Below are 106,594 nucleotides of genomic sequence, written 5' to 3' on the forward strand. Positions count from 1 at the left end.
GACCAGAGAGAGCCGCATGCGTGCGACCCTCATATTTAAAGTCTTACTACATCACTCTGGCCTCAGTGTGGGTGGTCTTTGTCACCTGTGCCAGCCCCCAAGAGGGCGTGGCTAACATTTTCCCTACAATCTCCTGTTGTGTGGGTCCTGAGATTGAACTGAGGTAGTCATGCTTGGCAGCAGTTTCTACTGAGCCATCACCTGATGCTTAATGACTCATGGCTGGACTCATTAATGGATCTGTATGACCGTTCAGCATAGGTACATAGTGTGCAGTGACCAGATGAAGGCGATAGGCATGTTTATATCTTAAGATGCCTGTTGGTCTCCCAACTGATTTGAAGTATTCAGCTGATGGTTGTCAATGCCGGTTGCTTATGATGGTATATAATATGGAAAATGGCTCCCCCCCAACGCCCCCTGTGCCATTGTCCACCTTCCCATCATCCTTCCCATGCCCTAATGATACTTTTTAAGTATTACTGTGCAATCTTAAGAAAAATAACATGTTGGGTATGAGTTCATGACTGTCAGTATTCTATTGAAGACTCTTCTGACCTTACTGGCCCAGGAGCCCCAGCAGCCAGCCTCTGGGCTCTTTTCTTTGCCAAAGTGTAGAATCTATCTTTATTCCCTGGAGTCCTCCTCTTCCTAGAAAAGAGTGTTTCCAAGCCAAGGTCTGGGCCTAGGCACTCCAAACTTCCCCGCTATCCTGCTAGAGCTTTCTGGAACTGAGCTCGGGAGGAGCAAGAAGTGTTGCATGTCAGATGTGGGGAGAGGGAGAGGTGCAGTGGGAAAGGCCCTAGGGAATAATTCTCTCCTTCCCTCCCCTTCCTCCCACCCCCCCCCATCTTCCTTCCAGTCTTCTTGCCACACATGCTGTTGAGCATGCCCAGCAGAACCTGCATCCCTTCTAGATTATAGGTCAGTGTGAGAAGGACTCGGGCCACTCCCCCTGGAATATTCCCAAGACACCAATGCAAACCTGGTCTTTAGTGCTAAGCATGAATTGGCTGCTCTGAACTCATAGCAGGATGGAGGAATTTACTCAAGACAGGGTCTTACTATGTAGCTCTGACTGCCCTGGAACTCACTCTGTAAACCAGGCTGGCCTTGAATTTAACAGAGATCTGCGTGCCTCTGTTTCCCAAATACTGGGATTAAAGGCCTGCACCACTGTGAAAGGCCTGCATCATGTCTGGTGTGATGGGGGATTTTAAATAGGAATGTGGATGTGGGCTTCCATCTAATCTCATTCCTGCCCTAGACACACAGGGACCCTAGAGGCTAGTCTTCTAGCCATTGACAGTGCCTCTAGGAATCAAAGGTGCCCCCCAAATCTGCACCTTCAGCACATCAGCCTGGCCTGCTCTTGAAGCCCTGCTACTTGTTCCTGGGCCAGCTCTGTCCACTGCCACCATAGTGACCCTGTCACTGGGTTGTTGGGCTCAGCCAGGCCCTAGGACCTTCCTAGAGCCAGCCCTGCCTGGCCCTCATGACCTTCCCTACAGCCTCTCTACACCTTTTGGGGGGAATTTTTGGATGGAGCAGAACCTTGAAGGGATGAGGGGCAGGGGTAGTGTGAGGGGCAGGCTGAGTAGTGGAGGGTCAGCAGAGGCTGGTAGACCATGCAAGCAGCCAGAGGGCTTCCCTGGACTTGGGAAGCCCAGGACAGCCACGTGACTATCTGTGCCTTCCAGAAAAGCCACTGGGAATTTATCCTCAGACCTCCATTTCCTGGTTACTCACTGTCCCATTCATACCTCCCTCTCCAGCCCTGCTAATTTCCCTGCCTAGTTCCAAGCCCATCTACACAACATGTGTGGCAGAACAACCAGAAGGAGCAAGTCTGTAATCTCTGCACTGAAGGCTAGGGAAGCAGGCTTGCTCTGAGTCCCAGGCCAGCCATTGAAGAAGTAAGCAGAGGGGTTCCTGCCCTGAGGGCTCTGGCTGAGCTGCTACATAACAGGGCAGCCCAGGAGCAGGGGGATCTCTTGGTCACGGAGGCTTGCAGTGTCTTTCTGTTCCTGGGTAGCATGAAGGCTGAGCAGCTGCCTGCATATAGGAAGGAGTAGGGCAAGTGGAAGGGTTGGGCCGTATCAGCCCTAAAGGATGCTTGTGCCTGGAGCCTGGCACACTGGTATATGAAAGAAAAGAGAGAAAGAGAGGGAGAAAAAGAGCAGAGGTGAGGCTGTGTCACATGGCAGGTGTGCAGGTGACCAAGCCACACAACAGTAGACATAATGGGTGGCATGTTTTCCACCCCACCAGTGTGACTTAGAGATAGCCTTGGGAGATCAAGACTATTGTTACTGTCCCTTTTCAGCAATGAGAAGACAAGATACAGAGTGACTGAGTCAAAGTCACACCAACTGTAGCTGTCAAGGCCAGTTTCAAATCCAGGTGACATGCTCCAGGCCCTTGGCCTGGGCTGCCATCTCGTCTGCCTTTGTAGCCACCCTATTCTTGGCTAGATAAGTAGGCACTGGTCATCTATGAAAAGTGTCCACCTCAGCTCCTGCCTGTGTCCCAAAGGCCACCTGTTTGTTCAGCTGAGGTTGGAACCAGCCTGCACCCTGCATGCTCCTGCCCCAGTCCTGCCCTTCTAGGATAGAAAGTTCTCATTGCCACTAGGAACAGCCACGAGGGGTGGGGTGGGGCTGGAGCACCTGGCCAGATCCTGTCCTCACAGAGAAGCATGCAGCAACTTCCTGTTGGGAGCTGGAGTCCCTCTGCCACCAGCTGAGACTGAGAGGGAAGAGAGAAGGGGCCAGGAGCAAGATGAAAGGCTGTGCTAGCCTTCTTTTAGGCCTTCAGAGGGCTGGGAAGATGGCCCAGTTAGTGCCGACCAAGGCCTGGATGAGGGCCTGGATCCATCCCCAGCACCCGTGTAAGAGACTGGGCACAGTGGTGCCCACCTGTAAACGCAGCACTTGGAAGGCAGAGAGGGGTGGATCCCTGGAGCTTGCTGGACAACCTGCCTGGCTGATTGGTGAGCTCCAGGTTCAATGAGAGATCTAAAAAGTGAAGGCTCAGTGGGGAAAGCACTTGTCACACAAGTGTGACCTGAATGTGGATCCCCAGAACACATACACACACAAAGGCCGGGCAGAGTGCCTTTGTAATCCCAGCATCCTATGGAACTGGAAGGACAGATGAGAATAATTCTTGTGGGGGTGCTTGTTATAGAAAATGCTGGAAATAGCTATCAAAAAGCATTGACAGATATTAGCTGGATGGAGACTTGTGGATAATTTTGACTTAACATGTCCTGTCACAAAGAAGGCAGGGGGATCAGGAGTCCTCTGCCAACCTGGGCTGCATAGCAAGACTTTGTCTCAGAATATACATATATTTTTCATATTTCTAACTTGCCTATAAATTGCAGTGTGTGCTTTCTAAAAGAAAAGCCAGTAAAGCTTATCAGGGCCCATCCCTTTAACAATTCCCACCTAAGATGAGCTAGGATAGGCTTAGTGCCTCACACTTCGGAGGCCATCGGATTCACCCCAGTTCCTTGCAGACCTGCAAGAGATGTGAGCTGATCCCCAGGCTCCCATAAATGCCTCATAACTGTGAAGCATGGTTGGAGGCAAGATTGCCAACACAGCAGTCCTGTTTACTTAGGGGGCAGGGCCAGGGCAGCCTTTGTGTAGAGGGTGGATTCCCCTGGTTCCCCAGGGACTCCCACTCAGGATAGAAGAGGGAGGTGGGCAAAGAGGAGTCAGTGAAGATAGAGACCTGCAGCTGCGACAGGGTTTAGGGGCAATCATGATTTCAGGCAAGTCGCTTCCTTCCTCTTAGCCTCTATTTGCCCCTCCATACAATGAACTATGCCTTCCTAACACAATGGTTCTTAAACTTTTAGGGCCCAGGTACCTGTAGATGTCACTGCTTAGGACCGTGGTGCTGCTGGCTCCATCACCAGAGCCCTGATGCTTAAGGCTCCCCACCTCTGCCACTAAAAGCTGCAGAGTCATCAGAGCCAAGATGAAAACCTGGTCCTGGGTTAAGTGTGGGATTAAGGGCAGGGCTAACATCTTTAACACCTGCATGGTGCCTCAGGTGGGTGCTGCCATGAGCCCAGTTGGGCAAAGGGTGCTTCCTCCCCTGTCTGTGCCTTGGTAACCAGACATCCAAAGCTGAGCTGGGACTTCCGGCCTGGGTGACCTTGTTTTCTCCTTCATTCCATGATCTGGAAGATGTCAGTTTTCCAAATGGCTACTGGCAATGTTCCCTCCACCCTCCAGCTGAGGTCAGGGCCCGAGCATTCCTTAGGGATTCGGGCTGCCATTCTGATTTACAGTGCACTGCACCAGCTCCAGAGGAGACTGGCTGGTCCCAGGGATGCTGACACAGCAAGGCAAGCTGAGAGGTCAGGAAGGACAGAGTGGGTCCCCTTCTCTCTCCTCTTAGGCCCCTCCAGTGACCTGGGATGCTCCCAGGTGACATAAAGGAAGGGGTACATGTTTCTGGGTGGTGGTGGCACACACCTTTACTACAGCACTAAGGAGGCAAGGGTAGGTGGATCTCTGAGTTCGAGGCCAGCCTGGTATACAGAGTGGGTTACAGGAAAGGCTGCAAAGCTACACAGGGAAACCCTGTCTCTAAAAAACAAAAACACACCAACAAGAAAGAAAGGGGTAGTGTGTGTAATAGCTATTGGTGTTGAGCTCACAGCCTCTTCATGGGAGGCTCTGCTCCACAGTCACTGTAGACCCTTAACAGAGCCAGTGGCCTCCTAGGCTGCAAGACCCTTGCTCAAGACAAGAGCTCTGCCATGATAGCATTTATGTTCCAAAGCCCCACCCAACCCATGGGCCAGGCCAAGGCTGGCCCTTCCCAACCCCTGTCCCAATACCCTTTTTCAGACCAGAATTTTCCAGAGGCTCTCATCCTTTGCTAGTCTGTGCATGTGTCCATCTCACTCTGCTTCCAGGGCAGGGACCTAAATCATTGTGGTTCTAACAGCTGCTGGATCCTCCTTCCAATTCCAGCATTTCAGTCCTCTTGCGGGATGGTGGGATTGCATCAGCTCACCCTCTGCTCTGCCAGGGAAGGTGGCGGCTGGACCTGCTCTGGGGAGCCTTGGGTGCTGGTTTGTGTGATGAACTGGTTGTTTCGTTTTTTTCTCTGACATGACAAGCCAGGAAGGCCAGGCAGGCACTTAGGAGCTGGCAATTCTGCCTGAAAGAGAAACCTCAATTCCCACAGCTTGCCTCCCACTTTCCCCCACTTTCAGTAGTTTGGGGTGCAGCCTGGCTGAGTCTTCACACAGGCAAAGTCTGCTTTCCCTCAGCCAGATTACTCCTGCCTCCACCCTGTAGACTGAACACCAGGGAGAGTGACTAGAGAGGGGTTGGGGCCTACAGTGGCCAGGGTTGGGGGGAGGACTTTTAGGAACTTTGTGGAAGTCCTGTCTGTCATTTTTGCTTATATCTCATTTGACAGAGCTGTCACATGGCCGTTCCCAGAGATGTTTTACCTGGGCATGTTGGGGTTCTGTAGATGGAGCCAGGGCTCTGACAGAAGCCCCCCTTAGATCTTGGAGCTGACTCCTGTTGATGCAGGGAAATGAGAACAAAGAGTAACCAGTAAGAGGCAGCATTCGACCTCAGTCAGCCAACATTCCATTCTCTATCTTTATCTCTTATAAATCCCAAAGCCAAGCTATATTCACTCCTATCTTAGCTTTGCTTCAGATGAGCAAAGGCTAGAGACAGCCTAGAGAGAACATCTGGCAGATAACAAGGAGGGGGCACTGGTGGGAACAGTGGGGCAATTAGGAACCAGGACAAGAAACTAAGGGGTTCTTGGAGGAACCTGACCTCTAGGGCAAGCAGAGGAGGGGAAACCCCAGGTGGGCCAGCTGCAGTGGTGACCTGTTGGGTCCTCACATACCTAAACAAGCATGCAGGTGTAGTGCCCACCTTGGGACTCAGTGGCCAGGCAGGCAGCAGCTGGGAGTTTTATGTAACCTCACATTGGATTTGAGGCTCCTGAGCCAACAGGGTTGAGACAACACATTTATCCCAGGCGGCCACAGAAGTGAGTTACAAATGAGCATGGGGTTCAGCCTCCGAGAATTCTCCCTGAGTCATCTTCCTGGGGCTTCCGTAACAGATGCTCTGAATTTGGGGGGAGCTGTAGGAAAAGGGGGCACCTCTGGAAAAGTACCTACTAGGTGGTGGCCAGCAGCTTGGCTGAAGGTGGAATTGGGGGAGGGGGAGGAATACCAGGAGAAGACAGATTGGGAGAGAGTGGTCCCAAGAGGGAATTGTTTCTTTAAAGATTTTTTTTTGTGTGGGTTCCTCTCCATCCAAACCTTCGAAGTGTCTATCAACACAGAATGCAAGAGGGCGGAGGCAGCTGTGAACTCCCTTTACTGTGTGTGGGCTTGTACACCATCAGCTACCCTCGGTGACCAGCTCCCACCGAGTCCTTCCTCACAAGGGACAGTGGATACAAACAAAATAGTTCTCTAGAAAACAAGGTTTCCACCCCTCCCCGCCCTTTGTCCTACCCCTCTCTCAGACAGTGAGTTCCTCTGTCACCAGGCCTCCTTGGGGGCCTGGGGTCTGTTGAGTGCAAGAAAAAAAAAAAGAAAGAAAAAAGAAAGATACAAAAAAGAGAGTCAAGTCGGCGACTAGAGTTGTAGGCAACTGGAGTTCTGGGTCCCCTGGTTGATGGTACCAGCCAGGAACGCCTAGGCGCTGGGGTGTGCGCAAGAGTTCTGTGTGTGTGGGTGAGCAGCATTTCTCCCCATTCCCTGCCTCACCGCCAGCAAAAGAAAGGAGGAATAGGAATAAGAATTAGAAGAAAGGAGGAGGAGAAGGGGGAGGAGGAGGAGGAGGAGGAGAAAGAGGAAAAAGGAAAAATGATAGGGATGTTGGGTCATAAAAAAGAAAAAACTGAGTCGCAGTCTGCCGGGCCAGGGCTCCACAGCGCCCCATGTGGGCGGCGAGGACAGTGCCAAGCAGGCCGATGAGCGCGGATGGAGCAGGGAGGACAGGAGGACTCTGCGAGTAGCACCTGGGAGCAGCTCAGCCGCGCACCCGTCTTGCCGCCGGGCCCGGGACCCCCGGACCCTTAGAGCGGACTCAGCAACCCAGGCGGGCGGCCAGCCCGAGCAGCAGCAGGCATCCGAGCAGGGTGTCGGGGCGCGGGGCGGTGTCTGGCGCGTGGTCACAGTCTGGGCCACCGTCGTCAGCGAGGTCGCAGCGGGGCTGCTCGCAGCGCAGGCCGGTGTAGCCGCGCGGGCAGGTACAGCGCTGGTTCTGCACGCAGGTGCCGCCGTTCTGGCAGAGCAGCTGGTCGTCGTCGCACACGTTGGCTGCGGGCCAGAGGGGACAGTTGAGGCAACTGGAAGAGGGACTGGGCTTCCTGGGTGGGACTCGCGATGCTTAGGACGCACACCACACCATGAGAAATATCCCTGATCGGTGGACCCGGGCTCTTGCCTGTCCCCCTCCCTTGACTCTTACTCTCTTTCTCTCCAGTTCCTGCCCGGCTCTCCAGGAGCATCTGCTATCTGCCTTCAGAGAGTTGCACTCTCTGCCGCGCGTACCTGGAGCGTTCTCTCAGACTTCATTTTTTTAGTGCAAACTGCAGTGCCCTCCGCCAACTCCAGCCAGCTAGCTCCCCTTCAACCCCCAACTCCCCTCCTTGCTGGCTCCCACTTGCCACGGACTCTGCCCACTGAAGACCGGTCATTACCCACTTGAGCCCCACCCACCCACTTTTAACTCTCCCATGGTTGCATCAGTCCCTTCTTGCTGCAGCCACTTGCTAGAAGCCCACCCCAGCCCGAAGCAGAACCACGTAGGCCCCTCCCACCATCCTAGACCACTCCCTCAGTCTGATAGCTCCACCATCAGGGGCTGGTCTACTCACGGTAGCATCCCTGGCGCCAGTAGTGCGTGGGGAGGCAATCATCGCACTTGGGTCCCATCGCTCCCTCTCGGCACTCGCAGAAGCCCGTCTCGTTGCACCGGTCGTGCACAGAGCCGATCTGGTTACAGTTACATTCTGGGGGGGGGGGAGTGCAAGGGGTACGTGCAGTCAGAAGGGCTTGTGTACACCTTCAAATGGGTCCTGCCCCAAACCCAACCTTTATATCCCTTGTCTATATCTCTCTTAGCTCGGTCTCTGGGCTCCCTGGCGATGCTCCCCACAAGAGGGCTCCTGGCTGGGCTGCAGTGGGGGCGGCCGGGGCATCCACATGGCCAGAGAAGGCACTATATAGTTTTTCCTCTCCTGGCATCCAACACCCTTTTCCTCATCGCACTGTGAGTCCTGGGCCAGTCCCATCCCTCTCTCTGAACAGCTGAAGGGGGCTGATTATTTCCAACCCGAAACCAAGAGTGTGACAGGTGTCTGTCCAGGAGGCTGTCTAGTGTATATTACCCTCCCTCCCAAGGCTAGAGGAGGAACAGCAACCAGCAGCTTACCTCTCCTCCCTGCTTGGTCTAGTTGGTTTGAGGGGAGGGTGTGTGTGTGTGTGTGTGTGTGTGTGTGTGTGTGTGTGTGTGTAGGGTGTGTGTGTGTCCCTGACCCCCCAGTCCTTGGTTTGAGATGGAGGCACAGACAGACAAGAAGAAAGGACACCTCTAATCAGATCCAGAGGTCATGCCCTGCCCCTGCAGCTGGCCCTGTGTGACACTGGCAACACAATTCTGTTTGATCACTTTAGAGTTGATGGAATTATCTGAAGGCCTCAGCCATGATCCAGAGTGACAGCCCTAGCTTTGCAACTGAGCTGGCCAGGTGGTGCTGGTGGTGCTGCTGGTGGGGGGAGGGGGAATGGGCAGTGGTCATGCTGGCTTCTGGCTAGGATCCAGCAGCTCACAAGTCTGAGACCTGGCTCCTGCTGGAAACAGGCTGAGAGATAAGCAGTCCTGACTGCCCGTCTATGTTACTGGGTGTTGGTTGGGGACTTCGGTTTTAGGGTCTGTCCCCTGTCCAGGCCCAAGGAGTACCATGGGACTTCTCTACAGAAAAGCCAATGTTGGAACAGAACGCTGAAGAAAGAGTGAGTGCCCACGATGGCAGGCACAGCTTTATAAGGCTGTTTCAACAACAGAGGAGAGACAGAGAAACCGTGTGCCTTGTCCACTGTCCAACTTTCAGAGGAGCGCAGAGAGGACAAGGAACAAGCCAAATGTGCACAGTAAGCCTTCGGCTCTAACTAGTGCCGTGTTTGCTTCCAGTGCCTATAGTCACTAGCTTCTGTCACCTCCAGATGCCCAGATGAAGAGGACCTCACCCTCATCTTGAGGGACACACCCTCACGAAGGAGTGTCTGTACCTCCCTGGGTGATTCCTGCCACCAGTGCTTACCAATGCAGACGTTCTCGTCGTCCAGCTCGGCAGAGCCGTTCCGGTAGTAGCCTAGGCGGCAGTGCTGACAGTGCTGGCCTCGGGTGTTGTGTTTGCAGCTGACGCAGGTCACCACGTTCAGGAAGTCAATGTAGCTGCAGCGGTTGGAGTGGCCATAGCACTCACAGTCTGGACCAGCCAAGTGGGAGAAACACCAGGGTCAATGAGCATTTGGGGGAAACTGAGGCAAACAGAGGACATACCCAAGAATATTCAGGGAAAGTGGGAGGAGGCATCTTTGGAAGAAGGATTGGGAAGGGGCTCCTGGTCAGGATGTAATAAGGCTAGCTCTGCCAGCTTTGAGTCCCCAGGAGGCCCGTGGGCAGGGAGTCAGGGAGGGCAGGGCAGGGCATGCTAACACTTGACTGATGTCAGAGCATGGTGCTATCTGAAAGATGCCCCTGTGCTGGGGCTGCTTAGCAGTTGACTCATGCAAGGTGGGTGGGTGGGGTCGAGCTGCAGGCTGCATTTGCAGAGGGTTTCATGTTTGCCACGGTCCCCTCATGGGCCTGTGGATGAATTGAGCCATACACAAATGTGGACATGATGGACAGAACCTTCCTCCCATGCTGCTTTGGAAGAGAGAAACTGGCTACTGTCCCTGTTCCTGTAAGTCCTTGCAGAACCTCTTACTAGCTAGAACTCCCCACAAGCTTGATTGGCACCATAGACTCTCGGCATCATCTGGCTTTTTCTGGTCCCAGCCCAGCTCTTGAATCTCATTGTTCAGTTCAAACCAAGGAAAGTTACCTCTAAGCCATCGTGGGACCTTTTACATCCCCCCCACAAGTGTTTTGGGTTTTGTTGTTTTGAGACAGGGTCTTCGGTAACTCAGGCTGATTTTGGACTCAATCTGCAGCTAGGGATGACCTTGAACTTCTGACCTTCCTACCTCCACCTCCTGGGGTTACTGGTATACAACTCCACACCCAGTTAGTGCTGTGCTGTGGCTCCAGCCCAGGGTTTATTCCTGTGTTCCAGGCAAGCACTCTACCAACCAAGGCACATCTCCAGCCTGCCACACTCAGTTGTTTTTTCTTCCTGCCCCTCCCCCAAGACAGGGTTTCTTTGTGTAGCACTGGCTGTTCTGGAACTATGTAGATCAGGCTAGCCTTGAACTCAGAGATCTGCCTGTCTCTGCCTCTCAAGTGCTGGGATTAAAGGCGTACACCACCATCGCCTGGCAGCTCCCTCTTTCTTGTGATGAGCAGGTTGGTGCTGATCTAGTCTCCATATAGTCAAAGACACAAGAGACCCTGGAGAAATGCCTTTGAGAAACATCTAGGTGAGCTGATGGGCTCACCCATGGGTCTGCCTGACCTGTCCCTTCACCTGGGCCCTCCAGAGACACCGAGGAGGTGAAGCATCCTCCAAATGTCCCAAAGAGCATTGCCAGTGACCCAGTGTGTTCCAGATTCCACTCCAACCAAGACAAGCCCCTGGGCCACACCTCCCAGGGGAGCCAGGTCAGGCTATTTGTGGCAGCTGCTTCTCCTGCCATGTGCCTGCCCACTGTGCCGGAGTTGCCTTCTGACTCATCCCTGCTTTCCGCTCCCTTGGGGCCGGAGAGATGCTGCTTAACCTTGACCCAGCTATTTTGGGAGGATTCTCTGAGTTGGCACTGACTAGTCCTATCCTGCCTTGTTTTTCTCCAGTGATCTGGGGAAAAGGTGGGAGGCCTGGCCCAGGTCATCTTACCTTGAAATTCTTCAATGGGTATCACTTGAGGAGATCTGGGCTTGAGCTGGAAAAGTGTAGAGCCCTTGGCTTGGGAGGGGGCAGCAGCCGAGGTAGCCACAGCTTAGAGAGACGAGAAACAAGTGCTTACACCTGCCATGGTCCATCCACCAGGGCAGGCTATCTGTACTCAGGGATAAGCTAGACCAAGGCTTCTAAGTGCCTTGGGCTGGCTCCAGGCAACCCTATCACCTGTTCTCATTTGAGGCAGGGAGAGACCACATGACCCTCGGGTGTTAGGTGAGATTCTCTTCAGAGTCTCAGGTTGAAGCACTTTGTAGCAATGAGTGCATACCCACTGTCTCTGGTCCCCCGAGGACACCTATCCTTCTGCTGGACCAATCTCCGAGCACCTTATCCCTTTCCTAATTCCCAACCTAGTGCTGAGGCATTTGCTAACACTAAGAGATATTTGGATGGTTGAAAGCAAATGTCACTGCCCTTCTGCTCTCTTCCTTTGTCCCCTGAACTCCCCTGGCCATCAAATTTTGAGTCTAAACCTGGCATTAAATACAGCATCTTGGGGCTGGAGAGATTGCTCAGTGGTTAAGAAGCACTTGTTGCTCTTGTAGAGGACATGGTTTCAGTTCCCAACACCCATGTGTCAGCTCATAACTGAAGCTCCAGTTCCAGAGTTCTGGGGGATGCACCACCTTCTTCTGACCTCCACGGACACTAGGCATGCATGTAGTTGCACACATACAGACAAGCAAAACACTCATACACATAAAATAAATATTCTTAAATAGTTTTAAGACTGCATCTTCTTTCTGTATGAGGACATCTTTCTATTCCAGCTAGAGCAGGTCCTTGGATGAGACTTACAAGTGTCATTAAGCCAAGAATGCATCCCCTCCCTACCTGGAACCCACCAGTGCCTAGCCCCATTCTTAGAAGTGAGCATGCTACTATCACAGAGAAACCAGTCTCTGTGCTCCTCTTAAGGACTTTCTGTCTCTCCAGTGGGGCAAGAGCAGAGGATGACTAGTGTACTTATCACTAGAGAGGATTGTGGGACCATTAGGATGCTAGAAGCTAAAGGTCCAACCCTCCTAGTTGTGCAATAACTTGCCAGCAGAGGGTGCTCAAAGTCTGGCTCATTTCTCTCTGGGGCTGGAGGGGAGCTTGAGGTGTTTGATGGGGTAGAGCAAGGACCACAGGGCTGACAACAGGTCATCTAGGGATAACTTTCCTTCTGAGGACAACCTTCCTTCTAAGAGCCAAGCTAGCAATGCACATCCACCACAGATGAGCCCCTCTCCTGACTGTTCCCCTACAGTGGGGGAATAGTGCCCTTGACCTGGTCCTGGGGCCTTCTACATGGCTTACACCCTTACTTAACCGGCACTGTCCACTGCTGGGCTAAGTCTTTGCCTCAGGCCTCTCCTGCCTCCTTTATTTATTCATAGTCACCCCTATTCTGAGCCCTATCAGTTGCACAAGTATCCTGTGACCCACATTGTGGGGGAGGGAGAGGAGGGTTTCCTGTAATGAGGGAGCCCTTCTACATAACTTTGGAGCCCTTGGGATGGATGGTTTAGAGATATCGACTACTGGCTTCCAATAGGTGCAGAGCTGGGAATTGGGGTGAGGGGTCTACTGGGCCCTTTACCTCGTTGCTTTACTCTTGAGTTCTTCTCCCACTTCTTTCTCCCTCCTACCCAAGGCCCAGCATATAAGCTTGCTATCCCTACTACAGAGGGAGGGGCCCAAGGGCCCAAGATGGAGCTTCCAGGGTCTCAGGCCTACCATAGGCCCTGCCCCCATACCTTCTGCACTGATGGACACCTGGGGCCAGAAGGAGCTGTCCCCAAGGGGGGCAACAGCAGGTGGCTTGGTCTGCCCTTGGGAGGAAGAAGAGAAGAAATCAAGTCACATGAGGGATGACACCCCCACCCTTCCAGAGACCTCTGGAAAAAGCAATACTACAGGCTGTCTACACTGGCCAAAGGACCTGGCTCCAAATCCACTACAGAGGCAACATCTATGCTACTGCAGCCTGCAGAGGATGTGCACACACTGATGCCTGAGGAGAGGAGGCCCCCATGCCTGAGGCTCTGTGGGCTTTGAATAGACCTCCCTTCTTTGGGACATGGCCTCAAAGACTCTTCCCTCTGTGTGGTTTCTGTTACAGCTTAAGGGCCAGGAGGAACAAGTCCTGTGTGTGAAACCTCAGGCTGATGCAGTACTTGGGGACAATGCCCTGGCCAGGATGCTAGACACATTGAGCAAGGTTCTAGACAGTTCCACAGAGTGTCCTCCGATGTCTAACTCGACTCTCTGATCACTGCCCTTCCACCCTCTGATCCTTGCCTTGAGAATCAAGGGACCTCATCATGGGTTACTAACTCTCCCACCCCCGACATTCAGTTCCAGAGCTGGACACAAAGCAAGGAGCACAGGCAGCAATCACTTTGCCAAATTCAAAGGACAGAGCTGGAAGAAGGATGTGTGTGTGTGTGTGTGTGTGTGTGTGTGTGTGTGTGTGTGTGTGTGTGTGTGTGTATTGGGGGGCATCAAGGGGAAGCTGATGCCTTCCTTGGAAAAGGATTACCTGTGATGACTGATGGAGAAAGAAAAAAAAATTCTAACAGTTAAAAACGGCGGGAGATTCCCAGCTGGGAGCCTGAAGCCTTTGGACATCAAATTGACATTAATATGGTATTCAGTGAAGAGACAAGGCTGCAGGACCCAAATTGGCAAGGGCTTAATTAAGAGCCCTGGTAAATCCACCCGAAGGCATCTTGCTTCTGAGCTTGTCTCCCCCCCCACCCCACTAGGAGCCTGGGGAAGATTAGGGGCTTCCAGCACAGAGCTGCCTTCCAGAAGCTTGACACTGGCAGGAGACAGAAACATCTGGGGCTGGGGTTTCAAGGCCCATCTGGGCTGCAGCCAAAAAGGTCTGAGAACCTGGTAGAAGGTGCTGGTCCAGGAAGAGAAAGCTGCCTGGGTTTTGCTGGGGCATGCTCAGGTGTCCTGTGTTATGTGCCAAAACTAGACAAGGGTCCTTTGGGACCAAGAGCCCATGCTAGCTAGGTCTTAATGTTAGGACCACTTCCAAGCACCTGAGATTTCAGGGCAGTAGCCCCAAGTGGCAGAGAGGGCAGGGAGTGAATGGAGTCAGCCCTGTGTGTTTCCTGGGACCTTATAAAGCTGTTTCTTTGTTTTTGTTTTTTTTTTAAAAAAAACAGCTTTATTGAGGTATAATTTGTATATTATAGTGGCAGTAACTCCTCCCCAAGCCTCAATTCCCTCCCCCAGTGAGGCCGGGAAGATAATGCTATGCTGTGTAGCCATCCAGACACTTGAATGCAAGCAGCATCCAGACCAAAGGTGTGCCAAGTGTCCTGGGGACTCTGGGTACAAGTGGCCATGCACACACCAGCTAAGGATGTCCTAGATTCGAAGGTGCAGGCAGCTGGCTGTTACCTTAAAGGCACCTCCTCCTCTTATTGCTCAGCCATTCAGCACCGGGCTCAGAATTGCAGATCTGATTCTCACTGGGAGTTTGCTATTGCAGCCTGGAGGATGGGCATGCCTAGCAAAATCCTAGAGTCAGCCAGCCCTGTGTTCCAGGGGTCTCTCATAACTCAGATCCTGTCCTTCTAGTGGGCTCCCTGTCTTTTCATATTTAATTTCTAACTTTAGTCTGCCCCACACAGCTTCCAAGTGGGTTCAAGGTCCCTCAGTTCCTTACAGCCAGTGCCTATTCCTGCCCTCCATGGACTACTGGTCAATCACAGACAGAGCACACTTCCCCTTCCTGATAATTTTGCTCCCCTCTGCCCATCACAGGCTCAACAAAGTGCAAAGGTCTCCAGCAGAAGCTCGGCCTCAAAATCCAGATTCCTCCACTTCAGAGGGGTTCCTGGCAGCAAGAGGTTCCTCTGAAAGTCTTCATCTCCTGGTCCAGCCCCATATATTTGTCCCCATGGAGAGGAAGGGTTCAGAGAGAGCTGTGGTATGGTCCTGGGAAGGTGACTTTCTCAAGGCTGTCAATGGACCTGGAGAGACCACCCTGCACAGCAGACAGAGACAAGATAGAGTGTAGGGTTGATCCCTTCCCCAGCTGCTGTAGGGATCTCTGTCCTCAGATGTTACCTGCCAGGGAGTGTCTAGGCAGGGGCAACAGATGAGAGAGAAGAAGGTCCAAGGAACAAGGAGCTGCTATCATGTCTCCCCTGAGAAGGGTCGGGGAGGATGTGCTACTGGAGCTAGAAGGAAGTTCCTTGGCCACCATGTTGCTGGTACCCTCTGGGAGGAGGGATCCTTTTAGATTCCCAGCGTCCATAGTGGACTAGACCTGTTAAGACTTCCCCAGATGAGTCCAGAGGGTCACACCAGGATCCCATGCCACTTGGATGCACAAATCCTGCTTTGGGAGGGCAAACAGCCAGGCAAGTCTGTAGGCTTGTGTGTACAGCTGTAGTCACTGCTGTAAGGCAGGAAGCTGGCCTGGGCTGTCTCTGCTCCCAAATATTTAGGAATCTGCTTCCTCCCATGGCCCTTCCTGCCCTGATCTCTTCCACTAATCGGGTCTGTTCTCCCCACTGGCCAGCAGCTGGACAGAGGACCCAGTAGGTGGGCCAGGAAGGGACAGAGTCTGAGCCAGCTCCGTGGATGTATGACAAGCATGTCTGGGTGACAAGGTATCATCTCTGGCTGAATAGGGTGGACTTGCTGCCATGGGCACCCTCCTACAAGATCCCCTGTCCCCTTCACTACATTGGCCTCTGCACCCTTCTTTACAATGCTTGGAGGAACTAGAAGATTACAGGAGCCTCAGTGGTTGCCTTGGCCAGGACTCCCGGCTGGGACGGTTTCCTGAGATGGCCTGGGGACCCCTCAGCCAGTGCTTTAATGGGGCTAGGATGCTTACAGTTTCTACTCTAAGAAGCAAGCAAGTGTTGCTCTTCCCTGAGTGAGGGAGGCAAGAAGGGAGGGAACAGGCATCTCTGGGTGTATTCTCACACCTACCTGTGGACTGTGGGGTGCTGGGGGCTGTAGAGACTCGGGTGGTAGATGTGGAGGGGGTAGAAGTGATATGGCCCCTCTTTGTGGCCTCAGTGGCCACAGGGGCTTTGGGGGCAGGGTCTTTTCGGAACCTGCTGGAACCTGGCAAGACATGGAGAAAGCAAGAGAGGGTGGAGTAGGGGCATCCCAAAGAAGTCTTCACTTTCTCTGATGTTGGGGGCGAATACCAGTGATGCCTGCAGAGTTCAGTTTCCTTCTGCCCACTAGCATCTCAGAGAGGGGCCAGCCTGGCTGAGGCAGGGCAGGCTGTCAAGGGCATGTCCCCATTGAAACATGATGGAGTGGAAGCATCCTTGAGGCTTGGGGTCTGCCACAGTTTGACACTGACAAGCCCTTTCCTGCTGACTCTTGGAGTAGGTAGATCTCTTTTAGGATGGGGATGAGTTTGCAATGTCTAAATGAGATCTGTAGTGCCCTGCTCTGCACAGCCACCTGACTCCACTAAACACTTAGCAGGACCATGTGGATGGGAGTCGTCAGGCACCCACATCAGACATCTCGACCATTCTTGGGACTTCAAAGACACCTGCACTCTTGCAGATGCACTTCCCTGGCCCCACACACCAAAGACATCCCAAGAATTGGGATCAGAGCTTGCCCCTCCAGCCTATGGCAGAGCAAGTTGGCTGTGGAGACTACCTGGAGGAGGTACCAAGTGGTCAAACAGAGGACAGATACTGCCACTAGTAGAGAAGGCCCCCTATTCTTGGCTGTGTACAAAGGACAGAATGGAGTGTGGCAGGACAAGGGAGTCTGTCCGCTCAGTAGGTGTCAGGGGACCACAAATGCACAAAGGCCCTGTCCTTCTTCCAAAGCAGCATGAGAAAGCTTCTAGGAGACCTGGGGTGAGAGGTGGAGAAGCAGATTGCTGTGATTAGATGCAGGGGGAACATAGGCCAGGCCTCTTCATGTCCACTCTCCAGGGCCAGCCCCAGAGTCTTGTACTGAGTGCGCATACTTACTGCCAAAGGCGGAGCCCGCAGCGGCACCTGTATGGGCACAGGAGGGTAGCAGTGTTAGAGACAAGGCCTGACAACCTTCACCTGATACAGGACAGTGTACAAGGCAGGGGGAGCCCATGGAAGGGAAGGAGACTTAGAGAGCCTGAGACTCTGCTGGGTCACAGGGGCAGCCTCTGGGACCACACTGATGGAGACTGTCACCATGGACTGCCTGAAGGCTGCCTTTAGTCCGTTTTTCAGAAGGGACACTGTGAACTATTTCTTCCCCAGGACATTGTGACAAGCGTCCTTATGTTTGATCCCAACTTTCATCCCTAAGGCAGGATAATGTCTCCAAGGACAGGGAATAGGAGGTGTGGCCTGCTGGGAGACAATAGTGTGAGAGCTGAATCCAGGTCTCTCCGTGTTCTGTGTCACTGTGGGAATGGAAGCCTGGGACTGGTTTAACCAGTGATGTCACCAACCCTGAGTGGCACTGTCACAGTCACAAAAGGAAGGGGTCAGTCATGGCTTTTCCTTAGGTGTTTCTGAGAAAGGACTTGTGGTGGGGACGGTGGGCTGGGCAGGCCAGTCTTTACCTAGGCCCCCAGCAGGTACCACATGCATGAGCTATGGAAGAGCTTGGGATTGTGGGAGCTGAAGCAAGGACTCAGATGCTAGGAGTGGGGTGCAGAGGAAAGGTGACCCCAGAGTTTGGTCTTGAGGGTGAGAAAAGCACAGGGATACAGTGGGACGATCCAGTCCCAGAAGACTGGATGCAGAGGACTTTGGCTTTGGGATAGGGAGGAAGGGAGGGAGAGGGTAGGGTGATCTCACAGGGGCCTTGTATTTGGAGGGACTGACAACTTAGGGTTTTGCCCCCGAGGCTTTGAAGTATGTGGGCATCTGGGGGGGTGCCCCCTATGATTGTGATGAGGAGGTCCCAGAGAGGGGGTAGATAGAGGGAAGTGGGGGAGAGGCAGGGACAGTTCCTAAATCAGGGAGGAGATAAGACATACAAAAGCCACTCTGGGGTCTGTCTGTCTGTTTGACAGGACAAGGGGACAGTGGCCCTCCTAGGTATTCTTCGGGTAGGAGTCTTGGTCCATGATGGTGGAGGTGACAGTCGGGAGGCTGAACGAATCGCAAGTAATGGGGTGGGGTATGGCTGTAGGGCAGATGGAGGGGAGACAAGGCCATCAGTGAGAGGTAGCAACAAGGACTAAAGGAAGGTTCAGGAGACAAAGAGATGGGGAGAGGCACCCAGGGGGAGGGAGCTAGATAGGGGGGCAGGCCAGCAGCCCGCCAAGCCCCCTCTGTGCCTTTGAAGACCCTTGAGTGCCTCACAGTGCTTGGCAAGTCATGCCTTCAAAGGCTTGTCACAGTGCCGGCTGTAGCCCACGCTCAATGCCTGTCACCGTCTGCCTTGCTGCAGCCTTCAGCTTTGATCACTCTAAAGCCACATGAATCTTTTAGGGGTGAGGGAGGGTGCCAGATGGGACATGTGATTTGGGAACTATGTGGACCCTGGCTTGTCACTGGGTCCCATGTTGGCTGGAACTGGCTGTGGAACCAGGAGGGCACTGGGCTGGCTGGGCCTCAGGGGGCTCATTTGGGTGTGGAGGGGTGGGGTAGTCATGGCACTCCCATGGTATTGTAAGGTCTCAAGGAAGCCATGTGTGGTAACTGATCCTGGTGCAGGCTCAATCTGGAGCAAGTCATTTGGTGTATTTCATGTATCAGGGATCTGAGAAGCCAGCCTAGGCTCCCTCCTGCTTGCACCCCGGAGACTTGTGGGAGCTGTGATTTCATGAAGCCTGTCTGGGGGTTCCCCATGCATGAGGGTCCCTTAAAGGGTGCTCATGATGCAGACATGTATGGGCCAAACTCTCACGTGGCTTCCCTTGATATCTGAGTGAGGTGGGGACAAGACTGGGTTGAGAGCAGGGACTCAGACAAGTGTCTCAAAAGACACTTCTGCAAAATGTGAAAGTTAGTTCTTGGCTACTGGAAGCGAGGCTCGGGATTCAGTGCCAGAAGCACCATGTGAAGCACCCCACAAGCACTCATTGTTAGGGACATTTGCCTGGACCTTCTGTCCAGAATCTCCATGGGGGTCTCCTGCCCTGCTCTCTGAGCGGATCTGTCCCCTCCTCTGTGTGTGTGTGTGTGTGTGTGTGTGTGTGTGTGTGTGTGTATGCATGCAAGTGCACATGTGAGCCACAGTCCTGGGGCACAGCATGAGGACTGTCACTGGATTGGCTACATACGTACAGGCGTTGGGAGAGCCGTGGGGCAGTGGCAGGTAGGAGCCAGCTCGCCAGGCCCGTGTCCGGAAGTTCTTCTTGCACTTGCCACAGTCAGGGCCTGTGGTGTTATGTTCACACTCACACTGCAGGCTGCCCTCTCGCACTGTGCACAGGTTGGCGTGCAGGTTGCACTTGCACCTGAAGAGACCAGAGGACGGGGGAGGTCAGTGAGCTCCAGAGCAGGCCTCTGGTGAAGGCAAGAGCTCAGGAGCAGGAGTGGCCAGGACTGTGCTGGCTGTCCTGGAAGGGACTCTGGAGGCCAGTGGTTCATTGCACCCTCAGACTCTCCTTCAAGACAAAGAGGACTGACACCCATTCTCATGGTTTGGAGACCTTTCCCAGCCAGGGATGCTCTGGACCCCTTGAGGTTGGTTTTGGCGTCCCTCTGTGGCTGGATTCCTGAACTTCTGCTCTTAGGTGGTGAGAGATTTTCTTGTGCCAGATGTCTCAGTGTTTTGACCACCTTAACTCCTTTTTATATTAATTAATTAGTTAATTAAATAATTATTTTTGAGACAGATTTTCTCTGTGTATCCCTGGATGTCCTAGAACCCTCTCTGTAGATCAGACTAGCCCTGAACTCAGAGATTTGCCTGCTTCTACCTCCCTATAGCACATGGCATGCTCATCCTCTCACACTTCAGTGGTGTGGCTGTTACCATTGTGAACACATTTGTTAACTAAAGTCCAGCTTTTACAAGATTCCCTAGAATTCGGGCATGTCCCTGTCGCCATCTCATAAGGAACAGTTACTCTGTCCAAAAATGCCCTCTGCACTCTTCGTTTGTCTTTCCATTCTGTTTCCCCTGTCCTGCCACTGCCCACTCATCACTGACCTGGGATTGACACCCATTCTCATGGTGCTGGGATTAAAGGTGTGTGCCATTATCACCTGGCCTATTTTTTTATTATTTGAGAGAGCATCTCACATAGCCCAAGCTGGCCTTGAATTAGCTACATAGTCAAGGAAGGCCTTGAAGGTAGATTTTCCCATATCTACCCCTCAAGAGCTAGGAGTATAGGTACTGGCTATCACACACATTTTTAATAGTTAAATTAATTTAACATGTGTGTGGGGGGGTGTGTGAGTGTGTGCACGCGCGTGCACATGTGTTACAGCATGGGTGTGGAAGACAGAACAACTTTTGGGAGATGGTTCTCCCTTCCAATATGTGGAGCCTGGGGATGACACTCAGATCATAAAGTTTTGGGACAACTGCCTTAATGGGTTAAGTCATCTCTCTGGCCCCACAATCGTCTTTTGTTTTTACTTGTTTTGTGTGTATGTGCTAGAGATTGAAACCAAGGCTTTGTGCACACTAGGTAAACCCTTGGCCCACTAGGCCACATCTCCCCATCTATCTTAGCTCTTAACTGAGGTGGGTAGACAGGTGACAGGTGGTAGCCATGCCCAAGCACCTTCTCTGTGCAGAGTCCTGGCTGAAGGCTTCAGACCCAGGCACTTGAGGGTGACAGAAAGAACCCCAGATTCTCAGCCCAGTTAATTCATGTATTATTTACCATTTATTTCATCATTGTGCAAACTGGTAAATAAAGGGAAAGCAACAAGCATGGATTCTGCCTGTTCTCTGTAAGCTCTACCTCTGTAACCTAACATCAATGAGGGCACCTTCCTTTTTTTGGAAGAATTTCATGATAGAGTTAGGGACCCTAAGAATGGAGGGCTTCAGGCACTGAGCCATGACAGCCCAGAACACAGATGGCACAACCAGAAAAGGAACTTTCTAGAATGTTCACCACTTGAATCAGACCAAATCTGGACCAGAAACACCGAGGACAGAGCCACACACTGAATGCCACCAAGTGGGATGCAGCCCACACAGTGCAGACAGGTACCTGGCAGCTCAATAGATGGGTGACAGAGGATAAAGGCTGCTATAAAGGGAGGGGACACCAGCAAACTCTTGAGGAACCTCAGAGGCTTGTCAGTCCAGGGCCAGGTACACACCTGGCTGGGTCTTGGTGGAAACACACTCAGATGAATGCCAAGTGTACCTAGAGGGCACACGATAACCGATACTTGGGGTGTTTATGGTATTACTGCATATCAACTGTCATGATGCTATTGTTCACTGGTTCTTATAGTCTCTGTCTTCTAGAGAGATCCAGAAATATTTACAAGTACAGTTATGGGACAGTTGAGTGGTTTTTGGGTGACAGAGGACCACACAGCAGAGACACTAAGGAAAAAGACCTCAGATGGTGGCTGGAGCTGGCTCTCTTTGTGTGTGTGGAGTGTGGGAATGTAAAAAAAAAAAGAAAGTTAAAGAGATCTGAACACAATGGTGCACACCTGCAGTCCTTGGTATTCAGGAGGCTGAGGCAGGGGGATCTCAAGTCAGCTAGGGCTACAGAGTCTTTGTCCAGAAAACCAAGACAAAACTCACAAAATGAGTGGGGATCTGGGGAGGCAAGCAGGTGCATGTGTGCACAAGCCTGCCTATTCTGAGATGGGCAGACTCCCAAGATATATTGTCAATATTTGGAAAAAGCAAATTGCCTACTTGTATGCTGAATGGAATCTTATTTTTATTAAAATATGCAAGGAAAAATATTTATAGGGCAGCACTAATGTGGCAGACTCTGAGCTGGGGAGTTAAATGAGTTAAGTAAGTTAAATGATTGGCAAAGGAGATGGTGGTCCCTTCTCTGATGAGCACTGGGTGTAACTAGGAGACGATAAAAAAAGGTCAGTGATGAGTGGGCAGTGGCAGGACAGGGGAAACAGAATGGAAAGACAAACGAAGAGTGCAGAGGGCATTTTTGGACAGAGTAACTGTTCCTTATGAGATGGCGACGGGGACATGCCCGAATTCTAGGGAATCTTGTAAAAGCTGGACTTTAGTTAACAAATGTGTTCACAATGGTAACAGCCACACCACTGAAGTGTGAGAGGATGAGCATGCCATGTGCTATAGGGAGAGGGGTACCCAAGAGCTGGAACTGTCTTCCTGCTGGTCTGCGAACCTGCTCTATAAACAGCAGTATTAGTAACAAGGGCTGGTGTCTAGCTCTTCAGTTATGCTTGCTAACTGTTGTGTGAAGTTCTACCCAAAGAAGAACTTGGGGTTCCTGGCTTAGACTGGGGGAGCAGAAAAGTATCCAGGAAGAATATCTCTGAACCCAAAATGTGAAGAACATTCTAGAAGGGGAACCTTCTAGAAAGAGCAAGAGCATGAGGAGGTGCCTGGGATGGAGAGGAGACTGATATGGTGGTCGTTGGGGGTGTTCTCCTGGGGCGAAATGGACTAGTTGACATTTTACAGCATGGTGGCTGCTCTGGGCACATGGATTTGTCTGGGCACCAGAGCCGAGGCAGGGAACCAGCAAGCATCCTGGGTTCCTGTCATCATCCCATAAAGATTGTTGCTGGGATCTGGGGAGTGGCATGCCAGGCCCTGAGTTCTATGCTCAGGATGAGATTGGGGAAGATGTCTGCTGAATCCTTACCTCTTATCATGTTTCCCCTGCCAGCCTGGGCTGGGTGATGCTCTGTGTTCCCAGACCCCACTTCTTTTTTTCTTTTTCCTTTTTTCTGTTTGTTTTTTTTTTATTTGAATTAGAAACAATATTGTTTTACATGTCAATCCCAGTTCCCTCTCCCTCCCCTCTTCCCCTGCCTCCCCTCCCCCACCTATACTCTACCTATCCCATACCCTTTCTGTTCCCCAGGGAGGGTGAGGCCTTCCATAGGGGGTCCTCAGAGTCTGTCATATCCTTTGGGATAGGGCCTAGGCCAACCCCCTTGTGTCTAGGCTGAGGGAGTATACCTCCATGTGGAATAGATTCCCAAAGTCCATTCCTATGCTAGAGATAAGTACTGGTCTACTACAAGGGACCCCATAGATTCCCAAGGTCTCCTCACTGACACCCACATTCAGGGCATCTGGATCAGTCCCATGCTGGTTTCCCAGCTATCAGTCTGGGGACCAAGAGCTCCCCCTTGTTCAGGTCAGAACCCCACTTCTTATATACTCCCAGGAGGCCCAGCACCCCTGGCCTCCTCATGTCCACACTTTGCACAGCTAATGCCCCTTGGACTTTCAGCCTGGTCTTCTTGTCTCTGCCTCTCTTCCTGTGCTTGTGTCCCCCTCACTAGGGACAGGGCTTAGCAGGGGACACCTTCTGGGGCAGGGATGTGGGAGGCAAACCTCACCAAATACCCACTATCTGCTGGGATGTCCAGGTTGCCTGTCTTCATGGCCTTCTGCATACATGTCATCCTGATATGTAAGGGAATTTGAAGTACAGGAGGTCCCCACTTACGATGTTTTCTCCCTCAGTCTTTTAACTTTATGATGGGCAGAGGCATATCCAGGTGGCCATTTTGTTTACACTCTCATACAGAATGCAATGAACTTCACCAGATATTTGATATTTTGTTATAAGAAAAACTTAGTGTGTGGGAGAGTCTATTCAACCATGGGCTGGTTAGTGGGAATGTGTTTAAGGTAGGCTACACTACGCTGTGATGTTCAGTTGATGAGGGTCCATTGGGGCACAACTCCATTGTAAATTAAAGTGCTATACACTCAAGTGATGGAATATTACACAGTCATGAATGCACATAGTGAGGGCTATTTCCAGCTGCAAGGACCATTCTGAATGTGAGGGCAAAAGGCCACAGTTCCCAAATGCTCTCATTCCACACTCCACTGTCATCTTCCTCTTGTAGATGAGGACATGGAGCCAGATCCAACTCCAGAGGTCACAGGGTTCACACAGGAGAGAGCGTGGATTATGACAAAGGAAGACACCAGAGTGGTCACAGTGAAGCCCCAGTTCTATAGCCCAGTGGGGAGCTCATGCCTGTAATCAGCACTGAGGCAGGAGGATTGCCACAAGTTTAAAGCCAGTCTGGGCTATGAAGCGAGTTTCAGGTCAGCCTGAGCTACATTGTGAGGTGCTGTCTCACCTTCCCCCAAATTACACACACACACACACACACACACACACACACACACCCCTGTACCCTAAAACCCCAAAAAAGGCAAGTGGTGGAAGGAGGAGCAGGATTTAAATTTATGTCTACTTTCTTCTCCCTGGACATAGTCTTGTGTATCCTAGGCCTCCAACTAGCTGAAGATGACCCTGAACTTCTGATCCTCCTGCCTACACCTCCATCTACTTCCAGGGTGTTGGGATCACAGGCCAGCATCTCTACCCGATTGTGTAGTGCAGGAGGAATGGAAGCCAGTGCTTCATGCATGCCAGGCAAGCACTCCACCCACTGAGCCCATCCCAGCTTTTTAGGCTTTCTAGGTTCACACTGACACACTCTTTGGCAGAACAGAGGATTTGGGGGTGTATGGCAACATTTTTCCAAATGATCTTACAACATAAATCACATATGACACGTTGGTCCAAACCCTTACGAGGTCCGGATTGGACTGGCTTGCATCATAGCTGTGGGGATTGTCTTGAATGTTAATTGATGCAGGAGGGCTCAGTCTATAGTGCTCAGCACCATTCCCTGGGCAGGTGGTCCTAGGCTGTATAAGGAAGCTAGCTATGCATGAGCCCGTGTGAGACAGCGGGCAGCGTCCTCCATGGTTTCCGCTGTATTCCTGTGGCTGTGAGTGAAATCTGGCTGGAGGTAATCTTGTGTGAAATAACAAAGCCTCGCTTCATGCTTGGGCTTCTTATAATGATGAACTGTGACCTGGAAGTGTAAGCCAAACCTTTTCCTCCCTGAGTGGCTTTGGGTCTGAGTGCTTTGTCACAGCTGACAGAAAGGAAACCAGGACAGATACTGTGATGGCAATGTCAACTGTCAACCTGGCAGGATCTAGAACCACCCAGGGCCTCTAGACATGCCTGGGGTGGGGGAGGTTAATCTTGACTGCATTCATTGAGTTGGGAAGACCTGCCCACTGTGGGTGGTGCCATTCCCTGGCTAGTATCCTGGAGAAAGAAAGCTGAACTATAGTATGCATTCATCTTCATCTCTCTCTGCTTCCTGACTGTGGATGTGATATGCTGCCTTGACTTTGCAGCCATCATGGACTGTCCTCTTGAACTGTGGGTCAGGATAAACCTTTACTTCCTCAAGTTGCTTTTGTCCTGTGTTTTATCACAGCCTCAAAGAAACAAAGACAGATGTCTAGCCCGTGTCAGTTTACATACACTGTCCCGAAGCTGGCTTTGCCCCTAGAGCTCTCACTGCAGCTCTGACCTAAAGGGTGGAGCATGAAGAAGTCAGCTCACTCCTCCAAAGGCACAGAGGTAGATGGTAGGCACTAGCTGGCATTGTGTGTTCTTCCTCTTGGGAACACTGGGCCCCAGGAATCTAGGGTGTCAGAAATCCATGTAAAAGAAGTCCCATGAGAGGATGGAGAGATGACTCAGAGAGATGGCTCAGCGATTGACAGCACTAGCTGTTCTTCCAGAGGAACAGGGTTCAATTCCCCGCACCCACATGGCAGCTCACAACTGTCTGTAACTCCAGTTTCTAGGGTATCTGGCACCTTCACATCAATGCACATAAAATAAAAGTTAAATAAATAATAATAATAAAAAAAACAGGTCCTGTGCCTGAACCTCTTTGGTCAAACATGCAGGGGTACACCCGCAACAATCCAACTCACAGTGCACATTAGTGTACCAAAGTCCCTGACAAGTCCTTCGGGAAAGAAACCTGCTTAACTTTGACAGAAATTTGTTTGCAAAATATACCTGACCTCCAAAGATTTCCTTCTTCTTCTGAATTCTTATTTAACACCCTGCTGAGCCAGCTGGAGAGGAACACCCAGTTGTAGAAAACCAGGAGTATATTCCACACCTCTGGCCTGAGGAGGGGATATTTTTAGACATCAGCTACGTAGAGAAAAGACTGCCATCAACTTGGGTGATAACATTGACCTTGGCTTATTAAAAATGCATAAAAGATCAGTTGGGTCTTAGAAGGGATTGCATCCATGCTAACAGGAAGGATGGCTGCTAGAGCCCAGCGGCCAGGGTGGCACAGGAGGGGAGTGGCTTGTCCAGGGCCATGCAGTGGGTCCCTCCCTGACCTTGGCTCTGCTCAGGCCCCACCCTGCCAGTCCCAACCCTGCTATGCCAGAACACAAAAGGTATCCTGGTTTTGGCACTGCCCTAAGGAGCAGGAGAGCTGCCCTGGCTGGCATAAAGGAGACTGCCCAAGGACTATTGGGCTACACCATCCCAGCTAATAGCAGGGGCTCCTCATTCTCCTGACTTCACAAATACCTCCGGAGGCCATTGCTTCTATGTGTCAGGGTGGTAGGTTCGGGGGCTTTACTGTCGCTGCTCCTTCCCTCTCTCTCTACTTCTGTCTGGCCTGAGTTCTGACCTTGCTGTCCTCTAGGCCTTTATACATTCTGCTCCCTCTGCCTGGCCCCTGCTGCAAGGCTCTTTCCCCTTTTCCAGAACTAACACTTTGAGGCAGGGGTGGCAAGTTGAACAACAATGTCATTTATTTGAGGAGGCATCTGTCAGCCCTGTTTCCTATCAGTCCTGCTATGCCTCAACATCATTCCCCCCAAAACACAGTCAGAGTTGCTTCCTATGATGGGGTGCTTGAGGCAATTTTGGGAGATAATGCATGAGAGGTTAAATGTTAAAGTAACCCTGCTTACTCTGGGATACACATGCAAAAGAAATAAAGCCTGTTCTTGAATTCTTGCATCGCATCCCAAAGCTGAAGACCACCCCAGTATCTATTTACAAATACATGAAATGTAGTGTATACAGAAAATAGAGTATTATTCTGTCATAAAAGGAAGGATGTGCTGGTTCATTCTGCACCTGGATGAACCTTGAAAGTGCAATGCTAAGCAAAGTAAGCCAGACACATTGTATAAGTCAGTTCCCACTAACTGTCCATAAAGGCCAGACTGCACAGACAGCAAGTGGACTAGTGCAAGATAGCTGGACTTATGGGGAGAGTGGAGACTGTGGGCAGCAGGATTTCCTCCTAGGTGGTGAAAATGTCCTAAAATTGCTACATGTGCTGGCTCACACCTTTAATCCCAACACCCTAGAGACAGAGGCATCCAGATCTCTGTGAGTGGTAGGCCAGCCTGGTCTACATAGTGGGTTCCAGGCCAGCGTGGTTTATACAGAGAGACCCTATCTCAAGTGGGGGAGGTTCTTTTGGATGGTCTCATATAAACCAGACTAGCCTTAAACTCCCTATGTAACTGAGGTTGAAAATGTTAAATTACACTTATTTATTTTGTGTGTGCAAGTGCCACAGAGCATGTGTGGAGGTCAGAGCACAACTTTCAAACATCCGTGCTTTCCTTCACAGTGTGCTACCTGGGGATCAAACTCATGTTGCTAGGCTTGGTGGTAAGGGCCATTTCACCAGCCCTCTGTGAATCTTAAGGGCACTGAATCACACTTTAAAGGGTGCATGCGTGGTGTGTGAATTCTGTCTCAGCAGCACGGAGGAGAGTGATGGATACATGTGGGTGACTCAGGTGAGTGACTGCAGGCCCAGATCTGGCTCAACAGCAATGTCTGTCCATCAGCCATCGGAGACTTGTACTCTCTGGCTTTCAATGGTTCTAGGTAAAGACAAATGGCCCTGAAGTTCTCACTTGGAATGAGAACCCCTGTGAGTTCTTTTACAATCCTCCCCCAAATATGCAGATGGTGAAACTGAAGCCTGGGAAGGCCATAGAAGTTCTGAGGAGTCACAGTGGACTAAAGGTGGTACCAGACTGGGAGTTCAAAAGTCAACCAGGCCCACAGCTGCTCTCCATGGCCGACCACCCAGTGGTCCTAGAGCCAAGGCAGACATGGTGAGGCTCGGCAGTGGTCAGTGCTTCTGCATAGCACAGGTACACACGTTATCAGCCAATCTGGGTTTCCATTTGCTCATCTGTAGAATGGGAGCAGAAATGGCCCCTGCCCCCCTGTATATGGGTTGTCAGGGAGACCAGTAACACTGGCCATTCATGGGTGAAGAAATGAGTGAAGGAATGATGGACAGGAAGCTGGTGCATGTCCTGTGGTGCAGGCACATATATGCAAAGCTGACATGACACAAAGCCCTCTCACACAGTAGGTGCTCACACATGGAGGCTAATTCCTTCTTCCTTTCCCAGAGCCTGACAGGAGGTGGCCCTGCTCCCTGGGCCCTGCTAGCCACTTACTCTTGTGGACATAGGAAAGACATTTACCCTATTTCAGTTTCCTAATCTGTGAGGTACTGCAGAAGGGGGTGCATGAGAGTAATTCCATTATATCCCATACTGAGGATGTGGAGGCGAAGGATCAGAAGTTCAAGGTCATCCTTTGCTACATACAGAATATGTATGTATGGTGGTCATTCTGGGCTATACAAGACCTTGTCTCAAAAGAGGAAGTGGGGGAGGGAATAATTAAAAAACACATGTTCAATGATTGCTGATTCCATTTCTGCAGTGGGGTAGTGCTGGAGGTCTAATTGTCTGGCTCTCAGACAGACATGAGCTCCCAGAAGCGCAGCTGCCCCACCCGATCCCTGGCACAGACATCCCTCCCCCAACTCAGGCCTTTGTCCTGTGATTTTCCTTTTCTAATCTAGAAGACCCTTGGGAGATGAAGTAAGGAAAATAAATAAGCAAACACGTGAGTAATTCAGAGCCCTGCTACCCCCAGCACCTGCATTATTAACCAGATCCAGAGAATACCCACAAGGCCCCACTTCTCCCCTTTCTTGGGTGAGAAGGCAGGACTCCCCTACCCCAGGTCAAGGCCATCATTCAGGTCTCTGGGGGCAGCATAGGGTGTGGAGTAGCTGTGCAGCCTGGCCTTTGTGAGCAAGCATTGCTGCCCCACGACCTCAAGGCAAGGCTCTAAGCTGCTCGGACTCCAACTTCATGTCCAGACCCTGTGGTTGACCCAGTTTAGCCATCAGGTTAAATTATTAAATCCTGAAGAAAGGGACAGTGTGTGTGTGTGTGTGTGTGTGTGTGTGTGTGTGTGTGTGTGTGTGTGTATGTGTGTGTGTGTGTGTGTGAGAGAGAGAGAGAGAGAGCCTGCAGGACCTGTCAGGGGCAGGTGGATGCTCCATTCCCATCCTCACTGTTTAGGATGGTGGGGTGGGGGTTGAGGGGGCTCACTCTCTCAATGATGACTCAGTAGCTACCTTCTGGCCCAGACCTCATGGCTGATTCCCTGGGTGACCTTCAAGAGTTACTTCTTTGGGTCTCAGTTATGAAAGGAGCGCTTGAATCAGACCTCGGACTTTCAGTCTTGTCATTAAAATTTCCTAAGTGCGAAACAACACATTGCCTGACTAGGGAGTAAGCTCTTGACTTCTGTGGGGAGGGGGGTGGTGGAAGGGGAGAAGGGAGAGGAAGATGGAGGGAGGGAGTGAGTGAAGAAGAGAGAAGAAACAAGGGAAGGAAAGAGGAAAAATGGGGCAGGAGTCGAGAGGGAGGTGGGAGGAGAGGGGGGGGGAGTTCAAATCCTAGCCCTCAGTGCTGTGTAAAAATGATGGTCAGTGTCTGGGTAGCCAGTGGCCCGTGGACCTGGCAGGCAGCTCTTCCTATGGGAGGGGATAGGTTGGTCTATGCAGAAGGCTGGGCTCAGGCTGGTAACACTTGCTATGACTGAGAGCCAACAAGCACACGGGCCAGTAGAGGGAGGAAGCTAGACTTCCCAGCCTTTCACGGTGGCTCCAAAGGTCAGACCCCTTGACTCAGTGACCAGCAGACACCAGGGCAGATGTGACTGGCTTGAGACCTCTAGGGTCCCCTACAGGGTGGAGGACATAGCTTCTAACCTCTTGAAATCACTTCCACATGGAGCCCTTAACCTCTGTGGATGACACACAGAGAATAATGGCACTGGTTGCTGGCTAGGAGCTGTAAGGCACACCTGTTCTCCTTGCTATACCAGAGGCAGGAGGATGGCTTGAGTCAAAAGGTTTGAGGTCAGCCTGGGCAACATGGGAGGGTTCCATGTTAACAGCAATACAGGATATGAAGTGGTATTTGAATTTCACATACATAATGAATGGTTTTGTTCACATAATTATGTCCCATGAGACTAAAAAAATCTCCTGTTCATCTAAAACTTGAACCTGAGAAAACGCCCAGTATTTCACCTGCCACCTTGCTCACCTTGTAGCCCACTCTTAGCTTCCTGTGGGGTGCACCTACTCACCTGCTGGACTCTAGCCCTAATCCCTCCCATAAACATAGGTTCTCAGTGATCTAGCCTATTTCGTTCTTTTATTCTGGAGTTGGTAAGTCCCGAATCAGCCCCTGGAGAACAAAACAGTTCCAAGTCAGGACCAGGCTCACCTCCCTGGGAAGGCACATACCAGACAAGCGTAGCTCTCAGGACACGTGGCAGGCCCAGCTGGGTGTCTGACAGCCACATGGAGGACAGCAGGAATTCTGGCCTGTGCCAGGCCCGAGCGTGCCCTGCCCACCGGGGAGGGGCAGGCAATGCCCAGGAGCTACCAGTAGGGGCACCATCTGGGCCCCAGCCTGGCACTAGTGTGCCACAAAAATCGTGAGTTGGCCCTTCCCTCCTCTGGGCAAGAGGAGCGGGTGTTGGAGCGACTCCCAGACGTGAGGGCTGTGAAATGTAGGTCAGCTCCCAAGCCAGTGAGTGATGTCACCTGCTCCTTGGGGCAAAGAGGAGGCTGCAGGGAGTTTGGGTGAGCAGGGAACAAGGGGTGCTGGAGATGGGCAGGGGTGTCTCCCCTCAAGAGCTGAGCCTCAAGGGGATCATGCACCACCACTACATATCCATGGGAGCCTATGTGGGAGACAGGGGAGAGCCCATCTCGTCTCCTTGTGAAACAACTCACTGCAGGAAGGGCTCTACATAACTGGTCCCCAAAGCCCGTTGTTTCTCCACTGCCCACCTGTTGTCACACAGGAGGCCAGCTAATGCCAAAGTATGGCTCCTGACCCCTTGGATAATAGTATTTTGAGGAAGCCAGCAGCTCCTTCCTTTCTTTTACCAGGGAGAACATTGCTCTCCTATTCTCACTGGGCCTTTGACAAGACAGACTCTAATTCAACATTGGCTGGCAAGGGAAAGAGGTCATCATGATACTTCCTCCTTGAGGGACTCATGGAGTCTCCAGGGAGCAAGGGTATGGCTGGGTGGAGGGTGGAGTGGGCCTCAAAGTGGGGTGGCATTTCTCTACTCCAGTTTGAGCTCAGGATATGAAACCCGTGACCCATGGCCTTGGGCCCTTGGTGGTCAGGGAGGCTGAATCTTTGGTAGGCTGTGTGATATTGGGGACAGGTCATCTGAACTTTAAGCAAGAGAAAAGTCAAGAGAGAAGCTGAAGGAGCCAAGTGGCCGGAGGGCATAACACATCTGTGACCACAGCCACAGGAATCTGAAAGGAACTAGATATCCAGCTAACTAGCCAAATAGAAATCCCAAGGCTGGGGAACTTGAGACTGGCAGGGTCCAAAGGATGCTGACAATCAAAACCTGAGCCCTCAGGAAGGAGGGGTGTCCTTAAGCTGCAGGCTGAGGGGCCGCTGTGAGCAGTGAAGTGGCTGGACGATGCCAAGGTAATGTGGACAGATGCTGGCTGCAGCTCCTCCTGGAGCTGATGGCCGGCAATTGAGTTCATTGGCTAAATCAAATTTGGGCCTCTGTGCAAGCCCTTTTCTATTAAGTGCTCTGATATACATCACCTCTGCAGGCCCACTGATAAATCCTGTTACCCATTACGAAGCCAGACGAAGCCTCCCATGCACAGATGACAAAATACCGACTCCCAGCAGCTACCAATGACTCCTTCTCCTGAGCACTGAGCACAAACTGTGCCAACATGGGCTAACCTGTGGGTTCTCAGATAATGAACCCACCCTGGGCCTCTTTCTCTGGGACCCCTTAACTGCCTCCACATCTCTGTGTCCTGCTTTCTCCTCCAAGATCTCAAGGTTTCCTTCCCAAACTCTTGTTTACTATTTTTAACACAGGACCTTGGTCATACAACACACACACACACACACACACTCGCACACACACACACTCACACATACACATATGTTTTTAAAATTCCTTCCAGAAACTTCTTCCTTCAACTGTTGCTATTTGACTAGGTAAAATCTCCATCCCACAGCACCTGAACTCAGAAACCCAGGAGTCTCCCAGGAAATCCCTCTTTGAAGCCCACATATGCTAATTCTGTCAACTCTACTGCCAGAAGCCATCCTCAGGTGACTGGTTACCTGCTCCCTTCATGATCACCTTCTGCCATCAGACCCAGTCAGGGCTTCTGAGGGGCATGATCTCACGGGCTCCCCTAGTCTCCCCCTGCCTTTGTCACTGTGATCAGAGGCCAGGCCAAGCTTGCTCACAGACTGCAGGCTCACCTCACCTCTCCTCAGACTGCCACTAAACCAGTGCTTCACCCTGGCTGCAGGGACCGCTGCCATCCAACTCTGCCTGCAGCCCTTCCCTCTCATGCTCACCCACCACATCTCAATCACTGTCACCCAGTCAGACTGAGTCCTTAGAACCTTTGACACCCATCTTAGACAAGGCTTCCTGCTGCCCCTTGCTTGGAATGGCTCCCCTCCTCCATTTACCCCTCAATTGCTCCTTGAAGGTCACCTCCTGACTACTTGGGTCCAGCTCTCAGTTTGTCCCAGCATTACCTTGTGTCTTCATTGGTCCAGTTTCCATATGTGGCTTTGGTTTGTCCCACACTCTTACTTTTAGAGTGTCAGTGCCGCAACGCTTTTGACCTGTGGCACCTGCTCATGCCCAGCAGGTTATAGGGGACACCAAGGGTTAATTTCTGCCCACAGATATGTGACCTCTATGGAAGCATGATCATCTTATTAAATCGATGCTGGCTTGGATAGGGTGAGCCTGAAACCCTATGCTCAGAATCTTACAAAGACAGGATAAAGGGAAAAGCCAGGCAAGACTCAGTGAGAGGCAAGCTGGGAGGGGAAGGGGGCTGAGAAGACACAATGACACAAAGACTGCCAAGGCTGCCCCAGGCCTCAGAGAACCTGGCACCTCACTGTCTGGTCAGTAGAGGTGAAAAGGCTCTTCTTAAGGTGTCAAGGCTCTGGGGTGTGGCACTGTAATGACTGAGAAACTACTGGCAAATTAACAAGAGGTCAGAAAGGTCAGAGGGGACCAGAGAGCCTGGGCAGCAAGAGACACCATCCTTGGAGCAACTGTGAGACTCCCAAACATCCTGGTATCCCAGCCAAACTCCAGGCTCCTAGTTCCTCTCTGCAGTGGGTGGGTTCACCCCATCCAGTGCATGAACAGAACCCACCAACCAGAGGGGCCTCAGGAGCCTACAGGCCCTGTACACATGACTCAGCCTGGCTCTGCTAACCCAACTCTCAATGTCTGGAAAAGAGTATACATGTCCTCCTTGGAAGAAGGCACGGGGCAGGAGGGTAGGCAAGAGGCAGTTAAAGGTAAATGATTGTGCCTGTGATGGTGAGTGTTGCCAACTTGACAGAATCTAGAGTCACCCATAAAACAAACTCTGCCCACTTGGGGACAATTACAAAGACTAACAATAGCATAGAGGATGCCTGTGAGGAATTACCCCTAGCTGATGTGAGAAGACCCATCTTGATTTCGGATAGGACCATTCTGTGGACAGGGATCGTGTACCACATAAGCAGCATATATTCATTTCTCTGCTTCCTGACTATAGGTCATGTGACCAAGTTCCTGCTGCCTTGACTTCCATTAAGATGGGTTGTAGCCTTGACCTAAAATAAACCTTTCTCTTTTTAGTTTTCTTTATCAGAGTATTTTATATCATACACACACACACTAAATAAATAGAAGGGTCTTTTGAAGAACAAGTTCCATCTGGGTCCTTTCCTGAGGAGACCTCACATTCAAAACCTTAGAACACATTTCTTGGAGTCCTTAGACTCTCTGTCCTCCTAAGAGCCCACAGGTCCAGGTAGGAGACCCTCTGGCTTCTTGCAACCCAGGGCTCCTCCTCTGCGCCCAAGACAGCTGGCGCTGACTTCTGTTCTCCAGGGCCTGAGCATGTCTACATACTCTTCAGGGACAAGTTCATTTACACCTCATGGTCACTGTCTCTGTTCTACAGAGGTGGGAAGGAGAATAGATAGGTTAGGTCTCCTGTTCTAGCTGGTCACAACTGACATTAGAGGTTTTTTTTCTTTTTTTAAGATTTATATATTGTGTATACAGTATTCTGTCTGCATGTGTAATTGCAGGCCGAAAGAGGGCCCCAGATCTCATTACAGATGGTTGTGAGCCACCATGTGGTTGCTGGGAATTGACCTCAGGACCTCTGGAAGAGTAGCCCAGTGCTCTTAACCTCTGAGCCATCTCTCCAGCCCCCTGACACTAGATTTCTACCTGGACAGTACAATGTGGGAAGCCACCTATCCAGCCAGCCACCCATCTTTCTATACACCCACCTACCCATCCATCTACCCATTCACCCACTTGTCCACCCACCCATCCGTCCACCCCTCCATCTATCATCCATTCGTCCTTCCATCTGTCCATCCATCTATCCATCTTCATTTTTGTGTGGTTCTGAGGATAGATTCCAGGTCCCCACATGTTCTAGGTAAGTGCCCCCCCACTGAGCTGTGATGCCAGCCCCCCACCCCCCCTCTCTTTTCAGATGAGGTCCCACTCCAGAGCCCAGTTTGGTCTTAAACTCAGAATCCTTCTTCCTTTGTCTCCTAATGCTAGGGTTATAGAGCTGAACCATCACACACTGCTCTTCCCCTCTATAAGGGTGAATAATATCCCATTACATGCATAGGCTACCCTGCGTTCATCCATCTATCTTCCAATAGACACAGGCTATTTGCATCATTGACTATGGTGAACTGCTGACGTAATATGGGTGTATGGACATCTCTTAGGTCCTTGCTTTAAATTCTTTTGGGTGGATCAGAAGGAGAATCACTGGATTACATATTAATTCCATATTCAACATTTTTAGGAAACATCATACTATCCCCATCACAGCTGGGCCATTTCACATTCCTGTCAGCAATGCAGACTGTCCCATGTTTTCACCAACACTTAATGATTTTCTGTTTTCTAACTCTTAGCCCTCTAATGGTATGCACAGTATTTTTGTCTTTTCTTCCTCCTCCTTTTTTTTTTGAGACAAGGTCTCTCTACATAGCCCCACCTTCTCCGATTCCCCCCTCCTCATCCTGGAATTTACTAGGTAGCCCACATTAGCCTGGAACTCACAGAGATTTACCTGTCTCTGTCTCCCAGGTGCTGGTTTTAAAGATGTGTGCCACCACACCCAGTCCTCCACCTCTTTTATATGAGATAGTGCCTCACTCTGTAGACGAGGCTAGCCTCAAACTCACAGAGATTCACCTACTCTGCCTTGAGTACTGGGAATAAAGGCTTGCACTACCAGCCCTATCTATTTTTCCTCCATTTTTTAATGGGGAAAAGGATCATCTGGGGCCAGGCTCAATGAAGAAGCCACAGAAAAGTGTCAGGGGGCAGGGGGCACTAGCCTGAGAAACTTGCTCTCTAAGTGACAGTCACTATGGCTGAGGGACAGCTCCATCCTCCCCAGCCGTTCAGGATTCTCTTCCCACTCATGTTTGCAGTAGGGGGTCAAAGGAGACAGAGGCACCGGATGAGTAGAAAGGCACCTTCCCTCCTGCTCCCTGCCTGCCCCCGGCAGAGGTTTTCTTCTCTATGTCATTTCTATTCTTGTCCTGTGACTGCATCTCCAGTTACTGGCGATCAATAGGGACAGGAGGTTTATGAAAAAGACAGGGAGGCAAGAGAGGGGGCAGGGTCAAGGGAGAAGACCAAGGTGGGCGTGGCTCAGAGCCCACAGTGACAGCTCCCCACCAGACCCAATGAGGATCCAGGGATCAAGCAGGTCCCCTCCTTCTCAAGGGTTTTACCCCCCTCCCCAGACTAAAAGAGGGCAGAACACAGCCAACACCTGGCACTACTCATGCAGAATAGGGAGTCCACTCCTTTTCTGTCCCTGGCTTATAAAATCCCAGCATGGCAGGTTCCTTGGAGCCTATAAGAGTTTTCCGGGCAGAAAAACTTATCTCTAGAGTAAGGTCTGGTAGTGGGAATTGGGCGGCCCCTCCATTTCCCTCTGACTCCCAGACCTGATGGGGAGCCCCCATATGTCAGCCCAGCCACGGATCTGTGTGGCTACTGTCACAGCAGCAAGGGGACCCTGGGGCTGTCAGTGCTGGACTGCAGGGGTATTATGTTCCATGTTGTCAGGGCTTCCAAAGAATTTGGAAGGCGACGCTGGTGTCTTAAAGAGCAAGAGATTCACACAGATGCCTGCAGCGTGGCTTCTCTAGCTTGCTGCTGTGCTGCAAGGGGCTGGCTGGCTGGCTGGCCACATTTCTCTACAGGCTGCCCTCTCCTTGTTGCTTGTGATGACACACTGCCCCTCTCTCCCAATGCTTCCCAGCCCTGGGGGCTGTTTGGGCTTGTAAGCTCTGCTAGCACAAAGGTACACTTCCTCATGCCTTCTAGGATCTGGGCTGGGTGTGGCTAGGACATCTTCCCCAGCAGCCCTGTCCTCACTTCTGCCTCCCTTCTCTCTTACCATCCGAATAAAGGGGACACACTAGAAAGCCATCATTTCATCAACAGCTCACACACTGGGGAGATCAGTTCTATGGCTCCATATTGCAAGTGAGGAACTGAGTGAGGCTCAGACAGGTTTCTATTTGGCAGCTCGCTTCCTGGAAACCACCACCACCCTGCTCACTGGAGGGACTTTGCAAGGACACTGCTTTCTAGACCTCTCTGACACCTGCCACATGGGAGCCAATTCATGGTGGGTCTTTTTTTTTTTTTTTCCTGAGACAGGGTTTCTCTGTGTAGCCCTGGCTGTCCTGGAACTCACTCTGTAGACCAGGCCAGCCTCGAACTCACCGAGATCTACCCACTTCTGCCTCCCAAATGCTGGGATTAAATGCATGTGCCACCACCCCCGGGCTCATGGTGGGTCTTAACTTATAAAACTTCCCTGGAAATTCAGGGTGAGGCTTGTGCTGCTGGGACAGGCTGTGTGGCCCTGCTCCACAGGAGCCTGCATGATCTCATCCCTCCTCCAATGCAGCTTTTGGCCCAGATTCCCCACACTCTAGAGCCAGCCTCTCCTGCCCAGGCTGTGCACCTGAGCTCCCCCACATGCAGGAGAAAATAGCTCCCATTTCCTTCCAGCCTTCCAGGAATGAGCCCCTGGGGACAGGGCTGCAGGGAGGCAGAACCCCAGGGTGCTGGTGGCTGGATTTCACTCCTAGCCACTGGTGTGATCCTTCTGTCGCAGCCCTGCACACTTCTGGTGCCCATTTGTATTATTAACCCTGCCAGGTGTCTCAGATCCCACCCTCCTGGCCATCTGGGCCCTCCTTGGAGTTGTAACTGCTGAGCACGGAGCCACCAGTGAAACAAAGAACTCAAGACTTCTGAGAGGAGGTTGGGACACTGCCTTGTGGTACATACTCCCTCAGCATTTGAGGGATGAAGTCAGAGCCAGGGTGAGAACCCAGGAGTCTGTGAGGCTAGTGACTCACCAGAGAAAGCTTTGTGAGGCCCACTTGTTGTTGGATGAGGCTGGGATCCTGGTTGCCTGACATTTAGTCAGCAGAGTGTTCCCTTCTCTGAAGACAGGAGGCCGAGAACAGCACTGACCCTGCAGGGTAAGCTCCACAGGCCGGGATCAAGTCCAACTTTTGCAATGCTTCAGCCTGGGCTTGTGATACCTCACACCCTTGATACCCACTTGGGGGTTATCTGCTGTCATTTTGTTAGTAAGTCACAGAAGGAGGCAGGTGTCATGGAGTGAGGAAGCCCTATAACCTGAAAACACTTGGGAACTTCAGGGGCTTCCTCTTTTGGCTCTCACGCTTGCCTGGAGCCATCTAACCAGACCTAATTAATCAATAACCAAGCTGTTGCTTTCCTGCCAACCAACCACCTGAAGAGTACTTATTCTATCTGTGAATTGATTGCCACACTTTTGCCACCACGACAGAGAATCCCTGTGCCCACAAAGGCTGAGTGCCAAAAGAATGCTGTGACTGCCCTGCCACCCTGCTGTGGAGACAGTGTTCCCAGTGGCCCCAGTCTTGTTGAAGATGGAAAAGAGAGGACCAGAGAGGGGTGTGGAGGGGTGGGGCTTGAACCTCAAGTTACCAAAGAGATGGCTGTTACCCTGCTGGGGCTTAAGGTACATTCAGGTCCTGACTGCTACCACCACAGGAGGGAGCCCACAGACCTCTTAATCAGGGTCTTGGACATACTGAAGAAGAGGGTCCCCTGTAGCAGTGGACTGTGGTGATATTTTGTTTGTGCTTTAACAAATAAAGCTTGCCTGAAGATCAGAGTGCAGAGCTAGCAACTAGTGAGCCATAGAGGCCAGGCAGTGGTGGCACACACCTTTAATCCCAGCACTCGGGAGACAGGGGTAGATGGATCTCTGTGAGTTCAAGGCCAGCGTGGGCTACATGAGATTGATCCAGTCTAAAAGAGAAACAGAGTTAGGCAGTGGCGGCTCACACCTTCAATGCCAGTATTTGAGAGTCACATGCCTTTAAGCCCAGCACTACGGAGGTGGAGACAGGCAGGGATGTGGCTGGGCAGAGAAAGGTATATAAGGCAGGAGGAGACAGGAGCTCAGCCCACTCAGTCAGAGGATTCCTAGAGACAGGATCTCCCCTTTGGTCTGAGGATTCAATAGAGGGAAGAACTAGTGGGCTGGCTGCTCTGCTTCTCTGATCTTTTAGTGTTAACCACTATATCTGACTCCAGGCTTTGTTATTATTAAGACCAATTAGAATTCATGCTGCAGTGGATGAGGACCCCATGGAGCTGGATGCTACTTTAAGGTGCTAAAGTGAATGGGCCTGTGGTTCTTACCACAGTACCTCTGACAGATCGACACCATCTAGTATCACCTGTGTGGTAGGTCTCTGGACATGCCTATGTGAATTACCTCTTTATTTTGTTAAGACAAGATCTCTCTATGAGCTCTGTCTGTCCTGAACCTCCCTATATAGAACAGGCTGTCTCAAACTCACAAAGATCCCCCTGCCTCTGCCTCCTATGTGCTGGGATTAAAGGTGTGCCACCATGACCCCCTGTGGGGATTATCTTAATTGTGTCAGTTGAGCTGGGAAGATCACTGACTATGAGTGACAACCATTCCTTACCAGGGAGCCATGAGGCAGCCTGCATTCATTGCTCTCTGCTTCCTGATTGGGGACATGATACACAGCAGTGGTTCTCAACCTTTCACAGGGGTCTCCTAAGACCATAAGAAAGCACAGGTGTTTGCACTATGTTTCACAACAGTAGCAAAACTACAGTCATGAAGTGGCAACAAGAATAATGTTATGGCTGGGGGTCACCATAGCATGAGGACCTGTACTAGAGGGTTGCAGAGTTAGGAAGGTTGGGAAGCACTGCTCTACAGCTGTGACCTCCCTACCATGGGGGACGGCTCTGTGAACCGTTTCTCCCTTAAGCTGCTTTTGTCAGGGTGTTTAAAGTCTTTCTTAGACCTGCTTATTTGTCTGTGTGTAAAAGCTTTGTCTGCATGTGTGTATGTGTCCATGTAGGTCAGAAGAGGGCATCAGGTCTCTGGAACTGGAGCTATTGATGGTTGTGAGTGACTGTGGATGCTGAGAATCAAACCCAGGTCCTCTGAAAGAGCAATGAGTGTTCTTAACTGCTGAGCTAGCTCTCCTGTCCCTTTTCAGGGCATTTTATCACAGCAACAGGAAAAGAAATGAAGACAGTGGCCATCCTTCAGATGGCTTCCAGAACATCCCAGATTTGAAATGTCCTGACCCAAGTGGGCAGGAACTAGAAATCATAGGCACCCACAGCACAGGCCACAATGCACACCTGCTTCTTTCTGCCAGTGTTGAACCTGACTCTACTTCCTGACTGGTCACCTTGTCTGCATCTCCTGGAATCCACACACATCAACATGAAAGAAATTTAGACTCACACTGCAATCAAGAGTGCCGCTCCCTCCTCCCCTCCCCTCCCACCCCACCCACCCACCCACTCCAGGCAAAGGAGGGAAAGGGCTGGAGGCTTTCCCCACTCCACGCCTTCACACCCTTCTTCTCAATCCTGGTCAAATTATGGAAACACACACAGGCATGCTGTGTGTCTTATAAAAGCAGAAAAGGGGAGTGGGTAAGATGGGTAGAAATGATACAAGATGCAAATACAGTCCCAGTGTATAAATGTCTCATATGTGTGTGTGTGTGTGTGTATGTGTGTGTGTGTGTGTGTGTGTGAGAGAGAGAGAGAGAGAGAGAGAGAGAGAGAGAGAGAGAGAGAGAGAGAGAACAACAGCAAAAAGAAAAAACTCCAAAGGCAGGGCACTATTAGACACATGGGGGCAGCTAATGGCTTTTCCTCAGCAGCACAGGGCCCGCTATGAAGAGACATACAAGATGTGAGGTCCAGGACCTCCAGGTGCTGCCTTTGCCCCTGTCATGTCTCATCACCTTCAGGCCTCACACTGCCCTGTCAGCCTGCTCCCACCCTCTGGTGCCATTCCTTTGGCCAGTATTCATTTTATTTAATACTTTTTTTTTTGGCAGGGTTCTCTGTATTGTTTTGGAGACTGTCCTGGAACTCACTCAGTAGATCAGGCTGGCCTCGAACTCACAGAGATCCCCCTGTCTCTGCCTCCTGAGTGCTGGGAGTAAAGGTGTGTGCCACCACTGCCCAGCTAATGCACTGCACACTGGGCACTGCTGTGAGCTCCTCACCACGTCTGACTCATCTAAGCACCCCAAGGTCCAGAGGGAAGCTCCTCTGTTCTACAGGTGGCTTGAGAATGAGGACTTCTGATAAAACCAACACAGTTATCTACTGAATGAACAAACTTCCTGGATGGTGTAAAAGCCCCTGTCCTCCCTGGCATTTAACACCCACACAAGCTCCCCCAATTACATCAAAGCTCGGGTATCTTGACTGCATAGGCTGTTCTTTGATGTAACACCAGGTGACAGTTGAGGCAGGTGACTCCCTTGAAACCAGGTGGCATCCTGAGAACAAGGTTATATCTAGTACCAGTTTGACATAAGCATTCCAGGAATTGGGTGACAATCTAGAAGTCAGGAGACATTCAGGTACCAGCTGATATCCCAGGAAAGAGGTGATCTCTAGGTACCCAGGTAACATCCTAGGTAACATCCCAGATATCAGGTAACATTCCCAGGAACCAGGTAACATTTTAGAACCAGGTGACATTTCAAATATCATATAATATCCCTGAAAACCAAATATCCCTAGAAACAGGTGACAGTTACCATGTGACAACAGTCCAGGAAACAGCTGACATCCTCAGTGACATCCCAGTGGCCCTGGGTCTTACCTGCCGATGACTTCTATATTGGAGATGGCGTAGAAGTACTTGTAGAGGTTCTCCCGCTGCACGTAGGTGCCGCCCAGCGCAGGGCGGAGCAACCGCATGCGCAGGTCAGTGAAGGTGAAGAACTCCTTGAGGCCCTTGGCGCTCTCCAGCCTCGTGTACAGGTTGTCCATGTTGCGCAGGTCAGGGCCGGCAAAGATGGCAAAGCGGTCCCTTACCTCGAAGCGCACATGCTTCTCCTTCTTGGACCCTGCCCAGCGTGAGTACTCCTCCGTGCAGAGTACCCGGTTGGCACTAGAGGGTGACATGTCTCGGGCTCGGCGGGCAGACATGCCGAAGGCCTCCATGCAGTCCTCCGCATAGAACTGGTAGGGCTGCCAGGTGCGGCCATTGTCTAGGGACTTCTCGAGGACCATGACAGTGGGCCGGCCATACTCGAAAGTCATCACCACATCGTCCGTCAGCTCCACACTCTTGTTCCATGAGAGGGTGATGTTGGCCTCCAGTGGGCTGGGGTAGCGACTCCACGTGACACTTTGCCAGTAGGTGGCCAGTCCCTCATCTTCCCTGTCAAACATAAGCCGGGGTGGGTGGGCCAGGTCGGGGTTGGAGGCATCGCACTCGTTACTGCACAGGTAGGGGTTCTCCTGCAGAGGAAGAGAGACAGGAAGCAGGTGCTGGTCACTGGGAAGGGCCTGTGTATGTTTTCCCGGTGCCCAGCCATTTGCTAGCCGTCACCAAGCTCCGGGTGCAGGCGATGGGAAGTGCCTGTCCCACACAGATAGCAGGTGCCTGATAATAAGATCATGGGTCGGGGTGGACAGAAAGCTGGGACTCTTAGATATTCTGTACTTTCGACTATGTGTTCTACAAGCCCATAACTGCTCTGGATGGTAGACCTATTAATTAACAAACAACAAACCCTGCCACTGACAGCCGCACAGTGCCCCAGTCCACACAGCTACTTTGATGAATATTTCAGGTGTCTGTGCAGAGACAAAGTAGCTTGGATCTGAGTTAAAAACCTCTCACTCTCTAATGAGCCACGAGGCCCCTGAGGGGGGTGGACACATTGCCACCATCCCCAGCCACCCTGTCCAGCAACACTGCAGTCAGTCACTGGCCATGGGCTTTGATCCTCCACAGCACAGGGTTGGTGCCTGGCTGCCTAGAGCTGCTTGGTGGGCACAGCTAGCCTAGGGGGTTCTCTAAGGCAGGTCCTACAAAGCCCTGATGGACCAAAATAGCCCTGTCCTTAGCACCCTGTGGTGCCAAAGTCCACCCCACCTGCCTGCCCTGCTGATGGGTGGGACCAGAAGCCTTGGGGTTTCCAGCCAGTCTGGCATCTTACTGAGTAGAGTGGGAAACTGGGGCCCAGGGAAGGCAAGATAAACCCAGGTCTTCTCAAAGGCATTGGAAGTACTTCTGAGGAGAAACCAAGCCCTATCAATCCTCCCTCTCCGTCTTTCTCATTTTCCCCTTCGTCCCCTCCTGTCTCCTTTCCCTCATCCACCCTCTTCTTTCCCCATCCTGTCCTGCACTGCCTCAGTGATACCCCCTTTCAAGTCTGGCAAGCTTACAAGCACAATGACAAGGGAGATTGTTGTTACTTCCACTGGTGTCTCATGCTGTTGGTCTGACTGGGAAGGATCTGAGTGACCTCCACAGGCTCAGTGACAAGCAGAGGCTAAGCCCAGTGACCAGGAGAAGGTAGCAGGCTGCTGGGCTGGAGGAGACTGGCTGACCATGAGGTCACCCCTAAACCCCCTGCCACAGGTAGCATGAAGGACACTCTGAGCCCAGGGCAGAGTACACCTGTTGGTATACTGGGAAGTGTAATGGCAGGCACATGCTTATTGTTTGTACATGAACGAGGAAGCTGCAGGACAGCTGACTCAGGCTGGATGCTTTCCTACCCCCTTTCTCCTATTGCCCTAAGCCTCATCTGGAGCTCATCTGTGTCCCCCCAAATTCATTTGTTAATGCCTAACCCTCAGCAACCTCAAAAGGCAGCTAGCTGTATTTTGAGACAGTCTTTAAGATGGAAGAGTTGGCTGGGTGGTGGTGGTGCACGCCTTTAATCCCAGGGCTCAGGAGGCAGAGGCAACAGATCTCTGTGAGTTCAAGGCCAGCCTGGTCTACAGAGCGAGTTCCAGAGAAACCCTGTTTCAGAAAAAAGAAAAAAAAAAAAAAGAGTTGAAGGACCCCTTCTGGTGGTCCTTCTTTTGAGAAAGGCCTCCTTATAAGCAAAGAAGAGGGGCTCACACAGAAACACCGGGGGCATATGTACACACACCTGGAGGAAAGGCATGAGACAGATGGAGGTGGCCACATACACCATAAGGAGTGAGGCTGCAGGAGGAACCACACCTCCAGCACCTTGATCATGAAACTGTGAGACAGTAAACATCTTTGCTGAAGATGTCAGCTCCTGGCAAGCTCATCCTAGTGAGCCAAATGGGAGGGGTGGCGGCGCAGAGGGGTGTTGCTGACCCTGGGTTTTCCAGGGTGTTCTCAGGGACTCTTTGGGCCTTTTCCATAGCCTTGTTTTGTTGTTTTTACCCTCCTCCGAAGGCCGTGTCCTTTCCCAGGCCGCCTGGTCCCTGGGTAATTTTATTAATGTCTGCCCATCTCATATTGACTGTTGATATTCCCGTCACACACACCTCCCCCTCCCCAGCTGCTGTGAATCACCATACTTCACCTTTTCCCTGGATCTTTTTCCAGTCCCCCCTCCCTGCCTTACCTACCGCCAGCCTGCTACTGGTCCTGGGGGTGGGGGTGGGGCGGCAGGGACAGGGTTCCGCAAAGCCATCATCTGTTCCTGGCCTCCCATCACTGAGAAGATGGGTACAGGGGCTTTGCCAGGGTCTAGGGAGTCCAGCCTGATTAAGGATACATGCTGCCCAACCTGCAGGGCCTGCCATCCCCCTACCCCAGCCCCTGGGAAGCAGATGGTGAGACACTAATGAATCAGTCTGTGTATTTACCAGGCTCATGCTGGCTGCAGAAAGGGCTTTGCCAGCTATGAGCACAGCAAATAATCCCAAGCCATGGCCTTTCCTCTTCCTCCCACCTCACAGCCACAAGATCTCAGCATCCTGTATCACCAAGGAGGCATGGGCTGTGGCCACACTGAGCCAACCCCTTTCTGAACATGCCTTGGCTTGCTTTCCATGCCACAGTAGGGAGAACTCCAGGGGAGTTCCAGCCAGCTCCACCCCCACCAGAGTGAGCAGAGGGACAGCTGAGGACAACGGGAGGCAGCAGTGACTTTGCCAGCCTTCTGGGTCTCCAGCTTCCATGACTACAGAGCAGATTAAGTGTTAGTGAAAACAGCCAAATGAAGTGGCCTGACAAGGACAGCCAACATCAGGCGAGTTTCGAGCACCCTTTTACCTTGCAGAAGGGAACCCAGGCTAAGCACTGATGCTATCAAAACCAGCTTCTCTGGTCACTTAATGATTAGCACCCCAAGATGAGTGCAGACACCCCTGATTTTAAAGACCTTAGGGGGAAAATGCTTTAGGGACTTGGGGCATGGTTCAGTTGGTAAAGTACTTGCTGTAGAGACTTAAGTTCAAGCCTGAAAAACCATGTTAAAAAGCTCTAACTGTGGAGGCACTGGCAGAAATATCCACGGGGAGCACTGGGCAGCCAGCCTAGATTAATTGGAAATTGTAGGCCAATGAGACACCTTGTCTCAGAACCAAGGTGTACAGTGCCTAAAGAGTGACACCTGAGTTGACCTCTGGCCGCCATGCATATGTGCTCACAAAAACATGCACACACATACTGCAGTCACCCGCCACATACATTTCCCATACAGAGTCTAGGGGCTTCCTGCAGCACTAGGTCTGTGTTAGAAACCCCTGTTTAAAAAGAGTATGGGGGCCATTAAGGAAACTGGCCCTAAAATCTAAAAGCCCTAAGCTCAGCTCAGATCCACCCTCTGAAGGTTTTGTGACCTTGAGAAAGCCACTTGTGTTTTCTATCTCCTTGTCCTGTGTTCTGTGTATGAGAAACCCAGGTGATGTCATCATACAGTAGTGACAGTTTTACATACCTGATTCCTGCATGTCAACTGGAATGGGGGGTAACCCAGCTACCTTACGAGGGAAGGAGATGGCGGTGGATGCTGGGCACCTGGGGACTGCATGACACAGACTACTTTAGTAACAGCTTGTCCAGTAGAGCACAATGATGATGGGGTCAGGGGCAGATGTTGTTATGGTCACTAAGTACATACAAGCCCGATGTCACTATCCATGGAGACGACGGGACTGACTTTGGAGAATGCTGGGAAATCGGAGTTCAGCATCTCCACAGTTTTCCTTTTCCCACACACCCCAAGCAAGTCACCAGCAGCACAGGGCACAGGGTGGGGTAGGGTGGCATGACAGGTCTCTTGCAAAGTCTTTAAGCAGGAGACAACTGGCAAAACCATTTTTTTTTTGTGTGTCATGCTTGACACTTTTGACTCTTCAATGATTTTGCTTTTCTGTTATTTTCGGGGCAGGAGTCAGAGTCCAGGTGGCAAACACACTGAGCAAACTCTGGGTGAAAAGCATAACAGAACAGGAAGTGAAGTGCTGTCAAGCACAGCAGCCCTCATCTGGGAAAGTCCAGCCAGTGAGTCTCCAAACCCCTAACCCAGAAGTTCTCACAGGCCTATTGGGTCTTAAGCAGCCTATGTTCAGGTGGTCTATGTCATGGAGTCCCCAGGTTCTCGGCATATCCCAGCACCCACCTCCGTCTCCCTCCCACTCCAGCTGACATGAAGGAATGGGCTCTGCAAAACTGTCTCTACTGTGTGGCGACATGACCTGTGTTTCACACAGAACACAGGATGAGAAAACAGAGGTTCATAGAAGTCAAGTGGCTTTTTCAAAGGCACCAGAATTGGAACTGTCTGGGGTAGAGAAATGAATGGCTTCATACCAACTGGGCTTGAAACCCAAACCTGTATGGGAACAAAAATTCTGTCACTGCCCACGATATGGGCTGACTTGGTGCTTCACAAAGGGGCTTGCAGGGTAAGTCTGTGGTGGGCTAGGAGGGGAAGATGATCCTCTCAGTTCTTGTCAGGGAACTCAGACAAATTCCCTGAGTATGGATGAACTTTCAACTTCTTCAGACCTGCTGGGGTTCAATACATGCTACCTCAAACTATGTATTTTTATTTATGTTAATGTGTGCTGGTGTGTGTGTGTGTGTGTGTGTGTGTGTGTGTGTGTGTGTGTGTGTGTGTGTGTGTATGCATGTCTGCACGCTCACATATGTGTTCAAGTACCCATGGAGGCCAGAAAAGGGTGTCAGATGCTCTGGAGCTGGAGTTACAGTAAGTTGTAAGCTGCCAGTATGGGTGCTAGGAACTGAATCTGGGTCCTCTGTAAGAACAGCAAGTGAATGCTCTTAACCACCAAGCCATCTCTCCAGCCCCCTTGAACTATTTCAAGTGGAAAGAATTTGAGAAACTTCTATGCAGTAAGGTTACCCCTGGCCCTTCTTTTCAGCAGGTTGTGAGGCCCTCACTGAGGAGGGTCCTGTGTTGGGAGAATGGAAAGGGACCCCTTAACTCTAAGGACCTGGGGTATCAGCAAAGAGCACCCAGGCCTTGCTGAGGTCCCCTGGTTTATGAACTCCCATCAGGCCTCTTACCCAGTTTTTCTCTTCCATCTCTTTTATCATCTCCCTCACACCAAGCATAGAACTCAAGGAGCTCAGCAGTTGGAGGCACTTGCCCTGCAAGCCTGATATGCTGAGTTCAAGCCCCAGAACCCCCATAAAGGCAAAAAAAGGGAACTGACCCCACAGTTATACTCTGACCTCAGCATAGAACACATGTCCCACATCATATGCCCACATTCACAATAAATAAATAAAAATAAATAAAGCCTTAAAGTGTTATAATGATTATTTTTGGTTTTCTGAGACAGGGTTTCAATGTGTAGCCTTGGCTGTCCTGGAACTTACTCTATAGTCCAGGCTGACCTCAAACTCAGAGATCTGTCTGCCTCTGCTTTTGCCTCCGAATGTTGGGATTAAAGGTGTGTGCCACTACCACCTACTGACCAGAATTTTAAATTATTTTAAGAATACACAGATTCAAGCCAGGCAGTGGTGCTGCATGCCTTTAATCCCAGCACTGGGGAGGTAGAGGCAGGTGGATCTCTTTGAGTTTGAGTCCAGCCTGGTCTACAGAGTGAGTTTCAGGACAGCAGGGCTACACACAGAGAAACCCTGTCTTGAATTCCCCCCCCCCAAATACACAGATTTACCCTGGTCCTATTCTTTATGAAAGCTCATGTGTCACATAAAACTTAAACTGAACACATCTGAATGCTTTAATCTATGTTTTTCTTTCTCCCTTTCTTCCTCCTTTCTTCTTCCAATTCAGAGACTCCTGTACACCATGCAAGTGCTGAAACACTGACCTACACCCCAAGCCCCCTAATATTTCTTTTAAAATTATTGATTTATTTGATGCTTTTGGAAGTTTTGTCTACACATATGTCTGTTCACCGCATCCTGGTGCCATGGAAGCCAGAAGACATCCAATCCCCCAGAACTGGAGTTACAGATGGTTGTGAGCTGCCATGTGAGTGCTGGGAATGAAACCTGGGTCCTCTGAAAAATCATCCCGTGCTCTTAACCCTTGAGCTATCTCTTCAGCCTCTTTTAAAAATATTATTTATTTGATGTATAAGTGTTTTGTCTGCATGCATGTCTGTATACCATATGTGTGCTTGGTGCATGAGGAAGCCAGATGAGGACTTGGATCCTATGGGACTGTAGTTACAGATGGTGCTGGAAATTGAACCCAGGTCCTCTGGAAGAGCAGCCAGTGCTCTTAACTGCTGAGCCACCTCTCCAGCTCTCTTCAGCATCTTATCTTTGTGTTTTGATAGGAGTCTTAGCCAGGAACATGGGGTGGGTGAGGAAAAGACACTTTCTTTCACAAGTGTTGGGTGAATTCCCTGAGGGCAGCAACCTTGTTTGTCTCTGTCCCCACTGAAGCCTTAGCCCCTGGTATCATCCGAGGACTCAGGCAATCCTGATGGAATGAATGGAAGCCAATAAAGAGTTGGAGTATGGTGGTGAACTCCTTTAATTCCAGCACTTGGGAGGCAGATCCAGGCAGATCTCTGTGAGTTTGAAGCCAGCCTGGTCTATAGGTCAGCCAGGACTACACAGTGAGACCCTGTCTGGGAACCACAAGATGAGTGCTTTGTGTAATGTGTGCTCAGGGATGCTGGATGCAGGAAATAAATCAATTGCTGGACCACCATGTATGCATCTGTTCCAACCTAGCAGTACAATTTCCCTTCTGCATCCTAGGGGGGCTGATTCTCCAACGGCCAATGTCTCTAAGACAAGTAAAGAAACTCATTTACCCAAGAGGGAAAGGACATAGCCACCCCTGGTCTGTGCCACCGCCCCCCACACCCAGGAGGCAGACAGCCTGTGTCTTTGCCACCCGGGTGTGTGGGCAGGCCCTGAACAGTTCAACAGCTGACAGATTCTTTTTGAACTTGGCTGCTGAGCTGTCAACTTCCCTGGGGGGCTGAAGATGGTTTCTGTGTCCCAGGTGGGAAGCAGGAGACTTCCAAGGAGTAGCCAGGGTATAGGGTGCTGAGATGAGGAGGAACATGGCACCAGCTTCCTTTCTTACTAAGTCTTGGGACTTAGGGATAAAGTGAAGGTGGAGAGTCCAGAGGCAATCACATCAGTCTTTCCTTCTTTGTGGACTTGGGGAGAACTGATCCTGGCCTGGACAGAAGTCAATAAGCACATTGACTTCTTGGGTGCATTGTCCCTAACACTATGACATATAACATTGGGTCGGGGCCTGGATCTATCTATACTTCCGTTTCCCTATTCGGGAAATGACAGAGCAGAAATAGGCAGACCAGCTGTGCCATCACTATCCTAAAGTCGAAAATTCTTCATAGTCCTCCTTCCCCTGGCAGCCTGGGATGAAGGGAACAGAGCCAGGCCCCTACGCCCCGCCCAGTGGCAGGGAGAAAGCCAAGTGCTGGGGGAATTCGTCCTAACAAATTATTTCCTATTTCTTGGTAAGAAAACTTGCAGGGGGATGAATTATTAACAAGGCGGAAACGGAGATTGTGTTTGCTGCTGGTCCTAATTCGGGCTGCCCTGCGTCCCTAACTCCCTCCTCCTCCTCTGAGCGCTTCTCTCCAGCTAGCACTCTGTATTATTCTGTGGGTTCATTGATTACTCCCCTCTTCTTCCTCTGCCCCAGGCAACAGCAAGGTCACCTGCCTCACTCTCACAAATCAGCAGAATACCCACTCAGAGCAGCAGCCATCTAGGGAGACTTATTCTGTGGGGACAATTCCCCCATGCTCTATCTACTGTGCAGGCAGGGAAGGACAAGCTGCCCATGCTGGGCGTGACCCTCAATCCTTCATCCTTGCAGAGCACCATCCAGAGCCTTAGTAACCATCCTCTTTCTTTAGACCCAGACTCAGTGATCATGTCCTCAGCAGAGGTCTACTTTGGACCAGAAGTCTCAGGCCATCTCCCAAGCTTGCCATGGCTGTAGCCCAAGTCAGCAAAAACACTTCTTGGTCCTTCACTATGCAGAGCAGCTTTGGAGGAAGACACCTGAATGTCTTTCATTTCAAACCTACCCACAATTGCCTTCCTTCTAGAACTTTCTATATGCAAGAGTAAAGTCCAAGAGAGCAGGGACCAGGACTCCCCACCTTATATGACACTCCCCAGCAATTGCTTCATGCAGCAGCATTGAACAGCCAAGCCAGGACTCTCATCCTAAGACCTTCAGTCTGTTTGGGAATGCTGGTTTTAGCATCATTCTCATCCCTTCAGAGGACCTTGGGAAACCAGGTTGTAATGTGGCCCAGATACCCAGGAGGTGGTCTGCTGGCTCAAGGTGGAATGCCAGACCCTGCTCCGGCTCACACTGCCTTCAGGGACACAGCCTCAGTATGGCTGGCTTCCTCCATCAACAGAGCAACCACAGGGAGTGGGGGTGAGGGTTTTGCCAAGGCAGTGACTACATGAGGGTTAATCTCTCCAAGAACTCAAAATTGTCTTTAAAAAAAGGCTCCATTCTGCTTTGCCCTGGGCATATGTGAGTTCTTCCCACAGCCAGACTTCCAGGAATGTTTGGGGTGGGAAACCCTTTCCCAGTTCTGAAGCGTGCCTGGCATCCCGCCTTATGGCCCCCACATGCAGTGAATGTGCTCCAGGCCCTCAGTGTACCACCTACCAAGCAGACACGTGTGGGCCCTGCCTTGGAAGAGGATAACTCCTCTACATTTGCATACATCTAGACACAGGGTGCTCACTACCACAAAAATCCCAAACCGGATTGCCCTATTTTTAGAGACTTTGGCTATCTATTTTGGCACATGCTCCACAATGCCTGTTCCAGGACCCCTGGTCCTGGTTTAATGGTCTTATTTTCTCTCATTAGGCCACCAACATCTTCCAGTTCATTAGGCGAAGGTGGGAGAGAGGCTCCATGAAACCAAGTCTGCCCCTCCCAACCTTTTCTTAGATAGGATTTTGCATATCCCAGTTGGTCTCAGACACCCTCTATAGCTGAGGTTGACCCTTGATTCCTGATCCTCTGGTCTCTACCTCTGAGTGCTGGAATGACAGGTGTGTGCCAGCATGCCCAGTTCATGTAATGCTGGGGATTGAACCTGGGAGGTGCTTATGCCTTGTATGTGTATGGGGTCTTGTGCATCTTAGGCAATCTCTCTACCAACTGATACAAACCCAGGTCCAAGCCTGCCCCTTCTTCACCAGAGCTCAGCAGTCTCAAAGGGTTCCCTCCAGCTCTTCAGTGCTTTTGTCCAGCTGTCTCCCACCTGTGGCATCTGCACACCCCATCTCTCACACTCTGGTGATTTGACCTTCCCATCCACTTCACTCCCCGTTATGGGCTGCACCTGACATCTGAATGAATGGTTCAACATTTTTATTTTTAACAAGTAAATGAAAGGAAAGGAGGAGAGATGGGAGGAGGAGAGGAAGAAAGGAAGAGAGAGAAAGAGATGGGGGTAGGGCTTGGAGAAGAGGAAGCCACTGGTAAAGTGCATTATTGATTGGAGACTTAGAAAATGCTTAGAGGGTAGGAAAAGCGTCCTGTTCTTTAAAAGCCTGTGCAAGGCGTAAGCTAGACACAGGCAGCCTTCCCAGAGAGGTCCTACTCTGCTGACATGAATATTTCATCCTGAGGGAAAAAGGCAGGCTGCAAGGATTCCAGCGCAGGGTGGGGTGAGGACAGCTCCGCACAGCCCCTCACATATCCCTGGGGCCTTTAGAGTCCTGATCATTCCACCTGCTGGTGGCAGCTGCCCTGCTGAAGAGTGGGGCAACTGGGCCCTAGCTGGGGCCTAGGACAGATAGCCAAAGGGCGAGGTACCCAGAGGTGTAATATACTTTAATCACCACTAACTGGTAAGGCTATCCCAGGCCCTGTCCTGTCACCACAAGAGACACTAGTCCCTCTTTTTTCTCTCCCCAGCCCATCATCAGCCTGTCTGCAGGTACTTGTGTCAAGTGACGGGGTAGATGCTATTGCCTCCTGAGCCCTAACACCAAGACTCCCTCAGGCCCAAGCCTTGGACCCAAGTCCTGCCTATTTCTCCCAACACAGCTACTTCCTCTCTGTTCTCCAGCCTCTCTCTATCCAGCCTCAGCTTCCTCTGGGTGTGTGGGGAGGTGCTTATGCCTTGTATGTGTTTATAAGTGTATACAGGAGATGGTGGTGGTGGTTGTGGTGGTGTGTGTATGTAGGTTTTTGTTTGAGACAGACTTTCATGGCTCTTCAGTTTGCCAAATGGTATAGGATAGCTGGCCAGTGAGCCCTATGTCTGGCCACTGAACCTCAGGGATCCACCTAGTTTTGCCTCCCCATGGCTGGGATCACAGACAGGCAATTGGTTTATAAGTGCACAGCTTTGTGAGAGAATTCTAGGGATCGAACTCAAGCCCTCATGCTTACTTGGCAAGTACTTTGCTGACTGAGCCATCTCAGCAACTCCTCTGCTTCCCTTCTCAGGCTGGGACACCCCTATCTGAAGGCTCCACCCAGTGGCAGGTGTCTGAATAACCCTCTTCCTGAGGACACCTCTCGGGCTCTGTCCAACAGCCGATTTGTGCACATAGCATGACATATTTGGTTAAGGACAAGTCTATGTGATCTCCTCAGAGTGCTCTGGGAAGACAGGAGTAGCACATGCAGTGTGTCAGGGTTGCAGAGTGAGAGCCCCTCCAGTGGGTTCCCTCTCTGGGTCCTCAGCAGTCAGAATAAAGGCTTAGGAGTGACACAGCACCCACAAGGATTGGGGTGGTTCCTGCAAAGTTTTCTACTGTTCTTTGGGGACTTAAGAGGTTTGGCAGAGGGACAAGTAGGAAGCCACAAGGTGGGGCGTACCTGGACAGCTACCAGCTCTGTAGGTGAAGCCTCAAGTCGGGGCAGGAGTGGTGAAATTGGGCTAGAAGGTGCAGATTTATTCTTTTATTCATCAGCTACTTGTGAGCTATTTGAATGATGTCACTCCAGAGAAGCAGCTTCAGAGTTTGCCCATTAGGACAAAAGGAAGGGATATGTAACAACATTCATGGGCCTGAAGTCCATTGGTCTACTCCAGCGGGGAAGCAGACCAACAAAACAACTAACTAGGTAACCAACTAACTAGCCAACCAACCAACCAACTAGCCAACCAACCAACCAACCAATTAGCCAATTAGCCAGCAAACCAATTAATCAAGGCTCACCCTGTGTTGTTTGGCTGGGCACACATGGGCACAAGGATTGTGCCAAGCTCTGCAGGAGTCCCCACATAGTGCCCTGAGAAGCCCCAGTAAGCAGAGGGTCTGGAGCTGTGAGAAGGACTTCCTCCTGGTCCTTGCCTGCTATGGTTCTGGTCACTGCTCCCCAGATATCATTGGGGCCTTTGAGAAAATCCCTCCAAGGGTAAGGAGATGAGGAGTAAAAGGAGGAGAGCACAGACACTCTCACCAACCACAGAGCAGAGGTGCTTCTCCCTTTAGGACCAGGGGATACCCATATTCAATGCACAGACCTAGGCAGTGGACAGCTTATGACTCTTCAGAGTGCCAAGGGCAAGGGCACTGCCTCCAGACCTGGAATAGTGGGCAATGGCATCTGGATGTGGGAAGTGGCATCAAGGGGACGGTCTGTCTCCCACCCTCCTCATTCTCATATCTCTCCCTAGGCTAAAAGGATCCCAAGAACTGGGTGGGCAGGATTGCCCAGTGCTAGACAGTTAGGCCTAGAGCACCCTTTCTCACCCACCACTCCCTGCACCCTCTATTTTTAGGTCCATTACTGTCCACTGGCGGGTATAGTTTCACTACTCCATCCCCAGAAAGACAGATCAGATTCCAGGTTTAGAGGAATAAGCAAAGCTACCTCGCCTTTGATGGAGCTGGTGCGTGGGAGATTGCATGCTTCCAAATAGACGTGGAACAAGCGAGTTATCAAATAAGTTGATTAGCAGGCTCCATCTCAGCTCAAAGAGCAGTGGGCGGGAAAACATAGCATCACTCCTCCTCAACCTCCTTCCTCCAGGGCTGATGGGGGCTCTGCTCATCCAGCATGCATGTGTGAACACACACAGATGATAGCTCTCTCCATTTCTGTCTCCTTCTGAGATGCCCAGACTCCCAACAGCCCTGTAGCCTGGGTAGACACGAAAGTCTGGGCAGCCCAGCATGTTAGAAGCTGTGTGAGCTTGGGCAAGAGGCTTAACCTCATATTTAAAATAGGGTTCTTTCTTTCTTTCTTTCTTTCTTTCTTTCTTTCTTTCTTTCTTTCTATCTATCTATCTATCTATCTATCTATCTATCTATCTATCTATTGGTTTTTTTGAGACAAGGTTTCTCTGTGGCTTTGGAGGCTGTCCTGGAACTAGCTCTTGTAGACCAGGTTGGTCTCTAACTCACAGAGATCTGCCTGCCTGTGCCTCCTGAGTGCTGGGAGTGCACCTCCAACACCTGGCTAAAATAGGGTTTTAATATAAAGTCTACCATGTTTTCTGTGTGGATTCAGTTGAACTAGCTTGTGGTAACTGCTTAGTATACACTAGACACTCCATAAATGTGGCTGTTGATGAAGGGCGTGGAACCAGATCTTTAGATAGCAAGAAGATGAACCATGACTTCTCTGAGGTTAAAGGCCCCCCTGTAAGTAGGGTCCTTGTGAATTGTGCCATTGGCCACCAGGGCCCACAGGTGGACTTGAGGCTATCTGGGAAGTGTCCACGGATTTTGCAACCTTGTGTTTGTATGTGTACACATGAATGTTCGAACACATGCTGGGATTCTGTTCTGGAAAACACTGCAGGCTCTCAGAGGGTTTTGTGGCCCCCGTAAGTCAGGAACCCCTGCCCTGGGGCTTTGCTGCTGAGACAGGAATTGGCTTCTGCTTTGGTCCCCCTCAGGTCATCCCCAGTGCCTGGGTGGATGCTGTTCTTCTCTCTCATCACTAAGTAGGAAGGAGGAAGTCAGGAGTGCAGGGAACTCAGATGTCCACACTCAGATCTCCTCATTTGTTCTTCCTCTTTTGGGGAAGGTGCAAAGTTGCTCAGCTATTACAAAGGGCAGACCTGTCCCAAGGAGCTGGCCCATCATCAAATCTGCCACACGATTGTTGGTAATGGTTCTGGATTAGGGTGCACTTTGTCTCTCCAGCACCACTGTCTCCCCTTCCTGCTGCCAACTGCCTCTCCATCCCCCAAAGGGAGGGCATTCTCTAAGAAACTTCAGCTTCCCCAGCCTCCTCTTCACCTTTGCCCAGAAACCGACAGTGTGCCTGGCGGAGGGGATGCACAGGGTCTTGGTTCATTTCCACTTATTTCCCTGGGCAGTGCTTCCAGTCAAGTGGACAAATGACTTGGCAGCAGGAGGGAGATGGAACAGGGACTGAGCAGGTCTGAAGAGTCCCCCAAGACTTAAGACAAACTACACTGGATCTTCTTCACAGGAGGGGCCATTCTCGACATACACACATCCCTGCCAGGGTTTAGATCTGGTTATTCGATGGGGGGGGGTGTCATTTTCAGCCCCTTCCTACCAGCCAGGTTTCTCTGCAGCTGCCCAATGTCACAGCAGCCATTCAGAACTGTGCTGTAGAAGAAGGCTTGGGGGAGAGAGTGGGCAAGGCTCTGAGGAGGATCCAGGCTTTGGCTGTGTAACTTTGGGTAAGTGTCTTCACCTCTCTAACCGTTGCTGTATCCAGCATTGTGTGACAATCTTATGGAGAGGATGAAAAGTTTACATATATCAAGTGTGGTGGTAGCCACAATATGTACGTTGCCTGGGGAGATGGGCCAGTATGTGGCAAAGGAAGGGTGCACTCCCAGAATCCTACTTCAAGGACCTTCAAAGGTACCAACTTTAATGATTATATACATTCCCATCATTGCCCTATCCTGCCTCAGCCTGACCTTACACCTCATGGTAAGGCCACAGGAGAACCATTGCTCACATGGCTTAGCGTGAGATCTCTGTCTCCTGGGGTCTTCAAGATCCAGCTCTGAGAGGTACCTCTTGTGGCAGAGGCAGCAGTTTGTGAGAACTCACCTAGGTGAGTCAGGAAGTGACCTCTTTAACCCCACCAACCATATAGGAGCAGATTCAGCCCTCAGCTGGCACAGGTGACCTCCAGGTATGTCCCATGTCTCCTACCATGTGTCACCTCGTGAGAACAAATCCAGGGTATGAATGGGTCAAAAGAGGCCTGGGGGCGGTGTCCTGTACCCCCAGGGCTTGGATTCCACCAGGAACCTATCTAGGGATGAGGTGAGTCCCAGGAACTTGTGAACAGGGCTAGAAGGATAGCAGCAGCCAGCCAGCCACTTTGCCTTGAGTGGCTGGCACCATTGCAGTGTGCTTCCAGGCAGTGGGGTTCCTCTGGCCTTGGACAATTTCTGATTGCTCTTGAGTTTGGAGGGTTCTTTGTCCAATATATTTACTAGCATCTGGGTGGGGACAGACCTGGCTGATTTGAGAAGGAGAGGAGCATAGGAGAACATGGAGAGCAAGTGAGGGGCTGGAGAGAAACACGGCCATCCTACCTAACCACCCACCCTCCCTCTCCAAGAGAGTCAACCAACATCCCGCCTAAAAGACTCATTAGGAAAAACTGGCCAGAGAATGCAGAGGTGAGCCTGTGGTGCGGCTCCCTGTTCTCAGGCCTCACAAGGCACAGCAGCAGGGAGTGTGCTCCTCCTCACTACTACTCTCTCCTGCTCTCTGTGGGTCTCTGGAACCTTCCAGGCTCTCCATCTCTGACTCCTGCCTCTATAACCATGTTATGCATGTTGTCTGCGGGGTGAGCTTTTGCCCACTGTCTCTTTATGTGTGCTCTTCTTGCTAATTCTAGAATGGAAACATGCCCTTTCAATGGGCATTCCTTTGATGTTGGCTTCTCATGCCTTGCCTCATCTCATTCCCAGAAATGTTCTTAGAATCTTGAAAGCATCACCCCCATTTCCAGATGAGAAAGCAAGAGCTTGGAATCACAAGGACTTTTCCCAAGTTCCACAGGCCAGAAGGGGGTCAGTCTCAAAGTCAGCATAGGAGAACCTGCGTGTCCGTCTGACAACCAATTGTCTACCTCATCTAAAGCCATAATACTCAAAATGAGATTCTCAAAAACTAGGGTGGGGCTGGGGACTTGGCTGAGTTAGTAGAGTGCTCACTTAGCAGGCACAAAACTTTGGGTTCGATCCCCAGCATGGCTTAAACTGCATGTGGTGGCTCATGCCTATGTGATCCCAGCACTTGTGAGGTGGATGCAGGAGGATCAGAAGTTCAAGTTCAACCTCAGCTACACAGCAAGCTCAAGGCCAGGTATGGCTCAGTTGGCCCCTGTCTCAAAAAATAAGTAGATAAAAATAAAATCAGGACATGGACATAAAGAAAACTGAGCCTAGAAAGGTAGTAGGTCCAGGTTTCTCAAGTCTTTGGCACTCTGGGGAGACGTCTCTTCTGGATCCTCTGTGTCCTTATTACTTTGCAGCTGCTGTTGCTCTCCTCAGGGTGTCTGAACCCAACTACTTCCTACCAGAAATGTCAGAAGTACCAGTGACCTCCATGGGCCTGGCATTCCATGGCAGCACAGCTCCATCCTCTCCTGTCTGTCCCCAGCAGGAGACTTCTCTGTGCAACAAGATGTCCCCATGGCTGTAGCTAAGGGCTAATGCTGGCAACTCCAAGACACTGTGACTGAGTTAAGCAAAGAGTTGGAAAACCCTTGGCTTCAATTTGACGCCAATCCCACAGCCATGGGGAGTGTGGAAGTGAGGGCTCCCAGCTCCCTGGGTCCTGATCAAAGCTCCAGGCCTTTCTCAAACCTCAGCATCAATCGCTTTCCCCCAAGAAACCTTCCTGGACCATGGCATCCTTCTACCCACCCATCCATTTGTCTATCAAATAATTCACAGGCACTAAGAAGAGAGAGAGAGAACACTCTTGTTAGAGCCCCATGAACCAAGCACCCGTGACAGGCACTACACTGGTGACAGTGTCCTGAGTGTGGTCTCCTACAAACCCCAATCTGAGGACACAAGGTTACATCCCATGCTGAAGGTCACACGGCATGGGATTGCAAACTGTCATCTCCCTGGAGATTTGTTAGACACATGGATGTTCACACATGTTGACATGGAAAATTCCAGGTGTGGGAGACTAGCTAGGGGCCAATGGTTGGATCTCATTCTGACTAAGCACTTGCTTCCTTCTTCAGGAAGGTGATGGAGTTGGCAAGGCAAGTTCTTAGATAGAGAAACTGAGACTTAGAGAATGTTCCTTTATAATACTGGCTAATCTGGAATTCACCTGGCCTTGAACTCACAGTGAACCACTTACTCTTCCTTTTTAGTGCTGGGATTAAAAGCATGTGCCACCAAGCCCAGTTTTCTTTTTAGTTAAAAATTATTGTCTTTTATGCATATGGTTATTTTGTCAGCTTGTATGTCTGGGTACCATGTGTGTGCAGTGCCCATGGAGACCAGAAAGGGGTGTCTGATCCCCTGGAACTAGAGTTACAGATGATTGTCAGCCATGATGTAGGTCTTCTGCAAACACAGTCAGTACTCTTAACTGCTGAGACATCTCTCCAGCCCCACAAAGCCCCTACTCTGAGCCTAATTATCGAGACAGGGTCTCACGTAGCTCAGGCTGGCCTTGAACTTTCTATGAAGTTAATAATGACCTTGAACTTCTACCTCCATCTACCAAGTGCCACCACGGCTGTTTTATACAGTGCTAGTGACTGAACTGTGGGCTTTGTGCGTGCTATGCACTCCACATCCACAGCCCAGTGTAGAGAATTTGAATGGCTTATTCCAGACCGTGGAGCCCAGAGGAGTAAGATGGGAGTCTCACCAAAATAGTTCTCTGCCTCTTTCTGGAAGCAGTCACTGCATCTCACTCACATAGAGTGAAACAGACTCCAGCCTTGGCAAGGTCCACCCTGCTTTTCAAGGATTCAACCTGATGACCTTAGTGCTGGACCCTAAACCTTTTTCTCAGGACCCTTGGGTCCCTCTTGCTCTTGTTTCTTCCCTGGGCAGTGATCCACACTCAAAGCTGTAGAGATATCAAGGAAATGACAGGCCTCCTGAGCCTTCACAATAAGCTTCTCCACTGTAGACCCTGCCTGTGTCTTCATGCCCTACAGTCTAGTTTAGCAGGGCTGGGGTAGGGGCTGGGAGTCTGCATTTTTGGCAGGCTGAGGCTGGGGTTCAGGGACCACACTCTGGTAATGAGACTACAAGAAGGCTGGGCACACTCAGTCTCTCTTCTGTCACCCCTTGCTGTCCTAAGGGCCTGTCCCCTTGACGTAGAGAAAGGCATGAAGGCTGTACGCAAGAAGCACTAGACACTGTCCATCCAGGCTCCAGTGTGCTTGCCTCATGGCAGAGGGGTCCAAGGAGCCAGAGCTGCTCACCCTGTGAAAAGCTGAAAAGCCCTTTTCTGCTGACTGCCTCCTCCTCCTCCTCCTTCACCTCCTTCTCCTCCTCCTCCTCCTCCTCCTCCTCCTCCCCACTCCCAGGGCTGCCTCTGACCTGCAGTTCTCACTGAAATTTTGCCCTCTGCGGAAAGCTCATCCCTATTCATTTTCCTCATGCGTTTAGAGCCAATAGGTTTTTATTTATTCATTTATCTTGTCTTTTATTCCACTCCCCTTCTCACCAGGCTGGAATTTACAATTCAGTTCTCTGGTGGCCTTGCTGAAGGACAGGAATCTGGGAGAGCAGGGGCTGCACCCTAGGACTGAAAAGGGCAACTGCTCCTTTATCCCCTATACCCTATACTCTCAGGGTGTTCCAGGGTTCATGCTCTGGTTGTCTGGGTGCTGGTTCAGGCAGGCCCTCACCTGTTAGCAGCAGGGTTGCCAGAGAGCAGGGATGAGCTGGTCCTGGCTTAGAAGACTAAGAGGGCACTGGGTGGTCTGGCTGCCACCAGGGTGCCCTCTGGTGGCTAGTTAGCCACACCTGCTCTGGCTGAGGGCGGTTAAAGCCCCTGAGCATCCATCTACCACCTGCTGCCTGTAGACAAGAAATGCAGACTGTGATGTGGTCAAGGCTGGAGTGAAGCAATATACTCCAGGGAAGCAGAGAAACCCAGGAAGCCACCGGGGGAGTAATAACAGTGGTTGACGTAAGACAATTATGGCCATTGCACACTGAAGTACTCCCACATGCTCGCTCGTGCCTGGCCCAGCTGTCTCCATGCCAGCTCAGCGACACACCTACATTATCGTTTTTATTGAAACAGGAAGAAAACCAAGACTCAGCCAGGTCAGCATGCTCAGAGAGGGAAGCCAGGCACCTGGTGGGTGAGCATGTGCTCTGGCCACAGATGAGTTTCTGCCTTGCCTGCTGAGCTTCTTGACCTTGGCAGGACTTAGGCAATCTTTCTAATGCTTATAAGGGGATTAGACTGGAGTTTACCTCAGGGTGCCCTCAAAATGGCTCAACGACACATGCCTGTGGCTTGCCCTGGACATGCCCAGGAAGGGCCTCAGTAAAAAGCAGTATGGAGTTCTCATACAGACTGGGTGTGGTGCCCACCTCCCTGCAGAAGCTAGCACTTTCTGAGGGCTGCCCTCCGCTTGCCTCTGTGGCATTCCATTCTCCTTGTCTCACATTTGTAATGAAAGGCAAAGATGCACTTGCCTGTCATGGGACATTTACATCCACCAGACAAGTGCTAAGATGCTGAGGCTTCAGCCATACTGGGGTTCCTTCCGGATCTTTTCCCCCATCCAGACCCCAGAGCTCAACCAACATCAAGACCTGGAGGGCTCACCATCCAGGACAGGCCCTGGACTTGCCTCTGGTGGACATCTGTAGCCTCTACACCCTTGAGCAGAAGCCGGTTTTGTGACTTGCCCCCAACCCTGGCAATGATTAATAGTTAACAGACAAAATCACGTTGAGATTCTGTCTGGGAAATGCATGGTTGGGGCAGTTCCCAGGGGGTTATATGTGCACTCAGAATGGACTTCACTATGGCCTCAGCCCTGACTGACTCTCAGGGCCTGGGCCCTTTGCCTGTCTTGAGCCAGCGTGGTCTTTTGGTGCTCAACAATGTCCACACACAAACCAGTCTTGGCTCCCAGCCCTGAGCCATCTTCTGCCTTTCTCTTTCCCTTCCTTCTTCCCTCCCCTTCTCCAAGCTGGCCCAGGCCCAGCCACCACCCACAGTGACAATTGACAAGTGGGGATCTACCTTCTTGGGCTGGCTGCTCTACACTGTGACTGAAGCCTCCCCAAGGGACTTAGACATTTACAGGAGCCTGGGCTGGGTACACCAGGTTGACTATGCAATAAACCCAGCTTTCCCTAAGGACACTCAGAGGCACCAGCCGCTTGCAGGGGAACACTGAATCCCTCCAGCCAGCTCCCCCGATTGCTCTGCCCAGCCTCCACCCGGGACAGGCCTGCTGTGTGCTGGAGGTTCAGCTTAATTCAGCAGCTTCACCACTTTCTGCTGTGTGACCTTGGCCAAGGGCCTTCAACCCAGCTGTCTCAGTTTCCCTGTCTATATGACCAGAATGACCAAGCAGCTGGGACACCTTCTCTGTGTCCAGTCTGATTTTGAAGACCTGTATCCATGGAGCCACTAACCCCTTACAACCACCCTCAGAGCACACTATCAATGTACCCATTCTACAGTTGACAGAGCAGAAACCCAGAGAGACACTGGTCTGACACTGGTGACACTGCCATTTGAACATTCTGACTTTGTCCAAGGTAGAACCAGCCTGGTGGAGCCCAGGGGAAAACCCCCACGGAATAGCAGGCCTTGGGCTCTCAACCCTGCATTCCTGGAGCTCTTGTCAAACTCTGCTATTAACATCAACCATGTTAACACTGATGCTCCCACTAGCTCCATGACCCCTTCTCTAACTAGGGGCTCAGGTGACTAGGCCTGAGTACCTGCCTCTTGACAAGGGGCCGTCACTGGCTGAGGTGCTGGCTGCATCTCTCCAGCCTGATCCTCTACCCATGTTTCAAGAATTCCTTCCAACCCTCCCAGAAACCGTCCTCTGTAAGATGCCCGGTAAGTGCTTGGCATGAGCTGGGATCATTATACTATGGACTGGGCAGGCTGGGAGGATGCACCGCTAGAGGGGTGAACCTATGCGTGTGTGAGTGTAACCTTGCAAACAGTACCCAGATCATTGGCCTGAATGCTGACTTCCCGAAAAGGAGGAAGGGCTGGCTTTGAGACAGGGAACTATGACTATTGTGTAATTCCTGGCAGGAAAACATCCCAGGGTCAGATGCTGGCTAAGACTGCTTCCACCCACAAAATGTCACTCAACCCCCAGGGTCCTCAGGGCAGTGTGGCATTGGCACCTTTCCATGCTGGGGCTTGGAGTTAGTCTTGTATCAAGGCCCTCTGGTTCTACTCAGCCACCCTGGGGTCTTTCTCAGCACACAGTCCCCTCCCCTCAACTTAAGTAATACAAAAGTAGAGGGATGACTTACATGGGAGCAGAACCTTTCAGGGGGGTCTCCGCACGTGATGCCTGAGGGCTCCACTTTCACCTTGACATAATCCTTCAGACGCATCACTTTGGGCTGGCAGGCGTAGAACTCCCAGGTGGGACCCTCATCTGTGGTCACCCAGGATTTGCAGATGTCATAGTCCCCAGAGGCCATCGGAAGGCAGTGCAGGAAGAGGGCCAGCAGGTGCAGCATGGCTGTACAGTCAGAATGGGTGGGGCCCAGAAGGGCACTGGAGAGGTGGTGGTGGGGTCAGGGGGCACTCGGGGCTTCAGCATGGAAATGCTACATCTACTAGGCAACGGTGGCTGGGATGTATCAGACTTGAGCACTGCAGGTTTGCCAATGGTGGAAGCTTGTGTTTTCCAAATGGCCGATACGGAAAATCCAGAGCCAGCGTTTCTCAGGCTGCTGATGGGCAGATCAAAAAGTTGCCTGTAACTTGGCGTCCTCCTAACCTTGGCGTTACACCTCCCCTGGAGGTGAAGCTGATCAAATTGGGCAGACTCTCAAATTGTGACAGTGGATGGAAATGGGATAAGGAGGAAATCCAAAGGGATCCGTCATGGGACTGGATCAGATTGCTTTTAATTTTTGTCCTTCCAATCAATCCAGGTCTTTAAAGGGCCCTCAATGTGTGGTGTGCTCAACACGACTGCGTAACGGCCCTCCAGCCTGCATGGTGAAGATAAAATAAAATCAGGAGGTGTACATGTTAGCTGGAAATGAGTCCCCTCTTTGGGACTGGACTTGGCATCTCAGACCAATAAAAGAGATTTCTTTTCATATGGGCTGCAAGTGACAATGATTTTGTGACTAGACTAGAAAATAAAAAAGCCACTGAGGTGTTAACTGGAGAGGCCATTTGCCTCTGCTTTAGTGGGGACAGGCACGGATGGGGACTGGCTGACCTTGGCTAGTAGCCATTGGCCACTTATTGGGAAATTCCTGAGGCTTCAGCTTTCACTACCTCCAGGTACGTGGGCTCTGGCCTGGCTTTCATTGTAAAGGGAGAAGAGCGAGGCTGCGTTCGTTAGCAGCAACACCTGCAACAAATTAAAAGGGGGGTGTGTGGGTTAGAGACATATAAGAACAAAAGATATCTAGCAAAATGCGCGCGTGCACATACACACACACAAAGGATTGCATTAGCAAGATCTCCAGAGAAAGCTGGGCTATTTTGTTTTTAATTAATACGAGAGTTCCAGGTTTAGAGATGGGCACACTATTAAAAAGGTGGTGTACCTCCTCATCATTTGTGAGGATGTTTGTTTAGTGTCCTTCTTGAGAATGAGGAACTTTTTCAAGCATTCCCAAGAGCCAAGGTTTAATGGTGGCTCTAACATACTGGGTCAGACCAGCCAAAATGTCCAAGTTGTTAAAGGAGGCCATGAGCATACAACAGAGGAGACTGTCCCTACTGCTGCAGCCCAAGAGGGAGGTCTCTGAGGGCAACCAGCAGTCTGCTCCCCAGTCATCTGCACAATGTGAAATCATGAATTAAATGAGTTAATAGCCAGAAACTAGGATGTCCAAGGCTTCCAGGGGAATCAGAGTGTTTTGTTGTGCTAGATTTTCTGACCAAGGCCAACAGTTTGCAATCATTTTAGGAGGGCAGCATCTATTTTAAGCCCGAAGTAATCATTTAAAAGCTAAAATAAATATAGCTAATAGGAGTGCTGCGTCTAGAAACATATGACTCCCAGACTCTAGTGTATTCCCAGGCGTTTGCTACATCATGGACGAATCTGAGCCCGCCAGCATGAGATCCCCGCCAAAAATAATCTTTGCCAATAGGGCAAAGGTTATTGAAATGGATGTAGCAAATATAAATAAAATAAATAAATAAATATCATCTGTTATTAATTATTCTGGTTATAGTGCTCACAGTTGCTGCATTTAAATTCCCAAACCTCACATATGGTGGCCTGACTCTCACCGAAGCCCTTGTCAGCCACTGTATACAGAAAAGTCCCAGAGGAGTTAACTGTCTTTGCACGAAACACACCAGACACAAGCACATTCCTGCCCAAATGACAAGGGGTGCGTTTTGGTCCAGCCTGACTGCTGAGAGCTACTTGCTCGGGGTGGGGGGAAGCCCTCAGCCAGTACTCTGCTTCAGGCTGCAGTGGGCCTCATCTATCTGTGTTAAGACCGCCCCTGTCCCCTCTTGGGATGAAGGACTCCTAATATAGATGAATGAGAACCCAGCCAGACCACACTTCACACCTCTCCTCCGACTGACCGTTTAAACAGAAAACTACTCTAGACTCCGCCCAGGGCTCGCTTCTTGCTAGAAAACTCTGGAAGAACGTGACCAAGCGTCTATTTTTTTTTTTCAATCTGAGAAAATGTAGTAAAAATAAAATAGCACGGGCCCCAGCAATGGTTTGGACGTTTCCAGCCAAGCTCTGAGCTGCCCAGAAAACAGCATGCCCCTAATTAATTCTTCCAGCAGCCGGCACCCGACTGTTCACTAACAGGTAGGGCGCTCCTGACGGCTGGGGACGACCAGAGAGCCAGGCTGCGGCTCTCAAGGCGGGTCCAGCTGCCGGCTTCATCTGCAGGGCCAGCGGCTGCTCCTGTCTGGGACAGCTCTGGATTCTGGCCCGAGTGGTGAGGCAACGAGGCCCTGAGGCCGGAGACCCAGTGAGCAGCAAGCGGCACAACTCGCAAATCTATTAATTGCTTTGCAGTTTTGTTGGCTTAAGCATCACACATTCCCTAGAAAATGGGGGTGAGGGAAACAACAACAAAATCTGCCAGCGGAAAATGTGTTTACAACCCGTCAATCAATTGGGTGTTGCTGGCATCGAGCGGGCACTGTGAGCTCAGCACTCAAAAATTACAAGAATTTTTTGCCAAAAAGAAAACAAGGGGCGGGGGACCTAGGCAAGAGTCCGCGGAAAAACGAGGTAGATAGCAGGGAGCGAGGAGCCAGCAGGGGAGAAATTCAGAGTAAGAGGTTGCATCCTCGCGGATCGTTTTCTCCTTGGAAAATAAATCTTCACCTGATATTATTAAGAAACTGCAGCTCTCTGAAACAAATGGAATCAATGCGCTTTATTTTCTTTTAAGAGTCCTCAGGAACCGAGGGGGGCTGATAGCCTGGGTATTAAAACCCGAAAATTAGATTTTATCAGGATTTCTGAACTCAGATTTCTCTGTCTTATTGAATTAGCGCCTTTCGGAGCTGGCCGGGCTGCCAACAGGCTCCTGCCGGAGTCTCCGGCTGTGCGCTCTCCTTGTCGGAAACTTGCCTCTGCGGGCGCAGGGTCCCTGGGGATCAGGGGTGAGGTGGGAACCGGGGGTGGGATGGGGGCAGTCCACCGAAGGTTTATTCTTCCACCCAGGCTAGACAAAGGGTAGAAGGGTGTGTGAAACTTGATTTGGAGGCCGTAGGAGGGATCGGGAAGGAAAGGGGAGCTCCACGGCCCACGATTACCTTCCCCCATTCGCCGCCCCTACCCCATCCCCCCGCCCTGGGCTGCCCGGGCGCTCACCGCTGCCTTGGTGGACGTCCGGGTTCAGGTGTCCCGGTGTCCACAGCTCTGGAAAGGGAGCTTTCTCTAGACCTCTGGTTTCTCCCTGACGCCCTCTCAGCGGCTGGGGAGCCCCGAAAAGTTGGGCTCTTGGGGGCGGGGCAGATCACCCAGCTCTAGGACGCGCGGCTGAGGCCGCCGCGGGTAAGTCCCCGAGGACGGGCGGGGCTAGCATGCGACCCGCAGACACCGAGGAGTCTGGCTGAGTCCGCGCTGAGCTTGGGGCGCGTAGACAGTGGCATGCACTGCACACGGAGCACAAACCGCCGCTGCATTTTGCTTTTCTTAAGTTCGGTGCAAACCGCCGGCACAATTAATAATCAAGCCTTTAATAAAGGCCAGGCCAGCATCCAGACTGCCCCCTCATTTGATATCGCCTCCCTTAATTAAAAGACACCGTGCAAAGCTCCTTGGAATTATTTGCATTCTTTTGCCAGGCACCGCTGCTCCGCGGGGATCCTGACGCCGCTACCCCCCAGCCCGTACCCGCAACTTACTCTGAAGCGGACGGACCCGAGATCTGGCGGTCCCGTTGCCTCTGCTCCCCATAGAGTGGGACTTCACACCATGGTGGAGGACGTCTTTCCACCTGCCGACCCTCTCCACAGCACTAAAGGAAGTTTCTAGCCTGCCTGGCCAAGAGTTCTTCGTGCGTCTTTAGAACCCGGAGGCGACTTAAATTAGGAGGGGGTGAGGCGGCGGAGAAGGGTTAATTTGCTTTCCATAAATACAAGTAAGTAAGCGTTCTTGCAACGGTCCATCCCCTCCCCACACAGGCGCACAGTACGGAAAAAGACGGGCTGGGTGGCGGGGAGCCCAGAGGAAAGACGAGCTACTCTACTTCTTAAAGATACTGCACCGGGCGCGCGCACACACCCCTCTTCCGCGGCTCCAGCCCTTCGCTAGTAGAAGCCGCCACCGAATAACTTTGCATCCTAGCCTCGGTTGAGTGGCCTGGAGTGACTCCCTGGCCGAGGGAGAACTAGCACCGTCACCTAAGCATTTTCAAAATGAAAGCACCCTGGGCGAAGCTGCGGCGCCTCAGTCCCCGCCCGCCGCCCCGGCGCTCCCCGCTCGCCTTACCCCGGCTTGGAGCAGCTTCCCGGAGCGAGACCCGAGAGGCCGGAGACCGCCACCCTCTGGCGGGCGCTGAGTGGGCTCACGGGCCGCAGGGCTGAGAGCTGGGGACTCCTGCCCCGCGCCGCGGCTGTGGCGGCCGCTGTCAGATCGGGGCTGGGGAGCCCTCGGGCCGCCAGGGGGCCCGCCCGCAGCCGTCCCGGAGACACGGGCCAGGGGAGGGGGCCAACTGCACCGCCCTCATCGCCCGCCTGGCTGAGCGGGAGGTCGCTGCTAACAAGTGCAAACTTTTGGGGGCCCCTGGGCAGCCAGGGTAGGATCTGCACGCTTGCCCCACTCAGCCCCTGGCCCGGGTGGGCTTTGCCGCTGCTGGTCCAGGCGCCCGAGCATCCCCCTGGCACGGCGCCGGCCAGATGGCGGGGAGCCTCACCGCCCCCCTGCACTCCGCTCCAAGTTAATGCCGAGGCTAAATCCTCTTGCCATCACTCACGGTCACCATCGGGGCTTTTATCTCCCGGTCTGATCCGGGCTGCGTAACTTCCTCTGTGTGGCTTTAACACACCATCCCACCACGGAGCAACGGTCTTCTTAAAGGTGCAGGAAGGAAATACTGCGAGGCTCCGGGGAAGAGCCTAAGCCCGGGGAGGGGCGCGGCGAGCAGGGGCGTCCTGGCGGGCCCGTGGCCAGGGTGGCCCTAGCAGGCGGCCGCCGGAGTGAGCCCGCTGTGGGGGGTCGCTGCCTACACATCGCCTGGCGGCCCGGGGACCAAGCGGTCCCTGAGCTCCGGGTACATCCTCAGCCGACTTGGGTCAGGCACAGTAGAGCCGCATCTCCCTTGTTCCCAACTGTGGGACCTGACTCGGTGCCAGCGCCCAGGGGTGTGGGGGCTGCCCCATCGGCACCAGGGAGGGGGCCAAGTGAGTCAGCCCCCACCCCCCACAACCAGGGTTCTAGGTTGCTGGTTACACGGTCCCTGTCTCTTTCTCTCTCTGTGAAGCGCTGCAACCCAGAAGGCCCTGAGCAGTGGGTAAAGGGGTGGGTGGGTGGATTTGGGGAGCTGGGGAGGGGGAGCGCTCTGAGCGCACAACCAAAGCCTGAATACCAGCTGACACATCGCCGCCTCCAGCCTGATGGGCCCTGCTTTTGACGGAGAAGCCAAGCCAGCTCTGCAGGGAGCGCAGAGTAGGGGGGCAGGAGGAACCTTGCTCGGGAGCTCTCTGCCTCCCTGGGGCAGGCCTGGGAGGACCACGTGGGAGGACTCCTGCAGAGGCTGGGCAGAGGCCACTGAGTTGGTAAAGCTAGGGCAGCCCTGTGCTCTCTTCAACCCCCTGGAGGCTTCCTGCCAGGCTGCCTCCAGGACTGTAGAAGTGCATTCTGGTCTTCCCAGGGGCACTTATGGGCCTTTTTGGGTGCTCCTGGCTTCCTTGGGGTGGGTTCTTGCTGCAGTATTCACACAGAGTGATGCCATTTGGATGCATCAAGAACAAAGGGCCTGGGGGGAGGGAGAGAGAGAGGGAGGGAGAGAGGGAGAGGAAGAGAGAGAGAGAGAGAGAGAGAGAGAGAGAGAGAGAGAGAGAGAGAGAGAGAGAGAGAGGTTGGTTCAAGGTCACAGAGGGTATCAGAAATAGGAGCAAGATAGGCTTGTACCTCAGTGCCCCATCCCACTGCCACTTCTCACATCCACTTTAACCCTTCTCTGTTCTCAGCATCTATCCCTAAATCTTAAAAGAGGATTGTTCTGTTGGTTAACATTTAGAATCTTCCAACAAAGCAGGCAGAAGATGCAGAATTAGATATTATCATCGGTAATAATGATGATGATAATAGTAACAAACATTTATTGGACACCTTTCATGTCAGGCTCCATGCAAAGCAGCTTGTGCATATCGGTCCCTAATTCTTCCTGAAGCCATATGACCTAACCCCTGTTAGCAAAATGTCAACTTGGAGCTTGTCGATCTTAAATAACCTGGCCAAGGTCAGATGACTAAGGAAGATTTTGTCTTGAGAGATAGATAGATCTTGGGTTCTTAGTTGATGCTCCACCATTGGCAGACTTGCTGGTTAATTTGTGGTACTGCACAAGTCTCTTCAGAGCCTCAGTTTCCCCATCTGTAAAATATGAATGGCAAGGACTTCCTTTTCTTTCTTTCTTTCTGTCCTTCTTTCTTTCTTTCTTCCTTTCTTTTTTTCTTTTCTGTTTTTTGAGACAGGGTTTTTCTGTATTGCTTTGGAGCCTGTCCTGGAACTCTCTCTGTAGACCAGACTCTGGCTTCGAACTCACAGAGATCCACCTGCCTCCACCTACCAAGTGCTGGGATTAAAGGTATGTGCCACTAATGCTCGGCCAAGGCCTTCCTTTTCTGAGGACATGTTCAAGGTTTCAGAGAAGGGCCACCCCACCAAGCTGTCTGGGAAAGCAGATGCAGGACAGTGCCTCCTCCCCTCCCCTGCCCCGCTCCCAACACAACCTACTCCCTGCCTGGCCTCAATGCCTTCAACTAGAGGAAACTCCTTGGAGGGAAAAGGCAGATCACAGCCTCTTGGGCTGTAAACATTTGTGCCTCAGGCAACAGTAAGGGACGCAGTGTGGGGCTTCTGCCCAGGGTGAATGATGACCCAGTAGGCCTTTGGCCTGCTGTTGCATTACACAGTGGCTGGACACTGTCAGGATCAGCCAACAAGGCATTCAGGAGGATGCTTCTGACTCCCAGTTCATCTGAACCCCACGAAGGGACCCTGGGCTGATTCTGCCAGTGGGTTCAGGATGGCTCTTGTGACCCTTGCATGCAAAGATCTTGCCACTAAAATTACAGCACAGTGGAAGTGGAAGTCAGGGTGAGCACTGTTGAGATAATGGAGTGTCTTGGCCCTGCCTAACTCCCAGCTGCATGCCTTTGGGGAGAACTCTTCCTTGTTCTTAGCCTCAGTTTCCCCATCTGTGTGAAAAGGGATTGGTCTGGGCATGCAACCCCTGCTCTGCTATCCTGAACCAGCCACCTTCCACAGCAGCCTTCAGGGGAAAGCATTCCTTTCAAAGGATAATAGAGTGCCAGGAATGAATAGGATTCCAGCCATGTAGGGACCAGGTGGCCAGGCCCGTTCATTTCTAAACTGCATTAAGGTGCTTTCTGACAAATGACCTTTCACTGGCAGAGAAAGCAGCTGAGCACCAGGGGCAGAAAAGTGTTAATGAACACCCCCACCCGAATCATCAATGGCTCCCCTCTCTCCAGAGGCCTAATCATCTTCATTGGTGGGACTTTGCCTTCACTGGACTGTTGTAATTTGAATTGTGCATGTGAAAAATCTGTAATCAAAAAGCAACATTAAACAGTGCAGGGATCTGATGGCACCTGCCTTTATTTCTAAAAAAGGACTCGTGTCTAAGCATATATGCCTGTGCATTTGCTTATGTCACACACATAGAGACTACACAAAGACTCCAAAGATATTTATCAGTCCATAAACAGGGGAGATGGGGAAAATGACATGCTTTGGTACAGCTATTTCCCAATGTCTTCCAAATCCTTTGCAATCAGGAAGTAAACAAAGGATCAAGGAGTAACAGGAAATTATAAAGTCACATGGGATAAAAAGCTCCTAGCTCTGCAGTGAGAGGTGATAGATGAGGTCCTGCCCTCTGGGGAATCTCGGAAAGAGGACAAGTCCCAACACAGACAGACAGGAGGAGGGGCAGATCAAAGGAAGAAAGTCAAGCACAAGCTTAGAAGCTGCTTCTTCCATGGTCTGGCCACGCCCACGGTCGCTGCATTCTCTGTGCCAGACCACAATTTGGATTCTTCAAGAAACTCTTTGTCCGTTTGACCTTGAACAGTTGAGATATAGATGTGAATAGGTGGCAGCTTCCTGGGACCCAACCAGGACTATTTAGGGGTTTCGAGCCATCCCGGGACCTCCTACCTCTACAGCTTAGGTTGGTGCAAGAGAAGGAAGAACACGACTCACTCCCAGGGCATTCCCCAAGGTGATGCCTCTAGACAGCAGCAGCAACTGCAAGAAGCATTCAGCTCCTCCCTGCCCCTTCTCAGCTCTAATCTCTAGATCATACTCCCATTAATTATTATTACCGTATTAATCATACATGTGATTAATTCAGAAATGGTGATTCATAATTGATTGCATTTTATATGGCGCCTTTCATCCACACATCTCCCAAGATGTGCACAGCCTACAACAGGACTCACATAGAGCAGGACGTGTTCTTAGCTCGTCTGCATTTTGTTGAATAAACTTCTCTTTGCAGAGACAGGGGGCTAATAGTCTTTAGGCAGACTGGGCTTTCCAGCCAGCCCTACTCCTTGTCCATTTCCCTGAGCAATGGTGTCCTGCCTTGCCTGGTGTTGCCTGTGTTCTGGGAGTCCTGTAGACGGTAGTCCATCTGAGCCCCCAGAAGCTGGGTCAGACCGGCCTTCCTCTACAGAAGGCAATGCTACTGGGTCAGGGCTCTAGAGCTAGGCTTTCTGCAAATGAGCTGTGTAACCTTGAGCAAGCTGCTTCCTTCCCACCTCAGTTTGCCTGAGTTACAGTGGTTTTAATAATAGCCCCTCTCTCTGGACAGCTAAAACCAGTTAAGCATCTAGAACCTGCTGTATAGGAACCTTAAGTTTGTAGGATATCTATAACTAGACTTATCATTCTTTTTCTGGGCCTCAGTTTTCTCACTTTAAGATGGAATGATGGGGCAAAGAGATGGCTCAGCAGTTAAAAGGGCCTATTACTCTTACAGAGGACTTGAGTTTTGTTCCCAATACCCACTTTAGGCAGCTCACAATCACCTGTAACTCCAGGAGAATCCAATGTCCTCTTCTGTCCTCTGCAGGAATCTTCGTGCATGCGTGCACGCACACACACTTGAAAATAAAATCATAAAATGAGATGATAGGTCCACTTCAGGAATTCTTCTGAGATCTGAAATGAACACTGACAACAGTAGCAGTTGTGGTTTTGAGGACTCAGAGTTAGGCACCCTGAGTTCACAATCCTGTTTGCCATTTTCTGGTTCTGTGACCTTGAGCCAAGGACACATCTTGTCTAGTTGCAGGCATCCAAAGACCTAATAAGCAAATACTTGAAGTCTTTTGGTTTCTAGAAAGTGATTAGCATGGAGTAGCACTGTCATTTTTCACCCAGACATGATAGTTTACTGATGGTCTCCAGTCTCTACCCTCTGCCTCTAGGTAAGAGAGACTAGCATTCTCCCATTGTCTAGATTAGAGCACTAAGGTTAAAGACTCCATTCTTGGTTCTTCAGTCAGGGAAGGCCCTATAGGAAGCCTGGGTTCACTGATACTTGGTCTTTGCCCTACATTTATTATTCTAGTACTTCCTTCTCAGTAACTTGCATGGTGGTCTCTAGTTGCCTGCAGAGCATACAGAGACCTGGAGAGGTGTGGTGCCTCTGGTAGAGCACCTACCAAAAAGGAGCCATTGGGCAGCTCAGAACAGACTGTGAATGGATGAGAACATGTCCAGCTGCCTGCCTTTGGCACTGGGTCTGATTAGGAACCCTGGTAAGAAGATGTCACCACCCCTACTCCAGGCAACATGACAGGGAGAGGAGAATGGTGAAGCCCAGTCTAGGAGGAAGAGTCCAATGCCCTTGCAGACAAATTGCTGGACTCCTTCCAGAAAGATGAAGCCCAGGCATGCCTTGCTCCCCCATCCCAGGGACGAGAAGAGAGACAGGGCTCCTCGGCAGCAGCAATTCTTGCTTGTGAAGCCTCATTGATGGAACCAATAATGTTCACATCCATGAGACAGGGGCTGGGGATTCATTGGGGTCATGGGACAGGATGCACAGAGTCCCTTTACCAGAAAGCAGGTGACTGCCTGTCCTAACGAGGTTGCACCTCAAAAGGCTTCTCTCTGTAGGCAATTCTGGGATCCTAGATGAGCACTTACTATGTGAGACATCCTGCTGGGGCCCAGAGATTATAGAACCACAGTTTAGTGAGACTATCCATGCTATCCACATAGCAAACAAAGGGTGACTAAGCATCTTCTATGTGCCAGACAAAGGTCAGTCTAGAAACACACATACACGTGTGCACATGTACACACACACACACACACACACACACACACACACATACACACACACACACACACATACACACATACACGCACGCGCACACACAATGGGGCTATACCAAGCAATCTCAGCCATGCAACCCATGTATTCTCCAGCCCCAATTATCTCCTCATTCTTGGATTAGCAACTGAATTCCCACCATCCATTCTCCCTTTTTCATCTGAGGACTGTTTCTGCTGACCCTCAGCCTGGGGAACAGAAGCTTGCTTGGCTTCCATCTCTATTATCCCCACTGTCTTTTGGAAGGTGTGAAGGATTCTACTGGGGTTGCCCAGGTGTTGACTGTAGATCTGTTTGCAGGTGAGAAGGTGGGGACACAAAGCATGACAGCAAGGTGGGGCTGAGCCAGAGAAGAACCCCGGGAGGAACCACAATCTCACTGGCAACACCCCCCCCCCCGTCAGTCCCAGCTCCATACCTAGAGGACAGTGGGGATTTTTCCTTATAGAGCTGGTGATCTGGGGCAGGATGGCATAGCAGCTGTGCCCTTCCTCTCAGACATGTGCCAATCACAAAATAATTGATCCAGTTATAGAACTACTAGCTCTGCACCTTGGCCCTCTCCTTTCTGCTCTGCTGGGGAACACCCATAGCACCGACACACCAGCCCTCATCCCATTCTCCCCAATCATTGGCATTGTTCACAGAGTGGCAAGGAGACCTCCAACACAAAGCACCCATGACCAAGCATGTGCAGTGGTCTGCAGAGGAAGCATTTGAGATGGCGAGCAGAGCAACTCCTGAACCAAGGAAGCTACAGATGCTAAAGGCACCCACAGGGAGAGAAACACTCGGGAAGGCATCCTCTAACATCTCTCTCTCTTTCTTAATCACTCACACTCTTTGTCCCAAGCAAAAATTTCCTCATTAAACTGCCCGCTATGAGGTCACCCCTGGCTCCTTGCTCCATCAAAGCATTGGGATGTAGGAGCCCTGTGTCTTCAGCCTTTGCCCTCTGACACCTGCTCAAAGGGCAGATGGTGACATTGCCCTAAATGGCACATCAGCAGCCCTGGCTGTGAAACACTGTGACAGTATCCCTCTTGCCTCCTTTTGCTCTGGAGTCATCTTTTCCAACCAGAGGAAAGGGCTGCGATGGGACTACCCAAGGGTGGCAGGTACTATTGTTTTGGGAGTTCTAACTATTCATATTCTATTTCTCACTTAGTGGCCCTTCGCCTAATGGATGGAGACAGCTCCTGAAGTCACCACCACTCTCTCTCCCTCTGCTGGCTTTGGTGGGCTTTACTTGTGATCTCTCCTAGTCCACATTTAACTCACACTACCTCTGTTCCCGTTGGGGTCCTTATTGCCTTTCCTCATGCCTGGGGTTCCTCTCTAACCCTGCTTCCTCTCAATTTCCGCACTGGCTCCTGTCCCCTTCATTAAGGAAATCCAGGTGTAGAAGATGGCAAGAACCAATGGCCATCTGACAAACACTTTGCTTTTGAAGTTGTCTCAGAGTAAGAAGAACGCGATTCTTAACATCTCCCCTCCCATCCCTATGAGGGACTCCTGAAGGTTTAGTAATCTGGGAACAGGAAGTTTAGGGCTTGCATCTCCTCACCCCATCAAGGCTGTGAGACTCTTTGACCACACTTACAGTAAGCCTGGCATTGATAGGTGGGGCCCTGGGGCCACAACCTAGCTTGGAATCCTTGCATTTATTTACCCCTGTGGTCTCAGGATGCCTGCTGCACCCCAGTTTCCTGTCGGTGCCATGGGAGCCACAGCACCCCCCACTTGCTAGGAAGACCAAACTGTGAACTCACTGTTGTATTCTGGAGTTCCCCTCCAGTGCAATCAGACTGAAGGCAGGCATCAGGTTGATTCTCCACTCTCCAGGAAATCCCCAGCCTGAACAGTAGACTCTGGGTTCTCTGTCATCACAGAGGGGAAAGCTACCTCTAGATTTGAACCCATCAGGCAACAAACTAAGATAGCACTGGAAGCCAAAGGCAGTGAAGCTGTTTCATGAAGCTCTTAGCACCTCTTCCTATCCACATTAACCTGTTGTCCCAGGCTAGCTAGAGTCACTGTGCTGCTGGAAGTGACACCCTCCCTTTCCTTCTGTCCCCATTTCAAATGGGGACTGAGGACTAGATCCTGACACAGGTACCCATACCACTTTATAGACTGGGAAACTAAAGCTCAAGAGACAAACACTTGCCCCAAGTCCTATACTGAGATTCATCCCCGGGTCAGTGACCTCACAGTTACTACCCTGACCCCATTTGGTTCCCACCGACGCCCATGCAAACTTTAGAGTCTGTTGCTCCAGTCTACACCCTGGAGTTGTTAGGCACCTGACTGAGTCCCTGGCTCCTTCTGGGGCCTTAGATCTTCATGGTCAAAGGGGGGGGGCAGGAAGTCTTGGGGTCCTTACAGCTTAACATTTCTGGATTTTCTGGCACTTCCTGGGGCTAACATAAGTGACAGGTCCCCAAGGAGGGAGAGGAGCTCTGGGAGGCTGGTTAGAAGCCTGACATTAACAACCAAGTTGTTCAGCAAGGGAGAGGCAGGAGAGCAGAGAGCAGTGTGTGTGAGGCCACCAGGGACAATGAAGCAGGCCTGAAGGTCTTATTGTAGCTTTGATTTTTTAATTGTTTGCCGGAAAGGGCTCCAGAAATGCCATCACAGAGATTCCTTACAGAAGGACTTGCCTTTCGAGGCTCAATGACCAAGCATGCACCATGAGACTGTGGGGGCCCAGGAACCCAAGCGTGAGACTGTAACTCTTCAGCAGGTGCCACAGGACATTTTCCAGAAAGGACACATTGCCACCAGCCATCTGCACACAAGGCTGCAGCTCCTCTGGGGTTCCTGTACCAATAAATAAACACAGGGTATTCCAACATTTCAGCACACGGAAGGCTGTATGTCAGGCTCTGTGTTAAGGCTTGAGACACAAACCCACATCAGTCCAAAGAGCTTTCGAGGCACACCCCTGTGTGGAGAGACAGACGAGGTGAGTGCGGTGGGTGCATGGACTTCTGGGCAGCCATGGAGAGTCTGGTAGAGCCCTACTGCATATCCCTGGCAGAGCCACCCTCCCAGACTGTCCAGGGCTATTAATATCCTGCTGAGTCAGGGGGCTCTTGAGTTTCAGCTGAAGATGCACAGAGAGCATGTTAGATATTCTTGACTCCTGACCTGCCCCCACCCTTTCCACGCCCTTCCCTGCCAGAATCTATGGGAAGTAGTAGGTGCTGATGGAAAGTGGTGGAGTCTTGGATGTGGGGGTAGGGAGTGGGGCAGGAGGATGAGAACTGAAAGATGACTGTCCCTGTCACTGATTTGCTGGGTGGCCTGAGGTGAGTGACTTCACCTCTTTGAGTTTCCCTCATCTGAAGAAGGAGACAAGAGCATGAAGCAAACTGTCAATGCCAAGGGCCCTATATTCTGTAGCCCCTGATGGTGTTCAACAAATAAATGTTCAGCTTATGCCATGGGCCTTATCTTGGAGAGTGACTGGAAACAAGACTGGCCATACCTTCCATGTGACTCTCAGATGGGTTGAGAGGCAGCTAGTCAGATGTAACCTCTGGGGGCAGCATCTGGACAGCTTGATTCTACCTGACCCCATACAGGACCCTGTCACACTGTACCATGGTGTTCTGGTTGCAGCTGCCCCTTCTCCATGTGTGACTGGACAGCCAGCTTTCCTGTGAGAAGGCTCATCCAGGCTGGCTGAGTGTGGACTTGGGCCCAGCACACAGAAGATGCTCAGTAAATGTTGGTGAACTGAACGAGCAGGTGGCAGGATGGAGAGGTGTGATGCTGTAGGTTTAGATGCCTCTTATGAATCAGGTAAAGCTGAGTGAACAGTGAATTAGTAGGATCAGCATAAATGTTAATTGGAATATTTAAGATCAAATTTCCACCTAGGTCTCTTTATTGCCCCAACTCTTCCTGGATAGGACTGTCTGGACTGTTGACTGTCTCCAAACACACACATAGCCCACAACCACAACTCTGAAGTTGATGCTTTGTTCTCACAGGGCACGGGAAGGCAACCTGTGTGCCACTTGGGATCATACACAATCCTAACAGAACCGTGCCCACATACCTGGTTAATGTGGTGCTGAGAATTGAATTTCCAGTTTTGTGCTAGCTAGGCAAGTTCTCTGCAAACTGAGCAACAGCCCCAGATCTAAAATTATTATTCTTATTAAATTAAAGCAATAGTATCACCAGCTCTCAAATAGAACAGCAGGTACATACTGGGCATTGAGCTCTATGGCCATCTTCTTAACCCCACTGCCTTAAAGTATCGCTATCCCCATGTTTACAAATGAGAACCTGAAAGCCCAGAGCAGTTAGACCCCTGACCCAAGGTCATTCAGCTAGTTGGAAGTGGACGTCAGTCTGCACACCCAAGACCTTGCATATGTAGCCTGACACACAAGTGACTTCAGGGATGCTCATCACACAGTACCCTCCTGTGGGTTCCAAACCCCACGTTCCTTCAAGAGATTCTCTAAACCAAATCTTCACAGGAGCCGGGAAGCACTTAGGGGACCATGTCCTGTGGAGGATAAGGGGTTGGATTGGCATGTCAGGCCCCCTCCTCCTGCTCTTTCCCGGGATGCTATTTTCACCCACAGTGGGAAAATATCTATTTCCTTCCCTCCCTGCCCAGGAGGGGCACTGTGTACACATGCGGAAGGGGAAAGGGAGACAGTGCCTTGCTAACTGCTGAAGGTGTGCCAATTTTCCATGCAGATTGAAACCTCTCTCAGAGGGAAACAAAATTCGGATGAAGGGAAAAGCATCACAATGGCTTCTCTTCCCGGTGATTCCTGCTCCCTGGACACAAGGCTGCGTTTCATGGCAACAGCATTCACACTTTGCTAAAATAAAAGCTCCCGCCAGCTGGACCCCTTATTAAAGTGGAGCCCCGGGATTAGTGTTTTCTTATTGAGTGGCAGAGGGGTGCTGGCTGCCTTCCAGGCTGACCTCACCTCCTGGGCACAGTAGCCACCAGGTAGATTAAAGAGTAGTGGAGAACCTGTTTGGCCATGCCTTCTGGCTTTCTCTAGTAGGATGCATCAGAACGCACCAGGACTGTGGGGCCCTTAGTTTAGAAAGTGAATTGAGTCTTAGGTTGATAACAGGGGTAGTAGGACAGAAAAAGCTGAGTTCAAATCCTCACTCTACTATTAAGTGCTGTTCTTCCTAAGATATGTCAATTCTCCTCTCTCTGGGACTCCAATCTTCACACCCAAGTCCAGATGAGGGCTGTGCAGTTGGCAAATTTCTCCACTATGTCCTGCCAAACATGTTTCCTCCATTCTTTTCTCTCATCCTCTTTCTTTTTTGAGACAGAGTCTCACATATCCTAGGCTAACACACAACTCATTATGCGTCCCAGGCTGGCCTTGAACTCATGGTAATTCTCCTGCCTCAACTCCTGAGTTCTGGGATTATGTACCACTCGGTTTATTGTACTATCCTTTAAAAAAGTTATATAGTGTCCACTAATAACATCTTCTCCTTCCATTTTTCATATTCATCATCTTTCTTCTTTTTCTCTTTTTGAAATAGAGTCTTACTATGTAGTCTCACTATGACTGGCCTTGAACTCACCTGGGTTTGATTCACCTGCCTTTGCCTACTGACTGCTGGGATTAAAGGTGTGCAGTACCACACCTGGTTTTCTTTTCTTCTTCTTTATTAATTCATCTTGGCTTCCTTCCTTTCTGTGGACCTGCCTTCTACAACTTATAACACTATATGATTCTTTTTTGTCACTATTTTAGAGAGTACTTCTTCTATTTGTGAAATATAGTCACTACAAAACAGCTTGAAGCTTACACCCACAGCTTCAGACCTAGGCATCAGGAGCCCACACGGAGTCACTGAGTGGCAGCAGCCAGCTGTGTGTGAGGGTGCCCTTGGATGCTCCTACAGTAATAAGATCTCAGTACACACTTCCCGGGCCCACATCTCACTGTATCAAGAGCTAGTCTGGACCAAAGGGGGTAAAGAGGCTCAATTGAACAAAATACAGGCCTTAGACTGAGTCCTCAGAGATCAAGAAAAAAACAAATTGATGAAAAGATCAGTCCCGAGGACCAGGAAGATGCTCCGTGGACGAAGGCACTTGCTGTCAAGCCCGATGCCGGAGATTGATTTCCACCCAGAGTCACGTGACTAGAAAGGGAGAACTGATATCCAGAAGTTGTCTTCTGACCTCCACATGCCCACCCCATCCCACCCCACAAACTAAGTAGTGTAAATGTTTTTCAAAAAAGATCACTATTGAGAAAATTAACCAAATGAGCACATACACCACATGTAGGATGGTGGTCTTCCCTCAATATTAAGTTATTCCATTTTCTGAGTGTGACTATGTGTTGGGCCTAAAAAGGCTCAGACACAAGGCCTAGTGTAACTTCCTGAGCCTGGCTAGAGTTTGGCGACCTGTCTCAGCAAAACTGCCTCTGCCCAGCTACTGCTAATGTGGTGGAATATTATTGGCCTTTACACCTCACCCCATCCTGAGGTCCCCGCCCGCTTTCTCAAGCCTATATAAGCACACGCCTGTTACAATAAAGTGAGGCTCAGCATCGACAGATCTCCACAACTCTGTGTGATTCTCTCTGGTGACTGAGAGAGGGATCTGAGTCATGGACACTCACCATCCCGCTCAGTGACTAGCTGGACTGGCCCTTCTCACAGCCCTGATTGCCGGAGGACCTGGCAACTATGGTGGCTTGAATACAACTATGGTGGGCTCATGTGTTTGAATACTTGGTTCTCAGTTGATGGCTGTTAGGGAAGGTTACAGATCCTTTAGGGGGTGAGTCTGGTTGGAGGAAGTATGCCACTGGGGGTGGGCCTTGAGGGTTTAGGACAGTGGTTCTCAACCTTCCTAATGCTGTGACCCTTTAGTACAGTTTTGCATGCTGTGGTGAACCTCCCAACAATAATATTATTTTTGTTGCTACTTCATAACTGTAATTTTGCTACTGTTATAAACTGTAATGTAAATGTCTGATATGCAGGATATCTGATATGCAACCCTAAAGGGGTAGCGACTCACGGGCTAAGAACCTCTGGCTTATACCCTCACCCCACTTCCTGTTCTCTCTCCTTCTTTCCTCAATATTGATGGAAATGTGATAAGCTAGCCTCCTGCTCCTACCATCATGCTTTCTCTGGCTGTTGTTGTAGCCTCCCAGCCATGATGAACTCTATCCCCCTGGAGCCTTAAATAAGTCCTTTCTTCCTCACTTGAATTTGTCAGGGTGCTTTGTCACAGAGCAGGCACAACAATGCAGGGGCTGGTGGTATAGCTATTTTACATGAATTGAAATACTCCCTTCTGGAGGGAGGGAAGAAGCTCAGAAGACGTGGGAACCAGAAGAAACTTAAAAGGCTCAGGAAATTCCTGAGTATTGCAAGATCCACAGGCCCATCCCAGTTATTAAAGCAGTACCAACCGGTGGGGATTTCTTGGAGGGAGCTGCTTGTGACTGCTCCAAGGATGCAGCTCTCATGCATTCTCACCAGAAGTGGTGAGCTTTTTGCTGACACAGTTGTCTTTAAGTCACCCATACTCCTGAAGGAAATTCTTATCAACTCATTGCTTTGCTGATCTAGACTTGGGTGGAAACTTTGTTCTGTCTTCAGTCCTCTAACTGGAGTGAATAGATGTTTGCTCATATCTCCCCAGGAAGTCTCAACAGCAAACCACCATCCCAAGGCTGTCAAAAGAAAGCAACCTGTTCTCAGGCAAGTAGTTCATGGTAAAGGTCCTTGACCAGTGACTTACTCTCCAGGGCCAAGGCAAAACACCAGCCATGGTAATAGAAGCCTACTGTAGAAAACGAGCAATGGGCAATTTGTCAGCAATGGTGAATCAAGGGGACAGGTACAGAGAAGTTAAATTTGCTCTTCCCATGTAGGTTTGAATATTTTTCAGATTAAGAAGTAAAAACAATTAGATTTCATTCCATAGAAATGGGCTCCATGACACAGAAATCTCATACAGTAAGGAATCGTTACTGTGCACACGGAATCAGAATTTTATCTTAATAGCTATTTTTATTTTCACCCAGATGTTTCAGTCCTCCTCTGCCAAGGGCTCAGAGATGGGCTCTGTATTTGGGTGGGATGAAGGCTAAGCCCTGATACCCATGACCAGAGGACATTGAGAACTTATCTTCTAAGTCCAGCTCCTAGTAGTGTGCCGGCACAGTGAATACTTGCTAGAGGGTGAATACACAAAACTGATTATCACAGAGTGCAGCCAAGGACTATAGGGCCACCTAGAGGTCCTGGTACTGACCAAGGATTCTGGGAGGAATGAGGTCCCTGCCCCATCAACAGCTGAGATCCAGGCTGTTAATTTTTTTAGGGACAGCGACTGATTCATCACAGGGTCCTGGGTATGCAGGCTAGGGTAGGGAGCAGACACTGAGGCCCATTAACACCTGCTTCTCTGAGCCACCAAGACACCTGTGCGGAAAAACAGTAATCAGGTTAGGAGGACATGATTGGATAATTCAATTGCTATCCTCGGAGAAGTGTTGTTTAATTAAAGGGAACTGAAGGCAGAGCGAGGCAGTGGGGGAAGGAAGGTCTGAACAGCTAGAAAGACTGGGACCCCTGGCAAGGTGGGGAGCTCCAAGCTCTGTCCCAGCCCTAGGGGAGGGGCAGGAGGTAGTCATATGACATCAGATCTCAAGGAGATCCTGTTCATTTGCTTGAGGAGATCATTTGATCCACTTGAATAAACATCTGGCCTCCAAATCAAAAGGTTTCAGCAACACAATCTGTCCCACAGTAAGCCTGTGACAACAGGAAGTTACTTGACCTGTCTTTGTTTCCTCTCCAAGGTCATGGGGGGTGAGAGGTGAACTGATTCCATAGAGTAAGAGCTTTGTTCATTATAGTATTCCATGCTTTCAATAAACTTCATATGAACCCCCCACATGAACACCCACACCCACATTGATGCAGCTGAGTGTGGGGGGCGGGCAGGGACAGTGTCTATTACATGGGACTCACCTGAACAAGTTGTTTTTAAGGTGTTGTGGAGAAGTTTGTCCATCAGGCTTTCCTGAGGCCTAGGCTCATGCCCAGTGTCCCATAAAATGTCCATTACATTTAAAGTTACATTAAAAAGTGCTAATTCATACCTCTTGGAGCCAACAACAAAATATTTCCTGGCAAATGCCGAATGTCCATGCATATTTGTGAATATAAACTTAAGAAAAACCACTATCCAGGCATGTGTGGCTGTCCCAGGAATTTGCAGAGATAGTGGAGGGCCACTTATATATGGGGGCAAGTAGCCCAATAATAAATACTAAGCCAGTGTTTATGGAGCACCCACTGTGTGTGAAGGCTCATGTTCATGTTCAGTAACAGTGAGAAACCGAGTCTAGGTTTCTCACCCCATAGAAGTTGCAGATGGGCCAGGCTGGCTATTGTCCTTCCAAGGATTTGGGAGCAGTGTCATCTTCTCCTAAACCTCAGATATCACCAGTACAAGAAACAGGGGGAACACAAAGGGGGTAATGTTTGGTCCCCAAAACAGAGTAAAACTGAGCACTCTGACATCCTGTACGCCTCTCTCTCTCTCTCTCTCTCCCTCCCTCCCCCTCCCTCCCTCCCTCCGTGGTGTGTGTGTGTGTGTGTGTGTGTGTGTGTGTGTGTGTGTGTGTGTGTGTGTGTGTGTGTGTGTGTGTTCTGGGGATGGAACCCAGAGGCTCATGCATGCTAGGTAAGTGTCTAGGCTCTGAGCAGCCCCCTGCTCAGGGTTAGCCGTTTAATTGGAGATTTCCCAGATGCAGCCAGTGTTCTCAACTGGCGCTGCCACCAGGCGTCTGGCCCTGCTGGCTCTGCACTCTGCCTCCCCTGTGAATGGTGTCCTTTCAGTCCCCCATGGAAGCGGCTTCTTTGTGACATCTGTGTTATCTCTCAGCTGCCATCTTATTAGGAAAGCTGAGCCCTCTCCCCCGGGGTCCCTCATTGTCCTGATCTTCCCAGAAACTGCCACGATGCTGAGCTACAAAATGAAGCAGTTGAAAGTGGCTTTTGCCTGCTTTATGGCTGGCATGGGAGGGCATGGTGCTTTCTGAGCTGCCTGACACATGTGGCCAGGGTCCAGGAAACAATGGTGACGGTTCTTGAACAAGTGAGCTGCAGAAACTGTGGCCTGCCACCCCCAAAGGTACAGTTTTGGGGAAGAGCCAAGCTTTGGAGGGAACTTAAAAGAACAGGAAGAAACTGTGCTATAACTAAGTACAGAATCAAACATATAACTAAGTACAAAACCAAACAGCAAGTGTCTGCGCATAGAATGTTCTTAAGGGTCATTAATATTGACAGTGTGACTCTAGACTGGACGAGGGGCACAGCTCTCATTAATCATTTTTAATGGCAGCTCTGGTCCTATTTCACCCGGCGTCTCTTATCAACAAGTCTCCCAAGGGTGCTTTGCTCCTGGGAATAATAAGTAGAGGTGGCAGTTCCCATCCTCCAGAGGAAGGCCACTCAGACCTGCCACAAGTTCAGGGCTCCCAGATCAAAAACCCAAGGCCAGCACCAAGATGGACAACGATTGAGATTATGTTCACCCAGTCACTTGAGAAACATTTTAACATACCTGCCAGGGTGATGGTTCATTTGGTCAAGTGCTTGCCCTGCAAGCACAAGGCTCTATCTGGGTTTGAGCCTCAGAAAAAAAAAACAAAACAAAACAAAAAAAAAAAAAAAACAAAACTTGGGTTTACTGGGGCATTAAGAGTACTGGCTGCTCGTCAGAGAACCCGATTCCCAGCACCCACATGATGGCTAGCAACCATCTGTAGCTCCAGTTCCAGGGGATTTTGCCCTCTGTGAGCACTGTACACAGTACACAGACACACATGTGTGGGGGACCGAATATGGGGTCCCAGGCTCTGGCTGTCAACAGCGGTGGCACCAGGAAACTCCGGCCCACTATTGTATTGTTAATGTCAGCAGGGGTACTTTTGTTTACCTGGCCTGAGGGTAATATGCCTCTTATTTGCATCTGTATGTTCCTAAGCATCTGAATAGGCCCTAACCTGGGCGGAGGAGCTGGTGGTGTGTGAGTAGTATGAGGACAGAAGCTGGAGGGTGAGAAGACAGAGAGAGAAATGGTTGCCTGGTAGTATTAGCAGGATGGTTAAGAGACACCAGAAAAGATGGCTAATAAACAAATGACTCTAGTTCCACAACATGGAACTGAGAGCTCTCTGAAGATGACAAGATGCCTGTGTTTGGTCTTTATCGCTGTTGGGTTCCTAGAAGTTTCCAGGTCCACACGCCCCCACTCAGGTAGAACCTCATGGCTGTCGTGGTCTAAAGCTGAGACAAGCCGGGCCACAACACTGTGGCACATGTGTTCCCACCCCACAAAATTAAAATGTAAAACACAAATTAAAACTCCTTTCCCTTGGGGCTAGAGAGATGGCTCAGTGGTTATGAGCACTACTCTTCAAGAGGACCCTGGTTCAATTCCAAGCACCTACATGGCAGCTCACAACTGCCTGTAACTCCTGTTCCAAGGGATACAACGCCCTCACACAGACATACATGCAGGCAAAACACCAATGAACATAAAATACAAATAAATAATTAAAAACTCCTTTCCCTCATCTGGCTCTGCCCCATTAGCTATGTCTCTATGACATTTCCCTTCTACTCTGAAGCCTGGACTGATCTCTCTGGCCCATCACAGCATCATCCATAGTGAGTGAGCGAGCCAGTGAACCGGGAGAAACTGGCCAAGAGTAGCTGTGGGGCTCAGGGGTTTGTGTTGTTTATGGTCTGTCACCATGTCCTTCTTGCAGATGCTCAGACCATCCCTTGGATGGTCGTGTTCCTTTCCAGGCTGCCTTGGAAGGCAGCCTTGGGGCCAGTATGACACTGGAAGTGACTGGATTGACTGCTTTATTGATGATCTGAGGAGAGGGTTGTTGGAATGTATGGACTCAGGCCAGCTGTCATCTAACTGGATGTGGCTCTGCCACCAGAGATGTCACATAGCCCAGCACACACATGTTCTTCTCCCAGCCAGCCGTGATCCTCTGTTGAGGTCACCCTCTGGCGGGAGGGGTCACAGAAGATGCCACACACCAGTGTGGACTGTGGACTGTTTGTGAGAGTGGAGCCACATATTGAGAGTGGAGACACAGAGCAGCACTTCATGGAATGGCACTAGGGGACTCCAACCAAAGTAGACATCAGACCATGTAAGTATTTGAAAAGCATTGAGTCATTTGCCAGCTCCCTCCCTGACCCATTTCAGAATGAGCCTGTTTAGCCAGGTGCTCCTGTAAGTCATTGGGCCTCAGGCCTCACACTGATCTGAAACACAGATACTAAAAAACAGGAGGGTGAGATGACACTTTTATTGACTTGATTGTAAAGGAAGTCAGAGGACCCGGGGCAGGCGGCCAACCCTGTGCTTCCACATTGACGCATGCTAGAGTCCATAGCAACACAGATCAGAAAACTGCTACCCAGGAAGAAGGAGGGGGCTCAGTCCTGAGGGGGATGTTTTGTGGGTTTCTTTGGTAACAGAAGGAAGCCCCTGGGACTACAGTAACTCACCCACATGAGGACCCAGGCAGGCAAGAGGGGTAACAGTGGTGGTGCCTTCTAGCAAGAGCTGAGACTCGGCCGGGCTCAGGACAGGGTAGCCACACTAATAAGCTGGTGGGAGCCTCTGCAGCTTTCTCCACCACTTGCTGTGAGAGGCGGTGGTGCAGCCCAGCAGCCCCAGCCTGTATGCACAAAAGGGCAGTGGCTTTGTTTCTCAGTTCCCTTGCCCACCCTCAGAGGAAAGCGGTGACTCTCAACCAGCTCTGAGTTGAGAGGAGCAGTCCAAGCTGAGATGGCACAGAACAATGGATGCCGAAGGAACCTAGGCTGACAATCTTAGAAACAGCCCATTAAGGCCCCAGGATGATCAATACTCAGACGAAGTGGGGAGGTTTAAAAGCTTCAGTACAAAGCCCGCTCCCATCAATGGGGCCAAGTGGCAGCTGCTTGGTTGGACTCTGCTCTGGGAACCAGAGCCTCTCTGGCAGGGAAAGGAGCAGTGAGGAAGTCGGGTAGCAAGGGAGGGGATACCAGGCACAGAGTTGGCTGGGGTGCTGGGTCAGATGTCCCTGGCGTTGGGAACCCATGACAGGTCACGGGAGCCCATTTGAACATCTTCAGTCCTGCACTGGAAGGTTCTATAGCAGGATCCTGTTCTCCAGCTTCTGAGGGGGGAGTACCGAGGCTGGTGAGGGGAAAGGGTTTGCCTGAGGTCACATGACTACATGGTTCTGGCTCTGCCTCCGTTATCTGTGGCTTGATTTCTTGAGGTTTAGGAACATGACATCCTTCTCTCTTTTCTTGGTCATCATGAAAGATACCCAGACAGCAAAACATGTACAATTAACTTGTTAAAACCTGAACCAGCTGGCATGGTGAGACACACCTGGGATCCTAGAACTCAGGAGGCTGAGGCAGGAGGATGGTAGTTCCAGGCCCAAGGAGCTGGGGATGTAGCTCAGTTTGTAGAGTGTGTGTCTAGGCGGCAGGAAGACCTGGGTTCAATCCTCAACATCACAGAAACCAGGCATGGCAGTTCACAGCTGCAACCCCAGAACTTGGGAGATAGAGACAGGAAGATCAGGAGTTCAAGGTCATCTTCAACCTTGTAGAGCCCTTTAGTGTCTTCATGACTGTCATGCTGACTCCAGGGGTGCAAATAACCTCCAGAACTCAGGAAGAGCCATAGTTCGGTAAAATAATTAGGAAGGCTTGAGTCTTGAGTAGTAACCACCTTTGATTTTAGTATAATTTGTTTAATTATAGGCTTGAGTAATTGAATTTTTAATAAGAGGTCATGTTTAATAGCTGTATTAGGGTTCTCTGGAGAGACAGACGTGTGTGCACGTGTGCAAGTTACTTTTCTCATTCTGTGATCAAACACCTGAAGCAACATAAAAGAGGAAGGGTTTGGTGGGTACAGTCCACCATGACCAGAAGGCATGGCAGCAGAGCCAAACATGGTTGTCTCCTTGCTTCGGAGTCAGCAAGCAGGGACTGGAGAGATGGCTCAGAGGTTAAGAGCAGTGGCTGTTCTTCCAGAGGCCCCGAGTTCAATTCTCAGCATCCACATGGCAGCTCATAACTTGTTGCAGGGGATACAACACTTTATACAGACATACATGCAGATAAAACATCAACACACATAAGCTAACTAAATAAATAATTTTTAAAAAGTCACAAAGTGTAGACGGATTTTGCTTTGGGCTACCAGCTCATAAAAAAAATGACACAGAGACCTATTAATTATGAAAGCTCAGCCTATAGTTTAGGCTTTTTCCTAACTAGCTCTTATAATTTAAATTAACCCATTTCTAGTAATTTATGGTTTACCATGTGGCTTTTTACCTTTCTTTCATTCTGTGTGTCATACTTCCTCTGTGTCTCATTAGTGTCTCCTCTATGCCTTCGTTATTTCTTCTTATACTTCCTCTCTCTGACCGGAAGCACCACCAATACCTCCTACCCAGCTATTGTCCCTTCAGCTCTTTATTAAATCAATCACAGTACTGAATCTTCACATAGCGTACAAATATCCCAAAACAAGAAAGCAGAAGACAGACAGAAGTGTGTCTCGCTATGAAAACTCAAGCTCCTGCCTCTACTCACATCTCCCACCAATGCTCTACCTTCTAAAGTTTCCAGTCTTCCAATATGGCACCACTAGCTAAGGACTAAGTGTTCAAACATACGAGCCTTGAACATTACAGTACACACACACACACACACACACACACACACACACACACACACACACACTGAGAGGGGGTGTATTAGAGGAACTGGTTCACATGATGATAGTAGAGTCTGGTCAGCTTGAGACTGCCAGAACCTTGCATCATGACTCACTCTGAATTCTAGGGCATCAGAGACAGGGAAACTGATGGTGTAATGCACAGTCTGAGGTGCAAGGCCTGAGAACCACAGGTTCAAGTCCAGAGTCCAAAGTCTTCAGAATCTGGGGTTCTGATGGACACTGGCACTAGCTCACACCATCACTCTTCCACTCCCTCTCTCCCCATTTGCCCCACCCCACTGGATCCCCACTGGGTCATGTCCACAGTGGGTGGTGACAGGCCTTCCTAGGTCAGGCCACTATCTCAAATGCCAGTACCTTCCAGAAACTCCCTTAAATACATGCACAGAGAGAGTGCCTCACCAGCTATCCAGGCATCCATCCCTACTCCAGTGAATGGGTCATCTCAGGTTAACCATCCAAATAATTACCTCTTTGTATATAGGTTTTTGATATGACAGGGTTCATGTAGCCTCTAACTCACTATGTAACCAGGAAGGCCTTGAGCTCCTAACCCTCCAGCCTCTGCCTCTTGCATGCAGGGATGACAGGTGTGTTTCACTGTGCCCAGTTTATGTAATGCTGGGGATGGGACCCAGGGTTTCATGTTTGTTAGGCAAACACCCTACCAGTTGAGCCACAGCTCAAGGCCTCTCTGGGTACTCTTTAAAAAAATACTTGATCCTCCTGAGCCAGTAGGAGCTGGCTTTAGTACTGCTGACCCTATTCTACATTCCTGAGCTTACCCTCCACATCTTTGATACCTACATTCCTTTAACACTGCACAATGCATTTCTTTTCAAGAGAAAAACTCAAGTTAAAGGCACAGGTTGCCCTGGAACATACATGGTCAATGCACTGGTGCAGGACAAGAGCAGACTTCTTGGGGAAGCAGGTACTGCTAGGCAGCAGGGAGGTACCAGGCATCGGGTGAGGAAGGATGAGTCTTGGTAGAATCTTTCCATACTCCTGTCCCTGAGTAACTCAGAATGAAATCATCTGTCAACAGACCTGGTTTCCCTGGTTTCCCACATTTCCACTCTGAACTACCCATGCAACCCTGATCACGGTGTCTTCTGCTCCCACCCTGGTCCATGGCATCTTCTGCTCCTTAAGTCAGCACCCTCAAATGACTGTTCTCAGTAACTGTGGGGGCTGGCTGGGCTCACCTGAGTGGTTCTTAGGTATCTCACAAAGTAGTAGGTTACTTAGGTATCTCACTGTTTCCATAGTCAGTCTAGCCCGAACAACACTAAACACAGAGAGCTGATGAAGGAGCAAATCCCTACCTTGTGGCAAAGCATCTCAAATTGCCTTGCATGAGTACTTTGCATGGCATTTGACCATTGCTCATGAAGACTTACTTCTGGGCTGGATGTAGTGGCATTTTTCTTTAATCCCAGTGCTCAGGAAACAGAGGCAGGCTGATTTCTATGAGTTCAAGGCCAACCTGGCCTACATAGTGAGCTCCATAGCAGCCACAGCTATATAATGAGATCTTGTCTTGAAAAGAAAAATAAAGAAAACCCACTTCCTTTGTCCTCTACCACCAAAACAGACACATTGTCATTCTCCTTGTGACACCTGGGGACCCTTCTCACTGTTTCCTAGCCATGATCCTTTTCCTAATTCAACCCCAGATCCTTTCCCTTCCTTCTCTTTTCCTCTCTTCCCCTCCTCCCCTCACTTGCAACTTTCTCAGCTTGGCCCCCAAACTGTTCCCAACCCCATCTTTCTATTCCATCTGTGCCTCCCCACCTGGTCCCAAAGGGAGGCAGCAGCCTTCTCTCCCCCATCTCTGCTCATGTTTGGAATGCTCAGGGTGCAGACTCAGCGCAGGACATCATGCAGCAAATAGTCGTAGAACTGTATTGAAAGGAGGAAGAAGAAGGAACCGTGGGAGCAGCACCTGCAGTCCTGACTGGTCACTGCCCTGCCTGGTTACTTATCTTCCAGGAGGAACAGACAGGAGACTGGAGAAAGGGCACTGCCAGCGCTGAGCCCTATACATACTTTATAATGCAGAATGCAGGCTAGTCAGCAGAATCTTGATCCAAGGGGGATGGAGTCCATTGTCAAAGGAGAGGATATCTACTAAGTGCAGGACAGAAGATTCTAGAAGGGCCTAGGGAGCTCTAGACACATGAGCAAACAGAAAAAGGGGAGAGTCAGCTGCTTAGCCACATGGCTCTGCTGCCCTCTCCCTCTCCTCACCTCACGTGCTTAGAAGTTACTGAAGGTGGACTGGAGCCCCAGCCGGATGCAGTGAGCATGGTCTTCACATGGGCCAGAACTCACATGTGACTGGGAAGCCAGAGTGCCAGTCATTACAGATCACTATGAGAATATCATGTGTGTACGCCTAGAGGCTGGGAACCTCCAAGGAAAGATGAGCAATAACCCAGGGCCACATCCTGGCCAGGCAATGCAGACACTCTTAAAGGGACCAGGGTGGGGAAAGTTTCCCAAGCTGAAGCCAGTCCTGCAGGTCTGCCTTGGTGGTTGGTGTGTGAGAAGAGCTCTTTGGGAAAAGGAGCTAGAAAACAGTTGTGTTCCTTTCTGATGGCCAGACCGATCTCAGGCTGAGCCTTTCTCCTGCTCGGTTTTGTGGGTATATATTGGGGCTAAGCCTGGTGAGAGGCCCCTCTGTGAGTCAGAACAGGACTGTCCAGCCTGGCTGGATTTAACCCTTACACCTAGACCAGCCTTTGCCACCACTATAGGTGGTTCTCAGAATAATCCTGGTAAAGAAGTGACTTTGGCTTTGTTGGGCCAGCCTGAGGAAAAAGAGCCTGGCTGGGGGGTGACGCTGGACTAGAGGTTGATTCTGCACAAATCCTGAAGTCTTAGATTTGCAGCTAGAAGGAGGCTGGAGAGTCTGGCCCATACCTGCAACCTCCATACTACTACTGCTGTGGTCACTGTCACTGCAGCCAGTATTGCTGCAGGCGTCACTGCGACCACTGTTACTACAGCCACTTTGCTATAGCTGTTATTACTACAGCCACTGTTACTGTGGAGGCTAACATTACAACCATTATTAACCTAGCCACCATCACCGAAGTCACTATATGAGTAGCATTGCTATGGTTACTGTTACTACAGCCACCCTCGCTGTAATTCAGGAGTCATTATTACCACAACTGTTATTGAGATAACTGCTTGCAATCGCAGCTGTCACTGCAACCAGGTGCTATAGTCACTATTATCTGTGTTACTACCGTCATTATCTCTCTAACTGCTAACACTACCACAATTACTAAAAGCAGTCTTACTGCTGTTGCTGCAGCCCCTCTCACACATCTGTAAGTACTACTACAACCACCGTACCTATCACCATGGCTACTGTTACTCTCAACAGTACCAATAGCAACAGCTTAGAAGGGTGGCCAGCCAGGGCCTAGCCTGTGCAGTGATCCCCACATGGCTCTATGGGTGGTAAAACATTCCCTCCCTCCCTCCCACTCTGATTCCTCTCCCTTCCCCTCCTACAGGCCCCATCTGCCACACTTAACATCTGGCAGAACACACAGTCCATGGTGCTGTCTGTCTGTCTGTCTGTCTGGTTCATGTGGCATCCTGGTGTTCAGACCTGTGTTTGGCACCTTACAAGTCAATAAATGTCTGTGGGTGGATGAAAGCAAGAATGGCTGCCGAGTGATATGTGTGCTGGTGTTTCCTGCTGTTCAGTCTCCACCGTTTCATTTGCTTCTCTCAATGTTCTGTCTCCACTTTTCAGCTCAGGAAAAGGAGACTCAGAGAGGCCCCCAAACTCATTCAAGGCCCACTGTGGCAATGGCACCAGAAGTGACCTATTCCACTTACAACAACTTTCCCAGAATAGATACCCCTAAATATCTCTGTGATTGGCAGGAAATCAGAAGTGTTTGAGAGGCATACTAAGTGAGCCCTAGCTCCCCTGCCTTGTTCCAGGCTGGAAGCCAGACCTTCACTTACATTAAATATGTCACAAAGCCATGGTGACCCTGTGGTACTGGTGTACTGTTAGACAAACTGGCCAGACTGGAGAGGCCCGGCCATAGGACAGAGATGCATATGTCTGCTCATTCACATCATGCAAAAGACAGTCGACTTTTTTATATGCAGGGTCTCATGTAGCCGAGGCTGGCTACAAACTCACTACACAGTCAAGAACAACCTTGAACTCTTGATACTCCTGTCCGTATTTTTGGGGTGTTGGGATTACACATGTGCATCACCACACCTACTTTCATGCAGTAATGGGAATTGAATGCAGGGCTTCATGCATTAGAGGCAAGCTTTTTACCAACTCAGCCACATACCCAGCCTCAAAACGGATAATTTTTTTTTTTTTTTTTTTTTTTGGTTTCTCGAGGCAGGGTTTCTCTGTGGCTTTGGAGCCTATCCTGGAACTAGCTCTTGTAGACCAGGCTGGTCTCGAACTCACAGAGATCCACCTGCCTCTACCTCCCGAGTGCTGGGATTAAAGGCATGCGCCACCAACGCCTGGCAAAGTGGATAATTTTTAAGGATGGAATTAAAATTAGATTTTCACCTCATACCTCACAGAAAACAATACCAAATCCACCTACAGTCCTCTCATCAGGACTTCCCAAGATGATGCACACAAAGCACTTGGAGCCATGCCTGGCCCCAGCACAGAGTGGCTGTCATTGTTTTCTTTCCCTGGTCACCCACCCGGAGGAAGTAACACCTACAATAAATATGTCCAACACGCCAGTTTGAACGTGACATGTTCCCCACAGACTCATGAATTTGAGTACTTGGTCCCCAGCTGGGGGTGCTGTTTGGGAAACCTGTAGAACATTTGGGCCAGCAGGCATCACTGGTGGAGGTGGGCCATCGCGGGTGGACCTTTGAGGCTTACAGCTGGCCGCCTTTCCCCGGATCTGTTGAGATGTACCCTGCCACGGTTGATGGAGCCCCAGCTACCATGCCTTCCATGCTGTACCAGACTATTTCTCAAATCCAGAGTCAAAAGAGACCTTTCCTGCCCTAAGCGGCTTCTGTCAGGCTTTTGTCACAGCAAGGAGGAGAGTGAATAAAACACCTGCATTTCGTTTAAACTGCCTAATGGTTAGTTTTAATTGCCGGCTTGACACAACCCAGCATCGCCTAAGAAGAGGGTGTCAATGAGGGACTATCTACATCAGGCCTTGGGCATGCCTTTGGGGAGCTGTCTTACTGCCTTAATTGAAGTGGGGTGACCCAGCCCACTGTGAGTGATGCCTTCTTTGGGTTTGCGTCCTAGACTGTATAAGGTGGGGAGAGCGAGCCGAGCCTTTGAATGTATTCATTTCTCGCTCTGCTCTTGACTTGGGCTGTGATGTCACCAGATGCTTCAAGTTCCTGCCTTGCCTGCCCCACAGTGATAAGCTGTAACCTGGAATTATGAGTTAAAGGAAACCTTTCTTCATATTGCTTTTGGGCAGGGTGTCCTATTACAGCAACAGAAGTAAAACTAGAACAGCCACATACATGCAAGGGACTCACCAAAAATCCGTTCATGGTTAACTGGGCTCTGTAATTCCTCTGTGCCTCAGTTTTCTTTTTTTTTAAATTAATTAGTTAATTTATTTAATTTCATTTTACATTCCAACAACAGATCTCCTTCCACCCCTCCTCCTGCCTCTCAGTTTTCTCATCTACAAAATGGGTCACTATAAAACTTTGCTGAAATTAAGCCTTGGTTGACTGAGACAGATGCTGGCACACTGTAATGGGTTAGTAAACATCAACTATTTGTTATTGTGATTGGCAGGCACTAACTAGACAGCCAGACTAATCTGGTTGTGTGAGTTACCTTGCCTCTGTAAGAATATATCTGACAGAGACAACTCAAGGGAGAAAGGGTTTTTTGCCTCATGATTTAAGGAGGGATACATTCCATCACGGCAGGAAGGCAAAGTGGCAGGAGCCTGGAGCAGGCTCATTGTGTCTATGGTCAGGAAGTAGAGAGACACACAAATGCTGTTGCTCTGTTGCTTTCCTCCTTCTCTTCATCTAGGACCCCAGCCCGTTGACCTTGCCACCCATACTCAGGCTGGGCCTTCCCATGTCAGTTAACCCAATCCAGGAGGACCCGCTCCACACACCCAGAGAATTGTTTCTATAGTGATTTCAAATCCCACCAAGATGACAATCCAGTTAATTTTCACACTAGTTTTTCAACAAACCCTTCCCCTTTCCTTTTTCTTCCAGGTTGACTGCACGGGCCCTGTATTGGAGTTATGTGATGTAGTCTGTGGGAAGATGGATGCATTCTGGGATGGATGATATTGACTGTCAACCTGACAGGCTGTAAACCACCTGGGAGATAACCCTCTAGGCTTGCCCCTGGGGGGTGACCTAGACCAGGTTAACTGAGGTAGGAAACCCCACCTTACTTCTGGGCAGCACCATCCCACAGACTAGGGTCGTGGATTGAATACAAGGTGGGCACCAGCATTGGTTTCAACCTTCATGGCTGCGGTTGCAACATGATCAGCCCCTCACATTCCTGCTGCCACGTCTTCCTGTCAGGATGGACTATACCCGAAAACTGTGAGCACAAGTAACCCTTTCCTTCCATCTTTAAGTCACCTTTGTTAGGTGGTTTGTCCCAGCAACAAGACAAATGACTAACACGGATCCCATTTTTTTCTTATATTAACACGAAAAAGATGTAAGAATCAAACCATTCTGGGAGAATTTAAATTCAAGTTCCTGAATGATAGCTAGCCAGTGAGTCCCTCCTGGGGACTGTCATGCGGTGAGTGCCCCTAGTTCTTGGGATGTCTTCTGTCCTCCGTCCTCTACCCCATTAGCACAGACTCAGTCACTTGCTGTTCCTGCTGCTCTGCTTGCCCGTGCTGCTCCCCTGCCCAGGGAACACTTCCATTCCTTTCTTCCTAACGGGATAAGCTTATACTATATTCTTCCAAATAAAAGACTCAGGCCCAAAGGGTCCACATGATCATGACTTTTGGGTCCTGGAGTAACCTCCACTGAGTCAAGAATCAACAGTTGGCAGAACCCTGGATGTAATCCAGCTAGCCACAGGAGCTGAGCCACGCCCAGGGTAGAGCCCAACCAGAAAATAACATCCTCCAGATTTAATAAGCTCCAAATGACAACATCTCCCAAACCTTTCTAAATCACACAAATAACCACTAAATTAGTCAGCGCTCTTTCCCCAGTTCTTATTGAGCCATAATTCACACACTCTCGGATCCATCCACTTCAGTTGTGCTATTCAATGGCTTTTAGCATATTCCCATGGTTGCTCAGCCATCAGCACAATCAATTTAGAACAATTTCATTATCCTAAAAAGAAACCCCACTCCCTTTAGCTTGCCACCCTTCCCAATCACCCCCAAGCGACCCACCCCGTCATTACCCGGCCCCTGGCAACCATCAATCTACTGTCTGTCTCTATAGCTTTGCTTGCTCTGGACAGTTCACGAAGTCAGACTCACGCATGTGGGGACTGGCTGGCCTCACTTAGCATAGAGTTTCAAGTTTATCTGTGTGGTAGCATGGGTGTTTCCATGATCCCCTTTTGATATATTGAGGATATATGCTGTGTTTTGTTTGTCCTTTCTGCTGTTGATGGACTCTTGGGCTGTTCCTTCATTGGGCTGTGAACACATCTTGTGCAAGATTTTCAGGCCTTCAATTCTCACGGGTGCAGGAACAAATGATAACTGTGCTTTCTCTTTGTGGCGGGGGGGACTGCTAAACTGTTTTGCAAAGTGGCCACACCATTTTACACCCTCATGCAGGTCCTCAGTTGTCCTAGTTTGCTTTCCACTGGTGTAATAAACACCATGACTGGAAACAACTTGGGGAATAAGCACTTATTTCATCTTACAAGTTCCAGCCCATCATTGAGGGAAGTCAGAGCAGGAACTCACACATGAGCTTGAAGCAGAATCCAAAGAGGAATGCTGCTTACTTACTGGTTTGCTCCAGGCTTATGTTCAGCTCACAGCCCAGGCCCATGTGCTGAAAAATGGTATGTCCTTCAGTGGACTGGGCCCTCCTACATCAATTAGTAATCAAGAAAATGCCCCCACATACATCATGCTCACAGGCCAATCTGATGGAGGCAATTCATAGGCCAACCTGATGGAGGTTCCCTCTTCCCTGCTGAGTAACTGACTTACCAAGATCAGCCACCACATCATTTCTCTACCTCCTTGCCAATGCTTGGTACTGTCAGTACCTTTTATTCTTGCCATCCTAGGTCCTAGTGGGTATGAACAGGTGCATTAACATTCTCCAGAGAAACAGCAATGAGAGAATGAATACTTAATAAAAGGGGATTCCCTAGGTTGGTTTACATGATATGGCACAGGGAGTCCAACAATAGCTGTCTCACAGGGAAGGCTGCTCAGTACATGGACTTGGATGCCCCAGGATCCCAATTTGGTGCAGGAGGCTTAAAGGATTCCTGGAGGACTGCTAGAGTTCAGTCCACATTGGAAGCCTGAAGCTGGGTCCTGGTATCAGGGAAGGAACCAGTAGTGGCAGTGACAACCGGGTGGATGAACCCGCCAGCCAGAGAAGGCAAGCAGACAAAAGCAAAGCCCCTTTCTTCCCTCTTTTATCTGGGTTGTCCTTAGAAAGTACCCCCCCACACACATTTAGGGTGGATCTTCCTGCTTCCCCTAATCTGATCAAGAAACAGGAGTGCCCAGCAGCTGGCTTTTAGTTGATTCCAGATCCTTTCGATATTGACAACCAAGATTGACCACCACAATGGTATCCCATGGTTTTTGCTTTGGATTTTTGGTTTGTTTGCTTGTTTTGTTTCATTTTTTGAGTCAGGGTCTCATGTAGCCTTGACTTCTGTTGTGTATCTGACGATGACCTTGAACTCTGACCCTCTTGTCTTTACCACCTAGTTACTGGGGTTATGGGATTATTTCAAAGGGGTTTGATGTGCCTTTTCCATGATGTTCTTATTTGCTCAGGCCTTTCTTAAGTGAAACCTACACAGCCCTCCCTGCCCAATCACCCTCAGCACCAAGGAGTGGCGGTTTTGAAGACCTGCATCTTCTCAAGCAGCTCAAACACACTCGGATTTCCTGAACTCCCAGCATGCCATGGTCCCCTCTGCATCCAGCACCGTGTCCATTCACCACAGACTGAGACTTCTTTGATATTTTTAGTGTAAATCATGAGATGTTTAACTTAAATATATGTTCTTTCAAAGGAAAGCATGTATCACCATGGCAAATGGAAAAGCAGTACAATGGGCTACAAATATAAGGTGACTATAAAAATAAACACAGCCAAATTCCCTAAAATACTCTCAGTGCTCAGTTCTCACTGGAGCCTGGGGGTGTCGGGCTCTTCCTCAGGAAGATGAGCAGGCATGAGGCAGGCAGCAAAATCTCCCAACACTATTCCTCTTGAGCACCTCAGAGGCCAGAAGACAGCTTGGAAAAGTGGAAGGGAGCTGTTCTTGGTTCGTGGTTGAACATTATGAGTGGACACCACAACTTGGGGAATCCACTTACACTGGCTGCATGGCCCATGTGTTGGCAGACAGACATGGAACCCACAAAGAGACTTCACAAGGGTCATGTGCCAGATTTAAAATCTAAACCACCAAGTTCGTTGTGCTTCCCTACTTTGCCCAAGGTCCTAGGAGGTTTTTCGAAGTTTGAGCCAAAGTCGTCCCTTGAGGGTCCAGGGCCAGCAGTCAGTTCAGGGGATCAGCATACCTAGGTTTCCTTCTTCACAGATTCCTGTCAATCAACAGTTTCCTCTTAGGAGGGTTTTGTATCTCTTGCAACTTCCAGAAATTTCTGACACTCCATCAGCAAGGACTGATAAATGGGTAGCATTAAGTATTTCAATAACCTGAGGCCCCAAAGCCATTCAGCAGCAGAGACACCCTCGCTCTGGGCTAAATTATTAATAAACCAACAGTGTAATTGGAGAAACTGGGATCAGCTGGGGGGGGGGTTGGCCAGAAGATGAGCGGGGTCACCCTGGAGCTTCTTGTGGTCACCATCACTGCTCTTTTTCATGGCAAAGATGTGACTCTGCACTGGGAGGATGGCTTGGTGGGTGGAGCGCCTGCTGACCAAGCGTGGCAACCTAGGTTTGGAACCCAGAACTCATGTAAAAAGCTGGTGCAGAGGCAGGTGCCTGTAACCCCAGCACTGAGGCGGATCCTGGGACTTCACTGGTCAGTCAGTTTAGCTAAAATGGTGAACTTCAGTCACAGAGAGAGACCCTGTCTCAATAAATTAAATTAGAAATAAGGTGAAGAGGCTGGTAAGATGGCTCAGCTGGTAGAGAAAGGCCCTTGCCACCAAGCCCGAGAATCTAGTTCCCATCCTCAGGACCCACACTGGGGAATGACAGAACCAACTCCCACAGGTTGTCATGTGTGCACACATAATATAAGCAAATAAAATGTAATTAAACAAATGAAAAAAATGGGAAAAGGACTGAGAAAAGGCAACCTGACATTAATTTCTGCCCACCCTATATACACGCAGATGTACACATATTCACACACACACACATATAAATAAATACATACATAAATGTATAAAATGCCTAGTTTAGTGTTGCATCCCTTTAATCCCAACACTCAGGAGGCAGAAGCAGGCAGATCTCTATGAGTTCAAGGCCAGCCTGATCAACATAGGGAGTTCCAGGATAGCCAGTTACATAGGGAAACCCTGTCTCAAAAACAAAAACAAAACAACAAAACCCAAAAACCCAAAACCAACCAACCAAACAAACAAACGAAAAAAACCCTCCAAAAGAAGACATGGCGTCCACATTTCAAAATCAGGGGTCAGCTTCAGCAGCAAGGATGTCCCTACTCAGAAACAAACTCAAGAAGGCTTTGAGAAGATACAGCAGTAATGGGGGAGGGAGTCTTAGTGCTGGCAGGGTTTATTTTGGGGGCTTGTGGAAAGACGGTGAAATATGAAGCTTGCTGATTGAAAAGAAGGTATCGATTGCTGGGGATCGATAGCAAAAAGCTCTGACGGAGAGGCTGGCTTCCAAAGCCTCTGCTTCTCTTCCTTTCTGCCCTGCCAGGATGCAGTGCTCTGTCCAAACAGGTGACAAGGAACTTCCAAACAACAAGAAGACTGCTTCCCTCATGGGCCTCAGCTGTGTGCAGTCACTTGATGGACACAGAGGGACCTCGTCCCCCTCAGGAAACCTAATACCAAGCTTCCTGAAGGGGGATCTTCGTGGTGGGAGGTGAGGGGCCTGGGAGGAAGTGAGGATGACCGCTGTAAATAATGGGTTTCTAATGGACTTGGAAGAGCATCAGTGTTTCTCTGGAAACCACATGGTAGAGAACACTGGAGGGGCTCAGAGTGGGCTAGCCCAGGAGGGGTTGGACAGATGAGGGAAGAATGAACCCCCACTGGATGCAGACAGCTGTCTTGTGATCTTATTTCAATAGAAACCGGAAATGAACGGGTGCCCAAGATAACTGCGAGGAGTGAAAGCCCCGCTAAAACCACAGAACTAAGGACTGAAGACGTGGTTCAGCGGGTGCCGGTCTAACATGCACGAAGCCCTGGTTGATACACAGCACAACACAATGTGACAGCACAGACCTGTAATGCCTACAATTGGGAGGTGAAGACAGAAGGATCAGAAGTTCAAGGTCATCCTTGGCCCCATAACAAGTTCCAGGCCAGCATGGGCTACACGAGGCCTTGTCTCAAACAAAACACAACAGCCTGAGGAATTTAGCTCACTGTCCCTGACATGATGCCGACAGCTCCTTGCATCCCTCCTGCCAGTCCCTAGTGACAGGACCAATAGTCTCTTTGACAGGCCACTTTCCCTTCCAGGAAGGGGCTGGGGCCTCCTCTCTTGTCTGCCTCCATGTATTTGGCAGAGGTAGGAGAGGAGGGGTAGGGAGTGGGCTCTTCTCACCTGGATCCCCGTGGGAAACGGATGCACCATCAGCACATCAGGCCCTGTGATTCCAAGGGCCCTGGAGGGCTTACCTAACCTAGTTGGTATTTTGGGAAAATTATCAAGGCTAAAGCTGAGGCTGGAAATGCAAAATGATCAGAGTACATCACACCTGTCTCAGGAAGGGAGGAAGAGCTGGTCTCAAATTCACTCTCCCAAAGCTGGGAAGCCAGCAGCAAGGAAGCCTCTGATGGGTCAGCCTGTTCCCTTTTTCTGCTTAGTCAAAGGTTTTATTATTCCCCAATAAACCTGTTACAAGAGCCAATGGATCCCACAGATTTTCCTCCAATGCAGCAATCTGCTGTCAGAGGCAGAATGAGCAGGTAATCTGTCTGGGGTTTACAAATGGAACTCAGCCTTGACCATGGGCAGACCCAACTTCGTGCTAGAGATGTGGCAGAGAGCCCCCAAACTGTTCTCCCAGGAACAGAGAACTTGGGCTCAGAAAGTTAAGCAGTGTTCAGCAGTGCCAGGATCTTGCAGGATCCCACCCATTCAGTTGGATAATGACTGAGCTAGTTCATCTCAGCTGAGCAGCCCTTTACTGGCCCTGCCTCCCTTTCTGCTATAGGGACTCAATGAATTTAGATGCTAAGCTCCCTGGGGCTCACTATCAGTCAGTCTAGCCTAACTGGTGAGCTCATAGAGGTCATGGAAAGACCCTGTCCCAAGGGAAGTGGACAGTGTCCCTAGGAGGACACCTGATTGTGTGTGGCAAGCTGGCATTCATTCACACACACACACACACACACACACACACACACACACACACACACACATACACACACACACCACACCCCTCCCTCAGCTGCTCAAGAAGCAGGAGAATAACTGGCTCAGGAGTTCAAGGTCAGCCTTAGCAACACAATGGTATTTTATTGCAAAAATAATAAAATGAAGGGCAGAGACCACATTGCAGCTCCACAGATGATCAGTCAGTTTTGCTTTAACCTCTGCTTCCCTCAAGGTCCTAACCCCACCATGGGGGTCTCCTTGAGACGATGACCCCTCTTCTTTTTGGTTTATCCTTTTTGTTTTCTCCTCCTCCCCCTCCCTTCCTCCCCCTTCTCTCTTTCCAGCCTCCCCTGCGAAGCACACATCAGGCAACAGCTCTTTTGCACCTGTGTGAACACACGCAAGTGCTTACTAAGCAGAGCGGAGCTGCTTATCTGTGCAAGGACAATGTGTTATTTACAAGAATCTCAAATGGGTTTCTCTGCAGATTGAAGGGGAGACACATCTGTCAAATATATCAGGCTATTCTTGCTGAGGCCTCTGTGTCAGGGTGAGGGTCTGGATGGGTGAATCCGGTTTATACAAGTAACCCCCTCACCCCCAGGCTCCCCTCCAACCCTAAGAATTCCTGTGCAAATGTAGCTCTATGTCCATAGTTTATATAAAGCAAATACCTCTCAGAATGGTCTCCATTTGTAATTCTACAGGGAAGGAGACTTAAGAGCCCTCAACACACGAATGGCATTTTAAAAGGCTTATTGTAGGTAAGAGACTTTCAAGGCATGTCTACCAAATGTCCCTATTTTGGTCCTGATTCAGGTACACCAACTGTAAAAAGACTCCTTTAATTTTGGTTGTGGGGGTCAGTTGGGCAAAAAGTTTAAACAAGGACCAGCAGAGATCACTGTCATAAGGAATTTTTTTCTCCGTTTTTTATTTAAATTAGAAACAAGATTGTTTTACATGTCAACCCCAGTTCTCTCTCCCTTTTCCCCTCCCCTGCCCCCCAATAACACCCTACTATCCCATACCATTTTTGCTCCCCAGGGAGAGTGAGGTCTTCCATGGGGGTCTTCAAAGTCTGTCATCCTTTGGGATAGGGCCTAGGCACTCCCCTGTGTGTCTAGGCTCAGGGAGTACCCTCCATGTGAAATGGACTCCCAAAGTCCATTCCTAGCTAGGGATAAGTACTGATCTACTACTAGAGGTCCCATAGATTTCCGAGGTCTCATCACTGACATCCACATTCATGGGGTCTGGATGGGGTCTGGATCAGTTCCATGCTGGTTTTCCATGATTAGTCTGGGGGCCAAGAGCTCCCACTTATTCAGATCAGCTGTTTCTGTGAGTTTCACCAGCCATCATAAGGGATTTTAAAAAGTGCGTTACATGTTGTAATAGTGCTGTGGTAATTTATTTTCAAGGAAAGTCTGATTGACACTACTGGTCAATGCGACCAGAAAAAAAGACTTTGGAGTGTTCAGTACTAAATGGGATGCCTGCATCACACCCCACCCTTCAAGGTTCATGGCTCTTCTTGGAAGTGGGGGAGGGGATTGTAGGAGCCAGAGGTGGTCGATGACTCCAAGGAAACAGTGTTTTACAGACACAATGGGGTGGGCGGGTGCACATATGATCTCACGGAGAATGTGACAGCATCAACAACGCATATGCAGTCTCAAGCCAAGACCCACGCCTGGAGGAGGGGAGGTGAAAATGAAGTTCTGCCCATAGGTGAGGAGCTACTGGCATTTGATAGCTGCTGAGAGAGGGAGGGTCAGTTTTTCTCAGTGGTGTGGACCCCTGGTATATCACCCACACTCTAGGCAGATCCTATGCCCAGGAGTAGCTGGCCAATACTAACTGGACTCAATGGGAATTTTTAGAGAAGGAGGGAAAGGACACTAAGTTGGGAGGGTAGGGAGGAGGGGGAGTATCTGAGAGTTGGAGGAGGAGCATGAATATGATCAAACTATGTTGTATGAAATTCTCAAAGAAGAGCCCAGCATGGTGGCACACGCCTTTAATCCCAGAATTTGGGAGACTGAGGTAGGTGGATCTCTGAGTTCCAGGAGAGCTTCGACTACACAAAGAAACCCTACCTTAAGAAATAAAGAATTAAATATCACCCTTTACAATAGCCACAAACAACATAAAACAGCTTGGGGTAGCACTAACCAAAAAAGTGAAAGACCTGTACCATAAGAATTTTGACTCTCTAAAGAAAGAAATTAAAGAAGATACCAGAAAATGGAAAGATCTCCCATGCTCTTGGATAGGTAGGATCAACATAGTAAAAATGGCAATCTTGTCAAAAGCAATCTACAGATTCAATGCAATACCCATCAAAATTCCAACACAATTCTTCACAGACCTTGAAAGAACAATTCTCAACTTTATATGGAGAAACAAAAGGCCCAGAATAGCCAAAACAACCCTATACAATAAAGAAACTTCTGGAGGCATCACCATCCCTGGCTTCAAGCTTTATTACAGAGCCATAGTACTGAAAACAGCTTGGTATTGGCACAAAAATAGACAGGTAGACCAATGGAATAGAGTTGAAAACCCTGATATTAACCCACACACCTATGAACACCTAATTTTTGACAAACAATCCAAATTTATAATGCTGGAACAAAGAGAACATCTTCAACAAATGGTGCTGGCATAACTGGATGCAGACATGTAGAAGACTACAGATAGACCCAAGCCTATTGCCATGCACAAAACTTAAGTCAAAATGGATCAAAGACCTCAACATAAACCCAGCCATACTAACCCTATGAGAAGACAAAGTGGGAAATACCCTTGAATTAATTGGTACAGGAGACTGCTTCCTGAACATTACACCAGTAGCACAGACACTGAGATCAACAATTGATAAATGGGGACCTCCTGAAACTGAGTAGCTTCTGTAAGGCAAAGGACAGAGTCAACAAGACAAAATGGCAGCCTACAGTCTGGGAAAAGATATTCACCAACCCCACATCTGACAGAGGACTGATCTCCAAAATATACAAAGAACGTCTTAACATTCTCCAAAGCTGCTAGTTAACTATAACCTCTCTTCTTTTTGAAGTTTCCAGCCTTGGGCGTTTTGTTATAACAGAAAATGAACTAGCACAACCACATTTTCCCACTTGGACATCTCTTCTCAGCAAGGGGAAAGCCTGCATACATAGATATTTAGCACATGCTCTTGGTTGGTCGACTAAGAGATACAGAGATGTTCAAGGAAACTCAGCTGGTGTCCTGGAGACTATGAACTCCCCAGTTTCTATGGAAGGCAAACAAGTCACCTAAGCATGTCCCTGCTTCTGCTGAGTCCATATATACAGGAGGAATGGTGGATAGTGATAAGATTGGGTTTTATTAAAACATTTGCCATAATGTATTATGCAACTTTCCTTGCAAAATGAATTCACCTGGGGACGAAAAATGGAATGAAGGAAACACACACACACACACACACACACACACACACACACACACACACGAGACAGGTGACAGAGCAAAGCCCTTTTGAAGGGGTGTGCAGCCCATGCTTGCTCATCTCCCATTTAACATCTTTTATAATGGTCAGGAAGATGGAGTCAACAGCACACTAATGAAATTTGCATACGATTCTTAATTGGGAGGTGTTGCTGTCACCAAGAAGGCAGAAGAGCGAAGCAGAAGCCTCAAAGGGGGCTAAAGACATGGATGGAAAAATAACAAAATAAGATTTGGCTCACAGGGAGGAAGACAAATTCAATTGGGAAGAAAATCTAAAACAGGATATTCCCCAGAGATAGAACAATGCAGAAATAATGCTGAAAGTGGCTTGGGCAGAGTGAGCTTAGCCAGAGGTTCCATGGAAAACGGCCAAGCTCGTGGAGGAGGCAAGCGTTCCCATGGTGGGAGCCCATCTCTATCTCTGCCCTGCTGGGATGCCCCTGAGATACCCTGCTGGGCCACCTAGGTCTCTAGAGCCTTGGACCCCTTGCCTGGAAAAATGGGAAACGATGCCTGGGAATTCTTTTTCAGAGTCATCATGACCTCTTGGGGACTGGAAGCCTAGTTCCGGGAATTTTCATCCCCAGACAGGGAAGCAAGGCTAGGACAGGATGGCCCCTGGCGAGTTCTGGGATGTAGGCCAGTCAGGCTGACTGACAGGCACTGTTTTCTGGATCCAGTGAGAGAAACAGCAGGTTTTGGAGATGGGCTACAGAGATCAGGAAAGCCGGAGTCTGGCTGCACCCCTCTGTGAAGGGGCTAGTGGGGGGTCTGGCTGCACCCCTCTGTGAGGTGCCTTGCTCAGTCTTGCTTGCAGATGCCAGTACCATTTTTGCTCTGAAGAAACTCTGGGCAGATCTTTTGAAGCTCTTCTCTGTTGCAGACATCTGACTGGACAGGTCCTCTGTCCTAGCATTTACACTCTCAAGGACACTTCAGTGTGTCTCCAGGGCCACCTTTCTCCATAGGCCTTGAGAAGATAGTGTCACAATTAGACACTCTCCTAGGAAGACACCTCTTGGATGCTTGTATGTCCAAAAACATGGATGGAGATAGAACAGCACCATCAGGTCTTGGACATAGCTCAGCTAGCTGAGAGCTTGCCTAGATACATGGATCCCCAGCACTTCATAAACTGAGCATATGCCTCTGATCCTAGCACCCGGCATGTAGAGGCAGGAAGATCAGAAGTTCAAGGTTATTCTTGCCTACATAGGGAGTTCAAGGCTAGCCTCAGCTACATGAAACCCTATCTCAAAACAAACAACAAAAATCACCCCAGCAACAACAAGAATAGACGACAGGCAGGGGTTCAAGTTAATGGGACAGAGAACAATAATGATATGAAAAGTAAGAAAGGACCTGGTAACAGTACCTGCTACCAAGCCTGCCAATCTGAGTCCCATCTTTAGGACCAGCATGTGTCAGGAGAGAACCGAGTTCTGCAAGTTGTCCCCTGACCTCCATGTGTGCACTAATGCAAGTATGCATGCAATAAATAAATAAAATTGTAATTTTAAAAGAACAAGGGAGGAAAAATCCTGCCCTGATTGTGTGTACTTGGTGCCAGAATAGTGTTTCCAGGTGGCAAGTCCCAGAATGATAACTATCTATGGCCTCAAGTCTGGAATTCAGTGAGATGCCTGGCTAGCTGGTCAGTAACTCTGGGTCGGCTGGTTAACTCTGAAGTATCGAGATACTGATATGTGATATGCCAATCACTGATGTAGTTGGTTGTTTTTACTCTATTAGCTCTTTACTCTTTTGGCTCTTTGTCAGTCTTGCCACCCAGCTCCCAAATAAACACAAAGAGGCTTTTTCTTACTTATTAATTCCCGGCCTTAGCTTGGCTTATTTCTGGCCAGCTTTTCTCAGATTATCCCATCTACCTTTTGCCTCTGGGCTTTTATCTTTATCCTATATACCTTCCTTTACTTCTTACTCCATGGCTTGCTGTGTAGCTGGGTGGTGGCCCCCAGAGTCCTCCT

At 50.2% G+C, this 106,594-nt stretch overlaps 1 protein-coding gene across 4 annotated transcripts; it reads right to left on the reverse strand.

Moving 5' to 3' along the window:
* Positions 1-6,367: 6,367 nt before the first annotated feature.
* Ntng2 (netrin G2) lies at positions 6,368-68,249 on the reverse strand. Of its 4 annotated transcripts, XM_027423095.2 has the most exons (11): positions 67,429-68,242; positions 63,715-63,849; positions 62,786-63,478; positions 41,754-42,397; positions 19,365-19,537; positions 17,112-17,138; positions 12,885-12,959; positions 11,077-11,178; positions 9,340-9,507; positions 7,894-8,028; positions 6,368-7,333 (listed from the first exon to the last, which is right to left on the reverse strand). In XM_027423095.2, exons 3-11 carry the CDS (start codon positions 62,996-62,998, stop codon positions 7,101-7,103), a joined length of 1,770 nt encoding a protein of 589 aa, XP_027278896.1. In that variant the 5' UTR covers positions 62,999-63,478; positions 63,715-63,849; positions 67,429-68,242; the 3' UTR covers positions 6,368-7,100. The 4 variants fall into 4 exon arrangements, with proteins under 4 accessions (XP_027278896.1, XP_027278892.1, XP_035302500.1 ...); XM_027423091.2 differs by lacking the exons at positions 11,077-11,178; positions 12,885-12,959 and having other exon boundaries at positions 67,429-68,239; XM_035446609.1 differs by lacking the exons at positions 6,368-7,333; positions 7,894-8,028 and having other exon boundaries at positions 9,366-11,178; positions 67,429-68,249.
* Between the last annotated feature and the right edge of the window lie 38,345 nt (positions 68,250-106,594).

Source organism: Cricetulus griseus, chromosome 6, assembly GCF_003668045.3.
Source record: "Cricetulus griseus strain 17A/GY chromosome 6, alternate assembly CriGri-PICRH-1.0, whole genome shotgun sequence".
Taxonomy (NCBI): Eukaryota; Metazoa; Chordata; class Mammalia; order Rodentia; family Cricetidae; genus Cricetulus; species Cricetulus griseus.

Bases quoted from the DNA above. Each gene is read 5' to 3' on its own strand.
- Ntng2 (XM_035446610.1), bottom strand. From the start codon at position 62,998: ATGCTGCACCTGCTGGCCCTCTTCCTGCACTGCCTTCCGATGGCCTCT. The intron at 42,398-62,785 runs GTAAGTCATCCC...CTTCCTCTGCAG, and splicing joins CTGAAAGGTTCTGCTCCCAT to GAGAACCCCTACCTGTGCAG. The intron at 17,139-19,364 runs GTACGTATGTAG...GTGCCCATACAG, and splicing joins CCACGGCTCTCCCAACGCCT to GTGCCGCTGCGGGCTCCGCC.